The following is a 103,049-nucleotide window of genomic DNA, read 5'->3' as shown; positions in this document are numbered from 1 at the left end:
TTCATACGTGCTTTCTCAATTTGTCTTAATTAACCATTAACCTTGGTGATTGTTAATTGCCTTGAGTGTTTTGTAAGAAATTCAGCAACATTTAAAAATAAAGGGTGTAATGGTTTAACGTGTACGGGGCAACATCTCATAGCCTTTTTACCTGTGGTGTTTGCCCTGCAGCTATTATATATGTGCAAGTTTCATGCACTTTTAATTAATCTCCTACATCTGGGGTACACTGCCCTTTCATAGGGAATGATAAAGCCCAAGAAGTCTTGAAATATCAGTGTGCCTAAGAGCTGGTGGAAGAGGAGCAAGGGGTTCCTTGAAAGATCACTGAAAACCACAACTTTAGTAGAATTATCAGAAAAAGACCCAAGTTTATGAAAGGCCTTGAAGTTTAATTTCCGGGGATCCAAACAAGTTAAAGAGTTTCAGTTCCTCCACATGGATGCCTATACAGGTATTCCCTGGTATGTCAGAGCTGTTTTTAGGAGCTTTTGACCCAATTCTTCCTGTTCTCCTCCAAGACTGAACTCTGCAGACAATTCTCTGAAGGTGATGCAGATACGGCGACTTTTAATATGATGGCGATAAATGGCATGTTTCCATCTATAGCGAGCCGGTCCATACAGAACCACTAGCGATCTCTGAGGTAAGTGAATGGCGACGACAACCTCTTTAGACAAAACTGACCTGGTGGGGGAAGAAGGGTCAGTTCCCCACTTTGTGGTGCTTCTGAATCCTCCTGAAGAAGTAGACTCTTTAGGCCAATGCTCCTGAGAAACAGCATGGGTCAAAGAGCTGTGTACCTGCTTGCTGTCTTGAAGAAAGGCTGGAAATAACTGGATATGATCCTCTGAGTCGCAAGACATGGAGAGCACAGTTGCTGAAAGCAAGTTTAAGCTAACCAGGCGTTCCCCCCAAAGCCACCAGTCATCCCAATGGGGGTCAATAGCAGCCCCTCTCTCGGGGCCATAATCCAAGTTGCACTGCTCGACTGGAGAGAAGTCCTTGAGCACAGAATGGCTTCTCATTCGAGTCACAATCTCCTGGCTGAAGCTGGGCAAGCCAGCAAAACCGCCTGCTTTCAACTTGCGCTTCTTGAAATTCACTTTGGGGCCATAGTCCTATAGGAAGGAGGAGGAGGAGGAGGAGGAGGAGGAGGAGGAGGAGAAAAGGTTACTTGAGCTGGTACAAAGCACTGCTTCACTTTTTCCTGGTTCAAATCTTACCTTGACCATGAAGCCTCTAGGAAGCCTCAGACAAGCTGGTCCTTAGTCCACAAATGGCAGTATGAGAATAATAATGCTGACCCACCTTACAAGCACTACCAATGCAGTTTATTAAGTACAGCTGTCCCTTGATAGAAGAAATCTTAAGAATGACATCCAGCCCACTTGTGCAACATACTTTCACTTGCACAAATAGGTCAAGGCGTGATGGTGGATATTTCTGTCTGCAAAGTTGGTTTTTATTAAACCTGCATATAACTAAAGCAATAGCTTTGAACATCATATTTTCCCATCTAATCCCCATCGGAGCCTTAAGATCCTCTTCAGAAGCTGTGCTCTGGGGCTCTTGTGGCATGTGGCTCTTGGCATGTGGCAGGTAACTATCAGGGAGGCGGTGTTTTCAACAGTGACACTCTGGGAGTGGAATGCCATTCCCGGAAATGGATGGCCTGGCACCTTTCTTATAGTCATTCAAGCACCAGGTGAAGACCCCACCACCTTAAAACAAAGTGATTTTACTGTTTTAAACCAAAACCACTGCTTCTGTGATTTTAATTAGCAGGTTTTGTTCTCTCATTCCTGGAAATTTAAGACTGCATGCTGTTTTTATCATATTGTCACTTAATCATACTATATTTCATCACTTTATGACTGTAAGCTGCCCAGAGTACTTCTGGATAGGCCTGGGTAATATCTGGTTTTCAACATCACAATATATATCCCCAGCTAAATATCACAATATCTCGATATATAATGATATATATCTGCGGTGGCGGAGGGCCTTGATGGGCCTCCCCGCGGGGGCAGAGGCTCCTGCCATACCTCCCCACAGCAGCGGAGGGTGCGCCACACTTCCCTGCAGTAGCCAAGGGCCTTGACAAGGCTCCCTGCAGTGGTGGAGGGCCTTAAAATGTAAGGAAGTAGTAGATTTAATAAAAATATTAAATAAACTTCCACATATTCTATTTAATATATTTTCAACTTATTTATGAACTAAACTTGCTTCTACTTTCCTTGGAGTAAGCCCCATTAAATTCAGTAGGGCTTGCTTGTGAGTAGACACACATTTGCTTTTGAAAAACACCCTCACCATCATTCTCACAGTACCCAACCTCCCATTCAGTATAAGGCAGCCAGCTAAATCTTCTCCCCTCCATCCCCCCCAAAGCCCTCATAATACCAATCTTTCCTTTTTTTATCAAAGGGAGGGAGGGAGGGAGGGCCAGCAAGCAAAAAAGTTAGTCTCCTTTAATTTTTATTTTTTAAAAAACACTCTTTTTAATATGGAGGAAAGCTATTTAGGGGGAACCAATGACATAAACACTACCAGGAAATGAAAATGAAAACTCTTCCCCCTCTTTTTTTTCAGTGGTGAGGGAAGAAATAAGTGCTTTCCAGTTCTTTGTTTACTTTGCCTCTTTGATTGTCTAGCTGTGGAGGGTTTCTCCTGGATTATTAGTAGACTCTGCATAATTAGCTGAGCTCTAAATGAAAAGATACTGGTGAAGCTGAAAGAGTTTGCTGGTTTGTAAGGACTTATCTTCATTTCTTGTCCTTAGGAGAAGGGAGAGAACAAACAGAGCAGTAGACACTGTACCTGCAAATCATCTGCAAGGTATATTGCTTTGTTGAAAGACTTATTATGTTATTTCAACAATATGGTGATTCAATGCACAGCCCTACTTCTGGATGGCAATACATACATACATACATACATACATACATACATACAAAAAGACTTTAAAAGAAATAAATTAGGCTGTGTATGCAGGTGTCATATTGGAAAGGCTGTATATGTGGCTATTGGAACTCATGTTGCCCCAGTGCTGGTCCAACACACTAACCACTGCATTTGAAGCAGAAAGAGGGAGATGAGGAGGAAGAGGGGAAAGCCATGCACATTTTAAAAAACCAGACAAGTTGGGGTTGAAGGAATTTCAATTAGAGAACAAGACCTGTTTTCTTCGGCCAGACTGTGATGGCTTCCAAGCACTGCAGTCCATCAGCTCAACCATCTTGCATTCTTCATCTGCACTTATAAACCCTTCCAGTAAAAAGACTCCTGGAAACGGAAAGGCCCAGCCTGCAAATTCTGATTGCTTTTCTCCCACAGCAAAGCCAGTCAGTGGACAGTACACAAAATTTGCACTTATCTGAGAAAAGAAGAGACAGCAAATTAGACTTTTGCATTTTCAGTATGGATACTCAAGTACAGGAACAGGTAGTCCCACTTGCATGATCAAATCTGTATTTTTTGTTGTTCCGTGACAGCGACAATGTGCTGTTGTAGAATTAAAAGTTGCTCCACAAAAACAATTGTTATGATTTCATTACCTTCCTTGAGGCTTAAGGATGATTTAAGGGAAGCCTTTCAGATACTAAAATTCTTTACTGAATCACACAGTGTTACATTAATGCTTTTTCTGATGAAGGAGCTTCTTAACACCTGAAATGGCATATGATACTTATTATCCATCTGTTGGCACTAAAAGGAAGTTAAAAAGTGGCAAGACAAAAGCAAAAAAAAAAGTTCTTTTTTGAAAGGTTTTTGAAAGGCAAAGTGAGTAAGCATTTGTTTTACTTCTGATTCTGTTATTAGTCATTTCTGACCACTTATAGTTAAAATAATAATCTGAAATAATTGGTTTCAAAGCTTTCTGCATTTGGCGTCCTTATAACACAGGTGGACATAATTATAATATAAATGGGATTATACAAAGGAGTGGTATGACAAATAATTTTCATATGCACCATGCTTGGTTTGTAAAGTTATTTTGTTATCAAGTAGATGGTGAAAGAGGTTTAATAGAAAGCAAAATATGTCCCTTCAATTGAGAAGTAATAATTCTTAAAGAAATAGGCTTGAAAATGCTATCCCACTGAATTCAATGGTACTTTCTCCCAAGGAAGCATGTACAGAATTGCAGCCCAAATTTCCTTTAGTTGTGACAGCCCGTCGAAATATTTTTGATCAAGTAAGTTCTGGTCCCCAAACCGCTGCTGCAAACACATTTCATAATATGCACCTTATTTGGCAGTTCTCCTGTGACAAATAGGGCTTACAACCTAGAAAAGTGCATATAGGATTACAGCCCAAAGGTGTTATGCCACCAGTGGCAGACGTACATTTTGGGGGCCCTGAAGCTTGGACTCTCATGTGGGCCCCTTTGCAACCAGTAGCAAGGTCTGGGTAGCTAATGTAATCTTCTTCAATGGGGTTGTTCCACAACAGATCACAATACCTTTATAACATTTGTGCTACTGAGTCTCAAAACTGTGGGATTGTTGAAGTATATACAACAAAAAATCAATCAATCTGAGTAATGTGACTCAAACTAGTCTAAAGGGTAAAGGGACCCCTGACCATTAGGTCCAGTCGCGGACGACTCAGGGGTTGTGGAGCTCATCTCGCTTTACTGGTCGAGGGAGCTGACGTACAGCTTCCGGGTCATGTGGCCAGCATGACTAAGCCGCTTCTGGCGAACCAGAGCAGCGCACAGAAACGCCGTTTACCTTCCTGCCGGAGCAGTACCTATTTATCTACTTGCACTGCGTGATTTCTAACTGGCAGGAGCAGGGACCGAGCAACGGGAGCTCATCCCGTTGCAGGGATTCAAACCGCTGACCTTCTGATCAGCAAGCCCTAGGCTCTGTGATTTAACCCACAGCGCCACCCGCATCTACCAGACCCCAAAATTTTAAGCAATACGGACTAAAGTCACTTCTGGGGCTCCTCCAGAATTGGGGCCCCTGAAGCTTAAGCTTCATTAGTTTCATAGTAGATCTGTCCCTGTATGCCACTTGAGCATGTGGAAAACGTTATTTCAGAAGGGGCCCTTGATGGAAGTTGGAATCTAATCACAAGTTCCTCACTTGTGCCTTAGGGCTAACGGTTGTATTGGACAGTAGCTTCAGCTTTTGTGTGCTGACATGATTGAATGCACCACCATTGGTGATGGTTCATGTCTGTCTTTGATGTTTATAGGTTGGTTGTTTTATAACTTCTTATGGAAGCCCTCCTTGTCTTTTCCATTGTAAAAGAAAGGCAAACAATAAAGGTTAAAGAATGCAAGCAGTACAGCCTATGACACTACTGATCACTGATGAGGGGAAGGCACTGTGCACTTTCTCCTGGGGCCGAGTGTGAAGTGACAGAAAACTCAATGGGTTGTGAACATTATTGTTATTTTAAGTGGTAGCTTAGCATCTTGAGGTGTGAATATGATCAAAACAAAGTTTAAATCTAAAATTTTAATGTCTCATCCCATTTGAGTTAGGAGGGTTTGAAATTTTTTTAAATTGCCAATTTTGGCCTTGTCAGACTACACAAAAACCTTAAAAGCTCAGCCAAGAATTGAGATATGTCAAAACAAAAACACCAATCTCTTCAAAACAAAAAAAAATTTTTTTCTTCCAGTAGCACCTTAAAGAACAACTAAGTTAGTTCTTGGTATGAGCTTTCGTGTGCATGCACACTTCTTCAGATACACTGAAACAGAAGTTGCCAGATCCTTCTATATAGTGAGAAGGTGGGGAGGGGTATTACTCAGAAGGGTGGTGGGAATGGGTGATGGCAGATAGCTGTGATGAGCCTGTTGACGACTCTTAACGACTGCAATAGGTCTTACAGGAAAAAGCAAGGGGTGAGAAGGTGAAAAATGGCTTTGTCATGTATAATGAGATAAGAATCCAGTGTCTTTGTTCAGACCAGGTCTCTCCATGGTTTTAAGTTTGGTAATGAGTTGCAATTCAGCAGCTTCTCTTTCCAGTCTATTTCTGAAAATCCTTTGTAGTAATACAGCTACTTTGAGATCTTGTATAGAATGTCCTGGGAGATTGAAGTGTTCTCCTACTGGTTTCTCTGTCTTGTGATTCTTGATGTCCGATTTATGTCCGTTTATTCTTTGGTGTAAGGTTTGGCCAATCTCTTCAGAACTTCATGGGCTCTAATATGATATGTCACATGATGGACTTACTTTAAAATTTAACATTGCAAAAAAGTTACAATTGAAAACTTCCAAAAAATTGTATTGATTATTTACTATTTCTAAGAGCTACCCAAATTTTAATCTTGGGATCTCAATGGGAACACATTTTAAAAATTGTCGTCTTCTTCTTTGGCGATCACTCGTAGCCAAGTAAGATTGTCTTCCATAAACACGGTTTTAACAATGAGTCTGTAAGTGACTGTGGAGGCCAGTTCTGGAACCACACGTCCTTCCACAGTAGGGACATTCGTGCCTTTCTCTTAGCAAGTTTCTCATGTCTGCCCTTTTAGGTTCTATTTAGGATAAATGGGTCTTCTTGGAGTAAAATATAACGGAATAAACAAGACTTTCAAACTACCACATCAGTTACTTGGGGAATTTTTTTTAACAAGTTATTCAATTGTAATGTATCTGAAAACCTAGTCCAGCTTTCCTTTTAAAAATGTGTTCCAAAGCCGAGCGGTCTATTTTACATGATAGAATCAACACGTCGAAAGAATCCTCGTTAGTATTTCATTTCATGGACATCAATGAACGAGAAGCGAGTTTCACAGTTTTAACGATGTGCTGCGTGAAGAAGGGCTTTTTCCTCTTGAATCTCCCAACATTCAGCTTCGCGGGATGTCCGCGAGTTCGAGTGTTAGGCGAGAGAGGGAGGAAAACACTTTCCTCTACCCACTTTCTCCATGATTGCCATGATCGTGTCACTTTTCCCGCGCCTTTCCCCCCCCAAACTAAAGGAGCCCCAAACCTTTCCTCGCAGCGAAGTGGCTCCTGCGGCCCCTTTCCTCCCACCCACTACTATTACTGCAGTAATGGTGGGCCACTCGGCACCCCCTCAAGAGGCGCGCGCCCCTCGGCCGAAGGCAGGGGCTCCTTCCCCCTCCTCTTCCTACACACACCTCCCCGCTTCCTCCAAACCTTCCCCCTCGCCCCTGAATGCCCACCCACTTCCCCCACCATCACTCCTCCTCCTCCGATGCCGCGCGTGGTACCTGCGGGGGCGGAGCGGCCTCGCAGAGCAGGCAGCCGCGGACCCCTTTGCACCCGCAGCAGCCCCCGGGCTCGCCTCCCGCTCCCCGTCCTCCGGAGGCGGCAGCAGCAGCAGCAGCGGCGGCCGCCACCGCCGCCTCCTCCTCCATCCCGACCCCGGTAGCTCTTGCCGCCGCCACCGGCCTTGTCGGGAGGGCCTCCCTCGGAGCTTCCGGTTCGCCGAGCCCTGGCGGCGGCGGCGGCAGGAGCAGGAGCCCCTTCGCCCGCCTGAGGTAAAAAAAAAAAAAAAAGGCCCCGGGGCCGAGGAGGTGGAGAGCGGGGCTGGAGGGGGCGGGATGGCTGCGCTCGAGGCGCCTCAGGCGCGCACGCGGCGGGGAGGCGAAGCGGCCCGTCGCCCAACGTTCCTCTCCCAAGGCCCCGCCGGACTGGTGGTGGTTTAGCAGCGGGGAGGAGGGCGGACTCGATCTCCCAGCAGCGCATTGCGCGGCGCGCCTACAGAAAAGCATTCTCGGGCCCTCCCGGGGCATGGCGGGAATTGTAGTGCCGGGCTTTGTGTGTTTTAGAAGAGAAAAAAAAGATGCCGTCGTGGGCCGTTTCTCCCGTTGCCACCTACGCAGCCGGGGGGAGGGGGTGTCTTCTTGGCCGCCTCCTCACCTCAAAATGAGTGGGGTGGGAAGAGGAAATTTCGGGGGGGCCCCGCCACCGTGTCTCTGTTCTCAGACAAGGGGAGCAGCTGCCGGCCCCTCGCCTTGGTTTTTGAGACAATGCCGCCCCTCAGAAACGGGCCGCGCGGGTCTTCCGCGCCCCCCGCACCTCGGATGCCAGCGCGAGGAGGTTTACCTCAGGGAAAGGATCCACCTCGCTAACTCCCGCCTCGGTGGTTTATTACCCCGCCCCGCCGCCGCTGCTTTCCCGCCACACCGCCCTTTCCCGTTTAAGACATTTCCCACTCCCCTCAAAGAAAACCCCCGGGTTATCGTGGGAGCTGGGTGGTACGGCGGGGACGACGACCACGGGTTTTAAAAATGAAATTAAAGCAGCAGCAGCCCTGCCTAAATATGCGTGGCGGCAACCCGCGTTTAACCACAGAGAGCGTTCATTCAGAGTGCACAGCCATTAAGACTGTGCTTTCCATGTAAACCTCAGTCTCCCTGCTCCCAGAATTGATAGATAGTAACAGTAATGCATATGGCTTTGGTGTTGTTGTTTTTGCCCCCCCCTTTCATTCAGAAACAAATCCGAAGCTGCTTTGCAAGACAAGGTATCATATATGCAACAATTCACAAAATATAAAAGCAGGATCCTTCAACCCTACTCACGAGTTGTAAATGGTACAAGTGAGACAGCAGACTTGCCCTGCAACCAGTGGCGTAGCGTGGGGGGTGCAGGGGGGGCCGGCTGCACCGGGCGCAACATCTGGGGGTTAAGGTTAGGGGGCGCAAATCCACGGGTTAGGGGGCGCAAATCCACGCGTTAGGGGTGCAAATTACTTGCCTTGCCCCGGGTTCTGACAACCCACGCTACGCCACTGCCTGCAACACCATGGCCCAGTTTGCACATCATGGCAAATTGTAGTTAAGTCTCTGTTCCATGCAACAAGCCACAATACTTGTGTTCCATGCAACAAGCCATAATACTAGTGTTCGGTGCAAACCAGGAATTGTGGTTTGTTTTGCTTAAAGCAGGTGGTGGCAGTTCAGCTGCAGACACCCTTCAATGAGACTGATTATCTTGGCCCGTTCTAGCCTGACGAGGTCCAGTTTTAGGATATTATCTTCCTTGGTTTTCCTGATACAGTGGTGCCCCGCAAGACGAATGCCTCGCAAGACGGAAAACTCGCTAGACGAAAGAGTTTTCCGTTTTGGAGGTGCTTCGCAAAACGAATTTCCTATGGGCTTGCGTCGCAAGACGAAAATGTATTGTGAGTTCCTGCGGGGGTTTTTTTCCTTCCCCCCCCCTTTTTCTAAGCCGATAAGCCGCTAAAAGCCGCTAATAGCGCTAATCCGCTAATCCGTCAATGGGCTTGCTGACGAAAAAGAAGAGACTCGCAGAATGGATTCTTTTCGTCTTGCGAGGCACCACTGTAGATGACTTTTATTGGGAAAAGGACAAGGGGAGTACAGCCTTGTAGGATCCCTTTGTTCCTCAGCATCTTTTGCTATGCTTGACCATTGTCTCCTGTGAGTTGGAGACAATGTTTTGCAGTGGTTTCACACCTCAATAATGGTTTGGTTCCAGAGACTAGTACTGGGCAAATGTGCCTCTGCCCCTTGGCAGCTGTCATAGGGCAGGATCTCTCCCCCCCCCATGCTGTTGAATGTATATATCTGAAGCAGCTGGGGAGTGTCATTAGGAGTTTTGGAACAAATTGTAACTAGGATGCAGATGACACCCAGCTGTATTTCTCTGCAGCATCTGAATCAGGAATTTGCATGTCCTAAACCAGTGCCTGCATGCAATTATGGGTTCGATAAGTGCTAATAAATTGAGCGTCCTAGTAAGATGGGTTAGTCCCAGGTCCAGGAATTAGGTTGTATACTTGCCCTGGATGGGGCTATCCCTTTCAAGGAATAGGTCCACAGTTCTGGGATGCTTCAGGGTCCATTACTGTTATGAATACATTTAAATAGGTACCTTTATTCTCTGTAAATCTCAACTTTTCACAATTAAAGAACCCCCAAAATTAGCACACGGTTTCTAAGTCCCTGAAGGACAATTTCCGGGTACAGGATGAAAGTTCTTAGAGATAAATCTGCAGATAGATACAAAAGCAGTCGTTAACTTGGCTGTATGTTAATATTTATACAAAGATTAAGTTTTCTGCTTAGTATAATTCAAGTTACATAGTTTTTATTTTGAACACAAAGTAGCTGTAATAACATATTATGTACACAACAGAACCCACTTGTAGGCTTCTGTGGAGTTGATGTCTCCAGCTTGCAATTGAATGCAAGAGATTTGGTAATATAGAACTGTACTTTTCTTTCTAAATTCTCACAGACAGATGGTTGTTTAAAACCCTCAGCCTTTGGCTCCAACTGCAGATTACTTTGTTTCTGTTTGGCAACACAATTTATTGCTACTGGATTAGGATTGTGCTCTCATTCTTTCTCTCTTTTTTCCACCAGGAAGTTTTCATTCAATATTTTTGGGTTTGCAGAAAACCAGAAAAGATTAAAAATGTCCAAAATTACCACAGAACTTCTGTTGGAAAGGGCAGTGCCTAAATCTACTAGGCTGCGAAAAATCAAAATTCTGAAGTAAGTGCAGTCATATGTTTATAAAAGAAGAAAGATAATTGGTGCAGTTAGATTTTAGTAATTTGAGTTGCTTAAGCGATTGTAATATTACTTTCACAGAAAAATCAGGGCATTAAATTAAATGCCTCAAATCACAGAAATGTAAAACTGAGCATGCATTTCCAAGCAATGCATTCTACCAATAAATATTGGTAAATATTCATTTACCAATGAGGATGGAGTCCTTTTTCTGCTTGGTTACAGTCCTTAAGATGCATTTTTAAATGGGGCAGGTACAATTCAGGAAGCATTTTATAATTAAAAAAACCAAAAGTTTCCAGTTAAGATGGTGCTGTGATCTGTAAGAGTTCCTGAACAAGAGCCCTGCCCTCCCATTTAGTCCAGCATCTTGTTTCCAACAGCAGCCAGTTTGATGGCACCAAGAAGCTCACAAATAGGGCATTAAGGTAGCTACCCATCATGCTACCCAAATATGAGAGGTTTTCCTTAACTTTTATACTTACAGACTGTCAAGTTCCCAGATCACTACTTTATCCTTTTTAGGTTGTAGGATAGGGTTTCCTCCCTAAGTTCTTGATTACTTCACAAACTATTTCTGGCCTTTACTGTTCATTAGCCACCATTGCTGAAATACAGTTTTTGCTTGTATTGCTTTGAAAACTCCACATACTATTTAAGATCTTCTGGGTTGAATCTTGTTGCTAAAAATTTTGGGGAAGGGGAGCTGTGCTCTGCTGAGCCTAGTTGCAGCGTTAACCACTAATTAACAAATTAACCTCTGCTAGAGAGCAGAGATTTTTCCAACAGTCTATACTGTTGGGATTTCTTCCTCCCTGCTTCAGTCATTAATAAATTTATTAATATAAAAGCTAATGTGAAAGAGATTCATTCATTACACCATCATAAACAATGTACAGGTATGGATGTTCTCACTAAATTTATCATTCCAAAATTCAGTTTCTTTACATGTAGGTTTTCATTTCATTTGTGCAGGCCCAGATATAATATGTAAGTTTAAGCATTACCTGTATAACTATATCTATCTCTCTATCTATCTGGCCTATAAAACCAGTCGTAACAGAAATGGAAGTACTTTCTTTTCCTCCAGTTAGTGGCTGTTGACATTTTTGCTGCTGTGAATAAATATATAATTATCTCAACATTCCCACTTTATACTTACTATAAAGCATTGCAAAATGTTTGATGGCATGGGAGTCAGTAGTGTGCAGAACCTTTTTCTTCTTCAGCTTGTCCAAGTTGCAGATAACAACAGAAGACTTGGAACCACAGTTATTTTCTCATCTCCGCCACCTCCAAGAACTCGACCTCTCTGACAACTTGATAGAGAGGCTCCCTGACAATCTCAGTTTGCCAAACCTCCGTATCCTAAACTGTGACAACAACAACCTGGAAGACGTGACATCCCTGAAGCAGTTTCCACAGCTGGAGGAGCTAACCTATGTGAACAATGTATACCTGACAGTAAGTACAGTGTTTGGCAATTAACAGGGTTTCTAAGCTTAAACCTGGAGAGCTCTGATGGTGATGATAATATTCCCGTCTTGTCTCAGGTGGTGAAAGGGGATGCAATGCCCCTGTGAGAAGCTGAGTGTTCTTCCTCCCCCCACTTTTTAAAAGTCAAGTTTCTAGCTCTTTGAGAAATAGAGATTAAATGTATGCCATTTTTTGCATGCCTCATTGGGGGGAGGGTGAGTGGGACTGCTGATGTGTCAATCAACTCCCACACCTGTTCAGGCATTTCATTGTCCCTCGGGGTTATACCCAATGAAAGATAAGAGGTGGATCTGTAATATGGTCCAAGTTCATCCTGAATGCAAGATCTGCTGGAAAAGGGTGACCCAACTTTTCATACCAAGTAGGCCACAAGAGTACTACGACACGGAACCCGCAGACCACACCCAAAGCCTAGTTAGTGCTTTTTCAGCTTTGGAAAGGCAGCTGGGAGGCAGGTGGCTCAAATGTTCACAAGGGCCTCAAGCAGCCCTTGGGCCACACATTGGATCAGCCTGTGCTAGACCCTGCAAGATAAATATTCATTTTTGTTACTGTTGTGAGTTAGCTATTACTGTTGCATGGACTTTAGAGAAACTGAAATATGTTGACTTGACCAGTTAAATACCTTTTGTGGATTCACAATAATTACAGGCATTTTTCTTTTCTTTAAACGTTTGTTTCTTTGACACTTAACAGCCAAATGTTACTTAATGTTTTCAATTTTTTTAAAGGAATGCTTTAAAACCTAAAATCTCAATTGCTGGCTAACTCTCTTAGTTGTCACAGTAGGCGGGCCATACCAGGGCCGACCCAAGACATTTTGGCACCTGAGGCCAACCACAAAAGTGGCACAGCCCTCCCACCATCAGGGAAGCAGGGGTGAGTGAAGATCTAAATCGGGAACAAGGATGGAAAAAAGATCTACATCAGAAACAAGGGGAACAATCAAATCAGCCTTACTCAACAACTGAAGTGGGAAACAAAGGCTTCCATGTGGCGGGGGGGAGGGGGGAGGAAAGAAAGAGGCCTGCTCTGAATCAAGCCAGTCAGGTGCAGAGCCCACTAAAAGCCAGAGGGCAACACCCACCATTTATTCCCTAGGGGTGGGAGGAGGCCAGCAGTGTCTCCTATTCTCTGAGAGGCTGCTATAGAGGCACTATGAGGGGTGGGGGCTGCCAAGGAGGAGGCAGATTTGGCTTCCAAGGAATTCTTCACAGCCATTGGTGCCACCACGGCAGCTACAGCAGCAATGGGCAATGCATTCCTTGGAGGCTGAATCTGCTGCGCCTGTGGATCCTTCCGTCCAGTGTGGTTGCCTCACCTTGCCTCCTCAGTGGGCCGGCCCTGGGCCATACATAATCTATATGAAATGCTTGGTTTGGAGTAAAGTTGGCGAGATTTACTTAAAGGGCATCTTGTAAGGCTGCTTTCTTTTCTTGCCTGCCCCCCAGCCCAGTGATGACTATAAGGTCATGTTTCTTCTGCAAAATCTCCGACAACTGAATGGCAAGGATATCACCAAGCTGGCCAGCCATGTGAGAGTTGTCAATAGTCGAGAGCTGACCAGTAGGGTAAGCCATGTGATGGTTATATTTTTTGAGAGCATAAAAGAAAACTGCACATTATATATATATTTAAAAAGCTGTACGGTATAAATAATAGAATTTGCATTGATGGAATTACAACCTTAAATGAAATAGATACATGTAATCAGTGCTTTTCCCCCCTAAAAAAATGTTTAGGGGTACTTCCATTTTACTACTCATATTGAAATACTGCCCCTCAATGAGGCCAAACTTAGGTTAACAAAATGTTTAGGGGTATGCATACCCCTGTGTCCCCCCACCCCAGAAAAAAGCACTGCATGTAATAAAGAAAGGAAGCAATGGGTAAGCAAAGACAATCGCAGTAAGAGCTTAACCAAATAGATAAGATCTGAAATAGGCACATTTTGGGGATCTTCATAAATGTAAGAGGAACTGATCCAAACAAAGGGGATGCTGCCTTTATAGCAGGGTTAGCCTAGGACCGGGAGACCCAACTTATAATCCCCACTCAGGCATGAAACTCCCCCCCTTCCCCCCCACACTTTGAGCTAGGCATACTCTCTCAGCCTTACAGGGTTGTGATGAGACAGTGGGTGGAAGGCAGCCATCCTGTGCGCCTTGGAAAAGAAAGGTTGGATATAAATGTTGGCATCCACCTGTCTCTAGAGACAATGGAAGAGTGTGCCATCAAGGGTAAAGTCAAACCGCTGGAGAGTTACAGTGCCTGCTGTGGCTATAGAAACTAATGTGGGAGAAACATGTTTTATTGCAGCTGGGGCAGATAAAGGCACCCAGTTTCGCTTTTACAGATGCAGCATAGTGTTTCTTCTCTCTACGCTCCTCCCAGCAGGCATTTCTCATCTGGTCACTGCTGTGGATACATGACCTGTCTGTCTGCAGGCATTTGGATATAAATGTAGTAACTTCTACAGCTTTGACTGCTGACTGTTGCAGATGTCTCCAATAAGTAGGTTTACATAGTGAGCAGACATATTTAGTATTGTACTTTTAGAAATGCATTACCGTATCTTTGAAGGGGTGGATACGCCAACTCCCGTGGGTTCAGCAGAGGTTTTGTGTGGCATCTATTTTATTTTCTTTAAACGTAGGACAGGTATGATTAAAACTGAGGTATGATTAAAAATGAGGATAATGGCACAGCAAGCAGATAAAAATAAATAAATGAGCTTAGCTTTAATCTCAGAGTTTTGCCTCAGCTGCTCTAGATTCCAGTCAGGTGAGGAACATTGTCTTTACCTCTTTTGTTCTGCTGCATCCTGTCCCTTTTCTGGGTGCACAGCCTTATATATCTTCTTGTTATTTCTGCTTCACTTAACTTTCACTAACTGCTATTGACATGAAGTAATGTTTACATTTTATAATTTAATACGTTTTCTATCAATAGATGTGTTTCAACATTCCAACATCACTATAATCAAACAATTTCTCTTCTTGCAAGAAGATTAAGTAATTTTTTTTACTGACTCCATCTTGACTGTAAATAACTATCTTTATTGTTCAGTATTGCCTTTTCTATTAACCTATGGTTTATTCACATAGCCTTAAGTTCACTTCGGCATGTTCTAGACCTGCAGCCAAACTGGACTAATAGTGAAGGAGACACTTGAGCACCTGCTTTTAGCAAGCGCCCATCTCAGCTTTCATTTACCTGTCAGTTTGACCCAATTTGACCATTGGGTGGACAACAGGTTGCAGTTTGTATCACCAGCTCTCATGTTTGTGAAGAACAGACAAGTAGTTAAAAATGCCATGTATTGAAATAAAAATAATAAGTGAACACGAGAAATCTGCCCATAAAACAGAAAGTAATTTCCAGATTGAAAACCATCATCAAACTTCCCCATTTTACTTGGTATGAGTTTTCAGTTGCTGTCCATCTCACCTGATGGAGCACCTGGAGCAAGGTCTGAGCCTAAAAATCTCAACACCTGGGCAGGTTAATACATTCAAAAGAAACCTAGGATATTCTGTATATTATTATTTTATATGTAAGTTTAATACGCTTCTCTCTTTGTCTAGGTCAGATCTCACTGGGGGAAAAACTTCCGGAAACAGCTGCCCAAAACTCCGTCCCCAGAGCAGTTGAAATCAGTCAGGAAAAAATTCATCAAGTCTGCACAAGCCCATGTAGCATATGGACCCAGCTCACTCAGCGGCTTCACCCGATGGCGGGTAAATTCACCCCCATTCATTCTCTGCTGCCCTTTGTATATTAGGTCTTCATGCAGCATCTGATACTTAACATAGAATCTTGATGGCAGCTGCAGCTATGCAGATAAATTGTCAAAATATAAATCGGGGGCGGGGGCGGAATCATTTGGCCCAAAAAACAGCTCAGTGACTCTGAAATTTGTCTAGGCAAGAGGGTAAAAATCCGCATGCTTTGCCAAGAGGCCTTTCAACCAAGGATTGATGGATTGACTTGTGAAATTAACAGAAAACCAAGAACTTCAGACCGACTTCTCTACATTTTGCCTTCCTGATCACGGCAATAGGGCTTCCCTGTAAAATTCCTTATTTAAAAGTTGACGTTGCTGGTTTGTTGGGATTGCTAAAAATGCAGTAGTGCTGAATGGTATTGATAAAGGGTATTAGGTTTCAGCTGCAATATCCTTTGTGGTGTTAGGTATGCCTAAACTTATTGAAATAGAGTAGGCATGTGCATGCCTTATGATCTTGTTATTTTCAAAAAATGTTCTACTGACAGAAATAGAAACTAATGACTTTCAAGTAAATTGATTTGGAATTTGAGGTATAAAGCCATGCATTCTCTACAGTTGAGAAATAGCTATTTTTATTGTTTATATTATGCCTACCACAGCAAGATAAAGTCTTCTTACATATGGAGCATTCACAGTCTATCTTAGATAAGAGTTCCATGTGACTTGAAAATGTGTCTGCACACAGCTTCATCCAAAGAGATTTTTAGCCTTTGCAGCCTTTTGGGTTTTTTCATAGGCACTGCAAGGCTTGAACAGTAAAATCTGGACCTGTGTTACTGTGTACTATTGTGTAGCGTCAGATCATATTAGGAGGTAGTGCATCTCATAGCCTACAAGTTTGTCAGAACCACATGTCTGCTGCTGGCATTATCTTGCATTGGCAGGGCTTGGGCAAGAATGAGATGTTTAGAAGTAGTTTTGCAAGCATAGTTGAGAAGTGCACAATACTCATTAGATCAGTGTAGAGTAGAGCATAAAAAGTGTTTGGACTTTAATTTTTTTCAAATTTCCCAGGTTTATCCAAGCTACCTTGCCATCTTATGTAACTGGACTGCCTGCTTATAACCTTATTCTCCCGCCCTGGGCCTCAGACAAGCTCAGCACAGGCCTGATTATATATCCTGTTTTTTGAGGAACTTTCTCTTAAAAACAGTTTTTATAATCTTCAGCAATGTTATGCATTTGGTAGTCTTATGACTCTTTTGATAATGCTAATGGACAACAAAATAATAACTGAATAAATTGCAGGATTCCAGTCCAATTTTTACACTTTTTGCTGGGCTACTTGAAAGAATTGGTAAAAAATCAATGCACTTGAAAGTTGCCTGAGATGTCTTAACCATGGCCATATCACAAATCATTTGACAGTGAAAATCTAAGATCTTTCTTAAGAAATGGTTACTTTAAGCCTAGAATGAACAAGCTGATTACCCTTGTTAAACAGTTTAAAGAGGAAACTATTCTGTCTTTTAAGGCCTCTGGAGAAATGCAGAGTTGTTGATCCCTCTTACAGGTATTATAAACTGCTTCTTTTCTGCATCTATCTTGTTATTAAAATTTGACCATTCTCCATTATCTTTTTCTATTAGGTGAAAATGATTGCAGAGGAATTCTTGACTTCACTGTTAAATCAGGAAGACAAGGCTGCTTCTAAAGTGGAAGAATCGGCGGAGGAGGAGGGGGAAGAGGAAGAAGAGGAGGAGGAGGAGGAAGAGGAGGAGGAGAAGGAGGAAGAAGAGGAGGAGAAAGATGAAGAGGAGGAGGAGGAAGAAGAAGAAACAGAAGAAGAAATTATGGAAAATGCTTCAGATACTGAAAATAAGGTTGCTACTAAGGTCAGAATTTGGCAAGTGAATACCCTGACCACCTCAGTCAAATTAATATTCTTCCCCCAGTAGGTGTCAGTTAACATCTTTCTAGCTCTTGTCTTTGGAAGTCATTGGCTACTCTCACTAGCCACTTGGGGAAAGGCAATAGTTCAATGCAGAAAAAGGACATTGATCAGTCAGAACATTGGCTTTACATGCAGGTTTAGTTCTTGGCATCTCCAGGTAGGGCCGCTTGCAATCCTGGAGAGTCACTGATAGTCAGTGTAGACAATACTAAGTTAGATGCCCAATAGCCTGATTCAGTATTGTTGCTGACAAGGAAATTATGGGTACAGTGGTACCTCGGGTTACAGACACTTCAGGTTACAGACTCCACTAACCCAGAAATAGTACCTCGGGTTAAGAACTTTGCTTCAGGATGAGAACAGAAATCACGCGGTGGCGGCAGCGGGAGGCCCCATTAGCTAAAGTGGTACCTCAGGTTAGGAACTGTTTCAGGTTAAGAACGGACCTCCAGAACGAATTAAGTTCTTAACCCGAGGTACCACTGTATATAAAAAGGAGAATTCCTGGATGCCAAGATCCAAGTTTGGGGCAAGTGCTCTTTGGTGAGAGAACCACAGCAGAGATTTAAAATCACAAAATATTCAGTCAACCCAAGCCATGGAGATATAGACTGTTAGACTTTTGAAATATGCTCTTGTGAGTTGCTTCCAAAACTTCCAAGAGTCCACATGTTTGCAAGTTAAAAATGGTTTACTTACAAACTCTCCAAAGGTCAGGGTCATGTGCTTTTCCATGTAGCATGTAGAAAACTTATAGAGGCAGTAAAACTTGGTTTAGTTACAGTGGGGAAATTACCTAAATTCTTGGTAGAAGAACTCAAAAGAGGCTTGTTAGAGCCACATGGTTTGAGCTTAGAACAACCAGCTCAGACCTCTTTATATGCTGAGCTTCTCAGGTAGACTGAGATACAACAATAGGCTCTATTACCTTCCTCCCAAAGTGAGTAGGCGTAACCTAGCTAAGTCTCACAGGACAGTTTACTCTATACCATTAGAATTAAGCATGTTGGTTAGATGAGGCAGGTTATCCCACAAGTATAACATGGCTTCCTAATGGCGGAGCATATGCTTTGCATGCAGGAGGACTCTGGGGCAATCCCTGGCATCAGTGACTAAAAGGGTCATCAGGAAGCAAGAATGAGAGAGGTCTGCCTGAGACCTTGAACTGCTGCTAAGAGAGTTAACAGAACTGGACTAGACAGACTAGCAGCCTGATATTTTGTTATACATTTCATAAACTGAAGCATTAAAGTTTGGCTGTGATGAACTTAATAAGATGGTCAGCCTTCTGTAATAAGAACCTAGCTTCCTCCTTATCTTATCACCTGGGCTCCACATTCATTAGCATATAAATGGAGGAAGTTGGGAATTTCAGCCACAGAAATTAGCCTTTGATCTTGTCCACCATAATACATATTAACCCAATACAAATGGTGTGGAGGCCTACTTTGTCCTCCCTTTCTGAATTAAGGAAAGTGACTATAGGAGGGATGCATAATAGCAGTGACTGGCCACTTTAGGCAGCATTGCTCTTTCTATGCCTGAAGTGGGGAAAGGGTGGTAGAGAGCGCAGCTGTTGGTGAGAGATTGTGGGGTGCCAATATCTTTTGTCATTGTGTATCTCAGTGCCACCCTCCCACCCCAGCAGGTAGGACAAGGCTTGCGGAGACGGGAAAATCTGAAATGCTGTCAACACATCTCATTAAGATCCCCAGTGGATTTTGTTCTGTGTTTCAGAAAAACAGCAGAAATGTTACTGGATTGTGGGACGTTGTAGATTGAAGTAAAAGTTGTCACTATGCTGTGCAAGCCACTGTGAAATGATAGCACAGCTTTTGAGTTTTGTTGTGAGAATGAATGAGCGAGCCAGGAGTTGCTTCTGTGTTTTGTTTTAATAGGGCACAGTAACCCCCAGCAAAAGAAAAGGGGCTCATTCCAAAGGAGGAGCAAGCAAGAGACCCCATTCTCGCAGCAGTTCCAATGAGGAAGCCTCTCCCAGCCCCAAGAAGCCCAGTCGCTTGCAGGACGAGCGCAGCCCTGAGAGGGCAAAAGCATCTCGCCCACAGACCAAGGAATCCCAGGACGCTCAGGATTCTGAAGGGGCCCATCGGAATGGAGGGCGTCTTCCAAAAGCACACAGCCACAAAAGGTCCAGTCAGCAGAAAGAGGAGCACAGAGAGGAGGATGCAAGAGATGTTTGTAGCACTCCAATCAAAGACTTGGAAGGCGAGGTATCAGGAGAGTCTTCCAATGTAGGGCTTGCTGGGGCAAGAGGGCAACCTTCCTAAAACTGGAAATTTTATGATGAGTTTGCAAAAAGCAATGAATGCAAGAAAACAAGGAGCCCTGTACCAACAAAAATATAGAGAAAAACATCAAAACTGATGATTTCAATTTATTGGAGTAGATTATCAATATCCTGACATGTTTTGAGTTACAAAAGCAGGCTTGAATCAGGATAAACCATGTTTTTCCCATGGTAAAACAAGTACACTTTTCAAATCTTGAAAAGTAACTGATATGTGACATCCAGTGCATATATAGTTGATCAAAAGTACAAAATTATCAAGTTTATGTTATGTCTTTTCCTAATGTATTTATCCTCTCTGGCTCGTTTTTGCTGGGCTGAGCTGTTTGACTTCAAATTGCAAGTGAGAACACACAGAACTGAGTGTTTCACTGTGCAAAAAAAATTCCCTGCACCTAGTAAACTACATGTTTGGGAGAAGGGTTCTATACTGTTCTTTCTAGCATGCTAGTTTTTTGTGTGCAGGGAATTCTAAGGTTCATGCGCATATCTCTATAAGTTAATAGGAATTTCCTGTAAAAAAATGCAGTGAAAATGCTATACTGTTAATTACAGGGCTGGACAGAAGATAGATCACATTTTGCTTGTGGCATATTAGAAAAGGTTTATGACTCCCAATTGTTTAACAATAGCAGCAGCAAAACTACTTTTTCCACCTAGGTTAGGCTGTTTAAATGATGAAAGTTAACCAGCAGTTTCCCTTTGTGCAAAAGGACTGGTTTCAGTTGGTTCTGGTAGTGAAAGCAAATTCTTAGATTCAGAATGTGCTCAGAGGCAGCCTGAGTTTTAATTCCATTTTTTGGGGGTACCTAGTTCAGGCTTGTAGATCTTGGGATTCTAGTAAAAATAAAAACAAGTAGGTTTACTACATGCCCTTTTATAGATCTTAATCCTTCCACAGATTAGAAGACTGTGACTTCTAGTCTCAGCAGACTGTGCATCCAACAAAAGATGATGGACATGATCAGCTCTTCCATTATAGTGGTGCCTCGAGTTACAAACACTTCAGGTTACAGACTCTGCTAACCTGAAAGAGTTACCTTGAGCTGAGAACTTTGCCCCAGGATGAGAACAGAAATGGTGTGCCGGCAGCACAGCAGCAGCAAGAGGCCCCATTAGCGAAAGCACGCCTCTAGTTAAGAACAGTTTCAGGTTAAGAACGGACCTCCGGAATGAATTAAGTTCGTAACTAGAGGTACCACTGTACCAGTCACTTGACTGAAGGGGTAGGAAGGGTAGTGGGTGCTGCTAAATCTACAACACCCCTCTCTATCACCCTCAGTTGGTTATTGATGAGACACAGCTGGTGTGCTCTGAAGAACATCGTATCCTGCACGTGCATTGGAAGCACGGAAGCTCTACAGTGAGGGTCTGGGTCACAACTATTTTAACATCCCAATGTTCTGCCACCTTACTAGTTTGATAACTTTCCTATCTGATGGACTGAGAGCAGGCAATAGTGTGCCTACTGTTTCTTCTTAGAAGCTTTTTGTTCCACTTCAGGCAAAAGTCCCCCAGAACAGCTCATATATACTATGCAAGTTGGAAATGGAGCAGCCGCCAGCCAGTTTAAAACAGCACTAAAGGTAAATTGACCCCTGATCGTTAGGTCCAGTCATGGACAACTATGGGGTTGCGGCGCTCATCTCGCTTTACTGGCCGAGGGAGCCGGCATACAGCTTCCGGGTCATGTGGCCAGCATGACTAAGCCGCTTCTGGCAAACCAGAGCAGCACACGGAAATGCTGTTTACCTTCCCGCCAGAGCGGTACCTATTTATCTACTTGCACTTTGACGTGCTTTCGAACTGCTAGGTTGGCAGGAGCAGGGACCGAGCAACGGGAGCTCACCCCATCGCGGGGATTCTAACTGCCGCCCTTCTGATCGGCAAGCCCTAGGCTCTGTGGTTTAGGCCACAGTGCCACCCGCAACTCTAAAACAGCACTACAGACAGCTTTAAATAGTCTGGACAAATAAAACTGTCTTTGCCTGGTTCTGGAAGGTTATCAGATTTAATGCATATGCATTAAATACATCCCCCAGGCTGGTTAGGCTGTGAGAATAGTAGCTTGTCCTAGGACCACCCACAAAGAGCTTCAACACAAAATGGGGTTTTGAACATGGGTCTCTGTGCCTGACCGCAGCATTCAATTTCTGCTCAGAAAACTCAAGTTCTCTCCTTTGTAAAACAAAGGCTATGCCTTTTATGCCATTGGCGTTGAGCTTACGTTTACAGTGACCTGCTTTCTTATAGGAGACGATCAGCCTGGAGCCTGTCCATTTTCTACAGTGTCACAGTAAAGGCAACAACAGGGATGACTTTAAGACCCAGTTATGGGCCTGTGTCTTTGAGCCGCCACTGGATTGTGGGACGAGAAAAGGTAAGCATGGCTGAGCGGCCTTGGCAGACTTAAAAGTAAAATACCAGAGAAGGAATTATATTAATAGTTTCAAGGATTTCATAGGGTTGTAGAGTTGGAAAGGAACCCTGAGATCATCTAGCCCCAGCCCACTCCAATATAGGAATCACAGCTAAAGAATTGCTGACAAATGGCCACCCAACCTCTATTTAAGAACTTCCAATGAAGGAGAGTCTGCCACCTTCCAAGGTAATACATTCCGCTGTTGGACAGCCGTCCGAAAGTTGGTTCTGAGCATTAGCCTGCCTGACCTGTTCCCTGCAAGTTTTGGCTACTCATTTATACTCTTCCTTCATTTGCTCCTTCTGTTTCTTAGATACGCCTCTTTTAAATCTCAGCTCACTGGAAAGCTCCTTATTCAGCCACACTCGTGCCTCCCACTTTTCTTTCTTGTTGGAATTGTTTGTGATTGTCCTATCAATATCTCACCTTTAAGAAACTCTCATCCATCATGAACTTCCTTCTCTTGAGTATTTCTGACCATGGGATCACACCTAGTAGTTCTCAAGCCTTTTGAAAATGGCTTTCTTAAAGTTCAAAGTGCATGCCTGACTACACTCAATTTTCTGTATAATGAATTGTATTGTAATGGTGAGAGATGTCCCCCACAGCCCCCATTGCTAATGACAGAAGTTCCCCCTCTCTGGTTCTGATTCTTTTAGCAGGCCCCGTCCTCATGTTTTACTCATTTTATCATTCCAGTGGATCGTGTATTTCTGTTTCAAGTGTGCAGGCTAGTTATACCAGTTTTATATAGGCAGAAGCTGCTGTCCACAATCCGACTGCAATTTAAGAGGGATAATTTATTGGTTAGATCTAGCCTTGTAATTTCTTAAGGCCCAGTTTACACACTATCTGATTTGCTAAAGTCACTTTGCCATTTTCGCATTGTGTACACAATGCGAAGGCGCCTTAAGAGGGTAAGATTTATTACTTACTTAATAAGTAAGCCATCCTGTAACATGAAGTTCTCAGGGCAGCTTACAACATAAAACATCTGCCTTGTACTGTGTCAGAGTGAAACAATGAAAGCCGCGTCTTGCTTCAGGGGTGGAGAAAACACAAACCTCTGAAAGGGTGTTCAGAGGACATGCCACAAAATCAGTTAACATGAGATTAAAGCTTGGTTGCCGTGTGGAATCACAAGGAATGAAATCAAGGCCAGTATGAGTTTTGATGAAGGACTTGAAGGAAAGGAGAAAGCTGGCACCTCAGACCTGCTCAGGGAGGAAGATCTGTGCATTAGGGATAAGTGAGTGTAGGCCCTGTACTCCAAGGAGCAGGACAGTTTTGTCTGAAAAAAGCACTGAGATTTTGCTGTATTGTTCTAGATAGTGTTTTAAGTTTCTAGTTACATAGAGCACCTAAAATCTTTGGTCAAGGAAAATGATGCTATGTTTTATATAAATAAAAGATGGTGCTTTCCCTGAGAAGTTTTAAGTTGGTATGTAAGTGTGGACACTGTGGTCCACAGTAGGTAGCGTATAGTTACTACTGGCCTCAGTTGCCCATTTGTGATTGGCTGTCAGTGAGAGCAAAGCAGAGATAGTAGAGCACTTGGCACATTAGAAGTACTGTATTGTGTGGCTATAACCACACAAAAAGCATTTCCACAGCTTCCCCACACCTCCAGGAGCTAAATGTCAGGTCAAATGGGAACACAAGGGTTACAATTACTGTGTTTGTTTTTTTTAATTTTTTCAGATCCTGTGGTGAGTTCATCCAGAACAGCAGCTACCTGTGGTGGAGACTCTGTCTGTTTGGTGGACTGCGAGACAGGCATTGTCTTGAAAAAGTACAAAGTGACTGGGGAGGTAGGGAAACAAGAATGTCTTACTTGATCATGAATGCCAGGTGTTGGGGGGTTGCAAGAATGTCTCCTGATAGGAAGTGGAGATGGTGACTTAAAACCCAGGTGCTGCGTTGAATTCTGTGTTTCCAAACATATTGTCTTCTGCAAGCAAAAATTATGTTACTGGAATCAAAAGTACAAAGCGAGCACATGAGAGCGATGAGTAGGATCTTTCCTGCCTTTCCTCCCCAGATATTTCCCTTCAGAACTCAGGTTACTAAATCTTTTATCAGAAACTGCCAACTCATTTTCATCTCTGTGACCCGAGGGACTTCCATAACAAGGGGTGGGAATGAAAGTTGAAAATTCTGCAATGCTACTAAATATATAATTAGATGTTTTAGCATGCATTAGCTGTTGCTGTAGCAGCAGCACCAATTCCAAGACTTATTTCTTAAAATTATGAGATGTTACAATCTCTTTCTTACTGTTTAATTTTCCTTTCACTGACAACATTCAGTCACAGCACCAAATTGTGAACAAAACAAGGTTTGACCTTCCAAATGCACAAGCAAACCGTGGTTTAGGGCTGCTTCTCTCCTTTCTGTTTCCCATCCACCAAGCAACCTTATTTTTGTGGTTCAGGGATCTCTGGTGATAGAACCACAGCTGTGAGTTCGGCTTGTTAAATAAGGCTTGCCAAGCACAAATAGATACGCTCTGATGCCTAGAAAGGGGAGTATTACAGCTTGTAGTTAGATGGATGGTCTTTTATCTATCTGTCAGCCTTTGAAGAACAGAGTTGGCAGTTGTGGATTGACGATAAACTCCCCACATCTGCAGGGCTAATTGCCCTTTTGCTCTGCTCAATAGTTATAAAAGGTCTCCCCTGACTAAGAGAAAGGGTCTAGCCTTTTTTTTCCTTTTCTTCTTCTTCTTCTTCTTCTTTTTTTTTTTTTTGCTAAACTGGTTTTCCAGGTTGCTGGTTTGCTAGGCCTTTCCGAACTGAGCAAAACCCACCAAACCTCCAGTTTCCCAGGTTACTGTGTGGACAGGCTTTGTAGAAGATTAACGTTCTTATTCCTCTCCCTGTACATTGTATTTATGACAGCTATGTATTGCTTTGCATGTTTTTGCTATGTCCTGGTTTCCCCCTCCCCCTTTCCTGATTTACTGTGTTTCATTGTTGCCCCTTTTTTGTGAAAAGTCTATGTAACTTGTGCTTCTTCTCTCATAACAAAATGACAATCAATATTTATTTATTTTTTAAAAATTGATGTTATACCCTACTTTTCATTGCAAAGACACAGAGGAGCTTTGAGCAAATTTGTACCTAAAGTAGGACATTTTGTGTGTATGCCAAGTGACTGTGTGGGACCAAAGTGTTTATACACCTTTTGTAGTGCCTCTGCCTCACAGCTTGCTTTACTGATGACACATTTCCCCCCTCCAGGAGTTTTTCACCGTTGCATGGACAACTCTGACTATGGTCACTAGTGATGGGCGAAAGAAAAAGCACAATGTTCTGGCTGCTGCTGGGAGACGAGGAATTGTGAAGTTAATTCATGTGACCGCTGATTACTGCTATGGAGAGATCAAGGCGCACAAGAAACCCATTGCTACTGCCTGCTTCAGTCCAACTTCTGAGACACATCTTTTCAGTAAGTCTCCCTCCAGGTTCACTCAGTCAGCCCTTGCCAAAAGGCCTTTTTTCCATGAGGCAATGCAAAATAATGCTGTCTTTGTCTGTTCCATAGTTTAGGACTGTTAATTCATTACAAATCTAAAGCCAGAATTTTGCAGCCATGAAAGCAGTATCTTTCAAGTTCACCTATGGCTGATAAAATTATGCAGATTTCATAGGTGTCTGCTTGATCTAATTAATTTGAATTCAATTAGACATGCAATGAACATGCGGTAATCATTTATCTCTGCACCATCTACATTTGCAATCTTGAGTGCAGCCATAGCTGTTTAAGTCCATTACTTGCAGTGGGATGGAAACTGTTGCTGCCCAGCTGAAGCACTTGTCACCAGATGAGGGCTGGAGTGGGCACAGTGCAGGAAGTCAGAACCATGTGAATAGGTAAAACGTGAAGTCTACCTTCTCTTGTTGGAAGTCCAATGCAAAAGGAAAAGGGAAACTTCCAAGTGAAACCTCCTGTAGGCACTAACTTCAGCAAGGCAGTGGCTTAATATACCTTCCCGTGCCCTGTTTATGGCATACACTTTTAAGATGCAGAATGTTACAACATTTCTTAATTCTTAGTGGGAAAGGTCAGTAATATTCTAATTTTTAACCACTGAGGTGTTTTTTCTCTCTCTCTCCCTCCTCCTTCTGCCTCAAAGCCACCTTGGGTCCATGCCTCTCCCAGGACTCTCATTCCTCTGCTCAGTGTGGTTGTATTCACATTGTTACCCTGGGTTATTTTATGATGAAGGGCACGTTTTGGGTAGTTATTTTGAAGACTGCCTCTATCCTCACCAGGATGCATATTTTCTCTTCTTTCTCCCAGCTGCATCCTATGACAAGAAAATATGCATGTGGGACATTGGAGTTCCAGATTCCGATTATAATTTCAAAGAAAGGTAATGACACCATAACCAAAGTTAGCAAAAAGTGGTGAACTGTGAATGGAAGGTGGGAACTAAAATGTGCTTCATTTGCCAGACATCTGATGGTGCTAGAGACCATTGCCACACCCCTACGCATCGCCCTCGTGCCCTCTTGCCCAGACCGATACTTGGTGGCTGGCTGTGAGCAAGGTTGCTTTGCTTGGGACATTAGACTGGATGAAAAGCAGCAGAAAAACAGGTGAGTAAATCATGCCTGGTGTTACCAGGGCAGGGGAGGTAGAGGAGAGTGGTAATTATACCACATAAGCACATTTTATACTGCTAGACCAATTACGATAATTTTACAAAGATTATGTATTCAGTTTAGCTTTCCTTGCTGGGCAGGGGTTCTCTAGGACCTCAGTTGATTCTCATGACATCTTCAATAGTGATAATCTAGGAAATTGAGTATAGCACTGACATAATTCCATAACAGGCAACTTACTCGACTGCACCCAATCAGAAAATAGAGGTGTCACACTTGCATAATTGTATCTATATGCAAATAAGCTTAGGCTGCTATTATCAAATCCAACTATCCTATATGATGGCTGCAACTTCCACCTTGACGTGGAGATAGTTTTGTAATTTATTGCCATAAATCAGGGGGCACAGGTCATGGTGCGGCTGTCGTTGATAACTCGTTAGAAGTGTACATAACTCACTATTGTGCTCCAGTTTGTTCTGCTAAAACAAATGGTACTTTTTAGTCCATTGGGTCAAGCTGCCCTGTTCAGAGTTTTTGCTGACCTCAGTACATGGAGAGCAAAGAAAAGAAAGAAGGTAGTAAATATAGTGAGAGAAAATAGAGAACAGGTAACATGTATCTTAGGCTAGGATTTCCAATTTGCTTCTTCTCAGAAACCGGAGAAAGTACTGTAAATAATTCTTGATTTCTTCTATAACTTCTGATGAGTCACACCTTTTTCTCTGCCCTGTCATTACGTTGAGCACAGATTTATGGTTGATGAGGGATTTTGAACCAGGGTCTCCTAGTATTAAATCCATCTGGAGACCGTAAGTTCATCAAAACATAGAGAGATGCCTGTTTGTCCAGGTTGCTTTAGGACTGGGCCGTTCTGACAGGTCGTACTTTCCAGGGTCTAAGGCAGATGGCTTTTCCATCATCTGCCTACCTACCTCATCCTTTAAAATAGCCATTCCATGGATGGAATCTGGGTTGTTCTGCATGCAAAGCATTCTGAGGTCACACCCCCATAGATGCTTGCAATATAATTGCTATGGTTTTTCAAAACATGCTCCTCTGCTATGAGAACCACAAACTTAGTTTTATTTATGCATTAAAAATCTCTGAAAACCGAAGACATAAGTAACTCTTTAATTGTACAGTTATGGTGCTTGCACAATAGTGTTGCACAATACTTTTTTAAAAAAGTGATCTTGCTCTACCCAATGTTCCAGACCTTATGAAGTAGAATTCCAGTTCCCAGATGATGAGGGGAATGAAACAGCTTCCCATCGTGTGGATGGTCTGGCCTTTTTGAATGAAGACATTGTGGGTAAGAAATTTGCATTCAGATAGTTTAGCACCTCCTGCGACTGCATGCGTAAGGTGACATTGTTTCAGTGACCTGGTTCACATGTAACACTAAGCCAAACCTGGCTACATGTGAATGAGCAAGTGTGTGGGTACTCAAGAGGAAAAATTGGGCTGCTTTGCCAGCTGCTGCACAACCTTGAACTAAGCCACATGTTCGAACCCAGAGTTGTCGTTTGTCTCTGTCCATACAAACTTTGAACTGTAGCCAAGGTTTGTTCTTGGCTCACTATTTTTGTTTGCCTGGAGGAAGCAAACCATGTAACAATAAGTCAAACTGTGGCTTAGTTTTGGATAGTGCAGCAGCAGTAAGGCCAGAGGGGGAAGGAAAGCAGCTGCAATTTTTCTTTTGATTATGATGGAGAACATAATACTTTCAAAGAACTGTATCATTTTGATGATTCCATTTTCTTTTGAGCTCATGGCCTAGCTAAACTGAAGAAGGGCTGTGCCTGCCTACTTTTTACAGTACAGAACTAGTTGCTTTCAGGTACTGTATGCGGTGAATGTCCATTCCGGAACACTGAAAAGAATAAGCTATTAAAATCTATGGTGGCCATCAATCTTGAATTGTTTTGTAGAAAGATGATAAAGGATATTGGGACGCATTTAATGCATAAAAAAATTAGTGAAAGTCATAATTATAAAAGACATTTTAAAAAGATCATATGTAATCACTTGATGAGAGCTGATCTGAAGAGTTAAGTGATTTTGAGTGATGGTAACATTGGGTTGCAACTGCTAAGATTGCTGTGATCCTTTGATTGAACTAAAATCATGTGTGTAACCTGGAAGTGTATATGAAAGACTGCTGTGGGTGTGATTCTTCACAGCCTCTTTATTTTTGAGGTTGCCCCTAAGCACATTTGTATTTCAATAAAGGCCTACCTTTTCACTTGAAGCCTGCATCCTTTTCTTCTGGGTGTCTGGAAGGAATACCTTCAGTCTAGAAACCGCTCTTAAATTTCTCCATCTACTCGCACACTCCCTCGTTCATACCCTGGCAGGGTCTTGCATAGTGTTGTGTGAAGTGGGTCAATGTTTGTTGAGATGTTTTAGTTACACAAGATACAAGCCTTTGGCATACTTCCCCAGCTTGCTTTCTTCTTTTGCACTTAGAAACATCTTTAATAAAATGGGAGTTTTTTTTAGAAAAAGAAGAAACATTTTCTAGACAAATTGGCAGTAAGTAGGCTCAAAAATCCCTTTGGGCTAATGCACACTTTTAAAGAAAGAGATAAAAGTAGACTAAATGCCAGAGAAGATGGGTTAGAAAAGTTTACAAACTATTTGGTCAAAGCTGATGACCTTCAGTGCCAGGGCACAGCATTGACTCCCTCCCATTTCCATGCTTGCCAAGTCATAAGAGATAAAGAGAATGTTGCACTTTGAAGACTTCTCTACAGAGAATGGGAAACCTCTTTCATCCCTCATTTCAGGGTTTATGCTTTGTGAACCTGTTATCTTTATTGAAAGGCGCCAAGTCTTCCACATAGCTCCCCCTCCTTGGTGATTCTTATAGAACAGCAAGTATTCTGCACTCCATGTATGACAAGCTCCTCTCTTAAGTCATATGAAACCAGTCCTAAATGAGCACACGTAGGTGGAATAAGTCCTATTTAATTCTGTGGAACCTACTTCTGGGTAGAGATGTTGGTATGCAACTGCACTGCAAGTTACTGTGAGAAAAAAATGTACAGTGGTGCCCCGCAAGATGAACGCCTCGCAAGACGAAAAACCCGCTAGACGAAAGGGTTTTTCCGTTTTGGAGGCGCTTTGCAAAACGAATTTCCCTATGGGCTTCCTTCGCAAGACGAAAGCCCATAGGGAAATCTCCAGGACAGCGGGGAAGCGCAGCGCGTCTTCCCCACTGTCCTCGGACCTCCTCCGAAGGCTGGCGGTGGGGCGGAGAGACCTCCTCCCACCGCCAGCCTTCGGAAGGCTGCTCCGAAGGCTGGCGGCGGGAGGAGGTCTCTCCGCCCCACCGCCAGCCTTCGGAAGGCTGCTCCGAAGGCTGGCGGCGGGAGGAGGTCTCTCCGCCCCACCGGCAGCCTTTGGAAGGCTCCTCCGAAGGCTGGCGGTAGGGCGGAGAGACCTCCTCCCACTGCCAGCCTTCGGAAGGCTGCTCCGAAGGCTGGCGGTGGGGCGGAGAGACCTCCTCCCGCCGCCAGCCTTCGGAAGGCTCCTCCGAAGGCTGGCGGTGGGGCGGAGAGACCTTCTCCCCGCGCCAGCCTTCGGATGGCTGTCCTGAAGACTTGCGGTGGGAGGAGGGTTTTCCTTCCCACCGCCAACATTCAGAATGCTGTTCTGAATGTTGGCGGTGGGGAGGAAAAACCCTCCTCCCACCGCAAGCCCCGGGAACAGAGGAGAAGCGCTGCGCGCCTTCCCCTCTGTTCCCGTACCTGTCCTGAAGGCTTGCGGTGGGGAGAAAAGCCCTTCTCCGCACCGCCAGCCTGGCAAGCGGTCTCCATAGGAACACATTAATTGATTTTCAATGCATTCCTATGGGAAACCGTGCTTCGCAAGACGAAAAACTCGCAAGAAGAAAAAACTTGCGGAACGAATTAATTTCGTCTTGCGAGGCACCACTATATGATTGAATCAGGTGCAGTATTGGGTCCCTCAACTTCACTTTAAGGTTGGGACTTCATTTGGCTTTCTTTGGCACATTACCAGAAAGTAAATGTTGTCATTATTAACCATCACCTTCGGTCAAGCCATAGGAACATGGGAAGCTGCCTTGTACTGAGTCGGACCACTGGTCCATCTACAGTAACTGGCAGTAGCAGCTCTCCAGGATTTCATGGAGTCTCTCCCAGCCCTACTTAGGGAAGAGATGCCTTCTGCATACAAAGCAAGTGCTCTGCCACTAAGCTACAGCCCTTCCAGAACCGATTATGTAAAAATTAGTATCTTAACTGATAAAAGCTAATTTCATAGGAAGATGCAGTGTTCTGGCAGCAGGCACACTACCTAGCAAGGCCTGTTTCTCTTCTCTCCTCTGCAGTTACCAAGAGTTCTAAAACAGGATCCATAAACCTCTGGAGCTGGAGCCGCTCTTTCAAGCAAGGGAAGGGGGGTCGCAGAACAGTGCAAGCCGTCATCCTGGCCGAACTGGAGTGGTCCTCAACAGATCTGCCTTACCTCACCCTCAGCACGTGTCCGAGTAAGTGTCTCCCATACTGCTGACCCTGCCCTTTTCACCAGTGCTGCTGGTGCCTTCTGCCACTTAGGTCCCTGGGAGCTCTGAGCATCTAGAGGTGCTGGGTGGCAGGCTCTGCCCTCTCATGTCTCTCAGGCATTGTGGTTCATGAAGTGTGACATGCTGGCCACCTGGCTTCCATCTCAAAAAGCATGACAGCACCAGATAAGCCCACCTGGAGGGAGGCTGTGTAGCTGCAGCATCACTAGTGTCCAGTTGAAAGTGGGCATTGATAGCAATGCTGAGCTGGAGCTGTGAATCCAAACTTTGCCAGGAAGTGGTCTATGACAGCAGAATAATAGAGGAATGCCCCCCCAACTTCCTGATCACCTTTTTCCATGCTTGGAGCAAAGGCCAAGTCAAGGGTGTGTCCTGCTCTGTGCATTGGGCTGGTGACAACCTGAGGCAGCCCTGTGGTGGTTGTAGGAGCCAGGAAATCCTGAGCTGGTCCAACAGCAGCAATGTTGAAGTCTCCTGTAATTATCATCTGGGATTCCTTTAACACCACAGTCAAAAATACATTAGACAGAGAGAGTATTGGGCAGCTGGGTGGGCAGTACACAAAGAGCATCTTTAATCTCTCTTAAGACTCAGTGTTAGATGCAGGCCTTATAATTCTTCCCCTAGTTCCCAGTCAGGGAGAACAAACTCTGGCAAACCACAGCAACCTCCCTCCGCAACCCTCTATAGCCTGAGTTTGTGCTGCAATGGGTATCCAGTGGGACAGAGCTGGGCAAGATCTGGCCTGCTTGACTTCTCCACCTTACAGGTGCACTCAAGCATCTTTGAATTATATCCCTCTGTTCTTCTGACTGAAACCGTAAGATTGATTCGATTTGGACCCTTTTGCTCCTGCAGCAGAAGAGTATGTGTTCTGTGGTGATGAGAAAGGAAGTGTCTGGATGTATGACCTCAGCAACCACTTGTCCACTCTGAGTGCCACAAAGGAAGAGTCGTCAGTTAAGAGAATAGGGCCTTCACAGGTACAGGGGCAATTTATCTTTCTGGGGTTTGTGTCCTGATGTTCAATTATGGGACAACAGGTACAAATGTATATTTGATTTCAAATATGTTACTGGCTATTTAGAGGTTAAAGACATTTTGAAAGATACAGTAAAACACCTTTGAAAGAGTTTTCTTAACTCTAGAATTTTGCATAGGATGAAAAATGGTTTGGAATATTTAATAAAAATATTTTTATACTGCATTCTAGAAGAATGTGTACTGCAACAAGGTTGAATTGTATATAAAATGAGACAGTAAGCTCTTCCCTCTCAATCTTTTCTGCTTAGGTCCTGAAGTGGCCAGAATTGAAAGCAAATGGTGAGCTGCTGACAGATGTCCTGGTGAACAATGTAGTCACAGACCCCACCTTCACTTACCTGGTTGCTCTCACCGACGTAAACATTGCCGCAATATGGAAGAAAGCCTAGCTGTTCTGGCGTGGCCCCACAAAAGGAGCCACATTTTTCGCCCACATTTCAGTAGTGCAGTATTTGTGACCGTTCTGGAAATAACCAAGGTTGGGGTGGGGGGGATTTAAACTTCATGTGAATTAATTCAAGGAAAATCAACTGAAGGGTTGGCTGGAAGCCTGTGCTGGCCAATACCCACATCTTTTAACTGTGACTTTTACTTTTATTGGTGTTTTAAAGTGTATTTGTTTTATAGAAAGACAGTATTTAATAAAACTTGATAAAAGCTAGCTGAAGTTCTTTTTAAATTATGGCAGGCAGGAGAGTTGACAGGGACCACTTTGCTGAGCACTAACATCCTGCATATATCACTTAAAAATGACACAAACACCCCTCAGAATTGGGAAAATGTTAAATATGTTTGAGTAGATTAAGCGTTTTAAGTAGTGGTTAGGATTAATTAGAATTTAATGAAGTTTTGTACTTTGCAGGTAGGGTTCAGATCCTTAACCTTAGAGCAGAACCCTTTCCCCTCATACTCTTGAAACATGGCACACAAATGATATTAGCTTTGTCTTCTTCAGGTCTTTACCAATCTTTTCAAACAAAGCAACTTGGATGAAAAACATAATTTATTAGCTAAAAAATAAAATAAATCAACGGGATCTCATGTCCAGCTGCCTTCTACACATATACACGCATTTCTTGGAGGATGCAAAGCAATGTAAAGGCATTATTAAACACTTGCTATTAGCCTGCTATATAAGGAAAAACTAAATTATGCATTTACAACAGAGAGGCAAAAATGTCATGTACTTATTCAATTCCTTCTTGTTTGTCTTTGATGGCAACCTGAAAGAGAGGCAGAGAATAAGTCTTTGAGTGAAGTTTGATCCAGTTTCTCACAGAAATCAACTATTTTGTGGTAGAGCAGGAACAAAAGGGGGAAAACAATTTCAGTTAAGGCTCAAACAGAAAGTAGGGGTTACATAAAGCCAGTTTAAGAGACCTTCCTTTTCTGCAGTTCATCACCTGTACTTACTACAGAAGAGAAAAGAGTCTGGACTTCAGGTGGGTTGTATCCCATCCTCTGCCACAGCAGAATTACCAAAGGAAAACAGCAGAACCACACAGGACCCCAAACTTTGTGTTGCAGAGGTGGTTCTCTCACCCTCCATGGCAAACTGAATCAGATGAAATTCCCTCCAACTCACTATGAATGCTACTGCTGCCCAGGGACTAGCTCATCCCTGCAGATTTGTTTTTTTCTGAATTGGTGGATTCCATTTTGGGCCACACCCATTCAAACATGTAGCAGGGATGAGGACAGAAATAATTGGGGTGGGGGGAGCTCTGTGAAAAGTGTATTGAATTTAAGAAAGGAAGGAGGATAAAGTCTCAGCACTTTTGAGAGAAAGGAGTCCTAAGGAAATGGTCCTGAGTCTCCCAAGATCTCATTGGTGCTTGAAGTGCCATGTGTCTGCCCCATGTTGAAAAGTGAGGAACCAGCAGAGGTCTTACTAGGGATGCTCCCGCAAGACACCTCTTTACCCTAGTTGAATGTGTCTCCCTATCAAGAGAAAATGGCTCATTTTTGCCTTTAAACAGTGTTTGAACCCCTGGGTCAGTCCACCCTGGACGGCTCCAAAACATCTATCCCTGGGGTCTGAAAGGACAGAATATGCCCCTGCTTCACCTGGGTGATGGTGGATTAACCCATCTGGCGGCATGCCAAGCAGTTGCCACCCAAGTGCAGCTTCTTACCCAGTTCACAGCTATATATCTTGAGGCACAGAGGAGACACCTCCCACTGACAGGTCATTCCATAAAAGCAATGCCAAGGCAACATTAAATGCACCAACTTACCCGGAACCTCTCCTCAAGGAGGGAGAGCTCGCTGATGAGATCTGTGATGGCGTTGGTGAAGGCTTCTTGGGGACTGTAATCAGGGGTGGTCTGGACACGAATGATGATCTTATGCTCCAGTGGATGAGGGACCTTGTACCCTGCAAACAGCACCTGAGGGTCTTTCAATAACTGCCTGGGGAGGGGAGGAAGAAAAGGGACACACATAAAGTATACTGTGAAAAGTGTGGTTTGCCTTGCTAGATCAGACCAAGGACCGGCTACCTTAGGCCAGAGGAGGGCAACAAAGATGGTGAAAATCTGGAAACGGGGGCTGGGTGATAACTGGCTTTCAACTTCATGATATACCAGCAGCTAAATACTGTAATAGACTGATATATCACAATGTCTGAAATGCATCGTGGCTGTTGCTTCCTCCTCACCTAAGGGGACGAAGAAGCAGCTGAGATACACCGCCCAGCTTTACAGCTGAGCAAGCCTCCATACTGCGTCCAGCTCATATGAGCTTCCTCAAAGGTGCAGGCAGATTGAGCCCGAGAAGGCCTATAAAGCATGGTTAAAAGATGAGAACGTGTAGCCTGCAGAAGGAAAGATCAAGTGGAGATGTGAAAGCTATCTTGAAATATCTGGTGGCTGCTGTGCAAAACACAGAGCAGACTTCTCTATACTGGCTGCACTATTATTATTATTACTTAAATTTGTACACGGCTCTTCATCAGTAGATCTTAGGGAGGTTCACAGCATAAAATGGCAATGTGAAAAAAACAAAATACATAATAAAAATATGAACAAAAACAAACTAATAATCCCCACTCCTAAAACACATTTAAAAGGGCATTGGGTATTGGCCAAACATTCTCATGTTGCCACTCTCCAGACCTCTTGCGAAGGAGCACACAAAGAAGGGCCTCAGTGGATACAGTGGTACCTCAGGTTACAGACGCTTCAGGTTACAGACTTCGCTAACCTGGAAATAGTACCTCGGGTTAAGAACTTTGCTTCAGGATGAGAACAGAAATAGTGTGGCGGGAGGCTCCATTAGCTAAAGTGGTACCTCAGGTTAAGAACAGTTTCAGATTAACAACAGACCTCCAGAACGAATTAAGTTCTTAACCCGAGGTACCACTGTTATTGGGCCTTTTCTGCAATGGTTCCGTGTTTGTGGAATGAACCAGGGAGGTTCAACAGGATCTTAAACTAGATTGGCTTAAGCAGGCTCTTAAATAATTTTAAATGCCAAGATCTTATGCAGGATCTTATGATCTTAAATGCCAATTAGGAGCAGAGTCTACTGCAGGGATGGCTCTCCAGACGTCAATTCCCATCAGCCCTAGCCAGCACAGTCAAGGGTCCATGATGATGGGAGTTGCAATCCAACAACATTTAAAGGCCACAGGTTCACTATATCTGATGCTATTCTCTACTTTGGGCATAAGATCCAAGGAATTGAGGTCTCCAGGAGGAGCTTGACTTCTTTCCTTGGGCCTGGAAGAAAGTGGCAGAACATTACTACTAAAACCTCTAATGAACATGCCACGTTTTACTTTCCCAGCAACCTATGTAACATCCTTGCTTTCAGTAATTTAGCCAGTCAAAAACACTTGACAGTGTCCAACAAACTCCCTTTTTCATAGGTATATTTGTATCAATTTACATGCCAAGGGCTCCCTTAAGTAATCTGGGGAAGATCACCCAGAGCCTACCAGGAGTATGGAAAAGCAACAACCTCATTGTCTCCTTGACCAGGCATAGGCAAACTCCGGCCCTCCAGATGTTTGGGACTACAATTCCCATCATCCCTGACCACTGGTCCTGTTAGCTAGGGATGATGTGAATTGTAGTCCCAAACATCTGGAGGGCCAGAGTTTGCCTATACCTGTTCTTGACCATCATCCTAGTTTGAGACAGGTGCTGCTTTCAAACAATCCCACCCAAACCTTGCTGTAAAACAAGAGCCATTGTTACTCACGACTTAATGATATTCCCCAGAGTGTGATCTTCCTTGTTGATGGTAAACAGGCAGGCATTCGGCACTTTGGTATCCTTATTTATTGTAATTCTGGAAGGAAAAGGTGGAGCAGGGAAAAGACTTTTAAAAACTGTTTTGCAAGGCTAATTTCAATGCCAGCTAATACAAGACTTTCTTTGATAGGAGGCAAGGCTTGCTGCATCAGCTTTGCTGAAAGCCCAACTTCATCAGGCCCCTTAACTGTGCAAGTCCTGAAGCTCACTGGTTGACTCTTGGGAAGGTCACGGCCTCTCAGCCTAACCTACCTCCCGGGGTTGTTGTGGGGACTAAATGGGAAAGGGGGGGTGAGAACTATGTACGCCACCTTGAGCTCCTTGGAAGAAAAAGTGAAACATGACAGCATCTTAAAAAGCAGAGACATCACCTTGCCGACAAAGGTCCGTTATAGTTAAAGCTATGGTGATGTATGGAAGTGAGAGCTAGACCATAAAGAAGGCTGATCGCCGAAGAATTGATGCTTTTGAATTATGGTGCTGGAGGAGACTCTTGAGAGTCCCATGGACTGCAAGAAGATCAAACCTATCCATTCTGAAGGAAATCAGCCCTGAGTGCTCACTGGAAGGACAGATCCTGAAGCTGAGGCTCCAATACTTTGGCCACCTCATGAGAAGAGAAGACTCCCTGGAAAAGACCCTGATATTGGGAAAGACTGAGGGCACAAGGAGAAGGGGACGACAGAGGACGAGATGGTTGGACAGGGTTCTCGAAGCTACCAGCATGAGTTTGACCAAACTGCGGGGGGCAGTGGAAGACAGGAGTGCCTGGCATGCTGTGGTCCATGGGGTCACGAAGGGTTGGATAAGACTAAACAACAACAAAACTGCAAAAATAGATAAATAAATAATCTCGGCTTCCACACAAGCTAGAAACTTAACGAAACGGGATTCTGGTCCACCCCCTGGCGCCCAGCCAGTGCCGCCCAGGCCCCCCCAACCCCCACGGGCGATGCTCTACCACTGATATGCGGTCCCCCTTCATTTCCACCCAGACCCCAAGATGGTCACAGGCCTCCCCGCTGCCCAGGCCATGGTAGCTTTCCTCCCCTCACTCACTTCTTCTCTCCTTCGAAAAGCAGGAAGGACTCGAAGGCCGGAGGCGCGTTCATAGCTCTCCGCTCGTTTGTTTCGGCTCCCGGCGCAACGGGGAAAACCGCTTCTGGGTTGGAGTCACGCTTCCGGTTCCGGGTAATTTTCACACGCTCCCCAGTCCGTTCGGAGTGAAGAGCAATCGCTTTCGTACCTATAGCTCCTCCCTCTGGCGGCCAGGGGAAGGAAGCGCAACCTGCCGGGCTTATTATCCCCTTTCCCAAGTTGTCTTTACCTCCCCCTTGTGGACAGAGGAGGAAACGCAAGCTCCCGCCACACACGCGCGCGCTCTCTCTCCCTCGATTTAAATGGGAAAGTAACATTTAAATGTGGGAGGCTTCAAAAACCAGATGAATCGTTTGTTGAAGGCAGCAGCCCTTTTTAAAAAAAGCTTTCAGCTGGCTGCAATTTATTTTTGTCTTTTTTAAAAAAAGACCACCCTTTCATATGTTATGTGAGTTTAAATTTTGCTAGCTGCTTCCAACATCAAGGGGTGGGGATGGAAATTGAAGCCCTATGCAAAATCATAATAAATACGTAAGTACATTCACTTTTCAAGGGACGCAGGTGGGGCTGTGGGTTAAACCACACAGCCTAGGGCTTGCCGATCAGAAGGTTGGCGGTTCGGATCCCCGCAACAGGGTGAGCTCCTGTTGCTTGGTCCCTGCTCCTGCCAACCTAGCAGTTCAAAAGCATGTCAAAGTGCAAGTAGATAAATAGGTACCGCTGTGGCAGGAAGGTAAACGGCGTTTCCGTGCACTGCTCTGGTTTGCCAGAAGCGGCTTAGTCATGCTGGCCACATGACCCGGAAGCTGTACGCTGGCTCCCTCGGCCAGTAAAGCGAGATGAGCGCCGCAACCCCAGAGTCGGCCACAACTGCACCTAATGGTCAGGGGTCCCTTTACCTTACATTCACTTTGGAGCAGGTGAGCCATTTGCCTGCTTGCCTGGTCCTCACTGTTGACGCACAGCTCCAAGACTCTCCTGCTCTCTCTTCTTATGAATCATAGAATCATACAATTGTAGAGTTGGAAGAGACCCTGAGGATCATCTAGTCCAACCCCCTGCAATGCAGGAATATGCAGCTGTCCCATACGGGGATCAAACCTGCCACCTTGGCATTATTAGTACCACACTCTAACCAACTGAGCTACCCAGGCATTTCTCACAACTGATCTTTTGTCTTTAAACTAGAGTTGGACCATACAGTCCTTCAAACAGAGGACTGTCTTCTGTCAAGTAGTCTTCACCAACCTACCCTGAATCCAAGCGAAGCTGAAAGGTGTGTCCACCTTAGGGAACAGGGAAGTTGTGTCCCCACCCCCCACTCCGCTGCCCGGTGTGCTTCACAGCTCCCCTCACCCCCCAGTTGCTCACATCAGCACAGCTTCATTGGTGTCAGATTTGCTTCTCTCGTACACACCCAAACCAATGGATTCAAATGTTGAGAAATAAGATTCCAACTAAACATTAGGAGGAACGTTCTGACACCAAGAGCTGCTCAACAGTGGAACAGAAGACCTCAAAGTGGTAGACTCTCCTTTGTTGTGTAACGAGAGGCTGGATGGCCATCTGTCAGGGATTCTGTAGCTGCGGTTCCTGCATTGCAGTGGGGTTGGACAAGATGACCCTTGCTGCATTTATAGAATTGTTTTGATTTTTATGCTGCAACATTTCTGTTGCGCTGCATGTTGCAAAACCACCGCATGGCCTCTTCTGATGAAGATAAATAAATAGATAATCAATAAATAACCAAGCACAGTTAGAAATGGCTGAAGGACTCCCAAGATGGTTGGAGAAACAACACATCAGACGGCCGTACTTTATATTTCATAACAAGTACAGGATGCATATGCCTTCTGGCCAGTGTCTCATGAATGCAGATTAAAAAACCAGGATGGGAAATGGTAAACGAGAGAGTGGGCACGGCCTAAACTCCTAAATATGGAAGTGCTGATGGACCTTGGAGTCGACTTGGAAATCGCAGCCTCTTACAGGGGCCTGCTGTGTGTGTGTGTGCCTCCATGTGACAGCTTATTATTAATGGTATCTTTTAATCTCTCTCTCTCTCTCTCTCTCTCTCTCTCTCTCTCTCTCTGTGTGTGTGTGTGTGTGTGTTTAAATTTATCGGATTTTCCATGGAAACATTAAATCCGGATTAAACTGGGGGGAGGAGGGAGATGATACAGCATGGTGTGGGGACAAAGTCTGATGGATGCTGTACGAGTCCAAAATAAACTGCTGTGAAGAAATACAACCCTAAACCCAGCAAAAGCCCCTTTCAGGCCTCCTGGAGAAGGAATAAAAATCATTCCAGGTGCTGCTACCTTTTGCATTGCTGCAATGGCTCACACTAAATGTTGCCGCTTCCCCTGTGGCTACTCACTAGTGAGCAGTAAGGTAAAATCCATATATGATCAGAGGCACTCTTGTTACCCCGTAAGTTCCAAAAGGCGAGCGTTGATGCTGAAAAGCAACAAAGGGCTAACCATGTTGTAGCTAGCCAGATAGTCACAAACAAGATGGGAGGGTGTGATAAAAGAGACTTTATTCTACATCAAGAGTGGCTGCTGGCTTGGAGATGCAGCTGTCCAGACAGATCAAACAGCCATTCCAGGGATAGAGAATAAGTGGCCCTCTGGATGTTGTTACGACTCCAGCTCCCATCAGGCCCAGATGATGGTCAAGGATGATGGGAGTTGGAGTCCAACAACACCCTCCATTCAACTATTTTTCCCCTTGCAATGGCATATACTCATTTGTTTTATTGCATGCAAATTTTATAATTTTAAAATTCCTCCCATGCCTTGAGCTACTGCTGAGCTTGGAAATATATATATCCCACCTGGTCTAGCTCAGAGGTATTTGCAGGGTTGAGGCAGAAGACTCAAATGGCACTGTTTCCCCCTCTGCTCCTATTATAGTAACCATAGACTACAAATCAAGTCATGAAAGTCCTGCTAGATCAGACCAGATCTAGCACCCTATTTCCCTACAGTGGCCAACAAGGAAGTCCACAAACAGGACATGAGGCTAACCACTCCCTTCCATGGTCCAAGGTCACCAACATCTGGCCTTGGAAGGTACACTGCTTTTAAGCATGGCTGTGAGTTAAACCAGAGAGCCTAGGGCTTGCCAATCAGAAGGTTGGCGGTTCAAATCCCCGTGACGGGGTGAGCTCTCATTGCTCTGTCCCTGCTCCTGCCAACCTAGCAGTTTGAAAGCATGTCAAAGTGCAAGTAGATAAATAGGTACTGCTCCAGCAGAAAGGTAAAAGGCATTTCCGTGTGCTGCTCTGGTTTGCCAGAAGCGGCTTAGTCATGCTGGCCACATGACCCGGAAGCTGTATGCCAGCTCCCTCTGCCAGTAAAGCAAGATGAGCGCCGCAACCCCAGAGTCGGCCACGACTGGACCTAATGGTCAGGGGTCCATTTACCTTTAGTAGACCTCTCCTCCATGGACTTCTCAAAGCCTCTTTTAAAGCCATCTAAGTTTGTAAGCCAAGGCTGCAGTTCTCTCTCTTTCTCAACAGCTCTGTCTTTTAATTCCAATCTGTTATCTGCAGTAGCCTGGACAACGGCAGGGCCGGCCTTAATCCCAGCTGGGGACCCCTTTTTTCCAGATAATGTGGCCTTTCCGGGAGAACCATTGCTCATCATATCAGCAAGAACTCCCATGGAGTTGAGAGGGCAGACTCTCCCATTCCCAGTATTCAGACTGCTAGCTGCCTAGGGGTACATGTGGAAAGGCCACAAAAGGAAGAAATAAAGAGCAACACAAGAACCTAAGAACAGCCTGTTGGAACAGCCCAGCATCCTCTTCTCACAGCAACCAACTAGATCCCTGTGGGAAACTCAGAAGCAGGATCTGAGTGCAAGAGCTCTCGCTCTTCCTGTGGCTTCCAGCAACTGGTCTCCAGAAAAAACTGCTGCCTCAGTCAGTGGAGGCTGATAAACAACCATCATGGCTAGTAGGCATTGATAGTCCTCTCCTCCCTGAATTTGTCTAAACCTCTTTTGAAGCCATCCAAGTTGGTGGCCATCACTGCCTCCTGTGGGAGGGATTGAGTTATGCGATACATGAAGTCCTTTCTTTTATCCTGAACCTTCCACCATTCAGCTTCACAGAATGTCTACAAGTTCTAGCCTAATGAGAGAGAGGGAGAAAAACTTCTCTATCCATTTCTGCATGACACGCAGAATTTTATATACTTCCATCAAGCGACCCTCTTCTTACTCGCCTTTTCTCGAAACTAAAAAGGGAATCCCCTTGATCATTTCCCTTTCCCTTTCCTGAACCTTTTCCGACTCTACAATACCTTTTTTAGGTGAGGCGACAGAGCACTCAAAATGTGGCCGCACCATAGATTTGTTTAACAGCAACAGGATAACTGGCAGTTCTGTTTTCAATTTCTTTCCTAGCATGGAATTTACCTTTTTCACGCTGCCACATACGAGGCTAACATCTTGACTGAGCTATCCACTACAACGCCAAGGCCTCGCTTCTGGTTACTCATTGCTTCCCCCTCAAACACAGTACACCACAGGTACATATTTTCAAAAGCACCTCTGTCATGAGGTCTAGAAACCTACTTTTTCTTATTCTTTTCAAACAGTTAAATCTGCAGTTCTCAAGAATGCAAAGTTCTGGATGAAAATCGCAGGCAATAAAACAACCAGCTTTGGTGTTCCATTAAGGCTAGGGGCTGAACTTCTACAGTAGTTGTTTAGGGCATTAAAAAAAACCTTGCGGGTTTTCCTTTAAAAAAGCTCCAAATTTTTTGAAATACGGCAACCCTATAGTTGCTGTTTTTTAGACTGGTGAAGATGAATGCTTTTGTGTTGGGTCTCCTAAATTGATCTCAGTTTTGTCTTCAGAGTTCAGAGGACTTGGCAGGGAGAGTCGTTCCCAAAAGGAAAGGTGATACAGGTTATGAGAATCAGGGCCCCACAATATCCCATTTCCATCTCATCAGATGATCGCAAGTCCAGAGAGAGAGAAAGAGAAAGAGAGACAGAAAGAGGAGAAACACCCTCTGTTCCAGATGTTTGGCAGCAGAACTGCCCGAAGGAGGTAGACATGGGCCTAGCCTGTGAGAACAGTCACGTCTGCAGTTCCACAAGATGATTTCGGTCCTGGTTGGCCAAGTCACTCAACCGGGAAAGCTCCTTACTGTGAATTTCTTCAAGATCTTGCAACACCTGGAAAAGCCGGCTAGGTCCATCGGCATTGTCAGAGTCTGTAGCAGGAGAGAGAGAGAGAGAGAGAGAACGAACAGGATTATGTGCAGGTAGTCCATTCACGGTAGTTTGTCAATATATCAGTAAGGATGCATGAATCTCCCTTTCCTTAGTCATGCTGCAAGAAGCACCTTTTAACAACAACAAACAACAACAACAACAACAACAAGCAGGAGAGAGCCATCCATGTTTCAGGATTCGACCCAAAGTGTTCAGTATTCTTTAAAAAGAGCAGAGGCAACCAAGGCTGAAGGCCACGGATACAGCACGGAAGCTTTCCTACTGCTGAATTTTCTATTGAACATCTTTCGATTTAGACATGTTCCCATGTCTAAATTGAAATTTTTCAACCAAAGAACCCCCTGCTTTCCATACTACTTCATTACTTTTGGGTCAAGCCTTCACGGTGTTTGCCTCTGAGCTTCCCTATACCCTGGGATCTCTTTTCTAGTCTGCTGCTTTGCAGTGTTATAATCCCAGCCAAACTGACAACTCTCCCTCCCTTACAGAAGCTGGCCTGAAAAGTCTTTTGTTCCCCCTGAGAAAGTGAACTGATAAAGCCTGAAGGATCTGGAAACCAAGCCTTATGGGCAACAGTTGTGGGGCGTTGGGTATGTTTAGCTTGGAGAAGAGAAGACTGAGAGGTGATATGAGAGCCCTCTTCAAATATCTGAAGGGCTGTCACTGGGAAGATGGAGAAAACTTGTTTTCTGCTGCTCCAGTGGAGAGGAAACCAATGGCTTCAAATGATAAGAAAGGAGATTCTAACTAAACATTAGAGAGAACTTTCTGACAGTGGGAGCTGCTTGACAGTAGAATGGACAACCCTGGAAGGCGATGGACTCTCCTCCACTGGAACCTCCATTTTAAAAGAGGTTCAATGGCCATCTGTCAGAGATTATTTAGCTGTGATTCCTGCATCGCAGGGGGTTCAACTAGATAACCCATGGGATCCCTTCCAACTCCATGGCTCTATGAACCAATCCAGCCTCAGTCCACTTCGCTCTCCACACTTAAAACGGTACTGATGAGTCATACCTTCATTCTGGGTCAAATGAAAATTTTCATTTTTCTCCAGAGTCGACAGTTCCAAATATTTTTCCCTTTGAACAGTAAGAAATGAAAGGGCAGAGTTAGTGCACCCTAGAATTACCTCAGCAACAGAATGAGCAGAGAGTTCTATGGCTTTGTTATTTATGTAGTACACCATTTTTAAAAACCCATAAAATGATTAAAAGTGAGACCCACCCACTCAGCATACCTTGTAATTCAGGAAGGAAGGAAGGAAAGGCCAGTCAACTTACCTCATTGCATCTCGCACCCCAAGCAAGTGTCGGAAAATCAACTGAGCCTCTAAGTCGGGATCCAAGGGGTCATTCCATTCCCGGAGAGTAACTCCATGCCGGGTTTTGTCACAGCCCAGTCCTAGCAGGCAAAGGAGTGTTGTTGTTTTAAAGTGAGGTTTCTTTAAGAAGACCCAGTTTTCACGAAAGGCTGGAGGGTTTTTGTTCCTGCTATGTGTACTCAACAAGGTTTTGAAGGAGCATACTCATGTCAAAGGAAGGCTGTTGTGAGAGCTAAGCCTGGGATGACTGAGAGCCAGTGTACAGTGGTTAGAGTACTGGACTAGTACCTGGGAGAGACCAGGGTTCAAATCCCGACGCAGCCATGAAGCTCACTGGGTGACCTTGGGCCAGTCACAGTCTCTCAGCCTAGCCTACCTTGCAGGGTTGTTGTAGGGACTGAAATGAGGAGGGGGAGAACCATGGATGCCACCTTGAACTCCTTGGTGGAAAAAGGTGGCATATAATGGAACAACAACAACAACATTTGTGGTCCTTCAAGAGTTACAGGTAAAGGTAAAGGGACCCCTGATCACTAGGTCCAGTCGTGGCTGACTCTGGGGTTGCAGCGCTCATCTCGCTTTATTGGCCGAGGGAGCTGGCGTACAGTTTCCAGGTCATGTGGCCAGCATGACTAAGCCACTTCTGGCGAACCAGAGCAGTGCATGGAAACGCCGTTTACCTTCCTGCCTGAGCGGTACCTATTTATCTACTTGCACTTTGACGTGCTTTCAAACTGCTAGGTTGGCAGGAGCTGGGACTGAGCAATGGGAGCTCACCCCATTGCGGGGATTCGAACCGCCGACCTTGTGATTGGTAAGCACTAGGCTCTGTGGTTTAACCCACAGCGCCACCCGCGTCCCACATATTGGACTCCAAATTCCATCATCCCCAGTCAGCAGACAAAGCTAATGGGAGTTGCAGTCTAGGACTGCATCTAAGAACATCTAGGAGGCCACAGAAAGCGACATGTAGATTTCTTGTGGGAGGGAGTTCCATGTTACCAAAGTAAATGTTGGTAAGGGCTAGAACACAGAAATCCTTTTATTTTATTTTGTTGACCTGGTGTAATTCTGCCCACTCCTTCACACCTTATATTTTGCTAAATAAAGGCTTTATTTTCTTATTTAAAAGTAAGGTTGAAGGCAACCTCCACCCTACTGAACTTTCTGATGGTAAGAGCCGTTCGACCGTGGAACAGACTCCCTCAGGAGGTTTCCCTTTCATGGGAGGTTTTTAAGCAGAGGCTGGATGGCCACCTGTCATGGATGCTTTAGCTGAGATCCCTGCATTGCAGGGGGTTGGACTAGATGACCCTTGGTGTCCCTTCACAATTCTATGATCCTGTGTCGCTGGGATAGCTTTGGCCAATAAAGGGCACAGTACCGCCTTTGTCCTTTTGGTGGCAGCAGCTCCATTTGTCTCCTCGGAAGACGCCAGGGTGGTAGGAACACAGCATCCCAGCGTTGTTCACACAAACCTTCCTCAAGGCCGACAGCCACTGGTTGAGCTCGTTCACACACTGAAAAGCCACGAAAGACAGAGAAGGCAGGACTATATCATCCATGCATTTGATCCAGCACAGCCCTTCAGTATACAGTACAACTGTGTTTTGTTTGTTACATTCCAGATGTTACAGAGAAATGTGGGTTTCGCTTTTGCAGCCCAAACTCCCCAAAGGACTCAGTGTTCCCTAACTCCATTATCAGTCAGAGAAGAATGGATGGAGGCAGCATCCAGTGAAAGCAAGGCAGATCTTAATTCCCTCCACCTGCTGCAACAGATTCCTCCCCCCTCCAGCTTTGCAAGGAGGTGAGGACCTAGAGCAAGAACCTTTAAATACTTTTGAAATTGCCTAACCCCTTAGCCAAAAACTACCCAAAAAGCATCACAGAAAAAAAGGCAGCTTACAACACGAGGATGGCACATCAATCAATGCAAAAATTTGTTTGAACCACTCCCTTCAAATCGCCCCCCAAATAAACATATTTCCAGGGCAGTATGCCAAGTGGGGGCCATGCCAAGTCGCCAAGCTGCCACAAGATCTTGCGAGAGCATCCCAGAGCCCAGTACGCAAGACAAAGCACGTAAAAGCTCTTTCTGTGCACCAGGAAAACCCTGTTTTCAAGTGCTCCACCTTCCGTGCATTTAATTTATGTGTGATTTCAACCGGCTGGCCTTCAGCCACACACAACGCTGAAATGCCACAAGTATAATTGTGTGTCAGATGCTCATGTTTTCTGCAGGTCCTGTTTCCAAGAAAGGTGTTTTTTTGTTTGGGGGTTGGTTTGTTTTTGTTAGTGCTGCAACACCTGCTGGACCAATGAAAAAGCAGCAGGACGAAAGGAGCAAGCCAGGTGCCACTTCCAAGCCTCTGGAGAAAACAACAGGCTTGCAGAAGGGGTGCTGCTGGAACCACTGTCATCACCCGCTGTAGGCTCTCCCCCTCCATCTAAACTGGATCCCCAACTACAGCAACCTTGCACTGCAGGTAAGCTGTGTCTGTCTGGCCGGCCTCGTTGGCGTAGATGATCTGCATGACGTGAGAGTTGCCAAAGCTCTTCTCCTCCACCTTTTCGGCTGCCCGGATGCTGGCTGGCGTGATGAAGGAGCTTTTCTGAAAAGACAAGTCCCATAAGTACATCACAGGCGGAAGAGCCCTGCTGGGTAAGGCGAAAGCCTGTCTAATCCAATACTCTGTGCCCATGGCTTTCTAGAACCTTCCGGAAAGTCCACCAGGCGGCCATGACAGCAGCAGCAGCAGCCCTTCCTGCTGCCTCCTTACCTTGCAGCTTGGTGTCTTGGCACAGGTGAGGGCTTCGCTGGTTAGGGAGAAGTAGAGCTTCTTAAAGGAGGACGAGAGGAGAGGGCCTTTGCTTCTGGCCTTATAGATAAACAGAGGCCCTTCTTTCACAACCTGGGTCTGCAGGGAGGGAGACTTCTGCGGGTCCAATTCTGCAAAGACAGTACAAAACCAGAACAAAACTGACTGGATTTTATTTTTTAAATAAACCCACCTAGCAATCAAAGTATGCCACATACAACTTACTCTGTTAGGTAGGTCATTATTATCTAGCCCCATTTTGCAGCGAGGAAGACTGAGGACACAGCTACATTAGGCAAAAAAACCAACACTTCGAATGTGTTATAAACATACAACACCAGATGGCGCCAGAGAGCGAACAAATTTTCTGTGTGATTTTTATATAGGGTTTTTCTTTTCTTTTGTTATAATGATTTAATTTCTGACTTATTTATAGCGTATTTTTCCCTTGTGTGTAGATCCACCCTGAGAAAGAGAAAGAATGGTTTGCCACCTAGGATTTGGCAAGGGTGAGGGCCATAGTTCACAGCCCAGTCGCTTTGCCTGTGTACACCCCCTCAAAGAATTCTGGGCAATGTAGTTTGTTTAGGGTTGCTGGGAACTGCAGCCTTGCAAGGGGTGAACTACAGTTCCCAAGATTCTTCGTGGGAAGGGGCGTGCTTTAAATGTGTGTTACATATACGGTGTGGGTGCCTGACTCCTGGTTTTCAGCTTACCGCCCCAACCGCCACCTCAAATAAAACGCTGTTCATTGGTCACACCAGTAAGAAAATGATGGGTTGGTAGCCCTGCAAGGCACCTTCCCTCCCTCCAATCAGAACGAACCAGACCTAAGCGCTTGGGGCTGCCCTCAGTCACCAACCTTCTTTCTCCTCAATGTCAATCAATTGGAGGAGGAACCGCTTCATCTGTGCGACACCCTGTTGGATGGTGGGCTGCAACGGAGCCATCCAGGGTTCCTTGGTGCGGCTGACACCGGCGTCCATGTTCCCCACGTTCTGAACAGCCTGGCAAGCGAGAATTCAGAGAGGTGACCACAGGTCAAGGACAGGCCTCCACGAATCAAGTGTGGTGCATGGCAGAGAGGACACGGGGGCCTAAGAGACGGAGGAGACCTGTGCTTCAGGTCCTGCACAGCTAGTTCTGGGCTCCACCATTTAAGAAGGACGTTGACAAGCTGGAAGGTGTGCAGAGGAGGGCAACCAAGATGATCAAGGACCTAGAATCCAAGCCTTATGAGGAATGATCAAGGGAACTGGGTATGTTTAGCTTGGGGGAAAAAGGAGACTGAGAGGTGCTATGATAGCCATCTTCAAATATCTAAAGGGCTGTCAACATGGAAGATAGAGCAAGCTTGTTTCCTCCTGCTCCAGAAGGTTAGGACCTGAACCAAGGCTTCAAGTTACAAGAAAGGAGATTCAAACTAAACATCAGAAAAACCTTTCTGATGGTTAAGAGCTGTTCAGCAGTGGAACAGACTCCCATGAGAAGTGGTGGACTCTCCTTTCTTGAAGGTTTTTAAGCAGAGGTTGGATGGCCATCTGTGACAGGTACTTTAGCTGAGATTCCTGCATTGCATGGGGTTGGACTAGATGACCCTTGGGGTCCCTTCCAATTCCAAGAGTCTATGAAGCTCTCTGGGAGACCTTGGACACAGTCAATGTGGGAAGCAGAAGTAGCGTTCAATTAGCACCAGGTGACTGGCTCTATGAGCTGCCATTCCTCAGAATTCCCCTGAGTGATGCTAACTCCAGGGGCATTGTGGGAAATTAAAATGGCAGCCATGTGAGAAATTAAAATGGTGGCTGGCTCTAGGAGTTGCTGTTCTCATTTCCCACAATTCCCCAGAGTGATACTAACACCGGGGCATTGTGGGAAATTAAAATGGGAGCTATGTGAGAAATTAAAATGGTGGCTGGCTGTTGGAGTTGCTGTTCTGATTTCCCACAATTCCTCAGTGATGCTAACATCAGGGGCATTGTGGGGAATTAAAATGGCAGCCAGCACTGATCACAGGGCCAGGATTTTCTGTGTGCAGGTGCTGGGGCTGGATTTACAGACAGGATGCTCTCCCTTCTTGTCCAGGAGGTGAAGTCCAGGCTGGCTCTTACCTTGGCCAGGAGCAGGAGGGTGCGGCTGGTGCGGGCGTCTGCGTGCTTCTCCTGCAGGTGGAACAATTTGGGGGACATGATGGCCGGAGAGAAGAAGCGAAGGCAGAGGAAACTGGTGATGGCGATGAACTTCACGTTCTGCAAGCGGAAAAGGAATGGTAGCACAGATGTTAACATCTAATAGGGATGGGGAAAGTGGGAGAGGGAGGGAGGGAGGGAGGAAGCCTGTGCTAGGCACCTGTCAGCATCTACAGGCCAGGCCCAAGCACCTAGTCCTCAAGGGACAATTCTTGGCAACCACACTGCCCTGGATGCCCCCTGCAATGGTTGATGCTGCTCAAGCGTCTGCCAAGGAAACATGATGAAAAGCCCTCCCATGTTTGACCAGAAGGTCCGCAGCGGGTGAAGCGGTGCAGTTCAGTGGTTAGAGCAGGCCAGGACAGAGGCGAGGAGGAGGAGAAGGATCCCACTGTGCTGACCTGGTCCTTCTCTTCGGGGAACTGCTCCCCAACCCTCTTGAAGAGCAGCTGGAAAGTAGCGCGGATGATGGCGGGACACGCCTTGGCGGACTTGGCGATGGTGCCAAGCAGGTCGCCGAGATAAGACCGAAGGTGCTGAGCGCTCTGCTGGATGACGTCACTTTCGCTCTGGATACGATGGAGGCTGGAGCAGCTGCCACAGGGAGAGGAAGAAAAAGAAATAAATGGATTCCCGCCCCCGAGACTGCGGCACCTTTCTGGCATCATCGCTGCCATCTGCATAAGCCAGAGTGGACCTTGCAGGGAGCAGGCATTCAAATCCCCTCCCTCTGCCATGAAGGTTGCTGGGTGTGACCCTCGGGCCAGCCGCTGTCTCTCTCAGCCTAACCTGCACCGCAGAGCTGTTGTGAGGATTAAACGGAAGGCAGGGGAAGCATGTGCATTGCCTTGAGCTCCCAGGAGGAAAGGTAGGATATAAATGTATGAACTGGTTTTACAAATAAAATCTGGTGTTTCTTGCGTAAATCGCAAACAGGAGTAAACTGCAAGGGACCACAGTTTGGGCCTCCACACACGTGACCACCTTTTAATAATTTAACTGTGCTCTATGGAGATGGAACAATGTATTTTCCTAGTCACTGCTGTATTTTCTTAGTTGTAGTGGAGTGTTGTGATATACACATGTATATCATGTGTGCATGTGTGTGTCTGCACGTATTATTGCACACCACGAAAATTTCTGAGTGGTGCAAGATTTCGGTGGTCCCAGGTGCTTACCCAGGGTTTGGTTTCCTTGGAATGAGGGACAGGGGAGACGGGGTGTCTTTAAGATAAAGGGTTTATTTACACATATATACACAACCTGAGCTTATGATATAACAACAACAACAACAACAACAACAATAAATAATAAATAAATAAATTTATACCCCGCCCTCCCCAGCTAAGACTGGGCTCAGGGTGGCTAACACCAGATATAAAACAATTGATTGAAATACAACTTAAAGGACAAGATTAAAAATACAACATTAAAATGCAGCCCCATTTCAGCAGAAACTCAAAAACTTTTTGGGGGATCACATGAACACCAACACCCCAGAAGGTCTTGCTCACAGCCTTGGATTGAAGCAGAAATCAAGCACGACTCTCACTCTCTGCTTCTGTCTGCTTCTAGCCCAGCTCAGCCATTCTTGGCTATAGTTCTTCCCACTCACTAGCAGCCAGGTGAGGGAGAGGGGCCCACCCGTTTGCTTTCTGGCACAGCTTCCTTTGTTATACTACCAACAATATTGAGAGCTATCAACTCATCCAGCAAGAAGCTGGCCTTTCTGCCTACTTCACCAACCTACTCAGTTTTAATCCCTACTGAATCCAGGGCCCCCAGAAATTAGAAGGGACCTAGGCATCCTGCATACTAACCGCCGCTCCCGAAACTCACAGCAATATGTACAACCTGAGAAAGGTCCCTGATCCTGGCTCTCTTACCCAATATCCTTGCTCTCCACTTTGCTGGGATCCAGCTCAATGCATCTCTTCTCTTCAAACACTCGGTTGATTGTCGGCCCAAGGACTCTGTGGAGGTACTGCATGCCTGCCACCTGCAGATGGGAAGATTTTGGGGCAGGACAGGAGAGACAGTGGACTGAACAATCAGACGGCAGTATAGAATCATAAAATCGTAGAGTCGGAAGAGACCAAGAGTCCAGCCCCCCTGAAATGCAGGAATCTTTTGCTCGACGTGGGGCTTGAAACCACGACCCCAAGATTGAGAGGCTCGTGCTCTGACTGAGCTATCCCAGGAGATATATGGCTGGAAAAACAGAAAGACATAAACATACTCAAGATTCACACAAGCAAACCACAAACCCATCAAGTACCTTCAGAAATGACTCCATTGACTTAGAGGCCAGAGAGTTGCTTCGAAACAGAGTGTTTGGCTCATCTGAAACAGAACACAGGAACATAGGAAGCTGTCTTCTACTGAGCTGCCCCATCTATGATTCTAGGAACCTGGATTTGCCAGCATGTGACTGAAACCCACCCAAATTACGGTAGCAGTCTGGAAATGCCATAGGCGGACAGGAACTGTCCATGCCCAGGTCCAACCAGGGCCGTCTTAAGCATATCCGGCGCTGTGGTGCAAAGATCCCTCCGGCACCACCACCCCTTTCCCAGAGTTGCTGACCTTTTTTAGGGAGGACGGCGCTGCCGGCGACGCAGCCAGTTTTGCGGGGCTGGAGGAGGGCAACGGCTGGAGGGCAGCTCCTCCAGCAGGGAAGATGCGGAGGCTGGACGTGGTGGCTCCCGGCTCAGCTGGCCGCTTCGTGCTGTGGTGGCTACAGCAGGCGGAAGCTCCGGGCGCGGCGCTGCTTCAGTGTGGCATGGCGGAGGCGGGTGAGGACGGCAAGCTGATGCCAGGAGGTGCCGTGTCCAGCCTCTGCCTCTTCCCTGGCGCCCTCCAGAACTTGGCACCCTGGCGCCCTGCACCACTAGGCTCTATGGGTAAGATGCCCCTGGGTCCAACTGATCAATTTTTTTGGAGCAGGTCTGGACTTCCTCACCCCCCCCATGCATTGCACACTCTCCTACATTCTAGTGACATAAAATGGTACCCCAGCTGCACAGAGCATGGTACCCTCCCATGTCCCAGTCATGCGCCCGGGATCCTTACCGGTTTTATCCAGTTCCAGTTTGAAGAGGAGGTCCAAGAACTCTTTGGCCAACCCTTGGCCCACGAAGAGCTTGACAAGGTTGACGGCAACTTCCTGCCTGCACTCAGCGGTCGTGGTGTCGTCAATCAGGGTTATTAAATGGACTTTCCCGTCCTGCCAGGAGGAAAAGAAGAAGGGGAGCGGCTGAGGAGATAGACCCCCAGGGAGGCTGTAACGCATGTGAAACTCAGGAGGAGAAAAAAAAATCAATTAAAGCGTGATGGAGAGTTCCCCCACCCCACTTGCATGCACAAAATTAGGGGGTCTATTCTCAACGTCATCAAATATTTCTTTAACGGCGTTATTTATTTATATACACATTCTGCTCGCTTGCCAACATGGCTTCTAAGCAGCTCACAAGTGTAAAACCGAGTTACAAAATATATCCATGTGCAATCAAAGTGCACAATAAGTTCATTTCGTCAAGGCATTCCAAGCGTGCATAATTAAGATGTAAAATAAAACAAGCCCATTAAAACAGCATTAACAATTAAAGCGATTAGATCAGGAGGTTCAGGCCTAGAGATCAGGAGAATGCATGTCTAAACAGATGCATCTCCAAGATCGCTGCCCTACCTTTCTCCCAAAAAGTTAAAGGCAGCACGCATGGGTTCCAAACACATTTCTATACTCACAGCAACCCTGCAAAGTAGGTTAAGCTAAGAACGACTGGTGAGCCGGCGAGCCTTACAGCTGAGTGAAGGGAAGAACCGGGGTCACCCCAGTTAAAAGGCCTGCCCACCAAAAGCGATGGATCTCACCTGGGCACCTGCTTTAACTTCCTGACACAGAAGCTGGACAAGAGGCTGGTAGTGGATGGACGGAAGCACCGTCTCATCCCGAAGCTGCAGCTGGAGGTGTAGGGAGCCCAGGTTGCCCCTGGAAAGGAAGGGGAAAGGGGGCAATGCGATTGATGCAAACTAACTACATGGTCCCACCATGGACCACAGAATCCTTCAGGAGAGATGCTACCCAACTGCAACTCTCATCACTCCCAGCCAGCAAGGATGACCGGAGAGCCACAGGCTCCTCAGCTCTCCTCAGTTAGGACATGAGCTACAGGCCCTTGTGATTTTGTAGGAGTCTTTAGGTTCTGTTTTGAAGGGACTCCCAGAACAAGTCCAGTAAGATAAGTAGGGCAAACACTCTAAAGGTAAAGGTAAAAGGTAAAGGACCCCTGGATGGTTAAGTCCAGTCAAAGGCGACTATGGGGTTCCGGCGCTCATCTCGCTCTCAGGCTGAGGGAGCTGGCATTTGTCCACAGACAGCTTTCCGGGTCACGTGGCCAGCATGACTAGACCACTTCTGGTGCAATGGAACACTGTGACAGAAACCAGAGCGCATGGAAACGCCGTTTACCTTCTTGCCACAGCGGTACCTATTTATCTACTTGCACTGGTGTGCTTTTGAACTGTTAAGTTGGCAGGAGCTGGGACAGAGCAATGGGAGCTCATTCCGTCACAGGGATTCCATCCGCTGACCTTCTGATCAGCAGGCCCAAGAAGCTCAGTGGCTTAGACCACAGAGCCACCCATGTCCCTTAAACACTCTAGCAGGACTGTGGCAGCAGCAAAATCCCATACAGGTTGACTTAGGGGCAAACAAGTGAAGCTCCCCTTTGGAAAACAGAGACTCACTCGTCCCGCCTTGGCTTTGATTTGTCCGGTCGGAGCATAAACCACCCTTCCTCTTGTTGGACCGCCTGTAGCTTTTGGACATTGAATACTACCTGCAAAAGGAAAGGAAAAGAGAGAGTTGTGAGAGCGCCGAATCCTAACCACTAGACCACCAGGGTCAGACCTGAAACTATATTATGAAGCGTCCTGTCTCTGTTGGCTAAAGGATTGGATAAAACTAAAAGACAATAAATTGTTAGATCTTGAAGGTTTTGATAACAGATTTGGATGGCATGCTTATTTATGGCTGGAGAAGAAGAAAATCATAGAATCATCATAAAGGCTTTGAGAATCATATCTTCAGGAGTTCCATAATAGAAATATGGGATAGGTATAAAAATATATTGGAACCTAAAGTTCCACATTGGCTGTCCCCATTAGAGGCTATGAGCGTAAAGAAAATAAATATGAGAGGGAATTGGACCACTTATGGAGACTTAGTAATTAAAGAGGGGGAGAAATGGAAAATGAAGCCATATGAACAAGTTAAAGACTGTGTGTTTGATTGGTTGCATTATCTTCAGATAAATGAAATGTTTAAAAAGGATTTTAAAGAGAGGGGATATATGGAAAAAGAGTCGAAATTCCAAACAGAGATAATAAATAACGATTTTAAGATAATGTCAAAAATGTATAAAATGTTACTGGAATGGCAAACAAAGGACGAAGAGATTAAGTCGGTTATGATACACTGGGCCAAAGATTTTGGTTATAATATACAATTGGTTGATTGGGAAAAAGTATGGAATGAAAATATGAAATTTATTGCATGTACGGCGTTAAAGGAAAATATTATGAAAATTGTATATAGATGGTATATTACACCGGTTAAGTTAGCAAAAATGTTTAAAACATGTAATAAGTGTTGGAAATGTAAAGAAAAAGAAGGATCCTTTTTTCATATGTGGTGGGAATGTAAGAAGGTTAAGGGTTTCTGGGAAATGATATATAACGAGTTGAAAAAGATGTTTAAATATACATTTGTAAAGAAACCAGAAGCCTTTTTGTTAGGAATAACAGGAAGAGAGATTAATAGAAGTGATTATAAACTTTTTCAATATGCAGTAACAGCGGCAAGAATATTAATGGCCCAAAAATGGAAACAAGAGGAACTACCGACTCTGGAAGAGTGGAGAATGAAACTTATGGACTATGCAGAATTGGATAAAATGACTGGGAAAATCAGATACCAAAAGGATCACAAGTTCATCGAGGACTGGGGAAAGTTTACAAATTATCTGGAAAACATATGTGATGAACAGATAACACTAGTCGGTTTTAAAGAGGCTTTGTGATGTCAAAGATGTATTGTAAAAAGAAAGAGAGATGAAAGGATATTATTAACTGGCAATATAATATATTGAAAATGCGTAACAAATAGAAAATATGGATGATTGATGGAGGAGCTGGTGGAAGTACAAAATTGGAAATTTGAGAATATGGTTGTGTTGACTAACTTGTAAAAGAAAATTTAATAAAAATTTATTATTAAAAAAAGGAAGAGAGAGAGTTGTGCTTACTCCCATCTGAAGCAAGGCCTCCTCATGTCCCTCCCAGCACCTCCCATTTCCAAAAAACATAACCAGATAGGAGCAGGTACGCCCATGCACAGCTTGTCTGAGGCTCAGGGCATGAATTTTCTTAGAATAAGGTTATAAACTGGCAGGGCAGGGCCCACCAGCCGGCTTAGCCCTCTGAGGCCTGGGGTAAGTGTACCTGACTGCCCCCAACTCTGTACAGGCCTGGGAGCAGGGAATGGGAAAGACCTATTGGTTAGCAATGTATACTAAAAAGTGGGCAGGGGTGGCTCAGCCACACTTCTGAGCACCCCCATAATTCAGTGTTGTAAGTGAACAGTGCTCTTCTCGGCCGAGAGCTGCATTCCCTGAGCGGCAGCTTTTTCCATTTATTTTAATATACAAGAAGCATTTATAACCCGCCCTCCAATTGCACAGGGCAGTGTACAAGAGGCATGCAAAATTTAGGACCGTCTTTTCCATCTGCCCGTCGCTCCAGCCTTTTCCATATCTCTATGTTTGCTGCAATCGTATTCGATTTTAAAATGTTTATTCCCCCACCCTTCTGAAAGCGGGGGTTCCTTTAAAAAAAAAGTACACAGAACGCAAAGGCAGAAAACCGAAGAGATCAGCCTTTGAACAGGACAGCCCCCTTGCTAGCAGAACGTTTCAATGTGTCTTCTTCCAAGCCCTCCTTCCCCACTGCTCACCTTCCCCAGAAAATCGTTCCTGCTGACGAGATCCCAATCCCAGACTTCGATGACGCAGAGCTTCTCCACAGCCGACTCGTCCAGGTCGAACTCAAAGGTCTTGTTCCACCTTGGGTAGCAAGATTTTTTGATCACCTGGACGACAGGCAAAGCCAATAAAGGAAGCAAATTCTTCCTCCCGAAAGCAAATTCTTTAAAAGATGCTGGTGAGAACAGGAGGAGGAGGAAGAAGAGGAGGAGGAGGAGGAGGAGGAGGAGGAGGAAGAGCCTGCTGGGGAGCCAAGGATGTCATCCAGACTGACCCGCCCAAACTCATAACACTGGATGGAATGAAGTGGCTAGAAAAAAGAGGGTTAGAGAGAGAGACACATGCCCGTTCACTCTCTCACTTGACCAGCTGGAGCCTCATTTTGGACCATCCCCTTCCTGAAAAAAGAGAGCTGTGAAGGTTCTTCCCGAGACGCACACACCTGCAATGTTTGGGGCAGAGTTTCCATTTGTGTGTGCTAAAAATGACCTCCATTATTTTGAGGCCTGGTCCTTATGTAGCCAAAGAGAGGGACCAGCAATTCCCCAAATTTGCCCAAGTACCAAATATCTTTATTTTGTGGAGGGAGGGGGGAGCTAATAAAAGTGGTACGAGAAAAAGAGTCAAACGGGGACTCATACACCGAGTGAACAGGGAATGGAAAGCCAGTTGGGAGGAGGAATGAAAAGGACTTTCGAACTAGAACGCTTCACACTGGGACATTCTGCTGTTTTGGGCCCCACTCGCCTAGGCTTGTACAGGACTTAATATACAGTGATCATAATAATAATTTTATTACAGTGGTACCTCGGGTTACAAACACTTCAGGTTACAGACTCCGCTAACCCGGAGTAGTACCTCGGGTTAAGAACTTTACCTCAGGATGAGAACAGAAATTGCATGGCGGTGGCAGCAGGAGGCCCCAATAGCTAAAGTGGTACCTCAGGTTAAGAACGGTTTCAAGTTAAGAACGGACCTCCGGAACAAAATAAGTTTGTAACCAGAGGTACCACTGTATTTGTACCCTGCCCATCTGGACTTAAGGCTGGGGAAAGAAATACAATAGTGGGATATATCTGGCAGGCGCACTGGCTGCCTCTCCAGAGCGCAGACTCAGACCACACATTTAAAGCTCACAGCTCCCCACTCTAGGAACAGTAGTTTCACCCTTACAGAGCTGTCATTCCCAACAAGGCCTTAAACTACAGTTCCCGTGGCTCTTTATGGGGGAAAGCAACATACTTTCTGTGCATGGGATGCACCTGCCCTTAAATGCCTTATGTAGCCCTTCCCCTATCCCCATCCCCACACCGGCACCTTGTTCTCCTTACAGCTGGAGCTCACCAAAGTTTCCTGTGTCTTGCCATTATAGCGGACTCTGACGAAGGGATCAGAGGCTCCGTTTCTGTCTTTCCGAGCCAAATCTCTGTGAAGGAAGGAAAGAGAGAGAGAGAGAATATTGTTATAGATCTGCGGGTGCTAAATGCTTGGGGTTTAATAAATGTTAGGATTTGATTAGAACTGGTACGTTAAGCAGGACTGCCATATGTCTGGGATTTTCCCGGACACATCTGGAATTCATCTGTCAGAAATAGTTCCTAGGTGGAATTTCCAAAAATCGGTTAAAATGTCCGGGGCAACCCACGTCAGAAGTGGTGGTTTTTTTGTAAAATTGTATACATCCTTATATTATATATCTACTATATTAATCCTCAATAAATTTGTGTATGTTTATTCAAAACCTGCCAAGGAGTCCAGTTCATTTTGTTGTCTTTTTAGATAATTTGAAAAAGGCTCCCAATCTTCTTTAAAGTAACAGTTGTCCTTGCCTCGCAATTTGCATGTCAATTTTGCCAGTTCTGCATAGGTCATCAATTTCTCTTGCCACTGTTCTTTTGTTGGGGTTTCCTCATTCTTCCATCCTTGCGCAATCAAGACTCTTGCCACTGTTGTAGCATACATAAATTCTTTATTTTCCTTGGCAGGTCTTGTCCTACAATCCCTAACAAAAATGCTTCTGGTTTTTTTACAAATGTCATTTTAAACATTTTCTTCATCTCATTGTATATCATTTCCCAATTTTTTTAAATTTCTCTACATTCCCACCACATATGGAAAAAGGTCCCTTGCTTTTCTTTACATTTCCAACATATGTTTGACCCAGTTTTATATATTTTTGCTATCTATACTGGTGTTATATACCAATATGCAGAGGTTAACATAGGTTGAGAAATCAGAGAGAGGAGCTGAGGGAAGTCTTGGGGGGGGGTTGTTGGGGAGGTGGGGGAGGAAAGGGGGGGAATAATGAAGATGATGTTTTTATAATTTGTTAAGCTGAAATTGTTAATAAAAAATTAAAAGAGAGGGAGAGTAAAAAAAGGAAAAAGAAGTGGTGGTTTTTTTTGGCAAAATTCCTTAAAAATAGCTCAAAAACTCCAATTTGGGGGGGGGAGATTTTGCAAAAAAAAAACAACCACAAAAAACTGAACAACTTTGCCCCTTGCAAAAATAAAAGTTGAACGACTTTACCCTTCAACAAAAATCTCCACAAACGTTGTGTGTGGATTTTCACTTTTTGAAATACTGTATAGCAACCCTCCTTTAGGTTAACAGCTAGACTCATGTGCGTTCAAGATGGGGGTTGGCCGCTGTTCATCCCCTGGAATCAGCATATGTGAAGTGTTAATTAACCCAGGCACACTTCCTGGGCTGTTCATTGGACACCGCTTGCAAAAAATATGGGTGTATTAGGCAAAATCCATACATGTGTATATTAGAAGGAATGTGCATTAAAATGCTTACGATTTTTTTGTGAGGACTTGGAAAAAACATTCCACAGACTGACTTGGAAATGTTGCAAACTGAAGTTAAGACTGAAGAACTGAGGAACATAGAAACCCAAACTGACAGGTGCATTTAAAGCACATTTCACACCCCAAATAATAGAACTCTGGGAACTGTAGTTCATCTCTGAAATTCCCAGCAAACTACCATTCTGAGAATTTTTTGCGAGGGGGGGTGCTTTAAATATATGGTGTGTACACAGCCTGCCTTTATTTGAGGGTGGGATTGCAATTTCCTTCTGCAAAATGCCTTGGTTCGGCCTATTACTCGTAACCTTATTCGCAACCTCAGTTACATAGCTTTACATAAGAGAAACAGAGAAGGCTATACAGCAAACTGAAGAATGAGCAAATCTGGGCACTTTTAGATCTGAGGCTCGGAAGAAAGTACGTAAACAAAGAATGAACAAAAAAGTAAAAGTCACATGGCATCACAATCTCTGTCACGCTGCCATGGCTCCCCTAAATTGCTCCCCTTGTTTTCTCTTTCTGTCAAAGGGCTTGTGTTGCTGTTTTCTAACATTCTTCTGTAGTATTACCATCCCTTAACACCCCCACTTTCCCAGCAGTGATGTATGGAAGTGAGAACTGGACCATAAAGAAGGCTGATCGCCAAAGAATTGATGCTTTTGAATTATAGTGCTGGAGGAGACTCTTGAGAGTCCCATGGACTGCAAGAAGAACAAACCTCTCCATTCTTAAGGAAATCAGCCCTGAGTGCTCACTGGAAGGACAGATCCTGAAGCTGAGGCTCCAGTACTTTGGCCACCTCATGAGAAGAGAAGACTCCCTGGAAAAGACCCTGATGTTAGGAAAGATGGAGGCACAAGGAGAAGGGGACGACAGAGGACGAGATGGTTGGACAGTGTTCTCGAAGCTACCAGCATGAGTTTGACCAAACTGCAGGAGGCAGTGGAAGACAGGAGTGCCTGGCGTGCTCTGGTCCATGGGGTCACGAAGAGTCGGACCCTTCTCCTTCTTTGGAGGTCTTTAAGCAGAGGCTTGACAACCATATGTCAGGAGTGCTCTGATGGTGTTTCCTGTTTGGCAGGGGGTTGGACTCGATGGCCCTTGTGGTCTCTTCCAACTCTATGATTCTATGACTAAACGACTAAACAACAACAACAACACCCCCACTAGCCCTTAGCATATGGCTTTGCACCCTCTTCCGGGGGCCCAGCATTCAAACACAGCGTCACTCTGCACAGGCTTCCTTTTGAACATTCAATGTTTTTCTCCCGCCGAGTTTGAGAGTTTCATTTTAATGAAAGGATTATTTCCAGCAGAGAACTGGTGGATACCGCAAGACAGTAAAGAAAGGAGAATTGGGAAAGTTTATTGCTTTATAAAAACGCATCTCTGACTCACATCGCCAGATCCTCCGCTTGCACAGCAGCAATGATCAGGCATTCCCTGCTACACCCTCGCAAGCCTGAACTTTGCCTTCCATCTCATCTTTGCTGTGCCCACCACAAAACCATGAATCCTCCTTGCGCTGTTTCATACCAGCTATGCAATTATGTTGGTTGATTTCCCTGCCCGCCCCCTCTGATTTTTAATGCGAATGGTCAAAGTGGGTTCAGCATTTCTATTACAGCAGAGCTTTGCATGAAGAAGATCCCCGATTCATTCCCCAGCTGGGGATCCTGGACAGCCGCTAGCAGTCAATGAATGGACAATCTGAGCTAGATGGGTCTCAGCTAGAACCACGGGTCTGACCTGGCAGAAGGCAAATTTAAATAAAAGCAAAAACAACCCTGTAAGGTACATCAGCATTATTCCCCATTTTACAAACAGGGAAGAGGACTGAGGCCGGGAGAGAGAGGCTCATTTGTCAAAAGCTGCCTGGAAGAATTCAAATCCCTACTCGGTAAGGATGCTCACTGGGTAACCTTGGTTTAGTCACAGTTTCTCAGCCTAGCCTACCCCACAGGGTTGTTGTGAGGGCAACAGGGAGAGAGGGAGAGCCACGCACGACGCCTTGAGCCCCTTTGAGCAAAGGTGGGATATAGACTTTTTAAAACTCGACTAACGTATCTAGGGATTATAAGGACGGAAGTCCCCAAAAAAGATGGTTAGGTTGTTTATGTATGCAGCTAGGATTCTTTATGCACAGAAATGAAAAGAAGAAGAAGTAGTTTCCACCAAAGAAGAATCGATAAGCAATGGGCTAGGCTAAATCTGCAAAGCTAACAGCTAAAATTAGAGAACGATGATTGCTTTAAGGAGGAATGGAAGCCTTTTCCAGATTGTTTGAAGAAATATTATAGTATGATGAATTTGTGAGCATGATTCGAACTACGAGCAACAGAAAGAATGAGAGATTATTGTATTGTGGTTATGATATAAAAGAAGAAAGATAGGGTGCAGCAAAGGGGAAGAATAAAAAAAACACCATGAAAAATGGGATGGGAAGTCGATAAAAGAAAAAATGATTATGTATTATATGGGAAATTTGTAATATAAAATATATTGCCAACAAAAAAATTGGCTAAAATAAAATGTAGTCAAAAAAATTGACAAATAAAATCCCTGTGAGGGCTCAGTCTCTTAGCTGCTGTACTGTGCCAGCCCTAGAGCAAGAAAATTTATGGGAAGCACTTTCACAAGTGCTATTCACCGAAATCATTAATAATTTTTATTAATAAGCTGGAAGGGCTGTCTATCTGACCCAGCATTACCGCCCTGTGTTCCCTCTGTTCTTCTTAAAGGAACGGCACAGCTCATTCCTTCAGTCAGCCAATCCCCCATGATTAAGGGCTCTTGCAATTAGAGAGGGCTCAGAATGTTCTCTGACAAAGGGCTTGGCTTGATCCTCCGGGGGCGGGGAAGGGACAGACTCCACGCAGAGTAGCTCAGTGGCAGAGTGCATGCTCTGCATCTAGATCTCCAATCTCCAGTATCTCTGAGTAGACCTGGGAGCCAGGACAGAAACCCAAGAAGGCTGCTTTAGGCAAGACTGAGTTGCAAGGACTGGTGGCCTGACTCAGATTGTGCAAACACCACACATTCAAAGCACATGAGCTCCAACAAGGAATCCTGGGATGTAAAGATAAATAAGTTTCTTTTTATCATATGTGGTGGCCTTGTAGTAAGGTCAAAGCTTACTGGGAAATAATAATTTAATAATAATAATTTATTTATTTATACCCCGCCCATCTGGCTGGGTTTCCCCCAGCCAGATGGGTGGGGTATGTAATGAACTGATATGTAATGAATTGAAAATGATGCTTAATATAGCATTTGTAAAAAACAACAACCCAGAAGCTTTTCTTTTGGGAATTATACGGGCAGAACTACCAAAACTGTATAGAAACTTATTCAGGTATGTGACTAGAGTGGCAAGAATGTTACTCGCCCCAAAATGGCAATAAGCAGATGTCCCAGCAAGGGAGGAATGGATCCAAAAATTTATGGAATATGCAGAAATGGCTAAACTTACCAGAAGAATAAGAAATCAAGATAACAAACTTTTTAGCAAAGAATGGAAATGGTTTATTGAATATTTACAGGTAAATTGTAAACAGATAAGAACACTGGCAGGATTATTGTAATAACCTGTAGTTTGACCAGAGTATATATTTAAAGTAAATGAATAAATGAGCAAATTACGTTAATCTGGATATGTGGAAGGTATTAAAAATAAATTTAAGGAACCGCAGAAAGAGGGGGAAGGAAGTCAAGTTTTGAAATGTCAAAATGATTGTAAAATTAGTGAAATGTATAAACTTGAAAAGCATAAATGAATTTATGAATCCTGGGAATTGTAGTTTGCTAAGGATGCTGAAAACTGTAGTTCTGTGAGGGGTAAAGCTACAGTTCTGAGGAGTCTTTGTGGGGGAAGAGGGGCAGATTGCTCCAGCCAAAGGATCTGACTTTACAGCTTGTGGAAGCATCTTAAAATCAGACAGAGGGCTGGATGGCATAAGGTCACAGGGGAGGGGAGGTTGCAACCTCATCTCTGGCACAGCACAGCCTTACCTGGCATCAAACACAGTGCAGCGCAGCTTTCTCACGGCACCGCTGTCAACGATCTCAATCTGGAGATGGATTTCCCCCTGAACTTCCTCGTCTGGGTCAATTTCAGTGAGGTTCAGCCAGCCATTATAGCCTGGGAACAGAGACAGGGAGAAGGAAGCACAAGATTTTCAACTCAGGGGCAACCGTGCCCTACCCTCACAGGGATGGCACAGGGTCAAAGAAGATCATGGAATCATAGAGCTGGAAAAGGACCACAAGGGTCATGAAGGCTGAGTGCACATTACCAGCTGGAAGCACAGATAGATTGTTTTTCTCAGTTCCGGTCGAAGCTGATTTGTTGAAAACCACACCACAAAACAGTATTTTATTTTTTACTTTTAAAAATCTGTCTTCTTCTCTGGCGATCACTCGTAGTCGAGTAAGATTGTCTTCCATGAACATGGTTTTAAGAGCGAGTCCATAAGTGACTGTGGGGGCCAATTCTAGATCCACACATCCTTCCACAGTGGGGACATAGGTTTCCGGGTGGGAGTTGGTCACAGTGAGGGTTTGCCAAGCGTGCCTTCCTCTTAGCACGTTTCTCCCCTTTGCCCTGAGTTCAAGCGTCCTGAAAGTCCATGACACCTTTGGTAAAAGTTGTTCTCCATTTGGAGCACTCGCAGGCCAGTGTTTCCCAGTTGTCAGTGTTTATACTACTTTTTTTTAAAAAAATTGCTGTATACTGCCCTTCATCCATAGATCTCAGGTTAGTTCACAACACAAAAATACAGTGTAAAACATTTCCTAAGAACTCTACTAGTTATTGACCAAAATAAATATATATATTTCCTAAGAAGCAACAAGACAGATATGGATATTGGCTAACATTATGTGTTTAACGCTTCCCAAACCAGCAGTGGGAGCATCCTGATGTGGATTAAACAGGAGTGTGTACACAGCTGGAGACTGTTAAAAACTTCTTTGACATTTTATTCTGACTCTGGAGTCTTCCTTAGCTCTTAGTCCTCTTGCCACCTAGTCCAGGGCCAGATTTAGGTTTGATGAGCCCCTAAGCTACTGAAGGTAACAGGGCCCTTTATATGGCCAGCTGTCCTTTGTCAACAACAAATTGTCACTGTTTTTTGTGTTGAATATACGCTATATGGACCTAATAGGTATCTAAAGCCATTTGCACATGTCACCATGCAACCAGTCCATGCAGAATGGAGGCACCCTATATATAGAAATGAGCAAACCAGTGATATTTTAGGGAGCAGGCTAGAAGGCGGGGCCCATTACTTACATCATAGGAGACTACACAACACAAAACACTGTTGCTGTATGTAGGTTTTATTTTATTTTTTATCTTATATTTTGGAAATGTACATCCAGTTTTTCCCCCCTTTAATTTTTTTGGGGGCCCAGGGGCCCTAATCTATAGCTTGTTTAGCTTATACATAAATCCGGCACTGTTGTCACCCTGTTCATCTTTTCCATCCCATTTATTGGAACAAGCCAGTAAATGTGCTGGGTCTTGCCTATGCTAGGAAAGAGTTATGGGCTAAAGGCGTGGGATCATCCACGCCTACCTTTTGCCCTGCGCTTTCTAGGCAGAGGTTGGCACTTTAAAGCTCTGTGCCTGAGCACTTTTATTTTTATTTTTTTTTGCCGCTTTTGGCACTTTCCCCAGGAAAACCTGCTTTTTAACGCTAAGTCAGAAAACAAACTTCAATTCAGATTTTTCGCGGATTGCCATTTGGTCCGATTCAGCGGTAAAGAGCAAGTTTTCATGGGGGGGAAAGTGCTAGTGAAAAACCCCCAAAGCGAAAGCACACAGACACAGCATTTCAAAGTTCAGACCTAGAAATGCAGCAGAAAAAGGAGGTCTCTCATTAGCTGCAGACAGGGAAGAGTCAGTCATGCAATGTTGTCAACGAACAGAATGCAGCTGCTGCAGTGATGCAAGAGGGAGGGAATTTCACACAAAATGCATGGACCACTTGCTCCAATTTACTGGTCTGTTCTGTGTAGGGCTAGCATTGCAGACCCTCCAAATGTCCCTATTTTCCAGGGACAGTTCCGGATTCACAGAAGCTGTCCAGGTTTCTGATTTGATCCTGGAATGTCCCACTTTTCCTCAGGATGCCCCTATTTTCATCACAGAAATGTTGGAGGGTATGGAGTTATGCAACAACCCCTGCCCCCCGGAGCCAAGGAGATAAGTAACTATACAACCTTTAGAAGACATATGAAGGCAGCCCTGTATAGGGAAGCTTTTTTAATGTTTAAAGCTTTGTTTTGTTTTTATAGACGTTGGAAGCTACCCAGATTGGTTGCGACAACCCAATCAGATGGGTTGGGTTTAAATAATAAAATGATGATGATGGAATAAGACGTCCCTATTTTCATCAAAGAAGCATTGGATTCAATTCTTCATTGCCAGACTGCAACACAGTATCTGCTTTTTTTTTTTTTTTACTTAAATGCCATGAGAAAAAACAAACAAAAATGGGACCTTGTAGTCTAAAACCTCTAGACCAGGGGTCAGCAACCTTTTTCAGCCGTGGGCCGGTCCACCATCCTTCAGACCATATGGTGGGCCGGACTATATTTAGGGAAAAAACCAGAAAGAATTCCTATGCCCCACAAATAACCCAGAGATGCATTTTAAATAAAAGGATACATTCTCCTCATGTAAAAATACACTGATTCCTGGACCATCCGTGGGCTGGATTGAGAAGGCGATTGGGCCGCATCCGGCCCCCGGGCCTTAAGTTGCCTACCTCTGCTCTAGACTCTGGAGGAAACTAGGCTGTCAAAGCTGATATACTGCACTGTTTAATTCTGCTGTCTGATTTCCTCATAAATGTATCTGCAATCTCATTTGATGAAAAACGGTATATGCATATCTGCAACAAATAATAATAAAAAACTATAGTGGAGCAACTCACAAAGAACTGTGGCATTACAAGTGTGCTCTGTGAGATGTTGGAGGGCGTGCTGTCCTCCTGAGAGATGAATAACCTGCGTAGCAGACCCACAAAACCACATGAAAACATTGCAATATTCACACAGTCAGCTCAGGGATATGTTCTCCAGGAGACCCCTGAACCCAGGCCTAAAGCCAAGAAAACAACCATCACCTCTGAATCTTGGAAAAGCATCTAAGTTACTGGGCAGAAACCACCCCAAAGGTCAAGAGAGGAAGATTCTTTTCACAGACACAATCTCTCTCTCCGCCTCCATCCCAAAGATGAGTCACTGGGCCTCCCAAGACATCCCCTGATCCTTGAGCAAGCAGATCACGTCCTCTCTTTTGCTGCTGTCTAGGAAGGTAGACAGATAAGGAGATGGAAGTGGGTGGAAGCAGGAGATCCAGCAGGGATCCAGTTCTTGACTGCTGCCCTCAAACCTGTTCTGGGTTCAGACCCACAAGGATAACACAAAGAGAGAGAAATGGGACCTATATGAATTGGAGGGAGAAGCAGCTGAATCTGGAATCTGCATGGATAAATAGCAGAGGATTCTGTTAGGGGATCCCCTCACTCCTACAGTCTGTGTTTGGAATAAATTGTGCAAAACAGGAATATCTACATATCTGCATTTAATTTGCACATTCCCCTCCCCTCGCTGTATAGCTGATCATGAGCAGCAGTTACAGTATGAGAGTTTGCACAAAACAGTCAAGACTGGGTTGTGCAGAGTTCACATGCATCTCGAGGCTCAGGTAACCGTCCCATGTGTTTAAAGGCACTCTTTGTATGGCCAGAAAAACTGTTTTAAAAAAATGAATGTGATGTTACAATTCGTTGCCAAATTTGTTATCCATCAAACATCCTTGTTTACTAAGAATAAGGGGGGAAGGCAAAGAAAATGAGAAAGAAATGGGAGGTTCGCCTGCTTTAGTTATTTGGGAAGGACTTCATCTGCAGATACTGACTTTTTGGGGCAGGGACCGTGCACCAAATTTGTTCAATTTACTCATTCAAAATTATTTACCTCTCCCAACAGAGGGAATAATCTCACCTTTTGGGTGCTCAGCCAACAGACTTTGGGTGATGCAGACCTTCCCGATGACGTCGTCCCGGCTGGCACGAGAAAGGAAAACAAAAACAAAAAAACCTAAGGTAAATGGGATGTCCAAGAAACCAGAGAGTATAAGTCTGGGGCATTTCAGGTTTTATTGATCTGGACTAGAACTGAAATTGGACTGGAGGCAAGAGAGGGAAATTGTCTCACATTGAAACCCACAGTATCACCTGAAGACATTTGATGCAACAACCTTTCCTGGCGACCCATCTGAGAAACCCTCTCCCAACGCTACTCCTTTTCCTTTTAGCACTAGGAACAGACACCTTTAAACAAATTTCCCCAGAATGTTATTTCCAAATGGTAAAAGAACTTATTGACAGTGGAAGAGGCTGCCTTGGGGTCAGGGTTCTTCTTGCTTGCACATAATTCCTAGGAGGATGAGTGCAGGGCCGGTCCTTGCCCCAGGCAGAATGATGTACCTGCTTCAGGCAGCGGATGCTGGGAGTGGCAACAGCCCACCCGCCATTCCCCGGAACTCCACAGATAAAGTGGGAGATCTTGTGATATTCATGTTTCAATTAGCAACCAGGTCAGATTCTGTACAGGGGGGTGGGATACCATCTTGTGTTACAGGGTGGGGGGCTACAATCTTGTCCTTCACCTCAGGTAGCAAAAGGTACATATCCAGGCCTGGCCAGCCAGCCCATCTATCAGGGATGCTGTACTGTCATCTGCTCAGTAATGTGGAACATTCTGCCAATACAGATTCAGCAGGCACCTTCCGTTTCGACTTTCAAATACATGCTGAAAGCTTTTCTATTCCATCAGGCTTATGCAGGCCATTAAGAATACATCTTTCCACAATAGTTATTTTTAAGGTTTTTTTTTAATATGGTCTTTATTGCATGGTTTTATGTACAATTGATGTAAACCGCTCTGATTATTATTATTTTAAATAAAGTACTGGGTAAATCATCAAACCATCAATTCTAGCACATGGGAGGCCACCTAAATTATATAAATTGGCATCTGAATGATTGGGCTTAGTAATTGTATAATAACTTGGCATTGTTATAATGAGGCTTTTATTTGATTATTGTAATTGAAAAACTAATAAGAAATATTATCTTAAAAAGATTATTATTATTTTAAATAAATAGTGATATATAAATATAATAATTTTTTTAGAAATGGCACCAGCTACACACAACAGGGAGGTGTCAGCAGACCCAAGCTTAGCAGTAGCACATTTATTCGTTTATTTATTTACAGAAAAGAAAACTTAAGAAAGGTTTACCACTGCAGCTTTTAAGGTGCAAGGCACTATGTTTTCCAGATTTATCACTTCCACATATATTTATTTTGAACCTATTGAAATTTCTGCCGAAATGGTAAATGCAAGTAAAATGAGGGATATGTGTGGCATTTCAGTGAGGATGGTGTTGCGAGGATGCTCCACAAAGCTTGTGTGCACTAGAAGCATGGAGTCCACAAAAACTTGCTGCGTAGATGCAGCGCCGTTAAAAAGGAGAGCCAGGAGGAAGAGCCTCATCTCCGCAGGAAGTGATGTCATACCTGAGTGCATCTTCGTCCATGACATAGAATGACACGCAGTGGAAGGTGGGGGGGAGGTGGACTTCGTATTCTTCGCCCCAGAAAGGAAATAGTGTTTTCCACACAGTGGCTGTCCTGGTGGGAGGAAGGGAGAGATAAAAAGGACCAGGTGCTTAAAAGGAAAAGGGGTCAGCAACCTTTTTCAGCCATGGGCCGGTCCACAGTCCCTCAGACCATGTGGGGGGCTGGACTATATTTTGGTGGGGAAAATGAACGAATTCCTGTGCCCCACAAATAACCCAGAGATGCATTTTAAATAAAAGGACAAATTCTACTCATGTAAAAACATGCTGATTCCCGGACCATCCACAGGACGGATTCAGAAGGCGATTGGGCCGCATCCGGCCCCCTGGCCTTAGGTTGCCTACCCCTGTCATACAAAATCTGAAATGCAAGGGGTAACTCATGAAAAGTATGCTTGGATTAAGTCCAGATTTTGGCCCCTTTCCTCTGCTTTGCAGGGCAAGGCGAGAGGGAGAGAGAGAGAGAGAAAGAGGGAGGGAGGGGGGAAAGTGGGTGTTCTAATGTTCACCACTTACCTGATAATGGCTTCATTGTCAATTTTCACAATGCAGTAAGGGTCACTGCTGCCTGTACTGGACAAAAGGAGGGGAAAACATACAAATAAAGATTCTCCATGGCTGTTGCATGATACAAATTACCCCCAGAACACACTGATTCACCACAAGAAGGTGCCTAATGCAGAGTCAGACCACTGGCATTGTCTCCCGCATGGGTCTCTCCCAGGCTTACCTGGGAAATGCCAGAGATTCAGCCCTAAGACCTTTTCAAGATTCTAGTCCTCATGGGTCTGGAAAAGGTTTCATCTTGCTCAGTCTTGTTCGCCCTGACTGGCAGTGGCTTGCCTGGGTCTCAGCCCTACCTGGAGACGCAAAGGATGGAATAGGGGACGTTCTGCCACTGAGTTACGGCCTTCTTCTACATTAGAGAGATTTCCAGCACCTCCACCACCACATCCTGCCTCACAACATTCTGCCAGGGGTGGGAAGCAGTTGTAGGCTTTAATCAATGCAATTAGCCAACTAATGCTTTAATCCCATATCATTACACAGGCGCACACACACAACGCTTCTGGTCATTTAGGAGGGACGACACTCTGGCATGAAGTTGTGGACTAAGGAGGGGCACCACAGACCTCTTTTTCCCTGTATCAAATTTGGTGGGAAAGAAATGTCCAGAGCTCTGTTTTCCTCCCAGTGCAAAGTCTGCCACCCTTCAGATTTCTCTTCCCTATTATCTGGACATTCCCTATGCGATCAATGTCCCTTTCCCCCCATTTGGATTTTCAAAGCATAAGACATCTCTGGATTTAGGGCAGAAAAAAAAACTGTGGGACAGCAGCAGATGGAGAACGATAGTTGGACAAATCTGACCCAGAGATCTTTCCCAGAGGGATTCAAATTTCTCTTTGAAAGGAGTCTACAACATGATCAAGCAGAATCAGATTTATTGCTGGTCGACACAGTACTGTGGGCAAAGAACCCCCCAACTCATGCTGGAAAGAGGGGATTGCACATTCCAGTTCACATCACAGATAAGACCGTTCAAATATCCCTACTACAATTCCTATTGGTTAAGAAATTGCAGTTTACAGGCTTCCTGATCCGCCCACATCATGTTTGCTCCTAAACATGTAAAACAGGTACCCCCAACAATAACATACATCCCATGTCCATTCAAACGAGCAGTTTTTACAATAGGGGTGTGTTTTATAATATTCATGAAGCATTTGAGCAAGGGTACTAGTTCTTAAACTATCATCTGCTATTTCTCCTTGTTATGTCGGGTCACCTCTAAATTCAAGGCTAACAATCTACTTCTAATACATTCTTTACTTAATTGTAACATTATCCAGGAAAAGAGCCTCTTAGGGAGTCAAGCTTTTAAGTCCAACCTTTGCTTTGTCTCAGCATCTCAGGATGTAAGACACTTACAACTCAGGTTGTAAAACATGCAGAAACAGTTCTGCAAAGGGACCCTTCCTTGTGGCTTCTTTGAACCTCTTTGTTCGCAGAATCGGTCTTAAGGCAGGCATGGTCATCCTCACCATACCTTCCCTAAGAATAAATATCATTTTCATTCATTTATTCCACAATTACACATGGACAAAGGAGAATTAAAGGAGTCGTGAGGCAATTTACATTAAGCAGAGGTATGGACAGGCCCAGAGACCACTAAAACTAGTTTGTCCCCATCCTCCTCCTAGTTGTGTTCTACAGAGTCAACACCACGAAAGAGGAATCCAATGTCTGGTGCCAACCGTTGGGCCAGATATAAATAAGGCAGGCAGGTAGGGTCATGCTTAAGTTGGTAGAGCAGACCTCCATTCACCCTTATGGACCAGCCTCCATTTTTATGCATCTCCCCCCCAAGAAAAACTATGCAAGTTAATTTGAGAGCCCAAAGACCTGGTCCATAGATGTAGCCAGGATTTTTGTTAGGGCAGGGGGCAGGCCATTTCTTGGGGGGGGGCAAGCCTCAATTTGCCATGTATTTTTATTGATTTTTATTTATTGGGGGGGGGAAGCTGCCCCCCCCCGGCTACGCTCATGACCTGGTCGTTCACCTGCCCAGTGGCTGCAAGGACACTTGGAACATTGCTTTCCATTACATAGCAGGTTGCAGCTAAATCCGAAAGGTTTACTGTGGATTTTCTAGGCTTAACAAAGGTTCTCTCTGTTGATTCATTTTCACCTTAAATAAATATCATCCCCACGTTATTACTGTGATCAGGCTGCAGGAAATGAACTATAAGATGCTGACCCAAGTGAGCTTAATTAAAGTAGGATAATAGCTACCACAGCACTGGAAAGCTGGCGTTTAAAAAATTATTGCGAAATATTAAATTTGAAAGCATTAAAGCTTGTAAATCCATATGAACCTAACCAAACCTTGATATCATCATCTGAGGCCCTCCTTCGTGTGCCTCCTCCATGAGAGGTCTGGATGGCAGCAACACAAGAAAAGGCCTTTTCTGCAGTGGCTCCCCATTTTTGGAATCCTCTCCCCAGGAAGGTTCGCCTGGTGCCTTCATTATACACCTTTAGGTGCCAGGTAAAAAGCACTGTTGCTGTTTAAGCATAAAGATCCTATTTGTGGAGGGCAATAAATAAAATTGTTCACATTGCACTGTGTGTGTATGATATGTTTTATTAGTGATCTTAAATATATTTTGCATATCTTCCTATATACATAAAAATGTAAGGCTGTCATCACACAGCCCCCATTGGAGGATTTGTAGTGCCAGATCACAATACTGGATATGAATGGAGTTGGGAAGGTCAAGTGAGCTTACTGGTTGCATGGGGTGGGATCTGAAAGCTTTAGGGATTTAATGTGAGGCAGAATGGCAGCAGGGCTTGTGAATGGAACTAGCCCCTAGTCTTTATACTATATTTTAGGGCTGCCATATTTCAGAGAGTGAAAATCCAGATATAAAAGTTGTTGAGCTTTGTTTATTTCTAACCTGGTTTTTTTGGAAATCCCTCCCCCCGCCCATTCCATTCCTGACATGGGTTGACATACGTCCGGGTTTCCCCGAATATTCTATACATTTCTCAAGAAGCTAGACAATACATATAGATTGTGGTTAAAGCTATGCGTCCTCAGTTTCACATGCCAGCAGTGGGAGCTCACTGGAGCCAGAAGAAACAGTAGTATGTACACAGCCTAAGTGCAACTCTGACCCTTCGAAACGCCTTGGCTTGAATGTAAAAACCAGAAAGGAATCCTGGCTGTGAAAAAAAGACCACAGAGGCAAACAAGACACTTGGCTTCCAGGAAAAGGATTTTAAAACCTTGGGGCCTCATCCAGAACATATGCACAAAGGAAGAGGAAGGGAAAAGAAACCAACTGGATATAAAAAACAACAAACAACAAACTGAAGGCTGAATTAACGTGTGCGTGTTTTCCTTTTGGATGACAAGTACTAGGAAGATGCCACCTTTATTTTGGAACAGTGGCAATGTCCAAGGCAGTAATTTTCTGATTGTTTTGATGGGCTGCTGAGAGATATTAAAACCCCCAAAGGCGTCTGCAAGCACTGTTTCGTGTGTACAGGTTGAGACAGCTTGCTTACTATGTGGGACAGTACAGAAATGTGCATGAAATATGTATATGCTAACTACAGCTGTACACACACACCATATATTTAAACAACATTCCTCCCCCTACCTCCCCAAAAAGAACAATGGGAACTGTAGTTTGCGCCTCACAGAAGTATCATTCCCAATACCCTTAACAACAGTTCTCTCTTTGGGTTCTTTGAGGGATGCGCTGCAAAGGCAGGGTGTCAATATAGCTATGCAAAGATGGAAGACTTCCATGGGCAGCCGGTGAAGGCTGTGTGAGAGACAAACTCTCGCTCTCGCTGACAGGGCTTAACTTGCCCCTGATCAAATTAACATGGCAGGCGTCTGGGTTTCTCTTTCTCACTAACGCCGCTCTTCGGAAACACAACTAGCTGTTTAAAACCAGTGAGGAGATTTGGGGCCCAGTGCAAAGATCAATACCTTTCCCACAATTCCCTGACTGGAAGTGGGCTAATAGCTGTTATAAAGAATTCTAAGGTCTCAAATATAGAAAGAGTATTCATAAAATGTACAAGGCAAACACATACATAAATATATAAACCACGTGCCTGAAATAGTACAGGAGAGCAATCCTGAAGCCATTTTGACTCTCCCAAATTGACCCCAAATTGACTTAGGCGACTCAGTCCCTTGGGGAGTTAGGAAAAAATGGGGAGGGGGGGTTGGCTTTTGCTGCCCATCACAAAGCACAGAGCTTCCCCTGCAACGGACAGGCCACCCTGCTGAATTATTGGGTACAACTGGACCTTGCCATTATTCCAGATGCTAAGAGTCAGACGCAGATGTTCTTACCATCCAAGCTGTGAACTAGGATTTGCAAGACCGGGGTTCACAAGCCCCCACACTCAGCCACGAAACTCGCTAGGTGACCTTGGGCCTGTCACAGTCTCTCAGCCTAACCTACCTCACAGGTACAGATAGGTAGCCGTGTTGGTCTGCCATAGTCAAAACAAAAAATTTTTTTTCCTTCCAGTAGCACCTTAAAGACCAACTAAGTTAGTTCTTGGTATGAGCTTTCGTGTGCATGCACACTAGAAGCTCATACCAAGCTCATACCAAGAACTAACTTAGTTGGTCTTTAAGGTGCTACTGGAAGGAAAAATTTTTTTTTGTTTTGACTACCTCACAGGGTTGTTGGAAGGACAAAACAGAGGGAGGAGAACCAGGAATGCCTCCATGGAGGAAAGGTGCAACAATTCCACTAAACAATTCCAATTCAACAATACCACTAAACGCACTCAGCTTTTCTTTTTCAAATGCTCCTCACAGGGCTTGGGTTCCCAGACCTCTGTCCCTCTCCATCTTTGGATACATTCCAGTTGAAAGGTTTTCCAACAAGAGATTTCAGAGAATGCTGAAGTGTCAATAAAGAGGCCTTTTCCAAAGCTTATGCAGTGAGTAACCAAACCATGTATTTATAGAACTGAGAGAATGGATGTTTGGAGACCTGTGACCTAACCTCCTTCCAGTCGCTTCACTGACTGCCCCCTTGGGCCCGTCCTGCTCAATCTGCCACCGTCTCAACTCAAGGTCAAACGAGCCTCTTGCTCCGATAGTGTTTCTCACTATCAGATTTCTAAAACGAGAGGGAGATGCCCAGGTCTCAAGCCTGCTTGGATATTCGCTACCACAGGGTCTCCCATATCGGGTGCCCTCTGCACGTGCATCGAGTCATCCTGCAATCACATTGCAGGCAGCAAGGCTGAGTAGCTGCAAAGTACCAGTGGGTGTGCAGTCCTTTCGTGTACACATTTTATGAAGTTATTGTGGATTAAGGATGGGAAGATCTGTTAATTTCGGTTTTCTCCGTTTCTCATTTCCCCAGGCTTTAATTCGATTCTCCACATTTCTGCAGCCAACTTGCGGATTTTCTTTCTAAGAATCCTGATGAAAATTCTTCAGCATTTTCAGGAAAATTTCTCCTAACACACACTACTTTGAATAATGTTTTCCCTCAAAGAATTATGGGAGCTGCGGTTTGTTAACAGTGCAGAGTTCTTAGGAGACTCCTGTTCCCTTCACAGAGCTACAATTCCCTGGGACTAATCTGGGAAGGCCTTGAAGTCCTGCATTCAGCACCAGGCCTGAAATTCCTCACCCCGTCTTACTGGCAAAATGTGAGCTTCTGCTCCTTCTTCCTTGCAGACATCATTTTCAAAGCAGTGGCAGGCTTCTGCAGGAGATCAAGCACATCAGTGGCTTAGATCTTAACATGTGCACTGTTAAAAAGAGTACTGTAAAGGCTTTGAGTGCAGAAACAGAGAGTAAGTCAATAAGAAAGGTGTCATCAAATTAGAGACTTTGGAATTGCCTCTCCCGAGTTATTCGCTTGGCCATCTGCTGGGCACTTGCTAGATATGGGAAAGGTTCATTAAGTGGCTGAGGCCAGCGGGACTTCATTTCCTCTGCGAGGCAAGCAAACAGCCTCCATGGGAACAGGTTCCATGAGGGCCATTTCTGCAGCTAAGGCACAACAGACCATATGGCCACGAGGAAGGCCTTGGCAGGAGCCTGGACAGCCACAAATCTATGGTTCTGTTAAAAGAAATGGCAAGTGTCAGTTTGCTCAGAGAGAGAGAGAGAGAGAGAGAGAGAGAGAGAGAGAGAGAGAGATGCCTATTTCAGGCTCCTCCACTTGGCTTCTAGAAGTTTCTCCCAGTGTAGAGGAGGTCATCTTGTCTTGTCACTTCCTTCCTGCCACCCAAAGAAAGATGCTTTAAGTTGATCAGAAGATGAGCAGGCATCCTGACGCAGCTGCTGACAGATCTAATGCAATCTTCAGTAGCATTCACAAAAAAAGGGCAGGGTCCAGATCGTGGCTAGTAGTAATAAAGTGGTACCTCGGGTTAAAGACGCTTCAGGTTACAGACTCCGCTAACCTAGAAATAGTACCTGGGGTTAAGAACTTTGCTTCAGAATGAGAACAGAAATTGTGCAGCGATGGCGCAGCGGCAGCAGGAGGCCCCATTAGCTAAAGTGTTGCTTCAAGTTAAGAACAGTTTCAGGTTAAGAACAGACCTCCAGAACAAATTAAGTTCTTAACCCGAGGTACCACTGTATTACATTTCATAAAATTTATACACCACTTGACTGCAAAAAAATGTGGTCTTCGTGTCTCAAGGATGCCGCATGCAAAGTGCATGGGTCGCCCTCTTCATTGCACCCTGCCACCTCGAGATAAGAGTCAGATGGGCAGGTGAGCCCAGGGGGCGCAGCATTTGATCGTAAGTTCAGTTTGGGTGATCGGTAGCCTTAAATGCCTCATGGTGCTAGCCCTCATGCTGGGTGTTCTTTGCTTTTTGCTTTGTTTCCTTGCAACGTGCATTTAGGCAGAGCATATGACATCGGGGAGACCACACCTGGCCGAGCTAGAGCCTGAGGTGGTGCCATAAATGGATTCCTTCCTCTACTCTTCATTAATCAGCGCAGCTTGAGGCACTGTATAGCAGGGGACCAAATAATGGAATGCACACCTGAATTATCCTATTTTCAGCTCCCTGCCTCGGCCTTCGTTAATCATTTGCAAGCTAAAGGCCGAAAAATAAACAGCCATTTAATTCGAAAAAAGGGTGCCCTGTGAGATGGGGGAAATAGAGATATCTCAGGAGCTGGATTTACAGCTGCTGAGTTCTGCATTTAACCATTTGGCTGCTGGCTGTTATTGCCAAGTCAGTGGAATAAACAGCTCCACCGATATACCGTATTTTTCGCTCTATAAGACGCACCAGACCACAAGACGCACCTAGTTTTTGGAGGAGGAAAACAAGAAAAAAAATATTCTGAATCTCAGAAGCCAGAACAGCAAGACGGGTCGCTGCACAGCGAAAGCAGTGATCCCTCTTGCTGTTCTGGCTTCTGGGATAGCTGCGCAGCCTGCATTCGCTCCATAAGACGCACACACATTTCCCCTTTTTAGGAGGGAAAAAGTGAGTCTTATACAGCAAAAAATACGGTAAGCATGAGACTTTTAATAACAGGGTCGTGGGTTTGAGACCCACATTGGACAAAAAGAGGGTTGTAGCGGGTTGGACTAGATGAGCCTTAGGCTCCCTTCCAACTCTAAAACTCTATGATTCTATGAAATTTTAAGAACATGGTGGGGAGAGGGCTGCAAAAGACAGAAGGATTGTTCATAGGGCCTGAACGCCACTTCAAACCACTTAGCAAAGCTCCCATTGTAGGTGGCAGAATGAAAACTTCTTCAGTCTTTTAGCGTGAATATGTCCTAATTAACACATTTTGGCATGCAGTTCCTTCTAATGCAATGCAGTTTCAGACGTCATTTTCACCAATATATTTATTTTTATGCCCATTCCCCCCCCCCCCATATGTGGGCTTTTGTAAACATTCTTTTGTTCAGCGACTGCATTACAAAATTTGGATGTGTGCTAATTTTGATGGATGGCTGTATTTTGGTTCTCATGTTGCTTTGAAAAGTGCAAATTTGATATACTTAACTTTAAATGTGAAGTGAATCGATTTTCTCCCTCATTCCTACTCAGGAGTGAGACTGAAGGCCAAACCTGCATATAATTATTTAAAAAGCTTTGCATTTAACGTTCTCCTTTGCATTTTTGTGTTACCATTTTTTTATGTAGGGTTCAAACATCCTGTATCCTGATGATGTTTGATCCCATTATTGAAATGAAGAGTGTTTTGTTTTTTTAAGCCTAAGGGTGAGTGTCAGAATAAAGATTTAGCCACAATAAGATACGTATTCTCCTCAGGTACTATTTTAAACTTCCTGCCCCCACCTACTATCTGGTCATAATTCTGGCCACCAGTGAAGACTTGATGTCAAAACACATCTGCCCTTTGTAATATTTGAGTGTGCTCACATTTATGTTTTGATGGGCCCTTGTTTTAAATCTTATTTCTGTTGTATGCATTCTTTTACCATAAAATACAAACACACAAAAACTATTTTTGGCTGAGGCTTTTAACCGGTCTGCTCCTGGCTCAAGATTTTCCTCCAATGGACCACAAAGAAGATTGGCCTCCACCCAAGAACATTCTCTCACAGAGCACTTCCATACACAGAGAAGGTGAGGACTCAGAAAGCTTTGTGAGAAAACTTACTACAGGCATTCCATCTCCCCACCAACCAAACTGTCCCCCAGTTACTCGGTACCAACCCTAATCTTTGCCAGTTTCATCAAGTCAACCTACTTGCTTAAATATGGAAGAAACCATAGGAACACAACAGTTCCATCCCCAGCTTAGCAGAAAATCTTGAAACTCCCAATTTTCATTTTGAAAGATATCCAAGTTTCTAGTCCACATGCATGGCTGCAATCTCCAAATACCCCCCATGGTAAGTTCTACTGCATTCAAAGGGGCTTTCCTTCCAAATAAACATAATTAAGGGTTTAATGGTATGGATGCTTTGATTATACAACCCAACAATTTGACCTTCGAAGAACTTTGCTTAAGGCAGATGTCCTTAAAGATTTCTGAGCATGGTGCCGTACAGAGCATGAGGGTATCTTACAAAACATTTGAATAAAATTGAGTCGGGGAAGGAATGTGATGACGGTCTTAAATACTACTAGAAAGAGATCAAAAAAGGAAAGCAGCTATGAGCCTTCAGAGGGAAAGAAGCTTGCAACAGAGGATCTCTACGTAATTTGTTCATCTGAAAGATATATTTAATCCACTTTTTTTCTTCTCCCCAATCCTGAGTACAGGCTAAGAACTTCCTCAACCCATAACAAAACATGTTTTTCTTCTGGAGGTCTCCGGGCTGTTAGCATTGAATAAACAGCTTTAAAAGGTCACACTCAAAATCATTTCCTCCCTCTGTAAGGTTTTATGCTTTGTTGACAGATCCACAAGGTTTCCAATTACCCAGAGAGCCTTCCAGTAAAAGGTACACTGGCAGGGGGAAGTGGGAGGGGTAAGAGACCCTCTCTAATATGTTGCTGAAGTGAAGTTCTTTGTTTTCTTTTTCAAAGGGGAATGTTAGTCACCAGAACAAGGAAACTTTAGTGAGTATGTAAAATGTACACAATATGTGGAGTAGAAAGAAAAGAGGCCAAAACGTTTCAACCATTTTTTCCCCATAAAGGCACAAAATAAAGTTTAGAAATGCTGCAAAATACATATGTTTGCTGGCTATGATTCGAGTCCTCTTGGTTTGACTGCACCACAGCATGCTGGGATTGAACCCTTTGCCTGATCCGTCTGTTGTCTTGTTTCACTGAAGTCAAGTTGCTGACACCCTACTCAATACTTAACTGCATAGATTGTAAGCTGCTTGGGGCAGGGAACTGTCTTGGTACTTATATTACTCAAGCTTCCCGCACCCCACCCATCGACTGCTTAAAAATTACAGAGGGTCCAGACAGACCACATCATGATTTTTCTTCCTGTTGCAGCGGTTACAATGCACTGCATGCCAGATTTTCAGTTTTATTTTTATTGCTTCCTTCATCCGTGTTCTTTATCTGCTTCCTCCTTCTCCATCTTTCATACTCCTAATCCTTCCTAGTCCTTTCTTTTTTTAATAATAATTTTTGTTAAGTTTTCCATTTAACAATCCAATCATATCACGTTAATTATTCCAAATTATACCAATACATATTATATAGTCCGAATATTTTGCCAAATTTTAAATTTTTGGGGGGGTTCCCATGTTTCGAGCTCAGTGAGGGTCCAATCATCTCATATTTCTGCTGCTTTTGATGTTCACAAATCCCATCTTCCAGTCTTCTTGTTATCATTTTTCTTCTTAATAACCTCTGAGTTGTTTCCGCAGGCGAGTTAAACCAAACATTGTTATATTTCTGTGTGAACTTTGTAAGGCTCTCCTTAAATCACCACACGAATCCTTCCTAGTCCTTTCAAGTGCCTCCTCTCCCCACCAATTCTGGTCCGTCATGCTCACCTTGCAGGTGAATCACAAGTTCTCAGAAGGACAGAGCAGCCACTGAGCTCTACCATTTGCAGCCTGCCTTCCTTCTGTTCTTCCCAGACTTTCCATAGAGCCCCTGAGCACACCACCGTTTGGGCTGCCTGCTCTAGAGCAGGATTTTCTCAGGGATGGCTTTATAGAGACGACCAGGGCTCCGAGCCAATTTCTCATCCTAGCTTCAGCAGGTTCAGTGCTAGAAAATGTGTTGTGCGTTTGGGGCTTCATCAGTCCTTCCATGATGTCGAAGGTATGCAGCACTTCGTTGTTCGCAATTGTTTTGGAACTTAGCCTGATGTCCCCAGCCTTGCATGCAAAAGGTTCCAGGTTCAGATATTATGATAATAATAATAAATAAACCTTTATTGTTCTACACCACCTGTGTGCAGTGAAATTAAACAAGCCCCCCCCCCTACACTCAGTCTTGTTCATGCTCTGTGTGCTTGTCAGAAGTCAATTACACCACTTTTTTTTTTTCATTCAGCAGCCCAACAGCCCAACTGTTCTTTAACCTGTTGGTGCAGCTGACTATACTTCTGTATCTCCTGCCCAAAGGAGCGCTGGCCAGGGTGTGAGGCATCCCTAAGAATTTTCCTCGCTCTCCTGAGGCAGCGGTCTCCCACGATGTCATCTAGCGAACTCCGAGGACAGCCCATGATGTCATGTGCTGTATTCGCCACCCTCTGTAGGGACTTCCTGTCCGTGGCTGTCAAACCAGCGTACCACACTGTTATACAGTATGAAAGGACACTTTCTATTGTGGCCCGGTAGAAGGAGATCATCAATTTTTGTTTGACATGGTTCTTTCGCAAGACCCTGAGGAAATGGAGTCTCTGTTGGGCCTTCCTAACCACCTGGGTTGTATTGATTTTCCAAGTGAGGTCTTCACTAAGGTAAACTCCCAGGAATTTAAAGGAAGAGACACTCTCCACACACACACACACACCCCTGATATAAAACAGGGCTAGTTCCTCTCTCTTCCTCCAAAAGTCCAACACCATCTCCTTTGTCTTGCTGATATTTAGGTGCAAGTTGTTCTCTAGGCACCATGTGGAGACTTTTTGAACCTCCTCCCTATACGCTGATTCATCTCCATCTGTAATTAGACCCATTATGGTGGTATCATCTGCAAACTTAATAAGTGCAGTGGATGGATCAGATGAAATGCAGTCAATGTATACAACAAGTACAGGTAGGGACTCAGCACACATCCCTGTGGGGTGCCAGCACTGAGCTTCAGAGAGGTAGATGTAACAGGCCCAATCCTCACTATTTGTGTGTGATTGCTCAGAAAGTCTTTAATCCAATCACAGATGGTAGGGAAAAGGTCCAGGTCCACCAGCTTTTTAATATGAATGTCCAGAAGGATGGTATTAAAAGCCGAGCTATAATCAATAAACAGCATTCTGACATCACTTGGCATCTCTCATCCTTAAGGGTCATGCTATCTGGGGCTGAGGGTTTATCCACACTTGCTTTTCCTCCACCCTTTCTAGGCACAGTCCAGACTTTACCTTTACCGTACCAGACTTTAAAGCTTTGTATCCAACCAACCCCCCCCCCCGCTTTTAGCTCCAGAGCTTTCCTCGCAAAACCCCGCTCTTTAAAGCTCAGTGAGAGCAATCAGCAGTCCTCAGGAAACCCGAACTGCTGCTCGCTGCAATTGAGCAGTAAAGAGTGGATTTTCTTGGGGAAAGCTCAGGACAGAAAACAAACAAACTGCATGGACCTGGAGCTTTTAAGTGTGGACCAGTGCCTGGAAAGAGCAGGGCAAAGCGTGGAAAAGCCCTGATTCAACAATGTTGTGTAGCGGTGGCGGGGGGGGGGAGCTAATGCAATTCTAGGCTGCATCAACAGAAGCATAATGTCCACATCAAGGGAAGTAATAGTCCTGCTGTATTCTGCCTTGGTCAGACCACACCTGGAATACTGTGTCCAATTCTGGGCACCACAATTTAAGAAGGATGTTGACAAGCTGGAATGTGTGCAGAGGAGAGCGACCAAGATGATCAAGGGTCTGGAAGCCAAGCCTGATGAGGAACAGTGGAAGGAGTTGGGGATGTTTAGCCTGGAGAAGACTGAGAGGTGGTATGAGGGCCATCTTCAAATATCTAAAGGACTGTCACATGGAAGATGGAGCAATCTTGTTTTCTTCAGCTCTAGAAGATAGGATCCGAGCTAATGGATTCAAATGACAAGAAAGGAGATTCCAGCTAAACATTAGGAAGCACTTTCTGATGTAACGAGCTGTTCGGCAGTGGAACAGACTCGGAAGGTGATGGACTCTCCTTCATTGAAGATTTGTAAGCAGAGGTTTGATGGCCATCTGCCATGAATGCTTTAGCTGTGATTCCTTCCAGCTCTACAATCCTATGATGGGACTTGGACGGTCTAACAAGATCTGGAGGGACACAGGCTTCCCACCACTGCGATGGACAGTATTGAGCTAGGTAGACCAAGAGTTTAAAAGGGACGCGGGTGGCGCTGTGGGTAAAACCTCAGTGCCTAGGACTTGCCGATCGTATGGTCGGTGGTTCAAATCCCCGCGGCGGGGTGAGCTCCTGTCTTTCGGTCCCAGCTCCTGCCCACCTAGCAGTTCGAAAGCACCCTTAAGTGCAAGTAGATAAATAGGTACCGCTTTATAGTGGGAAGGTAAACGGCGTTTCCGTGTGCTGCGCTGGTGCTGGCTCGCCAGAGCAGCTTCGTCACGCTGGCCACGTGACCCGGAAGTGTCTTCGGACAGCGCTGGCTCCCGGCCTCTTAAGTGAGATGAGCGCACAACCCTAGAGTCGGACACAACTGGCCCGTACGGGCAGGGGTACCTTTACCTTTACTTAGACCAAGAGTTGGACATTGAAAGACAGCTTTCAGTGTGCCTAATCCTGAAAGGAAGAATGATAATGCCCTCCCACCCAAACCACAGTACTTAAAAAAAAAAAAAAGCTTTGCAAATCGAAAACTCATGCCAACTTTTTGACAGTTTACAGTTAACCTTTTAAAAAAAACCAACCAACATTACATGAAGTGGCAGAAATCCTTTTCAAAACACAGTACTTCCTGAACATAAAATATCAGCATGACAGGAAGGAGGTTAGTCTGTAGCATCCATTATTATTATTAGCAGCTAAAAACAATCCCACAATAAAACCAACCAACGCAATTAAGACAGCAGGCAAGGAAATAAAGGTTTCACTGTCAAGGATGTTCTGGTCACAAGGTGTGCACCGAGAGATATAGAGCTTCTTGTCACTTTAAAAAATGTTAATGGAGCAAAGAAACATTAAAAAGAGTGGTCCCTGGCAGTCAAAGAAGATACAGGAAGATACACCTTTTTGCCATGGCCTTTGACACACAATATATATTTTTCTGGTCCCACCCCATTCCTGTGATTACAACTTATTGTAAACTGCCTTTAATAGGGAAATTTAAATTGCTGTAACTCACCCTGGGATCTTAGGGTGAAGGGCAGGTAATCAATCATCATCATCACCATCACACTTCAACCTGCTGAGGTTTGGTTTTGTAAACATGGCAGTCATGAAAGAATGAAGGCCATAGACCAGGACTGCATGCAATAGTTTGCATGCGTGTATTTGTTGTCTTGAGTTATGTATGCAAACTAAGGGCTGTCAAAGTGCATCTCTCCTGGGGCTGCAATCTATTTCTATTAGGACTAGCTGTAAGCCGACTATAACATTTCAAGAGGATTAGATGCATAACTACAGTTTAATTTTTTTAAACAAGTTAGATGGCCACATAAATATACCAAGAGTGATTTGTCACCATGATTTCCCATCTTCCCCTCCTTGCTTCTTTAGTTCCCTCCACCTTCCAAATGGGGCCCACAGTTGCTGCAAATCCTAGTCTAGCCTCATAGAATCGGAGTTGGAAGGGACCACAAGCATCATCTAGTCCAGCCCCCGGCAATGCAGGAATCTGAAGGAGCGTCTCCACCCCCATCGTTCTGCCCGGACACTGAGGTCCAGCGCCGAGGATCTTCTGGCGGTTCCCTCACTGCGAGAAGCCAAGTTACAGGGAACAAGGCAGAGGGCCTTCTCGGTAGTGGCACCCGCCCTGTGGAACACCCTCCCACCAGATGTCCAGGAGAACAACTACCGCCAGACTTTTAGAAGACATCTGAAGGCAGCCCGGTTTAGGGAAGCTTTTAATGTTTGATGCATTACTGTAGTTTAATATTTTATACTGTATTTTAATATTTTGTTGGAAGCAGCCCAACAATGGGTGGGGTATAAATTATTATTATTATTATTATTGTTATTATTATTATTATTTGCCCAATGTGGGGCTCAAACCCACGAACCTGAGATTATGTCTCATGCTCAACTGACTGAGCATAGAGTTGTTTCCACACAAGATGCATCTAACAGCACATGACATGTAGCGAAGACTGGTCAAATAAGGGCAAATAAGGCACTGTTTCACCAACCTTTGCCTGCCCTCAACCAGCCCCCACCTGTCTGACTTCTTGCTTACAACCATTCGGAAGTGACTCTGACTTCCGTCCTACTTAGAGACCAGCCACCACTGAGAGCGGGGGGGGGGGGGGAGGTTGTTTTTAAAGCATAACTGCAGAGGAATCCCAATAAGTAACAGGGTCAGAGCAAGTTCGGGGAGCGGGGGGAGAATCGAACCTTTCCCTTCTCCTGTTGTGATCCCAAAGGAAAGCCATCTATTTGCTTTGGGGAGGGAAGCTGCACCCTTTTTGGTACAGAAACGAACTTCCTAAGCTCCAAAATGGATTCCCCGCCGCCACCCTGGCCCAAGGGAGCCAGTGTGGTATGGTAGTTAGCACACACCTAGGCAAACTCCGGCCCTCCAGATGTTTGGGACTACAATTCCAATCATCCCTAGCTAACCAGTGGTCAGGGATGATGGGAACTGTAGTCCCAAACATCTGGAGGGTCGGAGTTTGCCTATGCTGGAGTTAGCATGTCAGACTAGCATCTGGGAGAGAGCGGGGCTCAGCCATGAAGCTCACTGGGTGACCTTGGAGGCCAGTCGCTGCCTCTCAGCTTAACCTACCTCACAGGGCTGTTGTGGGGATTAAAGGAGGAGGAGGAGAACCGTGTACACCATCTTCAAATATCTCAAAGGGCTGCCACATGGAATATGGAGCAAGCTTGGTTTTTTTTCCTGCTCTGGTGGGTAGGACTTGATCCAATGGATTCAAGTTACAAGAAAGGAGCTTCTGACTAAACTTTCTGGCAGTAAGAGATGTCCGACAGTGGAACAGACTCCCTTGGAAGGTGGTGGACTCTCCTTCCTTGAAGGTTTTTCAGCAGAGGTTGGATGGCCATCTATCATAGATACTTTAGCTGAGATTCCTGCATTGCAGCAGGGTCCCTTCCAACTCTACAATTCTATGCCACCTTGGAGGAAAGGGTGGGATATAAATGCAATTCATCAATCACACACCCCTACAATCTGAAGTGGTACCCTCCTGGAAAGGCTGTACCGCTCTGCCCTGCTTGAATGTAAACACTGGCTCCCTATGGCTCCACTATCTCAGCTCTGTAGGCCTCAGCCCAACACACAGTAATAGAGGGCAGACAAGAAGAAAAAGCTTAGCGTAGCTGGGAGGGGCCCCAATAATAGCTAGGGATTGCCCGGGCTCTCATCCAGTTCACAGGGCACCATGACATTTCCAGAGAAAAGTTCTCATTTTAATATATTAATGGACTAGCCTTTTCAGCTGTCACAGAAGACTACAATGCAGGGAGTTGACCTGGGGCATTCATGAACTGGGGGTGGGAGGGGGGGAGAAGCTGAGAGAGGAGAGAAGGGAGGCCTCTTACCCTTTCGACTTGTTTCTTATTTCATCAGCTGCTCCTGATACCGGGGGAGCACGGTGAAGGGAAGCAGCCAGAAAAAGGGTTCAATGGACACACGATAACAGAAGGATGTAAATAAGTGATTGCTAGACTATGCGCCGCAACCAAAGACCTTGCACATGAGAAATCTGGGCTTGTGCACACACAAAGAACAAGATGTAGTTTTGCACCTGCCTGTCTACCTCCCATTAATGTAGGGGCAGCCACACAACATCCTCCCCAATCCCTGTGTTGTCTGGCCTTCCCCTGCCCCTTTAAATGTGGGGTTGGGGTCTCCTAACAGCTCTCAGACCCTCCCCAGATTCTCTGGGGAAAGCCATGACTGGTATGATAATGGTTGAAATATATAGTGTGAATGCGGCCCAAGTCTCTCTTAAGGGGGAGGGAGGAGAAGCCATTTCCTCAAACTGCAGGGTTCCCCTTACAATGTTTCCCTTCACTTGGGTGAAGATCAGTATGATAAGGAAAGGTTTAAACAGGCTTCTACTTTCTAGCACAATGTTGTCAGCAAATCTAGGCCACCTCTGAGGCAAACACACTTAACAGCTGGCTGCAATTGTGAAGGGGAGGACATTCTGCACCAACCACCTGCCTCTTAAGGTATAGGAAGTAACCCATTTTGTTTTGGATCAAAACCACATTATAATTGCAAGCCAAGCCCGCAAGCAAAGGAAACTACAAATCTTTCTCAGAAGGGAACTTAAGTTCAGGGATTTCAGAAAGTTTGCATCAAAGCATATTGCCTTTCTTGTTCCTCTCCATACTGTCCTTGCAAATATCTGCATAGAGTTTTTTTTATTGTATTGCAATGCTTTCTTTAGAAGATTTAACTTCTCCACCCTGAGATTGCCCCAAGGCCTTCCATAAAGCACCAAGGCCACATTCACATAATTCATGTCTAGGAGGACTCTATTCACTCTTACAGAGCAACAAGTTTTGGAGGTTCCTGTAAAGAAGGGCAGGCTGTTAAACCACTCTAGCATTGTAGCTACGGGAGGGGAATATATGGGTCTCCTAACAGCTCTCAGTACCGTTAATAAACTACAGCTCCCATAATTCTTTGGGGAAGACATGACAGCTTAAAGTGGTGACACAGTGCTTTATGTGGCAAAAATACCATCCAATGATGGGGTACACATTGAGAGTTGTATGTGCATGATGTATACATCTTGCACACAGAGAGCAGAGGCCTAGTGCACACTGCCCCCCCTTTACACGTAAAGCACGAAGACTTTGTGCAAACAAATTCTGTGCATGACTGGAGACACTTCAAAAAGCAGGGTTCTCTTGCGCATAACTTGTGCATGGTTATACATGCAAATTTTACCCGCATACAGTTTATGTACATGTTACTATATGCAGTGCTTTTTTTTCCTAAGAAAAAATAATGTTTAGGGGTACTCTCGTTTTCCTACTCATCTTGAAATACTGTCCCTCAATGAGGCCAAACATAGATTCACAAAATGTTTAGGGGTATGCGTCCCCCCAGAAAAAAAAAGCACTGACTATATGCAACAGGAACCTGCTTTCTGGGAGTTTATAGAAGACTTCACATTCAAGACCTTACTTCAGAACTTTGCCGTAAATCACTGAAATCCTAAAAATAGGCTCGCCTTGTTGAACAGCAAGCTCTCTGCTGAATAGCCATGCAAGGAATAGCAGGTCTTAGGCAACCCTTCATCTTTCTGCCCCCTACTTGCCAAAACCTGAACTTTGGGGGTAATCCATGCCCATCTTACAGAACTGCTCTAAAGATAACTGAGAAATGATTGAAAGAGATGCATTAAGTCCTTTGTACTCTCAGACGCACTCTCGCCAAGTTCTTTACTAGTCCAACAGCGGTCAGTGAAGTGGTCATTTTTATTCTCAAGGGATTCTTTTAAACTATTGGGCAGTCGTTCCAAGTGAGGCAAGCATGTTAGAAGGATAGGCGAAAGCATAGTAGTTTTGGGACCCAGGACGCTTTCAATAAGGCCCCTGCAAAGATATTAAGTTAACAGGTCCTGCTAACATACTTCACAGGATTGTTGCAGGAATAATGTGAAGCAAGTCCATGAATTCTGCCCTTGGTATTAAAAACTGTATTTTCGTTTTTAAAATTTCTACTCCTGTCATTTAAGAGAACGCCTATCTTTTCTACAACATCCTGGCAGGCCAGTCCTAATGCAATATTTTTCCTTCAGATCCCTGGGAAAGGACACAAAGAAAACATTTCAGGGTGGATTTCAAAGCGATGGGCAAATGGGGATCTTGCTATAATACAAATCAATTAAGAGTTTGCAGTGTTTGACCCCCTATGGCCAGGCAGATTTTTTTATCTGCTTCTTATTTCTTCTCCACTCTCATTTCATCAGAATCATGTTTATCCTGCACAGTGTTGGATTAAGGATTTCTAAAGAGAGGTGACAGCGGCTCTTAGCTCCGGTGTCGAAACAGATTCCAGAGCCTAAGCTTTGGCATGAAATCTGGCACAATTTAAGCCCCGATTTGAGAAAGAGAGAGCGAGGGAGGAAAATACGTTTTAACAGCGATCAGGCCATTTTGCTATTTTTAGGTGCATTGAATGTTGTGCTGTCCTTTTTTCATGCCAATGGAGTTTACGTCTTAAACCCAACTTTCATGCAGAGACTGGGAATTGCTTCAGAAACGTGCCTGTAATAACTCTGTATGTGGCATCATCAGGCAAAAGAAGCTTATGCCATGATGAGCCATTCAACAGAGCCACGGACTCATTGCCAGTTTTGCTACCGCTGACTGATACAGCCACCCCTCCGGAATCTATAACAATTCAGTGTCAGACAGCAAATAAAAAAATAAATAAGAATGTTGTGAACATATTTGGCCATGTAGATGAGGCTGGCTTGGCAGACAGGGTGGAGTGGGAGTGGGAATGCAACTGTTTATGGGAGCTAGGATGTACCTCTTCATCAAAATTGATTTCTTATTGTTACAGAATAGGAAAACATGCAGTTAGTGGCGTTTTTTGGTCTCACAGAAAGAAATTAACATGCTTGAAATGAGGACAAGGTGTTGGCTAGGGGCTGACAATCAAGCTTGTGTTTTAATTAAATGGTAATAAGTAAGCTTCCTCAGGCTAGATCTGCCGTCACATACCAGGTACCTTCCAGATGTTTTGGGTGACAACGTCAGGAAGGCACCAGACTGGGGAAGGCAAAGCTAGATTTTTCAGGAGGGGGGAAAACAAACCCTGTCCCTAGAATCAGAGTGTACAGATTTTGTTTTTCAGCCCCAAAAGAGGAAGCAGGAAAGCTTCTACAATATGTTTTTAAACACCAGCTGACCAACTGAGAAAGAGAAACTTATTTCACAATTATTATTTTTTAAAAAGCTACCAAAATCTTAACATACAATAGAGAGGCAGAGGGCAGACCCACACAATACATTTACAGCAAATTCAACACACATTTAAAGCACATGGATTCCTCCAAAGAATCCAGAGAACTGTAGTTGCCCCCTCCCTGAGCTACAATTCCCAGCGCCCTTAACAAATTACAGCTCCCAAAATCCACTGGGGAATGTTATGCGCTTTGAATGTGCAACAGATATGCTTTAAATGTATGGTGTTGATCTGCAAGAGGGAAGGGGCCGTATCCAGCATTAGTCATACTCACAGAATACTGGAATTAATGGACATACATAGGTCTAGTCAGTGGGTCTACTCCGAGTAGGTTTCAGTTGGATGCACCTCGACGCCTACAATCTTGCACACACTTACCAAGAAACACTGCGATCAGTGGAACTTCTAAGTAAAGCACATAGAGGATCACAAACACACCGCCTCTAGCTTCGTCAGCAACAAAGAACTGGGGTTTGATAAATAACAGATCAAATAACAACAACAACAATCACAAGCGGTGGGTAATGAGGAAGGAAAGCTTGGCTTGCTTGCTTGTTTTACTCACATGTCTTTGGCTGGTAGATTTTTCCCTTCTACTATTCGAATGAACAAAGAGCTCCTTTTGGCCATTATTAAGCCAAAATAATGGGAAGCAGGAAAAAGAAATCAGTTCGGGCTTTTCACAACCAACCGGTGCTGGCTGACGTCCTGCATCTAGCAGAGCACTAGAGAAAAATCGCAAATCCAGACTGCAAATCCGATCGAACGAAGGAGGAGAAAAAAACCCCAGAAAAAAAGACTCACATTTCTATTGAACCCTACGCTTCTCTCTATATATGGAGCATAGGAAGGGCGCGCGCCTGCCCGGGTTTCCATCGCTCCGCCAATCAGCGAGCGCAAGGGAAAGGACGGGGGCGTGGCCAGCAAAGCAGCTTCAGCTAGGATTGGCCGGTCGGCTTGCCAGCTGTCAACAGGAGCTCTTTAACTCTCCCAAGTCCGCTTTTGAAAATTAGCTCCGAGGTTGGATTTTCGGTGCAACCTGCGGAGGCTCGCACTTGATTCCGACTACGCATCTTCCTCCCCCCGCTAAAAAAAGGAACAGTGTAGAGCTGGAGGGAAAGGGGCAATCAAAATATGATCACGGAGAAAGAGCAACAGCCCTTTTGAGGAAAGATCACAGCATTTGGGGGCTTTTTCGTTTGCAGAAAGCGCGAGTAAAAGCAGCCAAATTATTCACAGCGTGCAGAAAAGATAAGTGTTTTGTTTCTCCTTACTCTCATAATACTAGAGCGCAGGGACATCCAACGAAGCCGAAGGGAAAATAAAAGTCTTCTTCAAGCAGGACATACCGGTAGTTAAACTATGGAACTCCCTCCGGCAAGGAGGCAGTGACGGCCGCCAACGTGGACGGCTTTAAAAGAGGATTATGGAAGGTTTATCAGCAGCAACCAAGAACCAGCCACGATTATTATGTTCTGTGCTTCTGAAAACCAGTTGCAGGTGGGGAGAGGAGATTGCTGCTACATTCAGGTTCTGCTTTCAGGCTTTCCATAGGCATCTCTGAGAACACAATGTGGTTGGCCTGATCCATTTGGCCTGATCTCTCTTATGTTCTCCACCGCACCCAGCCTTTCAAACTGGGAGCTGAGTTTTTGAAAAAAAAAATAAAAATTCTCGACTCTATCTGCGTTATTTAAATGGATTTGCTAATGTTTAGCACACATTCAGTCAGGTGCAGAGTAGCCCTTGGTGGATTTGGGCTTCACTTGCAATGCTTAATGGATATTTTTTACAATGCAGGGCCTCGAACCATTCAGCTGCCCACAAAGAGAATCTCGGGATTAAGAGCAGGGTAGAAGGAATGTCCCTTATAGATAAAAGCCATCTGTCATTTCATTATTAACAAATCAGCCTCAGGAAGGGAGGATTCTCCTTGCAGAGCTGTTTCCTTAGCAAAGGAGCAGACAACTTTGGAAAAGACAGAAGCCTCAGAGAACTGCTGGGGAACCAGGATAAGGAGGATTACAAACTTATTTCACAGCAGCAGGCATTGTGTTTTTCACAACTCGCTCACATTTCCATTCCAGGGAAGTTTTCAAGCAGCCAATAACAACAACATTATAATAATATTCAATTAAACAGTGCAATACATTGTCAAATCATCATGAAGCTGAACAGTTTAGATTTGCTAACATTTAGTACCCATTCACTCACTGCCTGGTTAGTGCAAATGTGGCATTATTTTTCATGGACCACTCATTGGAGGCTACCTCTCTGGAAATGTTCACGAATTGAAAAGGAAACACACAAACAAACAAATAAAAAACCAGGCAACACAGAAAGGCATAATGCAAGAAAGAGCAGCGCGTCTCAAAGATGGCACAATGGCCTTTACCAAAGGCTAATTCACCTATTTCTTTGCAAACGCGATTGAGAAACCTCTCTTGCAACAGAGATTTCTTGATCAAGTTTGCAGAGAAATATGCGAATAAGCTCTTGATCAAGGCAATTGTGCCAAAATGTGCCAGGCATGTTTACAAGAAAACACTTCCTTGTTTGGATACCCTTCAATCATGCATAAAAAACGAAAGGTTGTACATGGCGTTTCTACTCAGATTAACCCACTGAAGTTAATGGGCATAACAAACTTACAGTAGATCTATCAGTTTCAGTGAAACCACTCTGGGTTGAACATAGTTGGATACAACCCACTACTTTTATAAGTTAAAACAAACATACCTGGGAGTTTAAAATCAGCACCTGCACAGGCTGTTTATTTAAAAGTAAGTCTGCCAACACGTGTAGGGCCAGAGGTTTTTCATTCCTGATTTAAGAGCATACAGGTGACAATATGTTATGTACTGAAGTTCTCACCCTGGGCCAGCAGGGGGATACTGTAGATAGTTTTCACTCAGGTCCACATATGCAAATAAGGAATTGAAAGTGACTTTCAGTGATTGGATAGTTACAGAAAGTGGTTACTGTTGCGTTGTAATGGAGCTCTATATAAGCAGGCTGGCTGGCCCCTTCAGTTCAGTTCAGTTCTGTGAATAAACAAGAGCTGTTTGAAGAATCGCTGTGTTGTCTGATATGTTCACCCACAACTTAACACAAATGGAGAGAAAGCAACCGCATGAGTTTACTCTCAAGATCACCTTACCTCATATATGCCCCCTGACTGCTTCAATCTGTGAAACTGGCACAGTTACATGTGCCACATAATATTCATTCTGAGTTTGTAAGAAATCAATCTTTTAGTACACTGTGGAACTCCCTGCCTATTGACAGCAGGCAGACGTCCTCCCCTTACTCTTTTTTGGCCCCTGCTACTAGCATCTTTGCTTAGGCAAGCCTACCCAGAAATGCAGAAACTTGACATGTGTTTTAAAGTTCATCAGAGGTTTTAAAAATGTTTCAAATAATTGTTTTTGACAGTAATTTTATTGTTTTATTCCTTCTGTAAACCTGTTTGGGGTTCTTTACAGTCAAGTAGTGCATAAATTTTATGAAAACAAACAAATTTCAATGAAATATGCCAGCCAGCAAACTGCTTTTTGAAACATGGTCATGTGGGTTTCTTGCTGTGGCTGCATGGGAAACCATTTTGCCCCCTTGCTTACATTGGTGGCAGATCTTAGGAGCTCTAGTAAAACCACGATGGAGATTTTGCAACCCAGAGGTGTGGACAGACTTGGAACATATGATACTGACTTGGGCCAGACAGTGGTTCAACTTGGCTAAGGGAGCTTCTCAAAAGCAGACAGGTGGTGTTCTACTTACTGACCACAGCGGGGAAATTTCAGCTGCAAGCTGGTGGAAAAAAATGCCTTGAAGGACTGAAAGTTCCCTTTTCTATGCACCTCTTTGAAGAATCAGGAAGCGTCTTCCTTTCTTGGCATGCTGGCACCTTTAAATAAAGAGCTGGGACACAATCCAGAGAACCAGATCAGGACTTTCTCAAAGGGTGAGCTAATTACTTACACCAGACAACATGATGCCCTCCAGATTTTATGGACTACAATTCACATCACCCCGACTATTGGATGTGCTGGCTAAGGTTGATGGGAACAAAAGTCCAATAATTAAAGTAATTTCTCCAGTTTCAGACAGGAACCTAACTCCTACATGGAGATGCTGAGGAAGGAACTTGCAGTCAGAAGCATGTGCTCTTCCCCTTTGCAATCGGACATCCTTAATGACTTTGCAATCAGACATCCTTAATGCAAATCATCCGCAGACAGGAAGTATTATTCTTATTCTTATTCTTATTCTTATTATTAGATGGTGAAGAAGAAGAAGAAGATTAAACTGCCTTTCACCAGCAGGTGTCATGGTGGGTTACAACCAGTGCTTTTTTTCTTTAAAAAAAAAATTAGGGGTACTCTCATTTTCCTACTCAAATTGAAATACTGGCCCTCAAAATGTTTAGGGGTATGCGTACGCCTGCGTCCCCATCAGAAAAAAGCACTGGTTACAACAACTTAAAATTAAAAGCTAAAACAGATCACAATCACAGATAATGGAGTAGGTCCTGAAAACACAGAGTGCAGGGATCAAACATCAGGATAAAAAGATGTGTTTTCAGCATTTGCCCAAACCTGTACAGTGGTACCTCGGGTTACATACGCTTCAGGTTACAGACTCTGCTAACCCAGAAATAGTACCTCAGGTTAAGAACTTTGCTTCAGGATGAGAACAGAAATCGTGCTCCGGCGGCACGGCGGAAGCGGGAGGCCCCATTAGCTAAAGTGGTGCTTCAGGTTAAGAACAGTTTCAGGTTAAGAACGGACCTCCAGAACGAATTAAGTTCTTAACCCGAGGGACCACTGTATAGAGAAGACAAACGCACCTGTATGGGGTGGAATTCCGCAGCTTGCGGGCTGCCAGAGAGAATGCCATACCCTCCAACATTCCTCAGATGAAAACAGGGACATTTCTCACTCCTCACCAACTGGCCCTCCTCCCCAAGCCCCCATTTCCCACCAGAAGAAGGACAAGTACCAAAACCACCACATCAATGGGACACACAACACATGTCCCGAGAAAAAACCCTTAATCCTGATTCCATCGTATTTTATTCTTAGGTTGATTTACAAAAAGGAAAACACGTTTTGGGACAGTTGACATTTCCAAGATGTCTACAAGGGCAGCCCCCCATGTAGAGCATGTTGCAGTAATCAAATCTGGAAGTTACGAGAAGATGGACTACTGTGGCACAGGCGTCTCTGCCCAAAATAACAGATCCTGATCTGCCTGTTCCTGGGACTAGCATCTGTTCTCATGCTAAGACAGGTCTTCCCCAGCCCTGCTTTGTGATCCTTTTAGCTTCCAGAGATATCAAGCCGGGAAGCTGCTGCCTCTCTGCTACTGAGCCACAGTCCCTCCCTTCTGCATCTGGTCACCCGGGACAGCTAGAGCCTCCCTGTCTAGAGTCTGTTACCAAAGTGTTGCGCCTGGACTGCATATGCTAAAATTGGCATTTTCAGCTGTCAAAACACATGTCAACCCACTGCTCAAAACTGCATCTGCCTAGTGTTAAAATTCATTTATTAGCATAATCCTGTCCAGCAGCAACGCTACTCAGGCTTCTTATTTACACAATCAGCATTTTCGAATAACAAAGATTGGAAATATTGTAGTACATATGAATTTGTTATGGTACATGACAGGGACCTTTAGATCCACGCTCAAGGCAAGCAATCCAGCATCAAAATTCTTTTGGCCCACCCAGGGCAGGACCACTGTTCCTTTCCAGAGAACATTCCTTATAACTGAGTCAGGAGGAGCAACAGCTCCACCTGCTGGTAGCTAAAAAAAATAACAGTGTAATGCATTTCAGTGCCCTTTAGCCACACCCAATTAATTACACCCAATTAATCATTGAACACGGAGCTGTCTTTCAGGCATCTGGTTGTGTATCTCTATGTGTGAGGCAATTGGGCATGGTTTGGGGAAAACAGCCTCTCAGGCCCAATTTGAACCCCTAGCAGGCCAAGTCTGGCTCATGGACTAGAGCAGGGTTTCCCAAACTTGGGTCTCCAGCTGTTTTTGGACTACAATTCCCATCATTTCCTGTGCCCTGGTCTTGCTAGCTAGGGAGGATGGGAGTTGTAGTCCAAAAGCAGCTGGAGACCCAAGTTTGAGAAACCCTGGACTAGAGGTTCCCCACCCCTGAGACACACCATTTCGGTGGGCTTCCCAGAAATATAAATGCTGGGCCAGGTGGACCTTTAGTATAAGCTAGCAAGGTCCCACTTAAGTTAAGTTTAGGGAAGTTTTTAATATTTAATGCTGTATTGTTTTTAACACTCAATTGGGAGCCGCCCAGAGTGGCTAGGGAAACTCACCCAGATGGGCGGGGTATAAATAATAAATTTATTATTATTATTATTATTATTGTTGTTGTTGTTGTTGTTGTTGTTGTTGTTGTTGTTGTTGCAGTTCTGCAAGGCAGCAGGCAGCAGGTATTTGTAAAATCAGCAGCTCCTCTTCTCCCCTCAGAGCCCATCAGCAGCTCAGGGCACTGATTGAATGCCAGCATGATTAAGTGAGAGCCCCCTAGGAATATGGCATGCTGCTTTGTTTAGACTCACTGCCTATTTTCAGATCCATCCCACTTGCCTCTTCCCTCACAAAAGCTTTTGGTTTCCCCTCCCCTCTTCCTGGCTTATTAGTGCCTTGCACTTCAAGTCCGTGTTGTGTGTTGTGTTGTGTTGGAGAGGGGGTGGAAAGGCCAGAAAACATTTTCTAGTTCTTTCGCCTGCCTTGGTGAAGATGTCAACCTCGGTTGCAGCGGCCCTGAAAATGGCAAATTCCATGCCAGGGATCATTAAGAAAGGTATTGAAAATAAAGCAAATCTACGGTACGACTGCAATTGGAATGGCAAAAAATTGGAATTGGAAAGCTCAAAAAAGATATTGTAGAGTCAGAAAAGTGCCACCCAAATGATCAGATGGATGGAGCCACTCCCTTATGAAGAAAGATGGCAGCTTTTGGGGATGTCTTAGTTTAAAAAGCAAGTACAGTGGTACCTCGGGTTACAGACTCTTCAGGTTACAGACGCTTCAGGTTACAGACTCTGTTAATCCAGAAATAGTACCTCGGGTTAAGAACTTTACCTCAGGATGAGAACAGAAATCGCGCACCGGTGGTGCAGCAGCAGCGGGAGGCTCCATTAGCTAAAATGGTGCTTCAGGTTAAGAACAGTTTCAGGTTAAGAACGGACCTCCAGAACGAAATACGTTCTTAACCTGAGGTACCTCTGTAAGAGGCTGTGAACTGCCCTGAGACTGACGTCTGAAGGGCGGTATACAAATTTAATAAATAATAAATTAAAAAATAGACGGGATAGAAGTTTATAAAATCATACATGGCATGGAGAAAGCGGAGAGAGAAGAGTTTTTCTTCCCTCCTAACACTAGAACCTGCAGGCAACCAATGAAGTTTCATGTTGGGAGATTTAGGACAGAGAAAATGAAGTACAGTGGTACCTCGGGTTAAGAACTTAATTCGTTCTGGAGGTCCGTTCTTAACCTGAAACTGTTCTTAACCTGAGGTATCACTTTAGCTAATGGGGCCTCCTGCTGCCACCGTGCGATTTCTGTTCTCATCCTGAAGCAAAGTTCTTAACCTGAGGTACTATTTCTGGGTTAGCGGAGTCTGTAACCTGAAGCGTCTGTAACCCGAGGTACCACTGTACTTATTCAGGCAGCCCATAGTTAAACTATGGAACTCCCTGCCACAGGAGGCAGTGATGGTCCCCAACCTAGATGGCTTTAGAAGAGGATTACACAGATTCATAGAAGAGACTGCTGCCGATGGCTACTAGCCAGGATGACTCTGCTCTGTCTCTGCAGTTGGAGGCAGCCATACAGAAGAATACCAGCTGCTGGAAACCGCAGGAGGCCAGACAGCTCTTGTGCTCGGGTCCTGCTTGCGAGGAAACAGTGTAAGGCTGTGGGGAAGCAGCCTTAGCTAAGCCCTGCTGCAGATGCCAGGCAAAGGCATGGTTTTTAGAGGATTACGATGGAGGAAAAGGCACACTTAGAAAGTGATGGCTCCCACCTCGCCCTGTGTTTTTGGCACTGCAAGGAACGAATCCAGGGGTGCCAGGAAGAGCAGAGAGGAATGTACAGGATTTGAAAACAAAACAAAACTAGAGGAAGGGTCACGGGGAAATAAGCCTCCATCCTTCTGTGCCAGCACCACGAAAGCTTTCGTGGGTCTGAATGTTTCAGCTGAAAGTGGGCACATCACAGGGTGTTTTTCTTTTCGAGCACTGCTCTGCTGCCAAGATCCTCCCAGCGCTATTTTTAGCTGTTTTTCTTTCTATTTTTAAAATTCTGGTCATCGGATGACGTGGAAGTCAATGGACTTTTGTGCCCCAGATGGAAACACCGACACGAGGGGATTTCTCTCAACACGACACTTGCCATCTGCAAGGCTTTTGGCATTCACCCCAATCCCATCTTCGCTCCAGCAGATGGAATTCCATCATACACATACATTTTAAATTTTATTTCATAAAATGTATATGTTGCTGGACTTTAAAAACAAAGACAACCCTCAAAGCAGGTGTTGTTTTTTTAATATATCAGTAAAAACAGCTAAAACAGCTATTTAAAACATTCAAATAATAATTGAAATCAGAGGTGACCTAAAAACAGATCAAGGTTTTCAGATGCCCTCAGTTTCTATGGCTTTTCTGGTTTGGCTTCTATGGAAGTGGATTGCTCGTCTAAATGAACTTTTGGTCCATTTGAACAATGTTTTTTGATGATTTCCAATAAATTTGGAGCTCTTTGTTCTCCCATTCCACCATAGGAACTCCTATGAGTAAGGATTTCTGAGCTGGTTGCTCCAAGCTCAGACCTCCTCCTTACACGAGCCATCATTCTGTTTCTATACAAATAATTTAGAAACCTACACCATTTTGCAACCTAAGTCTTACTGCCTGTGTTTTCTGACTGCTACATGGAAAAGCACATGAATCTTACCTTTGAAGAGTTTGTAAGTAAACCATTTTTAACTTACCAAACATGTGCTGTCTTTCCATGTCAAGAGAAGAGAGGAAGTATGGAAGCAACTTTGAAGGGGATATTTTAAAGGTTTAGCAGCCTATATTTCCACACTTTCCATACGCCATGCACATCCAGGGACACCCACCCATCTGCCTGTGATTCCAATGGAATCAGCTTAGCCTCCAGTGGAGACATTGGAGACAGCTTAGTCTCCAATGGTTCAGGCTGGGTTTGGTCTGCGCCAAAATAAATTAAGAGCCAGCAGTACAAAAACATGCAGAGATGCAAGATTTCTCTAAATGGGCATAAAGCACCCGGCTCCATTTTTGCACGGTTTCATGTTAGGCTGGAAGGCTCTGCAGATCTTACCCAGCAACTCATCTGCCTTCTAACTGCCTGTGTGCTTTGAGCTTTCAGACTCCAACCAAAATCAAGAGGCAGCGATTCCCCACCATCAGGAGCCAAAAAATCAAGACACTCTTCCTGGTGAACGGGGAAAGCTAGGAGCCTGTGCACCCTGTCCTAGGCGTGCCAGCTCATCCACTAAGAATCCATTACACATAATTGCGAGTGTCATCCACCCACTCCGGGTCTGTGTTAAAAGCACTCTGGCAGCGGCAGCAGGCAAGGGTGTGTATCCTTCCTTGCTTCTGCAGCCATTCAACCTGCAGCTGCCCCACATCCTGACTCCCTTGGCGAACTCCTTTTGACTGCCATTGAAAAGCAGGAATGCCTGGTAATGGCAGCCTGGAATTAAGGTAACCAGAGGGAGGTCGCTTTTGTCCGCTGCTTCTCAACAAAAGGTCCCCCTGCCAGCCTCAGAGGCTGGTTTAAATTGCTCGCTTCCTACGAAAGAGGAGGTCACGAAAGGGAACAGAGGAGCCTGGAGAATGAAGTAGAAACTGGAAGAGGGAGGGGGGACCCCTCCGCAATTTGTTGAGGGATTTGATTTAGGGCAGGGTGAGTATTTTCACATAGGCTTCTGTTCACCTGCTGTCATCTGTGACTCACATCAGTAGCACACAGGGCCGTAGCAGAAAAAGCAAGAGAGGGTGCCCCCCCCTAAATACCATACTAGTGTTAGCAGCAGGCAGGGGGGAGAAATGGGATTAAGCCAGCATTTAAAGGCAAGCCCACCAAATGCACGCAGCCCCCCCAAATCCGCACTTCTGCAAATCTCGCAAAGCAGCTCTGCAGCCACCTAACGTGTTCTAAATAGGGGGTGAATTGCGCATGAAAAGGCATATACCAGTGAAGCTAACATACAGAGAGTCGGTTCAAGGAAAAAATAATAGGTATATAAAAAGGCAAATTCCTGAATACCAAGATCCAAGTTTGGAGCAAGTACTCTTTGGTGAGAGGACCCCAGCAGATATTTAAAGCCACGAAACATTCAGCAAAGTAAAGCGTGGAAATATAGGTTGTTAGACCTTTAAACTATGCCCTTCAAAGTGAATTCCAAATTTTGCCTCTTCCTCCAGCATAGGAAAAGAACTCACATTTGGTAAGTTGAAAATGGTTTACTTACAAACTCACCAAAGGTCAGAGTGATGTGCTTTTCCATACAGCATTCAGAAAAAGTTGCACAGGCAGTAAAAAGTGGCTTTGTTACAGGGGTGAAAGTTCTTCAGTTATTGACATAGGAGCTCAATAGTGGCTTGTGAGAACCATGCAGTCTGAGCTGATTCTCGCTAAACCTGACAGGACAGCTTACTCCAGTGCTTTAAATAAATAAATAAATAAATAAATGTTTAGGGATACTCTCATTTTCCTACTCATATTGAAATACTGCCCCTCAATGAGACCAAATGTAGATTCACAAAATGTTTAGGGGTATGCGTACCCCTGTGCACCCCCAGGAAAAAAAAAACTGGCTTACTCTATGGCATGAACCCCTTCCTGCATTAATTAGACATCAGGCTGCCAGTTATATGAGGCTGGTTATCCCAAACAAAGAAGGAAAACTGCCTTGCAAAAGTGTGTGTATTGGGCAAAATTGCACACAAAAACATGTTTAAACAAGAACCAAGTGTAGCAGAAATGTGAAGAACTGAAGACTTGGAAATAAGAGAAGCTGAGAGAACTGAAATTGACAGATTCGCCTATCCCTATTTAGAAGAGAGGCTGGTGGAATCCAGATGTCCTTTTCACTGTTCATTCATAGTGATACATGGCTCATGGTGTTACAAGGGTTGCTTACCATCTAGCCTAGGAATGTGGAGCCTCAGGCCCAAGGACTCAGGTTGGATCTACACTGATAAAAACCCCCGCTATAAAAGCTCTCAATGCAAAATCACCTTGGTGATGGCTCACGGCTCTGCAGTGCCATCTGGTGTCACATGTTTATAACACAGTTAAAACGACATAATTGATGAGTGTAGCTGAGTCCTCAGCTGGTGAGAGTGTGATGCTGATAATGCAAAGGTTGCAGGTTCAAACCCCGTATGGGATAGCTGCATATTCCTGCATTGCAAAGGGTTGGACTAGATGTTCCTTGGGGTCCCTTCCAACTTTACGATTCTCTGATTCTCTGACTGAATGTGGCCCTCCAGCCATCCCTATGTGGCTCTTGAGAATCTCCCCAGACAATGCGCCTTGCTAGCCCAGCTAGCAAGGTGTGTGCAGAGGCTGGCAAATCCTGGATGCTTTGTCTTATGGTCTTCAGTTGTTTAAAGAGCATTTTTAATGTAACTCTTCTGAGAGCATTTGTCAAAGTAGGCCCCACAAAAGATTTAAAATGAGTACTTGAGCAAGCAAAGAGCATTTTGTGGAATCAGCACTGTAACGACCTTAGTCCATGCTGCCTGCATGAAACCTGCGGACATCATGTCCCAGACCTCTGCTACTGTGATGATGAACAGCAATTTCATGTACCAGGTAAAACGTGCATCCGGCGGGAGACGACTGTCAGAGACCCACCGCACTGCTTATTAAAGTGAATTTTTGAACAGCCTCTCTTCTTTTTATTAGATATGCCCTTGCAAAGAGAGAGAGAGAGAGCGCACACAGGAACATCGCAGGGATGATGGCTTAATCTGTGCAGTTTAAATCCCTAAAAGCAGGAGGACAGCGATCAACAGCAGGATGAACAGAGGGCAGCTAACAAGGCTATATTTGGGAAGTTTAAAAAAGAACAGAAAAAGGATGCTTTCATCCCGCAAGTTCCTTCCCATGACTATCTTACCATTTCTTCTCCCAGTTTGAGGTTGAACTTGAGAATGGATGAGCCCCAGAATTCTTTGCCATAAAGAGTCTTCTCTGCCCCTGGGGTAAGGAGAGAGAGAGAGAGAGAGGCTACATCTGAGCACGTGTAGAATACTTTTTGGGAATTCTGGCGCTTAAGGGCAAACCATGTGTTAAACTGCAAGGGTGCCTAAGGAAGGGCACCAACATCACTTTGCAATGCGTTCTCTTTATGGGGAGAGATTTCCATCTTGGGGGGGGAGCAAGCTTTCTCCTCCTGCTCCAGGGATTTAAATTGCGCGCGCGCACACACACACACACACAAGCACAACAAATTTATTTATGGCATTTATATACCCCCCCCCCCGTTAACTATGTCTCCTGAGGTTGTTCACAAATTAAAAGCACCAAGATACATATACACAACTCTCTGTGACAGGTAGCTTTTGAAGAGGCATTGCCATTCAGCTGTGGAGAGAGCATTCATTTTTAACAACAACAACAACAACAACAACAACAACAACAACAACAACAACAACGTTTATGCCCCATCCATCTGGCTGGGTTTCCCCAGCCACTCCGTGTGGCTTCCAGCAAAATACAGTGGTACCTCAGGTTACAGACGCTTCAGGTTACAGACTCTGCTAACCCCAAAATAGTGCCTTGGGTTAAGAACTTTGCTTCAGGTTGAGAACAGAAATCGTGTCCCGGCGGCGTGGCAGCAGCAGGAGGCCCCATTAGCTAAAGTGGTACCTCAGGTTAAGAACAGTTTCAGGTTAAGAACGGACCTCCAGAACGAATTAAGTTCTTAACCCGAGGTACCACTATATACAAAATAATAAAATGTCAGACGTTAAGAACCTTCCCTGAACAGGGCTGCCTTCAGATGTTTTCCACAAGTTTTAAATGAGCTATGTTTTATACATGAATTAGAATAATAGAATCATAGCGTTGGAAGGGATCCTGAGGATCATCTAGCCTGACCACTGCAATGCAGGAATATGCAGCTGGGCCATATGGGGACTGAACCTCCAACCTTGGCCTTATCAGCACCAATTATTCTTTGGAAGCTGCAAGGTGTGTTTGTGTGTGTCTTTGTGTGTGCATGCTAATTTATTCTGTTACAGTTGAAGTACACTTTATTTTAATAGGCAAGTCTTCCTGGACTTTTTTTTTTTTTATTTGGAAAGGAGATACACACACACACACACACACACCGTATTTTTTGTGTATAACACAACCTCTATTTTTTGGGACTCCAAATAAAGAAATCCCCCATATGCACTATGCACTAAGGAAAAATATAGTCATATACACGGAAAAAATATTGTATATCCTTAAAACAATCAATACAGAAGCTGCAGAGGCACAAAAAATAGTGTAAAGCCAGCACAAAGCCACACAATCAATAAAACTACACTAAAACTCAATGGTGTGTGTGTGTAAACATGCTCATTCTAGAAATCAAAATACATTAAATCTTAAATATTAAAAGGCCCAGGAGAGCAAAAACCCTACTAAAATGCTAAATGGACTCTGTGTTCTAAACAACATGACATCCCTAATGA

The 103,049-nt window shown here is 44.6% G+C and overlaps 4 protein-coding genes across 9 annotated transcripts; 1 reads left to right on the top strand and 3 right to left on the bottom strand.

Annotated features, from left to right (window-relative positions):
* Nucleotides 1–371: 371 nt before the first annotated feature.
* On the bottom strand, nt 372–5,550 carry ALKBH4 (alkB homolog 4, lysine demethylase). Of its 2 annotated transcripts, XM_083588028.1 has the most exons (3): nt 5,100–5,550; nt 3,182–3,379; nt 372–1,121 (listed from the first exon to the last, which is right to left on the bottom strand). In XM_083588028.1, exons 2-3 carry the CDS (start codon nt 3,239–3,241, stop codon nt 447–449), a joined length of 735 nt encoding a protein of 244 aa, XP_083444154.1. In that variant the 5' UTR covers nt 3,242–3,379; nt 5,100–5,550; the 3' UTR covers nt 372–446. The 2 variants fall into 2 exon arrangements, with proteins under 2 accessions (XP_083444154.1, XP_083444153.1); XM_083588027.1 differs by lacking the exon at nt 5,100–5,550 and having other exon boundaries at nt 3,182–3,820.
* A 1,588-nt stretch (nt 5,551–7,138) lies between these two features.
* LRWD1 (leucine rich repeats and WD repeat domain containing 1) lies at nt 7,139–33,266 on the top strand. 2 transcript variants are annotated; one of them, XM_083587586.1, is made up of 17 exons: nt 7,139–7,479; nt 10,336–10,467; nt 11,715–11,949; nt 13,434–13,553; nt 15,570–15,722; nt 17,362–17,607; nt 19,565–19,897; nt 20,530–20,577; nt 22,228–22,354; nt 24,098–24,207; nt 25,639–25,846; nt 26,702–26,774; nt 26,857–27,000; nt 28,224–28,321; nt 31,367–31,525; nt 32,420–32,544; nt 32,854–33,266. In XM_083587586.1, the coding sequence occupies exons 1-17, from the start codon at nt 7,154–7,156 to the stop codon at nt 32,992–32,994; spliced, it is 2,778 nt and encodes a 925-aa protein (XP_083443712.1). In that variant the 5' UTR covers nt 7,139–7,153; the 3' UTR covers nt 32,995–33,266. The 2 variants fall into 2 exon arrangements, with proteins under 2 accessions (XP_083443712.1, XP_083443713.1); XM_083587587.1 differs by lacking the exon at nt 20,530–20,577.
* A 471-nt stretch (nt 33,267–33,737) lies between these two features.
* Nucleotides 33,738–38,072, bottom strand: POLR2J (RNA polymerase II subunit J). The gene is made up of 4 exons (XM_083588052.1): nt 37,924–38,072; nt 36,812–36,901; nt 34,843–35,017; nt 33,738–33,828 (listed from the first exon to the last, which is right to left on the bottom strand). Exons 1-4 carry the CDS (start codon nt 37,974–37,976, stop codon nt 33,793–33,795), a joined length of 354 nt encoding a protein of 117 aa, XP_083444178.1. The 5' UTR covers nt 37,977–38,072; the 3' UTR covers nt 33,738–33,792.
* Nucleotides 38,073–40,487: 2,415 nt separating this feature from the next.
* RASA4B (RAS p21 protein activator 4B) lies at nt 40,488–90,115 on the bottom strand. 4 transcript variants are annotated; one of them, XM_083587597.1, is made up of 23 exons: nt 89,843–90,115; nt 69,584–69,640; nt 69,006–69,119; nt 67,425–67,486; nt 63,420–63,549; nt 57,940–58,021; nt 56,568–56,702; nt 54,302–54,393; nt 53,426–53,543; nt 52,625–52,778; nt 51,831–51,895; nt 51,439–51,551; nt 49,954–50,146; nt 49,475–49,612; nt 48,226–48,370; nt 47,325–47,494; nt 47,019–47,156; nt 45,926–46,061; nt 44,501–44,621; nt 44,235–44,299; nt 42,399–43,195; nt 41,393–42,201; nt 40,488–41,060 (listed from the first exon to the last, which is right to left on the bottom strand). In XM_083587597.1, exons 1-21 carry the CDS (start codon nt 89,905–89,907, stop codon nt 43,059–43,061), a joined length of 2,430 nt encoding a protein of 809 aa, XP_083443723.1. In that variant the 5' UTR covers nt 89,908–90,115; the 3' UTR covers nt 40,488–41,060; nt 41,393–42,201; nt 42,399–43,058. The 4 variants fall into 4 exon arrangements, with proteins under 4 accessions (XP_083443723.1, XP_083443724.1, XP_083443725.1 ...); XM_083587598.1 differs by having other exon boundaries at nt 69,584–69,635; nt 89,843–90,112; XM_083587599.1 differs by lacking the exon at nt 89,843–90,115 and adding an exon at nt 89,656–89,740.
* Between the last annotated feature and the right edge of the window lie 12,934 nt (nt 90,116–103,049).

Source organism: Podarcis filfolensis (assembly GCF_964270895.1).
Source record: "Podarcis filfolensis genome assembly, chromosome: 15".
NCBI classification, from domain to species: Eukaryota; Metazoa; Chordata; class Lepidosauria; order Squamata; family Lacertidae; genus Podarcis; species Podarcis filfolensis.
Note: the sequence above shows the minus strand (reverse complement) of the source record. Positions and strands in the feature narration are given on the sequence as shown.

Bases quoted from the DNA above. Each gene is read 5' to 3' on its own strand.
- RASA4B (XM_083587597.1), bottom strand. From the start codon at position 89,907: ATGGCCAAAAGGAGCTCTTTGTTCATTCGAATAGTAGAAGGGAAAAAT. The intron at 63,550-67,424 runs GTGAGATTATTC...CTCTGTTCCCAG, and splicing joins GTTGGCTGAGCACCCAAAAG to GCTATAATGGCTGGCTGAAC. The intron at 49,613-49,953 runs GTCAGCACAGTG...TTCCGCTTGCAG, and splicing joins TCCCCGAAGAGAAGGACCAG to AACGTGAAGTTCATCGCCAT.
- ALKBH4 (XM_083588028.1), bottom strand. From the start codon at position 3,241: ATGGTTGAGCTGATGGACTGCAGTGCTTGGAAGCCATCACAGTCTGGC. The intron at 1,122-3,181 runs GTCTTGTTCTCT...TCCTTCCTATAG, and splicing joins AGTCTGGCCGAAGAAAACAG to GACTATGGCCCCAAAGTGAA.
- POLR2J (XM_083588052.1), bottom strand. From the start codon at position 37,976: ATGAACGCGCCTCCGGCCTTCGAGTCCTTCCTGCTTTTCGAAGGAGAG. The intron at 36,902-37,923 runs GTGAGTGAGGGG...TTTTCCTTCCAG, and splicing joins CTTTTCGAAGGAGAGAAGAA to AATTACAATAAATAAGGATA. The intron at 33,829-34,842 runs GTAAGTTGGTGC...CCTCTCTTTCAG, and splicing joins TCCTTGAGGAGAGGTTCCGG to GTTGCCATCAAAGACAAACA.
- LRWD1 (XM_083587586.1), top strand. From the start codon at position 7,154: ATGCCCACCCACTTCCCCCACCATCACTCCTCCTCCTCCGATGCCGCG. The intron at 26,775-26,856 runs GTAATGACACCA...TTCATTTGCCAG, and splicing joins GATTATAATTTCAAAGAAAG to ACATCTGATGGTGCTAGAGA. The intron at 31,526-32,419 runs GTAAGTGTCTCC...TTGCTCCTGCAG, and splicing joins CACCCTCAGCACGTGTCCGA to CAGAAGAGTATGTGTTCTGT.